Source organism: Anomaloglossus baeobatrachus, chromosome 3, assembly GCF_048569485.1.
Source record: "Anomaloglossus baeobatrachus isolate aAnoBae1 chromosome 3, aAnoBae1.hap1, whole genome shotgun sequence".
Taxonomy (NCBI): domain Eukaryota; kingdom Metazoa; phylum Chordata; class Amphibia; order Anura; family Aromobatidae; genus Anomaloglossus; species Anomaloglossus baeobatrachus.
Genome location: NC_134355.1, coordinates 25,748,600 through 25,892,778, shown reverse-complemented (window position 1 = coordinate 25,892,778; position 144,179 = coordinate 25,748,600). Strand labels below are relative to the sequence as shown.

Here is a 144,179-nt window from a genome sequence, read left to right as displayed (position 1 = left end):
CTCCTTCTCCAAGAAAGGCGTGCTCGCGCTACCACAGTAGGTCGCACACAACCTCACCGATTCCTTGAGAAACTCTGTGTGTGACAGGGTGCATTTTAACACAGATACTTGGACCAGTAAGCATGGGCAGGGGAGTTACATGTTGCTGACTGGGCACTGGGTAACTATGGTGAGAGATGGAGAAGGGTTTGCTGTACAAGTCTTGCCGTCCCCGCGACTTGTGTGTCAATCCTTCCTTTGTATGTACAAGTTCCTCCACTGCTTCTGCCTCCTGAACCTCGTGTGGGTCCTCCACCTCGGCCCAAACCCTGTGTGGTCAGTCCACCCTTCCTTGTAACTGCGCCCAAGGAATCCCACACACCTCCTTACTATGCTGGCAGCAGAGCTCAAGGCCATCAGGCGGTCAAATGTTTACTTTGAAATGTAGGGGAAATGTGAGACACCGCTGAGGAATTGTGGACGGTTAGCTCTGGAGAGTGAGACCGAGTTTCATCAATGGTTGTCTCCACTCAACCAGCAGTCAGGGAAGGTCGGGTGCGACAATGATGCAAACCAGTCTGCGACCCTTCTTCAGGGCAATGTGACACATGTGCCTTGTATGGCTCACGTGTTGAATCTGATTCTCCAGCAATTTTTAAAATACCATCCCGGCCTACATGGCCTTGTGCAGCGGGCACGCTGCTATGTGCTCACTTTCATCCTTCGCACCCAGCAGCTCAACAACTTTCATCGCTCCGGAAGTCTTAGGGTCTGGCGGTTAAACGCCGGAAATGCGATGTTCCGACACGCAGGAATTGGAATCTGCACATGTTGCAGCGTGTGTGGCAGGACCGCAGAGCCCTGCTGAAATACGGTATGACGTATACCCTGGGCTAACTTGATCCAGAGGTAGTGCAGATCACGCTGTTGGAGTGGTGTCAGATCAAGGACCTATGCACCCTTCTACACAGTTTCCAAATGTCGACGAAGATGTTTAGCACTGGCAATGCCATTCTCAGCGTGACAATTCTGGTCATCTACATGATGGAGCACACTGTAAGCATTATTCGTAGTCAGGTATTGGTCCAAGAGGAAGGTGAGGAAGTACAGGAGGAGTCATATGCAGAAGGGATAATAAGATCTACAAGGTCCATACGGTAAGCGGCACCTAGGCAGCAGTTATGGTGGGGGATAGGGATTAACAAGGGCGCATAGTATCAGCAAAAATTGTTGAGGAAGGTGCAGGAGCCATGAAGAAATGGAGGACGAACTTGCGATGGGCATGGAAGACTCAGCAGATGAGTGAGAGCTTGCTCACATTTCGGTTGTGCGAGGTTGGGGGGAGAGGGCAGAGGAAGGAGGCACGATTCTCACCTCTCTGCCACCAAACACACCAAGGACTTGGTCCTCCTGGATGCACAAGACACATGAGCGTCTTCTTGCTGCACTACCTACAACATGACCCTCGGATTGTACGAATTCCAAGTCATGCTGACTACTGGGTTGCCACACTGTTAGATCCCTGGTACAACACAAAATTTTGCGAAAGAACTCCTGCCATAGAAAGGGACGCACGTATGCAGGAGTATCAGCAGAAGGTGTTACGCAATCTTACATCTGCTTTTCCACTAAACACCAGGGTGTACAGAGTGAATCTCAATGCTTTTTAATCGATAGGAGGAAATGGTCTTACTTGTCCACATCTGAGGGACCGAGGGCTGGCTGCTGTGCTGAGACGGTGTTGAGTACGGTGTCTCTGCAGAGTTGCATTTTTTGTCATATACAAACTGAGTTGAAAAAGGACAGATGCTGGTGGAAAGGGGAACAGGTGTGTTGGAAAGGGTAAAAAAGTTTGTGTCCGTGGGTTTCGTGGTTAAGCAAAAGTAACATTTGATGAAGAAACACCATCTGTTACGGTGGGACTGGCAGATTTGGATAAGGTGGTATATACTATGTTACCGCTATATAACGAAAATTAATAAGAAAAGAAAGAGAAAGGTATATATCCCCATCAGCAGTCAGTGTCCACCGTGCTCCAAGATGGAAAAGGAGAGGTTAGCAACTGGAAGGTTCGGTGGAGGATACAGAGCTGTGTGGCTATGAAACTAATAGTAGCCTGAACCAAGTTAGACGCCACTCGGATCTTGAGACTGGGAGCCCTGTTAGCGTCACAGGGTCCACACGCCCACCCAGCCCAGAAACTCCCTGTTAACATCACAGGGGCCATTCAGTACGCTGACCGTGTGCATTGGGGCCACACCTGTGGACAGCAGGCGCATCAGCAGCAGCAGGCCTGTTAATGCCACTGGGCTACACAAGCAGGACTTGTAGGACAGGAGCTGGTCTTAACCGTTCTGCGTTACCAACTGTGGTGGCGGCCTGCATCGACGCCCTATCCCTGCCTACCTCTGGCCTAAAGCCGCAATGGGTTCAACACATGGAGGTGTGCTCTTTCGGAGCATAATAGAAGACTGCGCACCTCCTTGTTGTCTTCAGCCCCTTTTATAACCTGGGTCCGCCCCAAACCAGGGTGGACCACAATGCACCTCCTGGAGACAAAAGCAGAGTGATACGTCATGAGTGGCATAACTAGCGTCCTATTTGGAACCGCAACTTCAATGATGACCTCATGGCTGTCATGACCCAAACACCTCACCAGTCATCGTCTGACCATCAATAATGAGGTGACAAGTCATAGGGGCGGGCCTCTGCAAGCCATTTGGGAGTGGCCTGGCCACATCGTCAGGACACCTGATGCCCTGTGGTCTAAATGGGCCCCCCACATCAGGGGCAGTGCCAAAGAGTTCATTACCGGACCTAGTCTCTGATGCAGTAAGTGCCTTACCATGGTCAGTTGCATGAAATACAGTCTCTGAAAATAGATTATCAGCTTTAGCATGGTGTCTAGGCACAACACAGGACTTAGACCCGGCACGTAGTGCAAGTACCTGTGCAAAGAGGCTTTTCGCACTAAGTGTGGGAGCATGCGCTGTAGCCCGAAATGAAGACTTAGCCTCAGGAATGGCACAGTCAGGCTGAGCATACTCACTAGGCGAAACACTGGAGTTAGGCTGCGGCTGGGGTAAATCGGCACACGCATGCGCACTAGCTGCCTCTCCACACTTAGACGTGGAGGAGAAAGCAGCCAGCTGGACAACCCGAGGCACAGGCCTAAATGCCAGCTGATGCCTGGGCGCAACTGAAACCGCAGCAGGCTGCTTGCGTTTAAGGCGTCACCGTTTTGTAACAACAAATACCATCCAAAAGAACAGGTGTACTTCTTCCCATGGATAATCTGATATGATCCCTTTTGTCATGGACACGACCATCGCTAACAAATGTAGATGAGGCCAAAACAGCAGCTACTTCAATGGATCTGAAGTGCTCCATAAAGTGGCCTCTCCTCCACCCCAATTTCAAGATCCCAAATACTCCATTCCTCTGTGGTGTCAATCCAATCGCACTTGCTTCCTAACAGCTCTCAAGTTTCCACCAGCCCTGCTGAGTATGGGGTGACAGAGATGGTTGAGTTTGCATAGCTGTTCAGTCGCACTATAGCCTGGGAATCAGAGGTCTGCTCCAAAGCTGCAATGAATACAGACAAGGAAGTTATTATTATTTTTATTATTATTGATTTATAGAGCACCATTGATTCCATGGTGCTGTACATGAGAAGGGGGTTACATACAGAATACATATACAAGTAAGTCTAGACAGACTGGTACAGAGGGAAGAGGGCCCTGCCCTTGCGGGATTACATTCTAAAGGATTTTTGGGAGGAGACAGTAGGAGTGGTTTAGGTTGAGCGTCAAGTACGTATGGTGGTGGTGTCATTGAAGGTTATAGTCATTTCTGAACAGATGCGTTTTCAGATTCAGTTTGAAGCTTGCTGGTGTAGCAGATAATCTGACGTGTTGAGGTAGCGAGTTCCATGAGACAGGGGAAATGATCTACGCAGATGGCCAGAAGCTTTGTGAGTGGGATCCAGGCCCCGATGAAGAAGGTGCTGAGCCTAATCTACACCCTCATTTCCAAAAAGTAAATCCTCCTGGTGGAGACAATGGGGAACATGATGAGGAGCACAGATACCTGATTGGAAGGACAACTTTACTATTCGGTCAGGGCAGGAAGAGGTTGTCTCGGAGGACTCAGGACGAGGGGAATGAAAACACACAGGGTTATTGATGAGGTTGGAGACCACACTTACTGTCAAACCAAAGTCAGCCAGTCGATGAGGTCAGCAGAGGAGGTGGAGGAGGATGCTACTGACGACGAGGTTACGTTGCGTCTTCCTGGCCAGAGACAAAGTACTTGAAGCACGTCAACAACTGAATCCTGGACCACAACTTTGACTCTGAGCAGAAGTCGTGTTGGCTATGCAGGTTGCATGGGCTGTAAGCCTTTCCTAGCCTGTGAATTTTTGGACATCGCAAAGGATCACCCAAGTCATGGAATCTGTAAGATTTGTCAACAATCTGTAAGTAGAAGGCAAAAACTCACACTTTTGAGTACTTCCTCCATGAAGTATCACATGGATATGAATTGACAGCGTGAAGGTGTATTGCTCAGCTTTAGCAACTGTCAACGCAATATGCTTATTTGCCGTTCATTGCATGCATTGTTGCAGACTACACACAAGGGGCTGCTGTTTTTTTGGATCTGCCTTTGGTCACTATAGCAATATAAAATTGCTCTTCGGGTGTGGACTTGGAGATGCTGTCTATGAACAGAAGGAAAAGCTAAAGGTGTGTGTTACAGCAAGGAGCCACCGCGGAAACAGTTCGTTCAATTGTGAGGGGAGTTGTGTTGTACTTTGTTGATGAGCACTGTAACGTCAGTGAGCAGCATCCTGTGCCACAGACCAACATTCTTACCGTGCTGTCTATACTGTTTACCGTGAGAGGAGCGTAAAGTCTGTATTTCTGGCAACTGGACATCACAGTACCCGGGTACAGTAGGCTGTGCCCAGACAATAATGCGGGCACGCAACACTTTGTTTTATTAGCAAAACACATATCTGTTCTGGGTAGGCCGACTATTTGTAGACAATAAGACTTGCTGCCTCTGCACTGTCAAATTGTCACGTACAGTTTAAATCATAGAGGGACAGCAACACATGTTTGCATTGACTGTTGCTTTTCAAGATTTCCATGACTGTGTTGCAGAGCTGTGTGGTTTGCATTCACACTGTTATCATCTGCATTATCTGTGAGGCTTCAGCTAACAAGGGTATTCGGGGGGGTAATGTGTTTTGTCTATGTTTAGGTAGATAACTTGGAAGCTCTTGTGATGCGCCACTGGTAAGTCGTGTTCGCACACACACACACACACACACACGCACAAACACACAATTACTGCTACACAGAGGGATTAGCAGGTAGTAGGCAACAGAATAGATTGTTCAATTATTTAAATTGTATGCATGGTTCTTATTGTTTGTTTTGGTAAAGTTAAACAATAATTTATCAACCCAACTGCCTAGAGTCCTTTTCCTGTTGCCTGGTTTTGCTGCATACTGGGGAGCCCACCCTGTACACGACTTAAAATGAAGCATAAGTCGCAATGTGAATTTCACTGTGCTACAATGCGGCCTAGCGTGCCTGTGCAACCACCGCCTGCCCCATCAAGTGCATCTGCGTGCTCTTCATCCTCTGTGACTGTGGGGACAGCAGTCACACATGGTTTTTCACACTGAACTTCCACTCCTTTACCCGCTACAGGGAGTGTGATTGGCAGGTCATCACTTGTTTTGGAAGTGGAAACAGATGGTATTGTTGAGCTGTCAGACATCGAGAGAACCATCATTGGATGCAGGCTGCATTATATCCACACCTGCACCTTCGTCACAGATTGGCTGGACTACCTGCAGTTAATAATTGCATTACAGAAATGGAAAGGAGTGTAGAATGCACATGTGTTGTACCTTGCTTGGCAGCAAAGGAACACTAACTTAGTATTACAGACAATTTTAGGATGGCAGAAAAAGAGTCAGCTGTTTGGGCAAATTAAATAGCGTGGCAAAAGTGGACAGATGGGTACAGGGGCCGTGTTCTGTGGGTACCAGGACAGTAAAGGAAGCCTCACTTTCTATCCCGCCGAATGATCAAATGCAGCAAGTAATTCCCTGAGTTTGCTATAAAATTAGCATAGCTAAATGTGCATTAGGGTAGAATGCAGAGGTGCTTGAGATTGCTTGGCACAAGTGGCACAATAAAGGAGTCCAACAGCCAGTTCTATGATGCCACTAAATGGCAGTATTTTTTGCTATCATTATAGCTTATTAAAAACAGAGCAGGAGGGTGTCCTGCAGAGGTGCTAGAAATAGCTTGGCACCAGTGGGGCACTAATGGAATACAACAGCCAGTTCTATGATGCCACTAAATGGCAGTATTTTTTGCTATCATTATAGTTTATTAAAAACAGAGCAGGAGGGTGTCCTGCACAGGTGCTAGAAATAGCTTGGCACCAGTGGGGCACTAATGGAATACAACAGCCAGTTCTATGATGCCACTAAATGGCAGTAGTTTTTGCTATCATTATAGCTTATTAAAAACAGAGCAGGAGGGTGTCCTGCACAGGTGCTGCACATAGATTTGCACCAGTGGGGCACTAATGGAGTACAACAGCCACTTCTTGTATGCCACTAAGTTTACTCAATTTTTGGTATTATGTCTTAGTAAGTAACAATGAGTTTGAGTGTGCAATGCAGGCAGAGGTGCTGCAAATATCTGTGCACTACTGGAACTATACAGAAGTCCAACAGCCACGTTTAGGATGCCACTAGGTTCACTGAGTGTTTGCTAGTATAATGGCTTAGTAACAATGAGTTTGAGTGTGCAATGCAGGCAGACGTGCTGCAAATATCTTTGCACTAGTGGGACTATACAGAAGTCCAATAGCCACGTTTAGGATGCCACTAGGTTCACTGAACTTTAAGGACATACTAACATCAAGTCATTATGATAAAAGAGATAATGCTGTCCTTCCATTTTTGCCCCTATCCTCTCGTCCCCCGAGGTCTGGATTTGGTTGTTCACCTTGTGGGTCGTGTATAGCATGCCCCAATATTGAAACAGCAACCGATTTTGCCTCGTCGGATGGGAAAGTTTTCCCAATTAAGAAGAGAATCAATTGTCTATCTAAAGCTGTAGTATACTATGCCAGTTGTCCGTGTCCACTCATCTATGTCGGCCTTACCACACGAGCCCTTAAGGTACGCGTGAGAGAACACGTCCGTGATATCCAAGCCGCCGTGGATGATGTGGACATTGAGGGCCTTAAGACTATACCGAGGCATTTTAAGAAACATCACAACTGTAATTATACTTTATTGAAGGTACGAGGCATAGACCAGGTTGTGACTGGGGTCAGAGGCGGCAATATTAGCCGACTTCTTGCACAACGCGAAACTGAGTGGATATGGACATTGAAAACGTTACAGCCTGATGGATTGAATGAGTATTTAAGTTTCGTGTCTTTTCTAGAATAGGGGGTTCTTCTCTGATGGTCTCTCTCGGGTTTCTCTGGTTTAAGATGACATGTGGGGTTACAGTTGTCGTCCGCGATGTTCTGCTCTAATTTGGTCTTATATTTATTTGTGTTTTATTTATTTTTTATTTTTCAGTTCCTCTCATATCCGTATTGCATTCTGTCCTTATGTACCCTCGATATATGAAGTTGGAGAAGCATATCATCCATCTAGGCCTTTTCGACAAATATACGGAACCTCTGTTGATGTGATCATCGTGGAATAATCCATATAGATTATGTTGGGTTGTGTGGAGTCTTTTGATATATGTGATTGATTGCGTCAGGGCCTGGAGGTGTATTGCATTTGTTTGTATATGTGATCTCGTACTTCCACCTCATGTCCGTGAGGCCGGTGCGCGCATGCGTTTGCCCGGGGGCCCGGTGCCGCCATGTGCGCGTCTGCCTTTTTCCACCGCCCTGGCGACTGAGTCTCCATGGCTGTGGTTTGGCGCGCCCGTGGCGGCGTGGGTCCAATTGGTCATGTGCGTGTGCGCTACGGTGGCCTTTGCGGTTTTGTTAGATATGCCAGGGCGATGCTATATTCCTTGCCACTTATTTTGAATTTTAATGTTGCAGTACACCTACATTTGACATGTGTGTCGGTATCATAGTCCGTGACGTGGAAAGATATATTAACACCTATTGGTGTTTGTATAATTTTGAATACTTACCATATAACATATTATTTCACGTCGCTTTGGTGGGGTATGTGCACACACGTGGGACTGGGGGTATGTCCCTATGGGTCACGTGGTGTGTGCATTCTCATTACGGCGATGCTGTGTGATGTGTTTTGCTGAGTATTCAAATCCTGATGGATGCACTATAATCCGCTATGTATAATGATATACCGGCACCCATCAGTGATGATTTTGCTTTTGTAACATTTACCTGTTAATCTGTGTCACTGTTAGGGTGCGCAGGCGCATGTGGACACTGAGGGTATACTTGTATTAGCTACTGGATGCGTGCGCTCCCATGTCAGTGACGCGGAGAGTCACGGTACGTCACTTCCGGTACGGCATACATCACTTCCGGTTTGGCGTTATCGAGTTATTGGGTATATTCTGTGGCTTTTTCATGTGTGTTTGCACGTGGGGGTCCTGGCCACACCCCCACTTGCCGCACGCCCTGTGTATCCACCTATTGAGGTGATGGGCATGGTATTGGACATATCGTTACTGCATATACCCTATGACCTGATTGGTTAGGGTCAATACGGATAGTGATTGGATACTCATCCTTTATAAGGTTACCTCTTTTAATCAGAGACCACCCCCGGAAGAAGGAGTTACACCGAAACCTATGGGTCGGGGAATTGGGCTGTCATCCACCATTTAGGTATGTTGGTTGCAAGGTATTACAGTGCGTTGTTACAAGATGTTTTTGACACTATGTAATTGATGTATTAGTAACGGGCACCTAATAGGCAGCAGCACGCTTTAGTTGTATGTAATATTGGCTTTTCAGCCCTTTATGTGCTGTGTGTTGAATTCTAACATGTGCTACCATATACCTACTGTGGGGTGAGGGCGCCATCTATTGGTACTCACCAGTATTTGTCTCTGCTAATTTTAATCCAACATTGTTTGTCTGCTTTTTAGCTATTTCTCATTAATAAAATACATATTTTCTACCATTAAGTCGTTGTACAGAATTTTTTCTTCCTTTTGCCTAGGTTCACTGAGTGTTTGCTAGTATAATGGCTTAGTAACAATGAGTTTGAGTGTGCAATGCAGACAGACGTGCTGCAAATATCTGTGCACTAGTGGGACGATACAGAAGTTCAACAGCCACGTTTAGGATGCCACTAGGTACACTCAGTGTTTGCTAGTATAATGGCTTAGTAACAATGAGTTGGAGTGTGCAATGCAGGCAGAGGTGCTGCAAATATCTTTGCACTTGTGGGACGATACAGAAGTCCAACAGCCACGTTTAGGATGCCACTAGGTTCACTGAGTGTTTGCTAGTATAATGGCTTAGTAACAATGAGTTGGAGTGTGCAATGCAGGCAGACGTGCTGCAAATGTCTTTGCACTAGTGTGACTAGACAAAAGTCCAATAGCCACGTTTAGGATGCCACTAGGTACACTGAGTGTTTGCTAGTATAATGGCTTAGTTATAATGAGTTGGAGTGTGCAATGCAGGTAGAGGTGCTGCAAATGTCTTTGCACTAGTGGGACTATAGCAAAGTCCAATAGCCACGTTTAGGATGCCACTAGGTACACTGAGTGTTTGCTAGTATAATGGCTTAGTTATAATGAGTTGGAGTGTGCAGAGGACAGGAGGGTACAGTGCCAGGATTGTGGGGCTCTGGGTAGAGGAATGGAAGCCTGCCTTTCTATTCCCTCCTAATGGGGAAATGCAGCGACGAAATCCCTGACCTACTCTGTTTTCAGGACCTGTCACCTATGGCTCTGACCCTGCCGGTACGAGCCCTTAAAAGGACTTATAGAAAGTGCTATCCCTAAGCTGTCCAGCGCTGTGTATACAGCTGTATCGGCGATAGGACTCAGTCAGGACGGAGCTGCGCCAGTGATGTCTGACACCAAGGACGCAGAAGAGATAATGGCGCGCTGGAGGAAAATGTCCGGTTTTATAATGCAGGGACATGTGACATGGACATCCTATCACACATGCCGTTGCTTCTCTGGCTAAAAGTCCACTTAGCTGTGTGTGTGTCTGGGATTGGCTGACATAATGGACCTCCCCACAAGACGCGCGCGCTTAGGGAAGGAAGACAAGGAAAAAAATAAATAATTATATTATACATTTTACAAACAGGAGTGATCTGAAGGCGCTGTTCACGCACACTATACACTGAAATGTCATAATAGTGTGAGTCACAGAGTGACTTACACTATTACAGCGGAAAGCCAGCTAGGAATTAGCTGTTTTTTTGCTGCTAGAACCGTTCTCGAATGTTTCTAGAACTATCGAGCTTTTGCAAAAAGCTCGAGTTCTAGTTCGATCTAGAACAGCCCCCAAAATCACTCGAGCCTAGAACTGGAGAACCACGAACCACGAACCGCGCTCAACTCTAGTAGACAGCACTCGTTATGAGTATAGCGAGTACGAATAGTTAGGTACTTGCTCAACTCTACATATTACCTATCATGATTTTAGCTTTCCATAGATAAGAAATATATCCTATATAACCCCATCCATAGGGCCAATATTAATTTGGAGCTGATAGGCAGACATCATAGTGATGTGATTAAGAAACAGGGTAGGACACACGTGACCCCCTTATACATCGTGAGACAACATATGGTTAACCCTCAATAAACATATGGAAAACTTAAGAGAACAGGGAGGGAATAAATAAACCACTATCATAAGTTTGAAAAAATTAATTCAAACAGGGTCAGCTCAAATGCAATTGTCGTGGGCGGAGGAGGGGACGCTGCGCCCTCCCTCTGCTCGGGTCCGGCTGCCGCTGCTGCTGCGGCCTCTGCTGCTCGGTGGCTCGAGCGATGGGCCGGATCCCGGGGACTCGAGCGGCGCTCCTCGCCCGTGAGTGAAAAGGGGTTTGGTTTTGGGGATTTATTGTCCGTGACGCCACCCATGGTTGTGGTGATTGTGTGGACACCACCGCTGCTCTGTATGGGGATCCCGGGAGCGGTGACAGGGAGCAGCTTTGTTGTTATTCCTCCCCTCCGTGGGTAGGGGGTTGGTTGTCCCGGGGCCCAGTGATGGGGTAGGGATGGATGGCAGGCCAGGTGCAGGGCCTGGTGAGGTGCAGGGTCGCGGGGGCAGCGCTGTGCCTCACGGCACGGTGGTACTCACTCAGCCTGAGACGGTGACACAGTTCTCGGTAAAACACACGGCTGGAAAGACGGTTCCCACGGACGGCTGCTGTTGCTTTTCCCCGTTTGTTAACGGTGACTGTCTCTTTTCCTGCACCTAAGTTCATTGTTGGTAGCGATGGATTCCCACCGGTTACCCGCTCCCCGACTTGGATATGGGTTGGAGGAGCCCCTCTTTGCCCGCAGGCGCTGGCCCTGAGAAACTGGTGCCTTGGCGGTGGTGGTGTCTCTCCTTCACGGTTGGACTGTTGCCTTCAATTGGGACTTAGTTGTTTGGAGACCCGGAGGTCCCCTTCACCGACGGATTTGGCAAATTCACGGCGACTCCTAGCCTTGCCGGGATCCGAAAGGCCCCTGCCAATGGTGCTGGCTTCTCCTTGTGTACCGGTCCGGTACCGCCGGGCCACCACCCGTCCACGGTCCTCACGGCAACTCCGATCAGCCTCCACTGCAGACGGTCACCGCCGTCTGCTAACCTTGCTGTCGCGGTCCGGGGCACACACCCGGACCAACTTCAGGCTTTCAAACTGTCACTTTTCCTCTTTCCACTTTCACCTCTCAAACTACTCTCCTTTCCTTTCCAACTCTATCTCTATCTGCCTGGTTTTCCCGCCTCCAGGGCTGTGAACTCCTCGGTGGGCGGAGCCAACCGCCTGGCCCACCCCCTAGTGTGGACACCAGCCCCTGGAGGAAGGCAACAAGGATTTCAGGTCTAGCTTAGGTGTGCCTAACCCGGGTGTAGGGTGTGGTGATGTCATTACCTGTGACCCCTGGCTTGCCCAGGGCGTCACATTCCCCCTTAGCAAAATGCAGACCGTCCGCGGGCTGCCCGTCCAACACCGGTTTTATTTTTCTGAAAAAAGATAAGAAACACAATACAAGTAAAATAACATCATCCCACAACGGGAGGCACTTTTCTTAAACGTTGCAAACGGTTAACGGTTACGGCTTCCGCTCTCACCCACCCAAGTAACCTGGCCCTGATGCTGCCCCTAGGAAACAGGCAGCACCCCTTGACCCCAGTCCTGCACCAAGTTACCCGAGCGGGATCTGTCCTTTCCAGGGGACCCACGTCCATGGGGAACCCCTGGAACCCCCAGAGGGTAGCCACCGGTTCCGGTGGTGGCTGGGCCCCAGCCTGCTCCACTGCGGGCCCTCCCTCCAATCTGCCTCTCCGGAGGCGGCAACGGTGGAAGCTGCAACAAACATTTTTTTTATTTACGTCCCACAAGTTTGTGGTTGCCCTGCAAGTTCACGGGCTTGTCCGTAAGGAGTCCCTTACGCAACTTTAAACGGTCCCCACGGGGACAACGGTGCCGGCAACGACCGGTTCAATCAGCGGTAGTAGACAATCAGGTGAACTTCGGTTGATCACTCATTTTCATTCTTCAAAAACTTTCAAAACTTTAAACACATACAGGTGGTTCCAACGGGGACAACTTTTAGGCGGAGGACCGCCGGCTTAACAGTCCATCCTCAATCGCGGGGCTCTAGTGCCACCTTCACATGGTGCACCGCTGTGGACCCCGATGGTAGCTCGCTGCGGGTGATTTTCCTCCATATTCATGCGGGCATGCATATCCGTTCTACACCCCTCTCGGGCATCGATCTCCCTGCGCAGCTACTGTTGCCGCCGCTCCCAGCCGGGAGCATTTTCTGTTTGCTCCGGTTCAGCGTGTGCGGGGGACGGACCCAGCAAGAGTCTCTCCGTGTCGGCTACGACCGGTACCTTCAGTAATGAGGGACCCCGCTGTGACATGGCCTGCTCTGCCTCCTGGCAGCTGCATCCCCGCCGTGCCTCCGGTGCATCTTTGCTGGCGGGCTCAGCCTTCGGCTTCTTCCATGGAAGCGGATCAGGGTGGTCACAGGCTTCGGCTGCAGGTCGGTCCGCTGGGGCGGATTGGCAGGGTACCGCTACCGGTGGTGGTGGTAGCGGGCCTAGTGGCGGGGCAGCAGCAGCCAACACGGGTAGCGGGGGAGGTAGCAGGGCGAGCGGGTATGGACCGGGTCCCTCAGCCGCGATGACCGACCCACTAGGGGTACAGGGGTGTGGGTCACTTACCCTCCCTTCCAAGACTCCCTCCACCTCGCGTCTCCGTATGGCCGCCGCCACTTCCGCCATGTCGGCCTCCCACTCCCCCAGGAGGAGCTGCATGCGGACCTGCAGACGGCTGCTTAGCTGGACGGTCCGGACTTCCACCCACGCTGCGGGGCCAGGTGCGGGGACCACGGTGTTGTCGGTCGGACTCAGCATCTTTAGCAGCGGCCTCTTCCAGGAACCAGTAAATGGCCGCAGGGTCCTGGCGTCCCTGCTTCCATAGCCGCTGCTACATGCGACCAGTCGCCATTTCGACCCCCTTAGCCTCTTTCCGGCTCCTCCTCTATCGGGGCAGGATTTTGGCCTTCGCGCCTCCACTACTCGAGGAGACGCTCGAGCGGGAACTTTTCGCGCCAAAGATGGCGTCTTCTGAAATTTTCTGGCCGGACACCTCCGGCGGTAACAAGGCGCACCTCTACCAGATGGCAGAGCGGTAAGATCCTGTTCGTGACGCCAAGTTGTCGCGGGCAGAGGAGGGGACGCTGCGCCCTCCCTCTGCTCGGGTCCGGCTGCCGCTGCTGCTGCAGCCTCTGCTGCTCGGTGGCTCGAGCGATGTGCCGGATCCCGGGGACTCGAGCGGCGCTCCTCGCCCGTGAGTGAAAAGGGGATTGATTTTGGGGATTTATTGTCCGTGACGCCACCCACGGTTGTGGTGATTGTGTGGACACCACCGCTGCTCTGTATGGGGATCCCGGGAGCGGTGACAGGGAGCAGCTTTGTTGTTATTCCTCCCCTCCGTGGGTAGGGGGTTGGTTGTCCCGGGGCCCAGTGATGGGGTAGGGATGGATGGCAGGCCAGGTGCAGGGCCTGGTGAGGTGCAGGGTCGCGGGGGCAGCGCTGTGCCTCACGGCACGGTGGTACTCACTCAGCCTGAGACGGTGACACAGTTCTCGGTAAAACACACGACTGGAAAGACGGTTCCCACGGACGGCTGCTGTTGCTTTTCCCCGGTAGTTAACGGTGACTGTCTCTTTTCCTGCACCTAAGTTCAGTGTTGGTAGCGATGCATTCCCACCGGTTACCCGCTCCCCGACTTGGATATGGGCCGGAGGAGCCCCTCTTTGCCCGCAGGCGCTGGCCCTGAGAAACTGGTGCCTTGGCGGTGGCGGTGTCTCTCCTTCACGGTTGGACTGTTGCCTTCAATCGGGACTTAGTTGTTTCGAGACCCGGAGGTCCCCTTCACTGACGGATTTGGCAAATTCACGGCGACTCCTAGCCTTGCCGGGATCCGAAAGGCCCCTGCCAAAGGTGCTGGCTTCTCCTTGTGTACCGGTCCGGTACCGCTGGGCCACCACCCGTCCACGGTCCTCACGGCAACTCCGATCAGCCTCCACTGCAGACGGTCACCGCCGTCTGCTAACCTTGCTGTCTCGGTCCGGGGCACACACCCGGACCAACTTCAGGCTTTCAAACTGTCACTTTTCCTCTTTCCACTTTCACCTCTCAAACTACTCTCCTTTCCTTTCCAACTCTATCTCTATCTGCCTGGTTTTCCCGCCTCCATGGCTGTGAACTCCTCGGTGGGCGGAGCCAACCGCCTGGCCCACCCCCTGGTGTGGACATCAGCCCCTGGAGGAAGGCAACAAGGATTTCAGGTCTAGCTTAGGTGTGCCTAACCGGGGTGTAGGGTGTGGTGATGTCATTACCTGTGACCCCTGGCTTGCCCAGGGCGTCACACAATATTATAATCTTTATTTAGTACAAAAGATATATAGATCTAAAATACACATAGAGCATGATCCAAAAGTTACAAATTTTAAGGTAAAGACAAGTGAATAGATAAAAGATCCAGAGCAAAAGGTAGTTAGGTCTGTACCATCACCATGGGGAATAAAGATAAAGCCAGCCCCGGCATGTGATAAAAAGTTCAAATCCTAGTGGAAATACACATGTCCAATAATGCAAGGAGCATAGCTACTTACCCATGGTGAAGCTTAATCAGACCAACAGCCACCGCACCCCATCCTCGAAACATCTTTTTGAGACCTATGGTATTTGGCTCTGATTACAAGCATGAAATATGGGGACATCCTTCGTCTTGAGAAGCATGATATTCTTTCTACATATGCCTCGGATGTCTCTTCTGTTTTAATATTAATTCATTTTCATATTGTTCTGTTTGGCTGGGATTCTGCCTGCTGTGGGCTCTGATCCTCCTTCCACTTTGTGGGGGTGGATCGTGGCTTGCATCATGCCGAATCCCTACTAGTTTTTGATCTCTAGTCTTATATATATGTAAGCTGACGTTATAAATGACTATAATGTGGTGTGGTAATGATAATTCTAATTTTTTGTAAAAATCATGATATCTTTTTGTTTCTATTGATATGAATCTATCAGGTTGAGATCCTGCCTGCGGTGGTCTCCGACCTCTTTTCACTTCGTGGATGTGAGTCGTGGACCTCATCATGCTTGATTTCTTCCTCTTTTTTCATACCATGTCTTATTATTTTTCCTTACTCCTCCCTGTTATATATATAGGAGATTGATGCCACTTTATGTAGTATTTTGGTGGGGCTTGACTATATTACTATTACTTTTTATCTTTTTCTTCCCCCTCTACGCTTCCTGCGACTGATATGAGGATTCGATGTCCATTTAGAGTGATCTCTATGATGATATAATAATATATATATGTATTTATAGATCGCATGCCTGTCGCAGTATGGGTGGGAGATGGGTTGTTTTCTCTTCTTTTCCCCCTCCTCTTCTTCCCTCAGGATTTTACACACCACCTTTTTGCCATTCATTATATATCTTTGATATTTTAGGGCCTCTCTTAATCTCTTCCACACTATTTGCGTTATTTATTAAACTTACCTCTACTCCATCTCCCAAACACTATTTGCTCTTTTTGGTGCCCTGTTTAAAGATGGCTGCGCCCGCGGCACGCATGCGTGGAGCGGTCTCCTCCTGAGCGTCCTGAATGACGGCTTCCTCAATGGGAGGAGGCGGGCGCAGTGTGACGACACTGTGTGGCCCGCGTCACTTCCGGGAACGGCCCGATGATGGACGCTCTGGACAAGTTTCCGCCCCTACATGCGGCCTGAATGAGCGATCGGCCTGCCACTCTTTTTGGGGGCACAGTTAAATAGACCCCTCTTGCCACACACCATGTCGCAGTCCCCTGAGGAAGACCACGAAACGCGTTGGGGTGCGGTGGCTGTTGGTCTGATTAAGCTTCACCATGGGTAAGTAGCTATGCTCCTTGCATTATTGGACATGTGTATTTCCACTAGGATTTGAACTTTTTATCACATGCCGGGGCTAGCTTTATCTTTATTGCCCATGGTGATGGTACAGACCTAACTACCTTTTGCTCTGGATCTTTTATCTATTCACCTGTCTTTACTTTAAAATTTGTAACTTTTGGATCATGCTCTATGTGTATTTTAAATCTATATATCTTTTGTACTAAATAAAGATTATAATATTGCATTTGAGCTGACCCTGTTTGAATTAATTTTTTCAAACTTATGAGAGTGGTTTATTTATTCCCTCCCTGTTCTCTTAAGTTTATCACAATGATGTGAGTAGATGGTTTACGTTTGCGACTTCGTCATAACGCTAAAAATATATCTCTTCTAACTACGCCTGCCACAAGGACCCCAATATTCATAACTGGACTTCGGCTCCAGTCTGCCTGCAGCAAGTCCGTTTAACTATTTATGGGATATGTGTGACAGCCTCTATATACTCAGAGCCCAGACTTTGTCTGCTATCTAGCAGTTCAATTGCCTGTTCACACCAGACCCGTAGTAGCTAAACAGGGACCAGATGGTGGAGTGCTAGCTAATGCACGGTACCAAAGAGCACTTGAATGCTTGGACGGACTCGACTCATGTACAGAGTATATTGGAAGTCAATGGGAAACTCAAGCATTTTTCCAGATCTTCTGGAAAAATGCTTGCATTTCCCATTGACCTCCATTATATTCAGTACATAAGTTGAGCCCGTCCAAGCGTCCAACTGCTTATTACAAGTACCAAGCACCCCGAGCATGGTAGTGCCCAGTCATTACTAGTTATGAGTTCAGAGCACCCGAACATTTTAGTGCCCGCTCATCACTAGTAACTAGTGATGAGCGAGTACTAAAAAGCTCGGGTGCTCGAAGCTCGGGCCGAGCATCCCAAGATACTCGTGTACTCGGGCCGAGCAACGAGCCCAATGTTATCCTATGGGAGACCCGAGTATTTTTGTGAAATGACCCCCCGGCAGCATGGAGAAACCCTAAAAATGTCACAAAAGTCTCAGAAGAGTGCTCAAATGACATGGCAACAGCATGGGGAAGACCCCTTGAAGCATTTATCACTGAAAAGTCACAGCTGTGAACAATTTTGTCCGCGTTTTACGCCATTTTTACGGACTCACCAGAAAACCTTCCAAAAGGACACCAAAATGATTTTTCATGGCGGAAATGTTAAGGGCACATACCCAATAGTGAGATAGAGCTGGTGTATGTTACTTTTTGAGATTAATACATGAAAGATTTTACGTGAAAACATTGTGTGGCACTCCGATGTCCCTGAGAAGAGACGTACATGAAGGCCTCTTGAGTCTAATGTGCCCATTTTGAGGAAGTGAGTCTTTGTAGTATTTTCCTTTGCCAGGGCAGTCCAAAATTGTGAGGTTCACCAATGCCCCTGGATAGAGACGTGCATGAGGGCCTGTAAACCTGAAGTGCCCATTGGAAGGAAGTGGGTGTATTGTAGTATAGCCCTTAGGCAGGGCAGCCAAAAATTGGGAGGCTCCACGTTGTCCCTGGATAGAGACGTGCATGAGGGCCTGTAAACCTGAAGTGCCCATTGGAAGGAAGTGGGTGTATTGTAGTATAGCCCTTAGGCAGGGCAGCCAAAAATTGGGAGGCTCCACGTTGTCCCTGGATAGAGACGTGCATGAGGGCCTGTAAACCTGAAGTGCCCATTGGAAGGAAGTGGGTGTATTGTAGTATAGCCCTTAGGCAGGGCAGCCAAAAATTGGGAGGCTCCACGTTGTCCCTGGATAGAGACGTGCATGAGGGCCTGTAAACCTGAAGTGCCCATTGGAAGGAAGTGGGTGTATTGTAGTATAGCCCTTAGGCAGGGCAGCCAAAAATTGGGAGGCTCCACGTTGTCCCTGGATAGAGACGTGCATGAGGGCCTGTAAACCTGAAGTGCCCATTGGAAGGAAGTGGGTGTATTGTAGTATAGCCCTTAGGCAGGGCAGCCAAAAATTGGGAGGCTCCACGTTGTCCCTGGATAGAGACGTGCATGAGGGCCTGTAAACCTGAAGTGCCCATTGGAAGGAAGTGGGTGTATTGTAGTATAGCCCTTAGGCAGGGCAGCCAAAAATTGGGAGGCTCCACGTTGTCCCTGGATAGAGACCTGTTAGGTTCTTAGAGCCTCCGTGCTTGCATTTAAAAACCGCACGTGTGTGCCTGTTGGTGGCAGCTTTCCGCTGCATTTGTGTGAGTTTTGCAAAAACTTGGATATAACGCACAAGTCTAGTGAATAATACACATCAGCACAGCATTGCAAAATGCGCAAGGGCGTTGTCAACGAACAAGGAAGTGGACGTGATGGTGGTGCAGGCAGAGACCGAGGTTGTGTGCAAGCTCTAATTTCGCCACAACAAAGGGCCACATCTAGTCGCTCGCACGTCCTGTCCCAAATTCTTGGGGACCGCAGCAGTACACCGCTCTTGAACCAAGACCAGTGTCAACAGGTTGTTAGTTGGATAGCGGATAATGCTTCTAGTCAGATTGGCACCACCACAAACACTCTGTCTTCCACACGGTCAAGTGTCAGTAGCCGTGATACTGCACCGCACATTTCAGAACCTGATCCTCCTTCCTACCACCAGGCCGAGTACACGTCCACGGACATTACTGATCCCACACTTGTACACTCGGAAGAGCTGTTCGTTCACGTTTCCATTCACAAATTCTGGCCTCTCGCCAGCTCCTGTTGAAGTGGGCCATGACGAGATTGTATGTACAGATGCCCAAATATTTGAGCAGCCACGTTCTCACGAAGTTGGCAACGTGTCTCAACAAGGGGTGGACGATGATGAGACACAATTGTCAGGAAGTCAGGAGGAGGAGCAGGGTGCGGAAGAGGAAGACGACGTGGTGGATGATCCAGTAACTGACCCAACCTGGCAGGAGGATATGCAGAGCGAGGACAGCAGTGCACAGGGGGAGGGAGGCGTAGCATCCCAACAGGCAGTAAGAAGCAGAGTGGTGGCCCCAGGCAGACGTCAGGCAACTGTTCCCCGTAACAACACGACACAAGGTGCCTGTACAAATGTTAGGTCTTCCCGAGTCTGGCTGTAATACTATTGTATGTATTGAGGATTTCGATTGCGTTAGGGCAATGACAACCAGAGACGAGTTCTTGGTGCAAGACGTTTATAATATGCAACCAGCAAATATGTACATAAACAGAACAAAAACACAGTAGAACATAAATACAGGAAATACCTTCCAGGGACGGAGTGAAAGGGAATTCCCGGGACCGCGCACCGGACTCCCCCAGGGAGACCACCAAGAGCGAACCCCTATACAGGGACTGTCTGGCAATCACCCCAGAAGCCCTAAATGCGCAGCAGCCGGGACACAAAAGGGCAATAGGTAAGTACAAAAATGTCCGTACGTGATGTGAGTCCAGAGTGGTATTAAACGGAAGGAACCGGGCAGAAGTGCCGACCAAAGACGGCAAACGGAGTCCGGGCACAGCTAGATGATACCAGATGAAGTCCAGAGTCGGTGTCGGTTGTTTTCCAAGAGGATCCGAATAACAATCAGGAACCAAAAGCAGCAGGGCAGGAGCACACAGGAAGCAGTATACTCAGGCACTGGACTAAGCTTTAGGGGCGGCTTTTAAACAGATGGACAGGAAGTAGGGCAACAGAACAGAAAACTCCATGTTAACAAAGGGCAAGCTCTTTCAAAAGAAAACTGGAAAACCCGGAACTCTGACACTGGCAGTTTTTTAAGTTGGCTCCAGATGATTCTAAAAAGGCCATTTGCAACACCTGCCATGCCAGCATCAGCAGGGGTACCAAAACTAGCAGCCTGACCACCACCAGCATGATCAGGCACATGTCAGCCAAGCACCCGACTTTGTGGGAAGTACAACAGAGTCGAGGAGCAGTGCTTGCTGATGTCACTGCTACGTCTTCGCTGGTTGTGCATGCGAGCCAATCCCCTGTCCATGCTGCCTGCGAACAAGCCTCCTCCACTCCTGCACCTGCAGTTGCCTACGCAGAAAGAACACCATCATCAAGCACGTCCTTGTCCCAGCGCAACGTTCAGTTATCCATTCAGCAAACCTTTGAACGCAGGCGCAAATACACTGCCAACACCCCACATGCCACAGTTCTAAATGCTAACATTTCGCGACTGCTTGCGCTGGAAATGTTGCCTTTTAGGCTGGTTGAGACAGAAGCATTCCGCGACCTGATGGTGGCAGCTGTCCCACGTTACTCGGTCCACAGCCGCCACTATTTCTCCCGGTGTGCCGTCCCCGCATTGCATAACCACCACGTGTCACAAAACATCACACGTGCCCTGAACAACGCTGTTTCAGCCAAAGTCCACCTAACCACAGACACGTGGACAAGTGCATGTGGGCAAGGCCGCTACATCTCGTTGACGTCACACTGGGTTAATATTGTGCAAGCTGGGACCCAGTCTGAGCGAGGGACGGAACACGTCCTTCACACACCAAGTTTTGCAGGCCCTACCTCAGTCAGGGTTTCACACACACTCTACAGCTCCGGAATGTCATGCTCCTCAGCCTCCTCCTCCTCCTGCGCATCCTCATCCACTTTACCCTCCACACCAGTCCCAAGCTGGAAGTGTCGCGGGCGGAGGAGGGGACGGTGCGCTCTCCCACTGCTCGGGTCCGGCTGACGCTGCTCTACGGCTGCTGCTATCGCTCGTTGGCTCGAGCGATGGCCGGATCCCGGGGACTCGAGCGGCGCTACTCGCCCGTGAGTGAAAAGGGGTGGTTTGGGTTTTGGGGATATTGTCCGTGACGCCACCCACGGTTGTGGTGATTGTGTGGACACCACCGCTGCTCTGGACGGGGATCCCGGGAGCCTGTGACAGGGAGCAGCTTTGTTGTTATTTCTCCCCTCCGTGGGTAGGGGGGTTGGTTGTCCCGGGGCCTGGTGATGGGGTAGAGATGGATGACAGGCGGGTTGCGGGGCCTGATGAGGTGCAGGGTCGCAGGGGCAGCGCTGTGCCGCACGGCATGGAGGTACTCACTCAGCCCAATGATGATGACACAGTTCACGGTAAAACAAGTGGCTGGATGGACGGGTCACTCGGACGGCTGCGGTTGTTCCTCCCTGCAGGTTAGTGATGACTGTCTCTCCCTGCACCTAAGTTAAGTGTTGGTAGTGATGGTTTCCCAACGGTAACCCGCTCCCCGACCTGGATATGGGCCGGAGGAGCCCCTTTTGCCCACAGGCGCTGGCCCTGGGAGACGGTTGCCCTTGGCGGTGGCGGTGTCTCCCCTTCACGGTTGTACGGTTGCCTTCTATCTGGACTTGGCTGTTTGGAAACCCTGAGGTTCCCTTCACTAACGGATTTGGCAAATTCACGGCGACACCAAGCCTTGCCGGGATCCGAAAGTCCTCTGCCAATGGTGCTGGCTTCTCTTTGTATACCGGTCCGGTACGGCCGGGTCACCACCCGTCCACGGTCCTTACGGCAGACTCCAATCGGCCTCAACTGCAGACGGTCACCACATCCTGCCAACCTTGCTGTCCTGTCCGGTCCACACACCCGGACCAACTTCAGGCTCTTTGCTGTCACTTTTCTCCTCTCTACTACTTTCCTCCTTCCACTTCCTTAGCTTAACTCTCACTGCCTGTGTTTTCCCTCCTCCTCGGTGGGTGGAGACCAACCGCCTGGCTCCACACCCTGGTGTGGACAACAGCCCCTGGGGAAGGCAACAAGGATTTTGTGTTTTGACTATGATATGCCTGCAGGGAGTGTGGGGTGTTTAAGTGTTGTGCTCTGTGGCCCCTGGCTTGTCCAGGGCGACACAGAAGCACTGCAGCACTGCCTCGGCGAAGCGGCAACAGGCAGTGCTGAAGCTAATCTGCATAGGTGACAAACCCCACAATGCAGAAGAGGTGTGGACAGCTCTGAAACAGCAGGCAGATCACTGGCTCACAACTCTGAACCTAAAGCCAGGAAAGGTCGTGTGTGACAATGGCCGGAACCTGGTGGCGGCTTTGAGGCGAGGCCAGCTGACACATGTTCCATGCATGGCCCATGTGCTCAACCTCGTCGTTCAGCGGTTTCTAAAGTCATACTCAGAGCTGTCTGATCTGCTGGTAAAAGTTCGCCGCCTGTCTGCACATTTTCGAAAGTCACCTACTGCTTCAGCCGGCCTTGCCGGCTTAAGACGCCGTTTGTATCTTCCGGCACACAGACTGGTGTGTGATGTCCCCACGCGTTGGAATTCAACTCTGCACAAGTTGGTCAGGATATGTGAGCAGAAGAGGGCAGTTGTTGAGTACCTGCATCACCTAAGCCGTCGGGAAATGGGTCAAACTACACACATAACACCTGAGGAGTGGAGATGGATGTCCGACCTATGCACCATCCGCCAAAACTTTGAGGACTCCACCAAGATGGTGAGCGGCGATGACGACATTATTAGCGTCACCATACCGCTTCTCTGCCTTCTAAAATGGTCTCTGCTCAAAAAACAACCATGATACATTGCAGGCGGAGCGCGATGAGTTTGAGCAAGAAACAGTAGTGGGTGTGGGTGATGATAACACACAGCCCAGCCTTGTCTCATTACAACGTGCAGTGGAGGACTATGACGAGGAGGAGGATGAAGACATGGAGCAACTCTCTGGCCAAATTGAGGATATGACATGCAGTCATATCCTCGGTTCAGCGTGGCTGGCCAGAGGACAGGGTAGATGATGAGGAGGAGGAGGAGGAGGACAGCATGTTCAGTCATCGTGTTGGTCAGGATACTGAAGTGATGGCTGTTAAGAGTCTGGCACACATGGCTGACTTTATGGTAAGCTGCCTGTCTCGTGACCCTCGCGTTAAGAACATCTTGGCCGACAATCATTACTGGTTGGTAACACTGTTAGACCCACGCTAAAAGGAGAACTTTATGTCTCTTATTCCCGAGGCGGAGAGGTCAGACAAAATGCAGCAGTTCCAGAAGGCCATAGTCACGGAAGTAGGCAAAGCATTCCCCTCACAAAACGCTAGCGGCATAGGTCATGAATCAGTGGACAACCGAGGCGTACAGCCGAGAGAGGCACAAGTCCAATCCGCCAGAGGTAGGGGAACAGTCTTTAAGATGTGGGACAGTTTTCTCAGCCCCTCACGTACCACAGCCCCTGAGGTGCGGGGTAGTGCCACAAGAAATCCTAAGTTTGCCCAGATGCTGAAGGAGTACCTTGCAGATCGAACAACTGTACTCCGACATTCCTCTGTGCCTTACAATTATTGGGTATCCAAGCTGGACACGTGACATGAATTGGCTCTCTACGCCTTGGAAGTCCTGGCCTGCCCTGCTGCTAGTGTTTTGTCAGAGCGTGTTTTTAGTGCCGCAGGTGGAATCATTACAGATAAACGCACCCGCCTGTCAACTGAAAATGCTGACAGGCTGACTCTGATCAAGATGAACAAGGGTTGGATTGGGCCAGACTTCACCACACCACCAGCAAATGACAGCGGAATTTAAAGTTTGCCATGTACCTCCACTCACCCATGGGTACACACTTCTGGACTTTGGATAATCGCTGGACTGCTCCTCCTTCTCCTCATGCGCCACCATGATGATGACCGTTACAAATTGCAATACTTAGGCCTTTGTTTCAGGTATACCCCCAGTGGTAAATTTTTTCGCCCATTCTTTGCAGAATGGACATTACAACGACAGGAGACCCGCTCCTTTGCAATGGGAACAATGTTTTGAGGCCCTCATGCACGTCTCTACCCAGGGACAACGTGGAGCCTCCCAATTTTTGGCTGCCCTGCCTAAGGGCTATACTACAATAGACCCACTTCCTTACAATGGGCACTTCATGTTTACAGGCCATCATGCACGTCTCTATCCAGGGACAATATGGAGCCTGACGCTGCCACCAACTGCAACACACGTGCTGTTTTTAAATGCAAGCACGGACGCAATAAGAACCTAACTGGTTTTTAGGAGCGACAATTACTGAGAAGTCTGACACTATCAGACACTGCTGACTGACGTGTATTATTATACACTAGACTTGTGCGTTATATAATAGTTTGTGCAAAACGCGCACCTGTCCCCTGCCACCGACTGCCACACACGTGCTGTTTTTAAATGCAAGCACGGACGCAATAAGAACCTAACTGGTTTTTAGGAGCGACAATTACTGAGAAGTCTGACACTATCAGACACTGCTGACTGACGTGTATTATACACTAGACTTGTGCGTTATATAATAGTTTGTGCAAAACGCGCACCTGTCCCCTGCCACCGACTGCCACACACGTGCTGTTTTTAAATGCAAGCACGGACGCAATAAGAACCTAACTGGTTTTTAGGAGCGACAATTACTGAGAAGTCTGACACTATCAGACACTGCTGACTGACGTGTATTATACACTAGACTTGTGCGTTATATAATAGTTTGTGCAAAACGCGCACCTGTCCCCTGCCACCGACTGCCACACACGTGCTGTTTTTAAATGCAAGCACGGACGCAATAAGAACCTAACTGGTTTTTAGGAGCGACAATTACTGAGAAGTCTGACACTATCAGACACTGCTGACTGACGTGTATTATACACTAGACTTGTGCGTTATATAATAGTTTGTGCAAAACGCGCACCTGTACGCTGCCACCGACTGCCACACACGTGCTGTTTTTAAATGCAAGCACGGACGCAATAAGAACCTAACTGGTTTTTAGGAGCGACAATTACTGAGAAGTCTGACACTATCAGACACTGCTGACTGACGTGTATTATACACTAGACTTGTGCGTTATATAATAGTTTGTGCAAAACGCGCACCTGTACGCTGCCACCGACTGCCACACACGTGCTGTTTTTAAATGCAAGCACGGACGCAATAAGAACCTAACTGGTTTTTAGGAGCGACAATTACTGAGAAGTCTGACACTATCAGACACTGCTGACTGACGTGTATTATACACTAGACTTGTGCGTTATATAATAGTTTGTGCAAAACGCGCACCTGTACGCTGCCACCGACTGCCACACACGTGCTGTTTTTAAATGCAAGCACGGACGCAGTAAGAACCTAACTGGTTTTTAGGAGCGACAATTACTGAGAAGTCTGACACTATCAGACACTGCTGACTGACGTGTATTATTATACACTAGACTTGTGCGTTATATAATAGTTTGTGCAAAACGCGCACCTGTCCCCTGCCACCGACTGCCACACACGTGCTGTTTTTAAATGCAAGCACGGACGCAATAAGAACCTAACTGGTTTTTAGGAGCGACAATTACTGAGAAGTCTGACACTATCAGACACTGCTGACTGACGTGTATTATACACTAGACTTGTGCGTTATATAATAGTTTGTGCAAAACGCGCACCTGTACGCTGCCACCGACTGCCACACACGTGCTGTTTTTAAATGCAAGCACGGACGCAATAAGAACCTAACTGGTTTTTAGGAGCGACAATTACTGAGAAGTCTGACACTATCTGGACTGTTTTACACTGTGTACACCAGCCCCAGATATGATGAAGGCTGGTATACGGTCACCACTAGGAATGGCTATATACCCTGCCTGCCTGCCTGTATACTGCTACAATAGTCCTGACAAGGACTCTTCTGGTCACTAGCCTGTATTCCGACCTGGCTATACCCTGCCTGTATATAGCAACAATAGTCCTGAGAAGGACTCTGCTACTGTACTCCGACCTGGCTATACCCTGCCTGCCTGTATACAACTAGAATAGTCCTGAGAAGGACTTCTGGTCACACTGTTTGCAGCCCTGCTCCGGAACTAACTATAAAGGGCCGCAAAGCTTTCCCTGAATCAGCGACACTCTCCCTGCACTGACTGTCTGAATAGCTGTGAGCAGAGCACAGCGCGCCGGCCGGTATAAAGGCTCGGTCACGCTGTGCAGGCCGGCCAATCACTGCAATTCCACAACTAACAGGGCTGTGGCATTGCAGTGGTCTGCCAGCCAATCCCTGCATGAGGGCTGGCTCTCAAAAGAGCGCCAACATGCAGAAATGAAGACCACGAGTACAGCACGAGTATCGCGAGATTACTCGGTCCCCGCCGAGCAGCCCGAGTACAGCGATACTCGTGCGAGTACCGAGTAGTTACAAGCATGCTCGCTCATCACTAGTAACGAGTACTGAGCACCCGAGCATGGTAGTGCCCGCTCATCACTAGTTACAAGTATTGAGCACCAGAGCATGGTAGTGCCCGCTCATCACTAGTTACGAGTACTGAGCACCTGAACATGGTAGTGCCCGCTCATCACTAGTTACGAGTACTGAGCACCTGAGCATGGTAGTGCCCGCTCATCACTAGTTTCGAGTACTGAACACCCGAGCATGGTAGGGCCCGCTCATCACTAGTTACCAGTACTGAGCACCCGAGCATGGTAGTGCCCGCTCATCACTAGTTACCAGTACTGAGCACCCGAGCATGGTAGTGCCCGCTCATCACTAGTTACCAGTACTGAGCACCCGAGCATGGTAGTGCCCACTCATCACTAGTTACCAGTACTGAGCACCTGAGCATGATAGTGCCCGCTCATCACTAGTTACGAGTACTGAGCATGGTAGTGCCCGCTCATCACTAGTTACCAGTACTGAGCACCTGAGCATGGTAGTGCCCGCTCATCACTAGTTACGAGTACTGAACACCCGAGCATGGTAGTGTCCGCTCATCACTAGTTACCAGTACTGAGCACCCGAGCATGGTAGTGCCCACTCATCACTAGTTACGAGTACTGAGCATGGTAGTGTCCGCTCATCACTAGTTACGAGTACTGAGCATGGTAGTGCCCGCTCATCACTAGTTACGAGTACTGAGCACCCGAGCATGGTAGTGCCCGCTCATCACTAGTTACCAGTACTGAGCACCGGAGCATGGTAGTGCCCGCTCATCACTAGTTACGAATACAGAGCACCCGAGCATGGTAGTGCCCGCTCATCACTAGTTACCAGTACTGAACACTGAGCATCATGTGCTCACTCATAAGTTGTGCTAGATCTCGTTTAATTTCCAAATTATTTTGTGCAGGAAGCACAGTGAGGGGCAATTATTTATTTGGGGACGCACATGAGAGATGTTTTTATCCATTAGGCAGTATACTTTTATTTTGTAAGGGGTCCATGTCTGGATGTGCTGCTGAAGACAAGCGGGGAGTCTGGAGAGATGAGCTCTGGGCATGAAATCTCATAGCGTCTGTACTACATGGAGACAAAAGGTATGGGAATGAGTCTAATCAGAGATGTTACCTATAATGTACCTGAATTTAATAGCTTGTGTGTCCCTGCCTGCATGTCATCAGTCCTGTGGTTCCTGTATGGTCCGCAGTCTGATGATGGCTGGTAACAACTCCTTGTACCTCCCCTGCACACTGGGAACTGTGGGTTGATGGAATAGAATTATATATGGGGATGACCTGACATTACAGTGGATCGCTGTACTATGCTTGGTGCTGTATACATGTACTGATGGTGGTTCCGAACTTGTACATATGTAGCTATCCCTAACGTGCTTTATGGTTATATTAAAAGTCCTCAAAACTTAGATATTTGAGGTTAAGAGGAGTATTTGGCAAGTTTTGGCGCTGAACACTCACTTTAAGTTCCTGTGGCAAGGACACCGATGCACTCACCCTTCCGGCTGTCCTGCAGCCTCTGTTCCGGTCATCACTGCAGCTTCCCGCTCCCGATGCCTGCGCACGCCGCACAGGTCTCTAGGGAGTGTGCCTAGGACGCATCACTCCCTGCTTCTAAAAGAGGCAGTGTGCGCACTCTGTATGTGTTTCTACCCAATGGCTGGAGGACACTAGGTACTTAAGGCACCCTCCCCCTTAGGGAGTTGCCTGAGTGACATGTTCATTCAGTTAGATGCATGCTTTCTAGCTGCCAGGTCCTGTATCCTGGGCCAGTTTCCTTTGTCTGCTAACCAGTACTGTTGTTCTAGTACTGCCGTTCTGCCAGTGCCAGCCTGCCAGTCTGTACTAGCCTGCCCATCTGTATCAGCGGACAGGAGGTGAGCTGTGATATCACCTATTGTGTGGAGCATCCTGTTGTCTACTGTATATAGAAATGTTATTCGTCATTGTACGGAAGGAGGAGGTGAGCTGTGATATCACCTATAGTGAATAGTGGATCCTGTTATCTGTAATTGAGGAGAAGGTGAGCTGTGACATCACCTTTTGTGACTGGAGGATCCTCCGTTTTCTCCTGTACATAGATTTATTATTAGACATTGGACAAGAGATGGAGGAGAGTTGTGCCATCACCAGTTGTGAATTGGGCAGTGTGAACATTGCAAGATTTTTGATTAAAAAAAAAAAAAGTTGAAAAATTGGAACAAAAAAGAACTTTTTTTTAACACAAAAGCTTAATTTAAACAATAGATAATATTTGGTTACATTCTCCGTTTATGAGGTTGTTACTATGTGTCCTCAGCATTGCAGAAATTGTACAAAATAAGACAATCATGATTCACACAAAACAAAACATTTATTCTTTTTAATTTATGAATTTATAAAATGATATACATCCGTATATTACAGTAAGACAAAACTATATATACAAAAGTCTTTGGCAATAATTATGTGAATTCAGGATCCCTTACAGTTGGTGCAGCATGTTGGCACTATGTAATGTAGATGAGTGACCGTCCCTGGTGATTGACTGCAGCCTCATGGAAAACAAGAGATCGATGAATCGCAGCTGTAGACCCAAACACGAAGCAGAACCTTCAATATTGACCTAATAATATCTGTATTTTATCCACTTACATCCATAACTGAGCACATGGCAGAAAACTGTGCTGCCCTATAGTGAACCCCATGTGCTGATCGCCAGGGATAATTTTCCTGAATATATCTGTAACATATCATGCAATTTTTAGGGGACTGTGGCACCCAGATCTATTGACCAATTATGTGATATCCTCTCATAAATATCCTACACGGGATTAAGTCCTTTATAAAAGCACAAATCGGTTGGATAACACCAAAATTATTACACACCTACTACCGCTCATTGCTAAAATCACGTCTACAGCATATAGACCGCTGCAGACAATCACTCGGCTCAGCAGATTGTGCTGTCTATCTCCACATGACCTCCAAGTTCAGTGATTGGCGGCAGCGGTCCTGTGCTGTGAATGGGATGTCCCTACTGTAGCTCTATCAGTAGGGAGACGTCAGGGGATAAAGTTGTTTTTTTTTGTGGGCCATTTTACTTTTGAAACATTTCGGTCAGGTTATGCCATAAATGTTCAACAGATGGTCCTACCATTTTGAACTGCTTCTTTTTTTGGGAATGGCGGTCTGCCGTTGTATGCTGACAAGAATGGAGGGGCGGCTCTCGCCATTCACTTGCATGGGAGATCTGAAAATTTACAAGCAGGCAAGGTTTGGCGCTGTTGTTGATGGGAAATAGCCATGTTTTTCAATGGAGACAAGAGATGCATCATAACGATGTGTCCTTAAATCCATCGTGGTGACGATCTGTATTTGTTAATCCATGGAGTGCAAAAAAGGAAATTCGGAGAAAAACTGGCACAATGACAATGAAGAGTCCAACACCGCAGAGATTAAAGGACTGGAGACTGCAAATTGTGAATACTGACGTTGCGTGTGCACCTTCTGGGACCTCTGTATGTTGCATTATGAGCAGTCGGTATATGACAAGTGCCCGTCATATGCGGATTATACCTAGTTTCATTGGCTTTTGTTTGGGCTGCCCTCTTGGGACGGCTTCTGGGACCTCGGGATGTTGCATTGTGAGTGGTCGGTATATGACAAGTGCCCTTCATACATGTAGATAACATACAGTATTGTTGGCTTTCGTTGGGGCTGCCCTCTTTGGCTGCTCCTAGGACCTTTGTATAATGCATTGTGAGCGGTCAGTATATGACAAGTGCCTTCCATACAGGTGGATAACACCTAGTGTTGTTGGCTTTCGTTGGGATTGCCCTCTTCAGATGGCTCCTAGGACCTTTGGATATTCCATTGTGAGTGGTCAGTATATGACAAGTGCCCTTCATATGTTTGGATAACACCCAGTATGGTTGGCTTTCGTTGGTCTCCTCTCTTCGGACGGCTCCTGGGGCCTCTGCATATTGCATTTTGAGAAGTCGGTATATGACAAGTGCCCTTCATACATGTAGTTAACGCACAGTGTGGTTGGCTTTCATTGGGGCTTCCCTCTTGGACAGCTCCTGGGGCCTCTGGATGTTGCATAGTGAGTGGTCAGTATATGACAAGTGCCCTTCATATATATGGAAAACACCTAGAGTCGTTGGCTTTCATTGGGGCTGCCCGCTTTGGGCGGCTCCTTCTCTAACTAAGGACCCAATGGCAGCTGACACCACTGGAGGTCACTGCACGAGAAATTTGGCATTACACGATTCCTATTTCAATATTTGGAGCCGCTCTCGTTCAGATAGACTCCCATCATAGCAGCCTATTTAGAGGGATAACCCTGCAGGAACATAATACAGCAAGGCACATTAGTTCTAATCTACAGGTCTGTTTAGTCACTGGTTTTGCACTGGGATTGGCCTCAGATTGACATATCATCAAGCCCTACACTAGGATTCAGGGTCATCCCATGACACTTGCGGAGCCTCGTCGGTGTTTGCCGCTGTCTCCGTATCTTCCATAGTTCCATATGATGGATGGGGATCAGTTTCCAGTTTTGCGCTCTCAGATTGTGGAGTCATCAATACTCTGGGGATGTAATTCTGCAAAAAAAAAAAAAGATTGTATTAGAGCCTATGGCAAAAGCAAAAGACATTAAGGGATAGGAGCCACCTGGATTTTCACATGTAAGTTAAAGGCACTGACTGCCATGCTGGTGCTAGGATGGTGAATAACATGATACCTTCACTGTCCATATGTGAGGTTTCATTGCAGTAAAACGTTTTATCAAAGTTCCAGAAATCGGTGCAGCAGTTGATTGGCGTGTGCAGCACTATGTGGGTCGGGTATTCCTTTACTATTCCCCCCCCCTGTTTGGTTTTATGGCCTCTATGTTTACACCATTGGTGTTCCAGACGTACATTCTTTAGTTAGTATGCACTTTCTGTCTGAGAACCCTGCCCCACATACAGCCATGTGTCTTATTTCACACATATAGCTTGGTCCTTTGCTTCCCATACAGAGCAAGTTTTTTAACTGCAGATGAGGTTACACATAGGTTAGGGACCCCAAAAAGAGAGATTACCTTGGCGTGGTTTTGGGGCTCTTTAGCATTGATCAATACAATGGCTAAACAGCTCTTATATTCCTATTATTCATAACAGTTATACATATTCCATTTTAGGGTTTTTCATTTTTTCAGATAGTTCATTGTATTTTTCTTCCTAGTATTCCCATAGAAGTTCTTCTTTTCATTATTTCCCCATACATTGTGACTAGTGTGTAACTCTTTATCCTATTGTATAGTTATATATTTTTGAGTCTTGCACCTTGTTCACACCATTGGCGTTCCAGACGTACATTCTTTAATTACTTATTTTTCTTCAATCATATACTCACAGGTGATTTACGTGGGATTTCTCCTTCGATTGGAGTTTCTGTTCCGGGAGTGGATTCAAGTATCTAGATATAAGAATATTGTAATATATAAATCTTTTTTTTCTTCATAAACTGGGGATGCCCTGTCTTTATCTAGGCTTATGAAAGATAGATTATTAAATATAATCCAGTATTTAATTTATTAAAAATATAGTAAATGTTTACAATTATGTAAATATGATAAAAATGACGCACAAACATAATAAATTATGAAAAAATGCTGCAAATATTATGTGTGTGTGTGTATATATATATATATACATATATTATATATAATGTAAAAACATAGAAAATGATGTATAAAATGCTGCAAATATTATAAACTCTCTCTCTCTCATATATATATATATATATATATATATATATATATATATATATTTACATTCACATAGTTTACAATATTTGCAGCATTTTATACATTTATGTTTTTGCATTTTTTATATATATATATATATATATAATATATATATATATATAAAAAATGCAAAAACATAAATGTATAAAATGCTGCAAATATTGTAAACTATGTGAATGTAAATATATATATATATATATATATATATATATATATATATATATATATACAAAATGTAAAAACATAAATGTATAAAATGATACAAATATTATAAACTATGTATATAATGTACAAAGGTATAAAGTGCTGCAAATATTATAAACATATATATATAATGTAAAAATATAATAAATTATGTATAAAATGCTGTAAATATTATAAACTATGTATATAATCTAAAGACAGATATAAAATGCTGCAAATATAAACTATGTTTATAAATAATGTACAAACATAAATGGTATATAAATTGCTGTAAATATTAGAAATTATATATATATATATATATATATATATATATAGTGTTCAAACATAATAAATCATGTATAAAATGCTTTAAGTATTATAAAGAATGTATAAAAATGATGTAAAAATATGATAATGTATAACTATCAAACCAAATCATAATGGAGTTTCAATCACTAAAGAGTGACCTTACATATATATATATATATGTATATAGTGTTCAAACATAATAAATCATGTATAAAATGCTTTAAGTATTATAAAGAATGTATAAAAATGATGTAAAAATATGATAATGTATAACTATCAAACCAAATCATAATGGAGTTTCAATCACTAAAGAGTGACCTTACATTTGCTATTTTTCGGCAGCGCACTGTAGACTGGGACTGAATGAGCAGAGTCATCTCATAGGACAAGTAACTTTATGGTAGTTCTATTGTACTCTGCGGCAGGATAATGATATTGGACAGACTGGCCTCTGTATGCAGCTCTATTGTGGAGGGGGCTGTACTTCATTAAGTCCTAGAAAATGGACAAGTTTAACCCTGTGGACTACAGATGGGTCTGCTGTTCAGCTGGAGTGAGCTGCCTTGCATTTTGTTTATTTCTTTTTACCATCGAGCATTGGATTGAAAATTAGTTTTCAGATGTAGTTAGATCTCTTTATTCAGAGCCGGAGACCCTTCAGCCTCACCTGAGCTACACGTAAGGCATCTCATTCAGCCAACCTGTACCCCACTTTATACTGATGAGGGTCAAAACCGCTGAAACTAGATTTATTACAGCTGGATCTCAATACATAGCTGACCATTTCTAATTAAAGGGTGACTACATATTTTTTTTTTACATTTCCCTTTTTAAATATTGTTGCTCAATAGAGACCAAATGTCCTAAAACAAAAAGATGGAGCTCTCCACTAATCGTCAAAGGTAAGCACAGAGGTGCACGGGCTTCCCCCATTCACTGCTCTGCACGGGCTCCGAAGATATGTTGGGCGCGTCTGCCCCTTGGTTTGAGTAATTGGGGTTCATAATTTTCACTGATGATATCAGTAAATCATGATATCATAAACTTTTCGCATTACAAAGAGCTTTAGAAAATGTTTTTTTTTTCAGCCAATCCTCTTCAAGAAAGCTGCTCACGGCTATGTGCAGTTTTTCTTTTAGTGTTTTTTGGACAAGAAATTGAGCAGAAATTCACCAAATCCTCCTAAAAATGTGTAATTTCCACTCACTTTCTACTTTGAATATCTGCAAAAAGGCTCGGTATGCACATAACCCCCAAAAAAGCTTGAAAAACTTATGTGGGATCTTTTTCTTTTCCCCTAAAGAGGATTTTTAAATTTGATAAAATGCCTTGGGGGAAGAAGATCCTGATGAAATCAGCTGACAAATTTAAAAGTCTGCAGAAAATGCTTTCGGCGACAAAAAAAAAACAAAAAAAAAAACACCTTTTAAAAATCAACTCTAAACAGATTAAAAAAAAAAACCAAAAAAAACAAAACACATACTCCCTAAAAAAAAAAAAAAAAAGATTTCTTTAGTCGGTTTCCACTTGAAAATGTTTCTTTTTTGAGCCCTAAAAAAACCTTGCGAAATTAACCTTAATGAGACGAAACACTCACCTTGTAATTAAAAGGACTAAGATGTTTGAAGCAACCGAAGCAGGTATACGAGATGAGGAGCAGGATAGTAATGAGCAAAATGACCAGAGTGAAAAGTGTGGCGCCTTTGAAACCTATTGAAAAAAAATAAAAGTAAATAAAAACTAGGAACAATAGTTCTTATGACAGGTAGTTATAAACTTAAAGGGGTTGTCCACTACTTTTACATTGACATTGTTGATCTATCCTTAGGGGTACTTTGCACGCTGCGACATTGCTAGCGATCTCGTTAGCGATGCGAAATGCTAGATCGCAAGTGCGATCTTTCGAGATCGCACATGCGTAAAATGACCTATGTGCGATCTCGAAAGATCGCACTTGAGATCTAGCATTTCACATCGCTAACGAGATCGCTAGCGATGTCGCAGCGTGCAAAGTACCCCTTAGGATAGGTCATTAATGTCTGATCGGCCGGGGTCCAACACCCAGCACCCCCACTAATCAGCCGTTCCCGGTGGCGGCAGTGGCAGGCGGAAATGCTCAGTTCCGGAGCTACTTCATCAACTGATAGCGGCCGTGACCGGGTACTGCACATCTGCCTGCTATGGTAGGTGCAGTACCCGGCAGCGGCCGCTAACAGAAGACAGAGCAGCTCCGGAACTGAGCATTTCTGGCTACCTACTGCCACCGCCGCCACCGGGAACAGCTGATCGGCGGGTGTGCGGAGTGTCGGACCCCGGCCGATCAGACATTGATGACCTATCTGAACTATAAGCCATCAATGTAAAAGTAGTGGACAACCTCTTTAATGCCGGCTTGAGGATTGGCTGATTGCCATGGATAAGGCTTTGGAGAACCCCTTTAAATGCTCGAACCGATCCCCTACAAGTGCATGTACATAGTATATGTACTAAAATGTTATGGATTAGTTTTACAAACTAAAAAAGGAGTTTTTACCCATCCGAAGAAGAGAGAAGAAAAACAGCCACATGATGCACAGGATTGGTGCCGCCAGAGACTGGTTCACAGCCGCAAAGTGGATCTTCCGGTCCAGTTTGGTGGGCAGATAGGCGTAATACAGGTTGTGTCTGTCCACTACGTGTTTCAGCAGCATGTAGATCAATCCTGGGGAGGACAAACGGTCATAGAAATGTAAAGATCACATGGAATAGTGACCTAATTCCTAAGTGGGGGTTGGAATGTAAAGTATGGAAGACCCAGAAGTGAATATACAGTATGTTTTGTATACTTAGGGACAGATTAGCATGTTTTGTCGTTGCAGCCAAATTTGCAATAATGACAGCAGGACGTGCGGCCATATGACTTGTAATGTTTAGAATGGGTTCTCAAAAAGGGATAGTAAAACTGTCCCTTTGTAATTTATAGAAAAAGGTAACAATTTTAGCATTAGGGTATAAAGGCCAGCTTCCTATGGCCTCACTAAAACGTCAACATGTCTTTATTGAACCCCTTTATGTACTTTCTAACAAGCCCCTTTTTGTGTCTTCCAGATTTTTGAATTTCTAATAAATGTATTTTATAACTGGACTTGTATTATGTTAATTAGTGGGTGACTAATTGTGGGGTTGTTATTTTTCCCAGACTAGTTCCACTAATCAGGTTGGTTGTGAGTAATATGATTTGCAAGAGTGACGTCACCACCAACTCTATGCAAACTTTGCTCGTGAGTGCAGCATTCTGCCTCCCTGGCATTGGGGAGTGAAGCAAGGTGTTCGCTATCCAGCTTCTTTTGTGCAGTGCGGATGCCCCAGGAGGCAGCAGTAACGCAGGACTCACGGTAACAACCGACTGAGCCCCGCATCAGTGCTTCCTCCCGGCGAATGCGGGGTACACGATATATCTGGGTGTAATGTTGGCCGGGGGTTCAGCCGAGGCTGGGGGTTGTAGTAGTGTCCCCGGCTGGCCCACTACATGAAAAGGGGATAAAATGTAGCATATAGGTGATGGGGGGTCCCACTCTCAGGAGTAATTGTTTCCATAAACCAATGACAGAGGCTGTGTTTTCTTCCAATGTTTGAACTTTACTACAAATCACAACTTCAGATTCAACTTCTTCCCCATAAGGGAGGTACCACTTTGCTTTAGGACGGGACACACAATTCCACAACAAGTTCAGCGTTCTGGCAGTCACAGAGCCCCACCGGCTTCCTGGAGCACCGGCCCTTCTCACTAAGGATTTGGACATTTGACTAGGGTGATTCCCACTCCAGGAGTCCCTACGATATGTATCCATGGCGGCCGCCCCTAAGGCTATGTTCACATTTCCGTTTTGCATCAGTCACATGCGTTGCTTGACGCTTATGACTGATGCGTTGTACAACGGGTGACAAGAAATGGAATTCATTGTCATGAGAAAGCGGATTCTGTTGTAAAACGAGAGAGAGAGAGAGCGATCAGCTGATTGTCCACAATAGCCGGACACAGCCTTTTGAGAGCGATCAGCTGATCGCCCAGCGGCCGACTTCTGTGAACGATCAGCTGATCGCCCGGCTGATCGCTCCCAAAAGCCGGCGGCCGGCAATTGTGAACAATCAGCTGGCTTTTGAGAGCGATCAACTGATCTCCTGGCGGACGGATTGTGAACGATCAGCTGATCGCTCTCAAAGCCGGCCGCCGGGAGATCAGCTGATCGCTCTTAAAAGCCGACGGCTGGTAGATTAGCTGATCGCTCACAGAAGCCGGCCGATCAGCTGATCGTTCGGCCACCGAGAGAGAGACATTCATTTGCATGATTAAACACAAGATCTGAGCATATGCAGTGAAAACAAAAGGATTCCGCTGCTCAAAAAAAACATTAAATGCTGCGTTCCTGCTGCCCGACGGTCAATCGTTCCACGACTGATCAGTTGGGCGGCGAATGCAACACAAGGGCATCAGTCGCAATCCGTCTATGGGAAACAACGAAATCCGCCAAACGGATTGCGTTGTTTATCAGAGCGGCGGATTGTGACTGATCCTAAACAATGAAAATGTGAACATAGCCTAAGGCTTGGCCCCCTACTTCTCTGCGTACCATGCACATCACGTCTGTCCCTTGTCCGTAGGAGCGCTCCTCACTTGCTCCCAGCAACTGCTCTGTCTCTCCACTGCCACCCTTCTGCTTAGGCTGGGGCCACATGGGGATCTACTGCGATCCTCGCATGACACTCGGCTCGCGCTGGCAGCACAACAGGAGCTGAGTGTCATGTGATCGGACCTCAGCTAAGGGGGGCACTCAGGAGGGGAAGGCCAGTGCTGAGGAGGGGAGGGCCGGCGCTGCAGAGGGGAGGGAGGGATTTATCTCCCTCTCTCCTCCATTGCCGGCTATTGCCATTCCCGCCCTGCACTTGCAGTACACCGGTGTACTGCGATAGTGCAGTGTGATTTTTCTCTCGCCCCATAGACTTGGATGGGTGCGAGAGAAACCTGGATCGCATTACACTCGCAGCATGCTGCAATTGTTTTCTTGGTCCGATTAGGGCTGAGAAAATAATCGCTCATGTGCGCTGACACACAGGATAATATTGGTCCGAGTGGAATGCGATGTTTTATCGCATCCCACTCGCTTCAATTTTCACGCCGTGTGTCTTAAGCCACATTCTCTCTGCTCCCACTCACTGTCCCTCCTTTTCTCCTGCCTCCTTTTCCTGACATCGTGGGCCGCGCGAACTTTCCTGCCCTAGCAACCCCACCAGTAACACTTTGTGCCTGACACTCCGGCCTCTAACTAGGGGAGCTCAGCGCCATCTTGTTGTAGCCGGTGGGACTGTGGCAAACCCATTACAGTATACACATACAGTAGTTCCACACAAATAACACCAATAAATACATCAATACACAGCCAGAAAAGTAAATCACATATCACAACACCGCAAGTCTTCAGGGAGGCTTACAGGGGTCCAGTCACCCTCATATATGGGGAGCATAAGAAACTTATTCGATGGAATAAGATGCATATTTAATAATAGATGTAATGATATAAATATAAAAAATACATAATAAATATTGCACCAAAAATCTAGGACTGGAATGAAAAAAAGGATAAATCGCAAGAAGTAGGAGAAAAAAACAAAGGAAACCATCAAGAGTCCAAATATGAGGTGACATTTTTATTAAACCAAAAGAAAAGGATATGTGTGGTGACAAAGTATGGTGGATATAGCAAGAGACATCTGGGCTAAAAAAGTACAAACAGCCAATCCAAATACACGTGTGCTAATGTTGGAAAAAAAATAGTATATTACTAGACAAATATAAAGGCCAGAAGCTATATGCCTAGATGAAAACTACACAAAGATAGCAGATGTAGCCAAAAAAGAGAATTTTGTTTACTTACCGTAAATTCTTTTTCTTATAGTTCCGACATGGGAGACCCAAACCATGGGTGTATAGCTTCTGCCTCCGGAGGACACACAAAGTACTACACTCAAACGTGTAGCTCCTCCCTCCGGGCTATATACACCCCCTGGATGACAATCTAACCAGTTCAGTGCAAAAGCTGAAGGAGGACATCCACCCATAAGTAGAGATAGAGTAAAACTCGGAAAGACCGGAACTCTGTCTACTAACAACAGCCGGTGAAAACACACGGAACAAAAAACTGCCAACAGGCAACAGGGAGGGTGCTGGGTCTCCCATGTCGGAACTATAAGAAAAAGAATTTACGGTAAGTAAACAAAATTCTCTTTTTCTTCATCGTTCCTTATGGGAGACCCAAACCATGGGACGTTCCAAAGCAGTCCATGGGTGGGAAATAAACCAAACTGAGAAGTAGGCAAAACCTAACTTCACAAATGGGCGACAGCCGCCTGAAGAATGCGTCTGCCCAAGCTCGCATCTGCCGAAGCATGAGCATGCACTTGGTAGTGCTTTGAAAAAGTGTGCAGACTGGACCAAGTGGCAGCCTGACAAACCTGCTGAGCCGTAGCCTGGTGCCTGAAAGCCCAGGAGGCACCGACAGCTCTGGTCGAGTGTGCCTTAATCCCTGGCGGAGGAGGCACCTGAGAACACTGGTAGGCATCGGTGATAGCCGACCTGATCCAACGAGCTAGGGTCGGTTTAGAAGCAGCGAGACCCTTGCGCTGACCAGTGGTTAGCACAAAAAGTGAGGTGCACCGCCTAAAAACGGCGGTGCGTGACACATAGATTCGGAGCGCTCGCACCAAATCTAAGGAATGCAACGCCTTCTCAAAGCGATGCACAGGGGCCGGACAAAGAGAAGGCAATGAAATATCCTGGTTAAGGTGGAAAGAAGACACCACCTTAGGGAGAAAGTCCGGAGCCGGACGAAGAACCACCTTGTCTTGGTGAAACACCAAAAAGGGGGATTCCGAAGAGAGCGCAGCCAAATCAGAAACTCTCCTGAGAGAAGTTATGGCTACTAGAAAAACAACTTTCTGTGAAAGTCTAAACAAAGGAACCTCCCTGAGAGGCTCAAAGGGGGGTTTCTGTAAGGCCGTGAGGACCAGATTAAGGTCCCAGGGATCCAAGGGCCGCCGGTAAGGAGGAATGATGTGAGATGTGCCCTGCATGAAGGTGCGCACCTGAGCCAGTCGGGCGATACGCCGCTGGAACAATACCGACAGAGCCGACACCTGTCCCTTGAGGGAATTGAGGGACAGTCCTAGCTGTAGACCGGACTGTAGAAAAGACAGGATGGTCGGCAAGGAGAACGGCCAAGGAGCATGGTCGGAAGAGCGACACCAGGACAGGAAAATCCTCCAAGTCCTGTGGTAAATCTTGGCCGAAGAAGACTTCCGAGCCTGAGTCATAGTGGAGATGACCTCAGAGGGAATGCCTGAAGCCGTCAGGATCCAGGACTCAAGAGCCACGCCGTCAATCTGAGAGCCGCAGAATTCTGGCGGAAGAACGGACCTTGAGAGAGAAGGTCTGGGCGGTCCGGGAGATGCCACGGCACCCCTACGGACAGACGGAGCAGGTCTGGGTACCAAGCTCGCCTGGGCCAGTCCGGAGCAATGATTATGACTCGACGGCCCTCCATTCTGATCTTGCGCAGAACCCTGGGCAAGAGAGCTAGAGGGGGGAACACATAGGCCAGACGGAACTGAGACCAATCTTGAACCAGTGCGTCCGCTGCGAAGGCTTGAGGGTCGTGGGAGCGAGCCACGTAAACCGGAACCTTGTTGTTGTGCCGGGACGCCATTAGATCCACTTCCGGAGTGCCCCACTTGCGGCAGATTGATCTGAACACTGCCGGATGCAGGGCCCACTCGCCGCTGTCCACAGTTTGACGGCTGAGATAATCGGCCTCCCAGTTTTCTACGCCTGGGATGTGGACTGCAGATATGGTGGACTTGGAGTCCTCCGTCCACTGGAGGATTCGTTGAACCTCCAACATCGCCAGATGGCTGCGAGTCCCGCCCTGGTGATTGATGTAGGCAACCGCTGTCGCGTTGTCCGACTGAACTCGAACGTGCCTGCCCGCCAACAGGTGGTGAAAGGCTAGGAGAGCTAGAAACACAGCTCTGATCTCCAGCACATTGATCGAGAGGGCCGATTCGGACGGAGTCCAAGTGCCCTGTGCTCGGTGATGGAGAAATACTGCTCCCCAACCGGAGAGGCTGGCATCCGTGGTGAGAATCACCCAGGACGGAGTCAGGAAGGAGCGTCCCTGTGACAGAGAGAGGGGCCGAAGCCACCACTGAAGGGAGCTCCTGGTCTGTGACGACAGAGCCACCAGCCTGTGCAAGGAAGAGATCCGCTTGTCCCAACAGCGGAGAATGTCCAGCTGCAGGGGACGCAGATGGAACTGGGCAAAGGGAACCGCTTCCATTGACGCCACCATCTGACCCAGCACCTGCATGAGGTGCCTGATGGAATGACGGCGGTGCCGCAGCAGAGAGCGCACCGCCAGACGAAGGGACTGCTGTTTGACTAAGGGCAACTTGACAAGTAACGGCAGAGTCTCGAATTGCATCCCTAGGTACATAAGTACCTGGGTCGGGGTCAGAGTGGACTTGGGCAGGTTGACAAGCCACCCGAACTGAACGAGCGTGGCGAGAGTGAGTGACACACTCCGCTGGCAGTCTGCACTGGATGAGGCCTTGACTAGAAGGTCGTCCAGGTAAGGAATCACTGCCAACCCCTGGAGGTGCAGAACCGCAACCACTGCTGCCATGACCTTGGTGAATACTCGAGGGGCCGTGGCTAATCCGAAGGGGAGAGCCACGAATTGGAAATGTTCCTCTCCGATTGCAAAGCGTAGCCAACGCTGGTGTGAAACCGCAATAGGCACATGCAGATAGGCATCTCTGATGTCGATGGATGCCAGAAAATCTCCTTGGGTCATTGAGGCAATGACTGATCTCAGAGATTCCATGCGAAAGCGCCGCACCTGAACATGCTTGTTGAGAAGCTTGAGATCCAGGATGGGCCGGAAGGAACCGTCCTTCTTGGGGACTAGAAAGAGGTTTGAGTAGAAACCGATGAACCGTTCACGGGCGGGAACCGGAACAATTACACCGTTGGCCTGCAGGGATGCAACGGCCTGAGAGAAGGCGGCGGCTTTGGAGCGGGGGGGGTGGACAGAAAAAATCTGTTTGGCGGGCTGGAAGAAAATTCTATCCTGTAGCCGTGGGAGATGATATCCTGCACCCACTGATCGGAGACGTGTTGAAACCACACGTCGCCAAAGTGGGAGAGCCTGCCACCGACCAAGGACGTTGCTGGCGCAGCCAGATAGTCAAGAGGGGGCTGCCTTAGTGGCAGCGGCTCCTCCGGTCTTTTGAGGACGCGGCTTCGCGTGCCAGTTGGGTTTACGATCCTTGGCTGCGGTAGTGGACGAGGATGAGGGCTTAGAGGATGACCAGTTAGAGGAACGAAAGGAACGAAACCTCGATTGGTTCCTGCCCTGGACAGGTTTCCTGGTTTTAGTTTGTGGCAAGGAAGTACTCTTCCCGCCAGTAGCTTCCTTAATTATTTCATCCAGTTGTTCACCAAACAGCCGGGACCCAGTAAAAGGAAGACTCGCAAGGAACTACTTAGAGGAAGCGTCTGCTTTACACTCTCGAAGCCACAAGATCCTGCGGATCACGAGGGAGTTAGCGGAGGCCATCGCCGTGCGGTGAGAAGCCTCCAGAATGGCAGACATGGCGTAGGATGAAAAAGCCGAAGCTTGAGAAGTTAAGGCATCCATCTCAGGTATAGAGTCCCTGGTGAGGGAATGTATCTCCGCCAGAGAGGCAGAGACTGCCTTAAGAGCCCACACTGCCGCAAAAGACGGGAAGAACGAGGCTCCTGTCGCCTCATATACAGACTTGGCCAGAAGGTCAACCTGGCGGTCAGTGGGATCCTTAAGAGAAGTGCCATCAGCCACAGCTACGACTGTGCTGGCTGAGATTCTGGACACCGGAGGGTCTACCTTTGGAGACTGGGCCCATTCCTTAACCACCTCTGGTGGAAAAGGAAACCGGTCATCAGAACTACGCTTCGGAAAACGTTTGTCAGGACAGGCCCTGGGCTTGGTGACAGTGGCCTGAAAAGCGGAGTGGTTAAAAAACGTACTCCTAGCTTTCTTAGGTGAGGCAAACTGGTGTATCTCTACCAGAGAGGCTTGTTCCTCTGACTCTGGTGGGTTGAGGTTCAGTACGGAGTTAATGGACGCAATTAAGTCACTAACATCTGCATCACCCTCAGACAAGTCAATGGGGTACATAGAGGTAGCGTCTGAGCCCACAGTAAACGAATCCTCCTCGCCCTGCACATCGGCTCGTGAATCAGAGCCGTGGGACGAGGAAGGAGAAGGGTCCCTGCGTCTCCGTTTAGGGGGACGGGGTCCTAGGACATGCTCTGAGAGCTCTGCAGAGCTCGGAGCAGCAGAGGCACCCTGAGAAGAGGGCTGATGCATGGTCAGCAGAGTCCGGGACAGCTGCCCCATGGAGTCGGCAAAAGACTGGGAAATAGCTTTGGAAAAGGATGCTACCCAAGCCGGGGGATCAGCCACTGGGGCTGGAGCGGCCGGAGGAACCCCTGAGGAGGCTCCAGGCTGAGACACAACCATGTTAGCACAGGCATCACAATGTGGGTATGTGCTTGGCTCTGGCAGAATGAGCTTACATGCAGTGCATATAGCGTACAGCTTTGCAGCCTTGCTCCGGGTGACAGACATGCTGCTGAGGTGGAAGCTCTGCAGCAAGAATACACTCCTATAGAATGTCCTGAGAGTGTATAATAAAGCCCACAACCAGAGGTTGTGGCTTACCAGACCGCTCTCTGTGTGCCCTCCGGATTCCACAGCTCGGACCCCCAGTAAAGCGTCAGCCTTCCTAGAAAGCAGCAGGTTCAGCAGCCAGCGCCGATCAGTGTGATAAACGCTGAGAAAATGGCGCTGGGAGGAGGAGGGGGGGCGGAGATTAGCCCAAGAGCGGGAAACCGGAGGGCTAAGGAGAGATGCAGGGGAGGGAAACTTCTCCTCAGAGAGGAGTGTCCTCCCCTCTGCTGGATGGCCGGTGGGCGGCGCCACTCTATTCCCCTGCATGCAGGGGAAGATGAAAACGAAACTAGGCCCAAACAGAAGCCGGGGCCTAGATTTTAACATGCGGCCGACAAGCAGGCACCTTCGGCGCGGTTCTCAGGGGAAACCCCCAGAACCGGTCGGAATTTACAGTAAAGATAAAAAACATACTTTCCCCCTAATAAAAGTACCCGGGACCCCTGAAAAACGTCTCAATACTTAGCTTTTGAGACGCAGGGCCATGTCCCTGTGGGGGTGTTAAACGCTCCTTCCAGCACGAACCAGACAGGGCTGCGGATGGAGACCGGTCTTCTGCAAAGCAGAGAGGACCGTGATGGCTCCCACTTCAAACCAGAGCCTCTCAGAGGATGTTGAAGGAGCGCGGCATGTGAAGGCTCCAGCCTTGTAAAGTCAACCTTAACAGCACCGCCGACACAGTGGGGTGAGAAGGGACATGCCGGGAGTCCAGACTGGACCCGCTTTTCTTCCATATCTTTAAAATCAAAAATAAAAATGAAAAAAATCAGAGAATGCATGTGTGTGTGTGATCCTCCTGACACAAAGCATTGAACTGGTTAGATTGTCATCCAGGGGGTGTATATAGCCCGGAGGGAGGAGCTACACGTTTGAGTGTAGTACTTTGTGTCTCCTCCGGAGGCAGAAGCTATACACCCATGGTTTGGGTCTCCCATAAGGAACGATGAAGAAAAAGCCTACCGAAGACCAAAGCAAAAATAGGGAACTTTATTAAATAAATAAATAATGAGCCAATTGAATGGTCAAATAAGAAAAAATGAAAACACTAAGGTCAAACGGTAGGTAAAAGATCTTGTGCAGTACCTGAAGGATTAGACGCAGGAGTAAGCGTCTACCCGATGCGTTTCGGTGGAAACCTTCGTCGGGGGCGGTGACATGGGGAGCATAATCCAGCTTCACTGTGCATTGCCAGGGAGGCAGAGATTTGGCAGAGCCGATCTTGCAAATTATGTCACTCATGCCCACTGTACAGTGATAACATGATTACTGGGAAAATTAGTCCAGGGAAGGCAATGTCCCCCCACAAATAGTCACCCACTAAGCCCAGCTATAAAATGAATATTCTGGAGATTTATAAATCTATAACATAGAAAAAGGAGCTTGTGAGAAGCTCATAAATGGGTTAATAAAGATATGGTGGAGATTCAGGGAGGGATTGGGGCAGCTGACCAGTTTCCATTAAGAAGTGAATAAAAAAAACTAGAGAAATGCAAACGTCTCCTTACATATCTGTATTTAAAACAGAAGGAAGACCATTAATATGAGTGATGGGTCTAACTATGTCGCAGGTGGGAACTATTTTGTGCCATAGCGGTCATTGTAGACTGAAGATATGGAGTGAAGGCGTTAAACCGCTCCGCCGTGGAGGAGTAACAGGAAAGCGCAAGTCCTGGATTGTGATTTATTAGTCTAAGAGTTTCAGAGAACAGATTACTCCTTCATCAGGACAAATCACATTACAAGAATTTCTGATTTAACCTTTTCCAGGTAAGACCCTATTGCACCATTGTCTTTCCAGCACCTAGAGTTTTCATAGCTGTCATTGTGTAAAGTTGGGGATCCTCATCTATGGTGTCTATTTGCCCCCAAAAATTTTAGTATGACTTACCAAAAGGCACAATGATAGGACAGGTGATGCTGTAGGCTGTGATAACTGTGAAGACGCACAACAGATAGGCATACATGGCTCCAAACTGGTATTCATAGGCCTGATGCTATAGGACAGGAGACAAGAATAAGTACAAAAATTGGGCACTTATCTGCACCATTATTTTCATTTTTACACCTTATCGATAAAGGGCTTTGCTGCCTTTTTCATGAAATAGCCTCAGACCAGTACATATGATATATCTGGTATTACAGCTAAACTCCATTAATGTAAAGAAGGGAATTTTGTTTACTTACCGTAAATTCCTTTTCTTCTAGCTCTAATTGGGAGACCCAGACAATTGGGTGTATAGGCTATGCCTCCGGAGGCCGCACAAAGTATTACACTCAAAAGTGTTAAGCCCCTCCCCTTCTGCCTATACACCCCCCGTGCTCCCACGGGCTCCTCAGTTTTGGTGCAAAAGCAAGAAGGAGGAAAAAGAATTAAAAACTGGTTTAAAGTAACTTCAATCCGAAGGAATATCGGAGAACTGAAACCATTCAACATGAACAACATGTGTACACAAAAAAACAGGGGCGGGTGCTGGGTCTCCCAATTAGAGCTAGAAGAAAAGGAATTTACGGTAAGTAAACAAAATTCCCTTCTTCTTTGTCGCTCTATTGGGAGACCCAGACAATTGGGACGTCCAAAAGCAGTCCCTGGGTGGGTAAATAATACCTCATAATAGAGCCGTAACGGCTCCGTCCTACAGGTGGGCAACCGCCGCCTGAAGGACTCGCCTACCTAGGCTGGCATCTGCCGAAGCATAGGTATGCACCTGATAGTGTTTCGTGAAAGTGTGCAGGCTCGACCAGGTAGCTGCCTGACACACCTGCTGAGCCGTAGCCTGGTGCCGCAAGGCCCAGGACGCTCCCACGGCCCTGGTAGAATGGGCCTTCAGCCCTGAGGGAACCGGAAGCCCCGAGGAACGATAAGCTTCGAGAATTGGTTCCTTGATCCACCGAGCCAGGGTTGATTTGGAAGCTTGTGTCCCTTTACGCTGGCCAGCGACAAGGACAAAGAGTGCATCCGAGCGGCGCAGGGGCGCCGTACGAGAAATGTAGAATCTGAGTGCTCTCACCAGATCTAACAAGTGCAAATCCTTTTCACATTGGTGAACTGGATGAGGACAAAAAGAGGGTAAGGAGATATCCTGATTGAGATGAAAGGGGGATACCACCTTAGGGAGAAATTCCGGAACCGGACGCAGAACCACCTTGTCCTGGTGAAACACCAGGAAAGGGGCTTTGCATGACAGCGCTGCTAGCTCAGACACTCTCCGAAGTGAAGTGACTGCTACTAGGAAAACCACTTTCTGCGAAAGGCGTGAGAGAGAGATATCCCTCATTGGCTCGAACGGTGGTTTCTGAAGAACCATCAGCACCCTGTTCAGATCCCAGGGTTCTAACGGACGCTTGTAAGGAGGAACGATGTGACAAACCCCCTGCAGGAACGTGCGTACCTGTGGAAGTCTGGCTAGGCGCTTCTGGAAAAACACAGAGAGCGCTGAGACTTGTCCCTTAATGGAGCCGAGCGACAAACCCTTTTCAAGTCCAGATTGAAGGAAGGACAGAAAAGTGGGCAAGGCAAAAGGCCAGGGAGAAAAACCCTGAGCAGAGCACCATGACAGGAAAATTTTCCACGTCCTGTGGTAGATCTTGGCGGACGTTTGTTTCCTAGCCTGTCTCATAGTGACAATGACCTCTTGAGATAATCCTGAAGACGCTAGGATCCAGGACTCAATGGCCACACAGTCAGGTTGAGGGCCGCAGAATTCAAATGGAAAAACGGCCCTTGAGACAGCAAGTCTGGTCGGTCTGGTCGGTCTGGTAGTGCCCACGGTTGGCCGACCGTGAGATGCCACAGATCCGGGTACCACGACCTCCTCGGCCAGTCTGGAGCGACGAGGATGACGCGGCGGCAGTCGGCCCTGATCTTGCGTAACACTCTGGGCAACAGTGCCAGCGGAGGAAACACATAAGGGATCTGAAACTGCGACCAATCCTGAACTAAGGCGTCTGCCGCCATAGCTCTGTGATCGTGAGATCGTGCCATGAACGTCGGTACCTTGTTGTTGTGCCGGGACGCCATTAGGTCGACGTCCGGCCTCCCTCAGCGACAACAGATCTCCTGAAACACGCCCGGGTGAAGAGACCATTCCCCTGCGTCCATGCCCTGGCGACTGAGAAAGTCTGCTTCCCAGTTTTCGACGCCCGGGATGTGAACTGCGGAGATGGTGGAGGCCGTGGCTTCCACCCACATCAAAATCCGCCGGACTTCCTGGAAGGCTTGCCGACTGCGTGTTCCGCCTTGGTGGTTGATGTAAGCCACCACTGTGGAGTTGTCCGACTGAATTCGGATCTGCTTGCCTTCCAGCCACTGCTGGAATACTTTTTAGGGCAAGATACACTGCCCTGATCTTCAGAACATTGATCTGAAGCGAGGACTCTTGCTGAGTCCACGTACCCTGAGCCCTGTGGTGGAGAAAGACTGCTCCCCACCCTGACAGACTCGCGTCCGTCGTGACCACCTCCCAGGATGGGGGTAGGAAGGATTTCCCATGCGATAATGAAGTGGGAAGAAAGCCACCCCCTAAGGGAAGCTTTGGTTGCCTGAGAGAGGGAGACGTTCCTGTCGAGGGACGTCGGTTTCCTGTCCTATTTGCGTAGGATGTCCCAATGAAGAGGACGCAGGTGAAACTGCGCGAAAGGAACTGCCTCCATTGCTGCCACCATCTTCCCCAGGAAGTGCATGAGGCCCTTCAAGGGGTGTGCTTGACCTTGAAGGAGAGATTGCACCCCTTTCTGTAGTGAACGCTTGTTGATCAGCGGAAGCTTCACTATCGCCGATAGGGTATGAAACTCCATGCCAAGATATGTCAGCGATTGGGCTGGTGTCAGATTTGACTTTGGAAAATTGATGATCCACCCGAAACTCTGGAGAGCCCCCAGAGAAGCGTCGGGGCTGTGTTGGCATGCCTCCTGAGAGGGTGCCTTGATCAGCAGATCGTCCAAGTAAGGGATCACCGAGTGACCCTGAGAGTGGAGGACCGCAACTACTGTAGCCCTGACCTTGGTGAAAACCCGTGGGGCTGTAGCCAGGCCGAACTGCAGTGCCACGAACTGCAGGTGTTCGTCTCCTATGGTGAAGCGCAAGAAGCGTTGGTGCTCTGGAGCCACCGGTACGTGGAGAAAAGCATCTTTGATATCGATCGATGCAAGGAAATCTTCTGGGGACATTGAGTCGATGACGGAGCGGAGGGTTTCCATCCGGAACCGTCTGGTCTATACGTGTTTGTTGAGCAGTTACGGGTCCAGGACAGGACGGAAAGACCCGTCCTTCTTTGTAACCACAAACAGGTTGGAGAAAAACCCGTGACCCTGTTGCTGAAGAGGAACAGGGACCACCACTCCTTCTGCCCTCAGGGTGCCCAGCGCCTGCAGAAGAGCCTCGGCTCGCTCGGGAGGCGGGGATAACCTGAAGAATCGAGTCGGGGGACGAGAGGCGAACTCTAACTTGTAACCGTGAGACAGAATGTCTCTCGCCCAACGGTCTTTTACCCTTGGCAGCCAGGAGTCGCAAAGGCGGGAAAGCCTGCCACCAACCGAGGATGCGGATTGAGGAGACCGAAAGCCATCAAGAAACCGCTTTGGTAGCGGCACCTCCGGTGGTCTTTTTGACTTAGACCGCCATGAATCGGAGAGCCCTTGATCTATTCAGAGGCCTTTTGGACGAGGAGAATTGGGACCTGCCCGCGCCCCGAAAGAACCGAAACCTCGACTGCCCCATCCTCTGTTGGGGTATGTTCGGTTTGGGCTGGGGTAAGGATGTATCCTTTCCCTTGTATTGTTTGATGATTTCATCCAAACGTTCGCCAAACAGTCGGTCGCCAGAAATTGGCAAACTGGTTAAACGCTTTTTTGGAAGCAGAATCTGCCTTCCAGTTCCGTAGCCACAAGGCCCTGCAGAGTACCACCGAATTGGCGGAAGCAACCGCCATACGGCTCGCAGAGTCCAGGACAGCATTAATAGCGTAAGACGCAAATGCCGACGTCTGTGTGGCTGCGTTAATTTGCGCTTGACCTGCTGAGATAGCTTGTAGCACCCATACGGCTGCAAATGCTGGTGCAAAAGAAGCGCTGATAGCTTCATAGATGGATTTCAATCAGAGCTCCATCTGCCTGTGAGTGGCATCTTTGATTGATAGACGCTATAAGATCGTTCACTATGGCGTCCCCGTCAGGCGTATCAAGATTGAGAGCGGCCTCAGGATCAGAATCCTGATCAGCTGTCTCCGCTTCATCATCCAGGGATTCCCCCCGCTGAGACCCTGACCAATATGAAGATGTCGAGGGAATTTCCCAGCGAGCTCGCTTAGACGGTCAGGGGCTGGGGTCTGTATCAGAGACCTCACTCTGGGATCTATGAGACACCCCGGGGAGACCTCTGGTCCAACTGAGGTGGGCCAGGGAGCAATGATTCAACAGTGCCCCTGTGCTGAGATACCGGTCTGGATTGCTCAGTGGATCCTGCCGGCAGAGGGGTCGTACATGCGGCGCAGGCAGCATAGTAAGCCTGTGGTTTGGCGCTCCTGCCTTTTATGGGCGCCATGCTGTTGACTTCCCTGAGCAACACAATATATATACAGAATCAACTGTGCACCATACAGTGTAAAGCATATCTTATAAACATATGATTTAAAATTACACTCCTGCACAAATGTGGCTAGCACCACAGATGCTGCATACCCCCCGCATAAAGCGGTTGTGAGGCCACCAGGGTCCCTGCCTGGGTCTGTCAGAATTTGTCCCCCTCTGCAGCATTCAAGGAGCTGACAGGAATGGCTGCCGGCTTCTGAGGAGAGGACAGTGAGGGGGGTGGAGTATGCAAAGCATGCTCCAGCCCTCAGTGCTGCTCATCCTGTGCAGCGTCCCGCCCTTCCCCTGCTTGTCAGGGCTGTGGGCGGGAGGAAGAAAGACTAGGCCGCAAAAGCCGGGGACTCGAGTAATAAACGCGGCCGCCGTAAAAGCGCGGCCGCGCGGAAGTCCCCGGCGCACTACAAGTCCCAGCCGCGCCTCAGTGTCAAAACATGGCGGCGGCGGTCAGCGCGGTAGTCTCCCTACATAAACACACTCAGCGATGCTGAGTGTGTAATGGCACGGCTGCCGGCGTCCTGAGAGAGGAGGAAGCCGTGGGCGTGACCCTTAGAAAGTGCGGGAACTGGTGCCTCACAGTGCAGTGAGGGGAGTGGAGTATGCAAAGCATGCTCCAGCCCTCACTGCAGCTCGTCTGTAAAGCGTCCCGCCCTTCCCCTGCCTGTCAGGGCTGTGGGCGGGAGGAGGAAACACTAGGCCGTACAAGCCGGGGACTCAAGTAATAAGCGCGGCTGCCATAAAAGCGCGGCCGCGCGGAAGTCCCCGGCGCACTACAAGTCCCAGCCGCGCCTCAGTGTTAAAAACATGGCGGCGGCAGTAGTACGGTAGTCCCCCTACATAAACACACTCAGCGACGCTGAGTGTGTAATGGCACATTAACCCGGTCAGCGCCGCGGTCCCCGGTGCACTAGCACACCCAGCAATGCTGGAGTGTTGCTGTGCGCGGTCCCCACAGGGACACAGAGTACCTTCAAGTAGCAGGGCCATGTCCCTGAACGATACTCGGCTCCTATCCAGCAGAGTCTTAGGAGCTGTGGATGGAGCACGGTCTCAGTGCCTGGAGACCGGTAAGATCCCACTTCACCCAGAGCCCTGAGGGGGATGGGGAAGGAAAACAGCATGTGGGCTCCAGCCTCCGTACCCGCAATGGATACCTCAACCTTAACAACACCGCCGACAAGAGTGGGGTGAGAAGGGAGCATGCTGGGGGCCCTATATGGGCCCACTTTTCTTCCATCCGACATAGTCAGCAGCTGCTGCTGACCCATCTATGGAGCTGTGCGTGCGTGTCTGACCTCCTTCGCACAAAGCAAAAAACTGAGGAGCCCGTGGGAGCACGGGGGGTGTATAGGCAGAAGGGGAGGGGCTTAACACTTTTGAGTGTAATACTTTGTGCGGCCTCCGGAGGCATAGCCTATACACCCAATTGTCTGGGTCTCCCAATAGAGCGACAAAGAAATAGGGCTGAGCCGTGTGTTAACTCTGGAATTACCATAATGGCATGCAAGGACATAAAGTGTTCCCAAGCCGGAGGGTCTTTTACAGATACACTCTTCTAATCGGTTTATAGAGGGGAATCTACACCCCTATAGATTTCCATATACTCCAACTTGACATTTGGTCAGGAATCGTCATTGTGAGCCCTTTTTTAGATAAGTACCTGTTTTATGTTCCGTCTCTCGGCAGCAGATTTGGCCATTATCATTCGGATGGTGTATAAGATGAGGCCTGGAAGACGCAGCAGCTCCATCCCGTTCCCCACAAACGCAGAGGCAATGACGTAGTTGACAAAAAAGGCACCTTGATCCGGTAGGAAAACACATCTACGATGGAAACCACAAGAAATGAATGATATATTGGTTACATGGCAATAGACTGGCCAAGATGATGATGCCAGTAACCCTTCATACTTACTCCAGTCTGATCCGACCATTCGTGTTCAAAGATTTGTCAAACAGCCACCGAAAGAAAACGTCTAAGCTGGAAAATAACATATAGTGAATTTTTTTGTCTGGTGCCATGAGAAGGTGCAGCTCTTTGAGTCACGGTAACAGAAGACAGAATACAAACCTGGTCAGGCCGAGGGACGGCAAAATTAGCACCATGAAAATGAGGAAGATGTAGATTTTATGCATCATGATACGATTTTCAGCAGATCTGTAAAAATATCAATGATTTAGCTAGGCATATTGGCGGCAGGGAAACTTTTTTTTAGTCTTGGATAAGTTTCCAAGATGCTTCTTCTCATGTATTTGGTCGTGGACCTGGAGTTTCAGAATTCGGGACTCAAAAAACAAATCATCAGAACAACGAGGTCCTCAAGGTTCAAGCTTCAAGTCAGTGCAGTCAAGCCCTTGCCCGATATTCAGATTCTCTGACATGCTGGCTTGTGGAGCTGCAAGTTTGTTGAGGAAGGTCATTGGATCAAATACTTAACCTCTAGACATAGGGGATTGTCCAAGGAAATCGATTCTCCTTACATAAGCTAGTTTTTAGATATAACACACTGTGTGATGCACATATAAGATGGCCACTGATGACGTCATATACCCGCCCACTGATGACACCCCGGATCCACCCACAATGACGTCATATACCCGCCTACTGACGACACCCTGGTTCCACCCACGATGACATTAAAAACCCGCCTACTGATGACATGAATCTGCCCACGATAACATCATACACCCGCCTATTGACGATACCCTTGATCCACCCACGATGTCATCATAAACCCCCCCACCAACGACATAGATCTGCCCATCTGATGTCAGACCCGCCCACCGGCAACATGGATCCGCCCACGATGACGTCATAGACCCGCCCACCACCGAAATGGACTTACCCACGATGAGGTCATAGACCCGTCCAGAATGACGTCATGGATCCGCCGACCCAATCAGCCCATGGACTAACCCATTGTTCAACCCACTGACCAATGGGCATATCCGAACATGCCCACTACAGAGCTAACCATGCCCCATACCCTAATTTATATAAGTTACCACTCTGATGACCAAGTTGAGCCAACCTCTGATCAAGGAGAGATTGTTACATCCGACCCTCTGTCTGGTGTCAATTCTTCCACGCATGCAATTGATCAATACCAATGAGTTTAGGGCAGGCAACTAGCGAACATTTCAGAGGGTTCACCCTAGCAAGTTTAGAGCTCAGTGGGCATTCCCTATGAAATATCTCTCCATCTCGCCTTCACCTCGCACACAAATATTACTTTGCTAGCAGGGGCTTCCGAAAAGTATTCTCAGTTATGTGTAAGTGGCTTTAGCCTGTATTCCTTGAGTGATGTGAGCAGATAGGAGAAAATAAGACAATGATATAAAGTAGGCTATTCAGTCTTAAAAAAAACAACAATCATTTGTACAAAGGAGTTACCAAATTTCAGCTCAAGAGCCAAATTTAGGAGTACACTGAAAAAAACTTTTTCTTAGCTGCAAGCTCAGGGCTTAGTGGGTGTTCCCTGTGAAATGAACCCCTATTAATTTTTGGATCTCTCACAAAGATATATAAGGTGGGATTTTGAGATTTTGGGCTGAATCTGAAAAGACTATCTTATGTGTGATTAACCATGACGTGTATTCTTTGAGGGCTGAGAGCGCACAGCACCAGAAAATGTGATACTGCACCTCAAAATTAGACAATGGAAATGAAGAAAGGGTTAATCTCCTGTGCCGCCACACAGTCCAGACTATGTAGATCAAATATGATTTATTGGTCAACGTGTTTCAAAGCCCTAAAAGGCTTCTTCATCTGGACAAATGTCCTGAAGAAGAAGGTCAACGCGTTTCAAAGCCCTAAAAGGCTTCTTCATCAGGACAAGTGTCCTGAAGAAGGAGCCTTTGAGGGCTTTGAAACGCATTGACCAATAAATCATATTTGATCTACATCGTCTGGACTGTGTGGTGGTGTAGGAGATTAACCCTTTCTTCATTTCCATTGTTTGATCTCCACGTGAGTTCTGCAGCGGCCTACAGGCGTTTATGGTGGTTGTGACCTGCACAACCACATGAGGTGAGCCTATCTGAGTTTTTCTTTTTTTTTCTAATTGGATAAGACCCCATTTACATGATTTCTCTTTCCAGCTCCTTTTATTACCTTGAAATTAAAGAATTCAAGGCTCCAAAACAATCATACAAAGTAGTCCCCAAAATATACACTAAGGAGTCAAATTTATTCTATACAGTGAAGTCAGTTCCCCTATTCACTGTAGAGAAGGTTTTCCCGAAAAATGCTCACTAGTGGAGCTGCAAGTTCAGAGGTCAGTGGGCATTCCCTGTGAAATTGCTCTCCATCTCCCTCCTCATCTCTCCCATGACTGTGTTCAGTGCTCTGAGCAGAGAGAATCAGAAAACATGGTAATGCTCAACAAAACTCAAGCATTCAGGGCTCAAAAACAATCATTATACAAAAGGAGTCCCCAAGAAACACCTACAGGGGCCAAACTTTCATATATATGTCCCCTGTCCATTCAGAGAAAGCTTTCTTTGATACGCTCCTTTGTGGAGCTGCAGGTTCAGAGCTCAGTGGGCATTCCCGCTCTACGTCTCCCAGTCAGTCTCTCCCACAGATAATGATTATAAAAGTTGAAATTTCTGAAGTCTCCTTAGCCATTCGTGAGAAACTAAGACCTGTATTCCTTGAGTGCTGCAAACACATAGCAACAGAATATGTGACATTGCCCATTATATTCATAGAATTCAGTGCTCAAAACCAATAATCAATACAAAGGCCTCCACAAGATTTAAAGATGACCAACCACCCGGATTTTCTTATATGAACTAAAGCCAGTGCTATACTGGCGCTATCATGCGGATTCTATACATACCTTCAGTTGTGAGATCGGATATATAGTTTCTGAAATATAGGCAAGTAAAGTTTGTGAAATGCACTGTTACTTGATTGACAGGTGCTTCAGAATATCTAAATAAATGGGTTGTGTTTTGCTAATTATTCCCACCCCCGTCCTTCCTTCCCCTGTGATAACAGAGACAGGGGGAGGAAGGTCAGGCAGGCAGCTAGGGGCGGGAATAAATAGCAAAACCCAACCCACCTATTTAGATATTCTGCAGCACCTATCAATCAAGTAACAGTGCATTTCACAAACTTTACTTGCCTATATTTCAGAAACTACATATCCGATGTCACAACTAAAGGTATGTATAGATTCAGCATGATAGCGCCAGTACAGCACTGTCATTAGTTTATATAGGAAAATCCTGGTGGTTGGTCCTCTTTAAGCTCAGGGGACAAATTTAATTTCCCAATTTTAGAAGCACAAATAAATACTGCAATGCCTTACTTGGTCCAATGGGCCTCCAAGAGGGTTGAGTAGTACACAACGGTTGGTAGTAATGCAGAAAACGACCACAGGAGGAGGGTAGGAAAGAACTGACTGATCACGGGGTTCTGTAGGAACAAAAACAGAAGAAAAAAAAAACAAAAACACATTATAGTATCTCTCTAAAAGAACATTATATTCATTCTGTAAACAGTGATTCCCATCTTCTCTCTACAATGAGATCTTGTTTCAATTTTATTTGCTCATTTTAGATATACCCAACATGACAAAGTATACAGAATATCACACGTCTGTGTACATCCTTCACATTTTTTAAATATTTTATTCTATCTTTTCACGGAAGAACACTGCAGATCTGTCCCTGTGATACAATGTACAGTGTCGGTGTGCAGCTTGTATAACTGTAAATTTGGTGCCTTCTAAATAACACACAGCCATTAGTGTCTGAACCATTGGCAACAAAAGTGAGTCCACCCCTAAGTGAAAATGGACAAATTGTCCCCAATTTGCCATTTGCCATTTTCCCTTCCCAGAGTCATGTGACTCATTCGTGTTACTAGGTGTCAGGTGTGACTGAAGGAGCAGGTGTGTTACATTCGGTGTTAGCCCTCACACACTCTCTCATACTGGTCACTGCAAGATCAACATGGCTCCTCATGGCAAAGAATTCTCTGAGGATCTGAAAAAAGAATTGTTTCTCTACATAAAGATGGCCAAGGCTATAAGAAGATTGTTACCACCCTGACACTGAGCTGCAGTACGGTGGCCAAGACCATACAGCGGTATAACAAGACAGGATCCACTCAGAATAGGCCTCACCATGGCCAATCACAGAAGCTAAGTGCACGAGCTCAGCGTCATATCCAGAGGTTGCCTTTTCAAAATAGACATATGATTGCTGCTAGAATTGCTGCAAAGATTATAGGGGTGGGAGGTACGTCCGTCAGTGCTCAGACCATACACTGCACACTACATCACATTGCTCTGTATGATGTACAAGAAAGCCGCAATCAGTTTGCTGAAGAAAAGCAGACTAAGGACATGGATTAGTGGAACCGTCCTGTGGTCTGATGAGACCAAGATAAACTTACTTGCTTCAGAAGGTGTCAAGCGTGTGTGGCGGCTCCAGGTGAGCAATACAAAGACAAGTGTGCCCTGCCTACAGTCAGGCATGGTGGTGGGAGATAGTTTAAGGTTGCATGTGTGCTGCCGGCATGAAAAGGACCACAAACACTTCCAAAACCACTGCTGCCTTGCTATAGAAATTGAAGGCAAAGGCGCTGGACTGGCCAAGCTGAAATGTCTTTATCCTATTTGCATCTACTGTCAGAAAACTGCACCGAAAAGGTGCCAAAAATGTTTGTGCGTTTTTTGCCAAAAGATGCAGATTTGGTGCTGAAATGTATACGCCATATTACTACACCAAATCTGCATCTCCTGGCAAAAAAAAAACAAAACGCATCAAAACCAAATGAGAGCCACATCGTATTTTGACGGTGTATAAATTTTAGCAACAAATCTGCATCTCTTGGCAAAAAACGTGTTTTTTTGCAGGTCTGTGAGCTCAATTCTCCTGTGGTGAGGTCACTAAGTTCAATAAGGTCACAGGAGGTCACTTTACCTGCGGTCACAGGTCGGGTACCTTGGCTGTGACCGCAGATAAACTGAGTGACATCACCGCTCACAGCTGTGATTTCAGTATGTAGTAGAGCAGGGATCATCGTGGGACCTCATATGGTTTACATTAGAACTGTGTGTTTAGGGTTAATAAAGGGGTGAAAGAGGGTGTTTTTTTCTATTTTATTTCAAATAAATAATTTTTTCGTTATTTGCGCTTATTTCTTTTCACTTACAGATTAGTAATGGGAGGGGGGCCTAAGAAGCCTAGTCTAGGGCTTAGTGGCAGCTGTGAGCTGTCATAAACCCCTGATATTACCCAGATTGCCACCACATCAATACAATCGCCAAGACCAGGGTAAAGTGCCAGGATTGTCACATCTAATGAATGTGATTCTGGGTGGCTGCAGGCTGCAACTGTTAGACTGGGGGACCCAATAACCATGGGTCTACCCAGCCTGAGAAAGTCAACCCTCAGCTGTCGGGCTTTATCATGGCTTGGTATCAAAATTGGGGGGGGGGGGGGGGGACAGCACGTCTTTATTATTTATTTAAATAATTTTTAAAAGGCCACATGCAGTTCCTTTTATTTTGATACAAAGCCAAGATAAGCGCACGGCTGGGGGCTGCAGCCTGAAGCCATATGCTTTATCTGTGTTGGATATTATAATATGGGGCGACCCTTCGCCAATTTTTACACCACGATAGACACACACACACAGAGTCTGTGATTCACAGGCTCTCTCTATGACTTATTGTGACAGATAAACAGCTCGTTAAATCAAAATACAAAATGAAATAATGATAAACTATATATTTTCGTGTTCAGTGTCTTTTCTTCTACCTTCTCCTGCCCAAACATAACCCCTACATGCATTTTATATTGATATAAAATTGGCTCCACACTTGTACACACAAAGCTCTGCAAGTTACTTACATTCAGATAGTAGATGGGTTTGGTAACATTGAACTTGTCCATTGTAGAAATAATAATAGATGGTGTTGTGAGGAAAAACAACACAATGAAAAGGCAAAAATTGATCCCCAGGATTCGCGCCCACCACTTCACTCCCTGGACAGAGAGATTCCCCCTAAGAGACAAGAAAAAAATTCAAATTATCAAAAATTTGAAACAGCGCCACCCCTTGTCCACAGGTCGTGAATAGAATTGCAAGGCAGCCCCATTAACGTGACTAGAACTCCGCTGCAATACCAGGCACAGCCTGAGGAAAGTTGTGGCGCTCTACACACACACACATACACACACATAATATTATATACCATGAGATGTTCTCCGGGTAGGTGGCGTAGGTCACCGACCACTTTGTGGTACGAAGCGGTCGGCTGACGCTCGATGGCTGCGGTTCTGTGGCACATTTGTATTGGTGACATTTGATAGCGTTGAAGTCTTTCAGGATGCTGGGAAAACACAAAGTTTTACTCCACAGTGTTATCGTCACTGACACCCTTGTTATCCATGTCACTACTGACCACTAGCCGCACTTACAAAGTCGCCATGGACTTATCCGAAAACGTCACAAAGGCGATCCCAATGGGCACGTTACGGGCCAGATCCAGCTTAGAGGTGTATTCCTGCTCCAGCTTATCTGTCATTGCGGTGTAGTATTCAATAGCTTCAATCTAGGGGTAAAATACCATAGAAAAGTAATATATCAGTAAAAGCAACATACACAAATAAAAACCAGAATACAAATAACTTATCAGCATAGATCCTCATGGGGGAGGTCACCACAGACTTCAGAATAACGTATGCACCTAATTATTAAAAAGTTTACAACAAGTTTTATTGAGATCACTTATCTATAAACACGGAAGCAAAATATAAAACAACACTTTTGTTTTTGCTCCCATTCATCAGAAGCTGAACTCAAAGATCTCAGACTTTTTCTATGGACACAAAAGGCCTTTTTCTTTCCAATATTGTGTACAAATTTGTGTAAATCTGTGATAGTGAGCACTTCATCGAGAAGGGTGGCTTTTTACTGTGGCCAGCCTAAGGCACACCTGTGCAATAATCATAGTGGCCAGCCTAAGACACACCTGTGCAATAATCATAGTGGCCAGCCTAAGGCACACCTGTGCAATAATCATAGTGGCCAGCCTAAGGCGCACCTGTGCAATAATCATAATGGCCAGCCTAAGGGCGGCTTTGCACGTTGCAACATCGCACGTGCGATGTCGGTGGGGTCAAATCGAAAGTGACGCACATCCGGCGTCACTTTCGACATCGTTGTGTGTAAATTCTAGATGATACGATTAACGAGCGCAAAAGCGTCGTTATCGTATCATCGTTGCAGGCTCCGACTTTTCCATAATTTTGCTGCCGCGACAGGTACGATGCTGTTCCTCGTTCCTGCGGCAGCACACATCGCTGTGTGTGAAGCCGCAGGAGCGAGGAACATCTCCTTACCTGCCGCCGGCGGCTATGCGGAAGGAAGGAGGTGGGCGGGATGTTTACATCCTGCTCATCTCCGCCCCTCCGCCGCTATTGGCCGCCTGCCATGTGACGTCGCTATGACGCCTCACGACCCGCCCCCTGAGGAAGGAGGCGGGTCGCCGGCCAGAGCGACGGTCGCAGGGCAGGTGAGTGCATGTGAAGCTGGCGTAGCGAAAATTTTCGCTACGCCAGCTATCACAAGATATCGTACCTGCGACGGGGGCGGGGACTATCGCGTGCGACATCGCAGAATCGGCTTGCGATGTCGCAACGTGCAAAGCCCGCCTAAGGCACACCTGTGTAATAATCATGCTGGCCAGCCTAAGGCACACATGTGCAATAATCATACTGGTCAGCTTAAGGCACACCTGTGCAATAATCATACTGGCCAGCCTAGGGCACACCTGTGCAATAATCATGCTGCCAAATCAGCACCTTGATATGCCACACCTGTGAGGCGAAAGGATTATCTCTAGAAAAACGAGAACCGCTCTCAAACACAGATTTAGACAAGTTTGTGAGCAATATTTGAGAGATAATAGGATTTTGTGTAGTTAGAAAAAGTCTTAGATCTTAAAATTCGGCTCATGAAAAATTAAACCAAAATCAAAAGTGTTGTGTTTAGATTTCTATTCAGTGTAACAAGTGGTAATTAGTGTCTGCTTCAAGATCCAGAAAAATAAAGTGTGTTATGTCATGAACATGCAGTGACCGAGTGACCAATTTCTACACATCCCCATGTGTCAATGGTTTAATAGGATCCAAGGGACCACAATCAGCACCTACCCTCTCACACCCCCGCATCACACAGCAGCAGAACTGGCCACACGGCTTGGGGTTAATAAACACGTACTCTCCCGTTTTGTTGTGTAGTTTGATGTAATATGCCAAGATTTTTTCGGCTTTCGTTCTAGGAGACATAGAAAAAATAAATAAATATCAAACAAGGGAATGACTGGAAAGCCAATGATGTCGTAAATCTTGATGGCCTAAACACATTAATATTGACAGGTTTCCCTTTAAAGGGAATATTTAATAGTCAAATTATCTCATGTTTAAATCAGATTCTTCTGTTTAATGCAAGTTTTTTTTTGTTTTTTTCTCTATTTTTCATATAACTTAATTTTTTTTAAAAATATTATAATCCAACTTCTTATTTTTCAGAGACATAAATTACTGACACAGACCCTACGTTTCACTGTAGACGAATAAATTAGTTGTGCTGTATTCTGTGCAAAGGTCATTGTGAAGGAAGAAGGAGGAGGCGAGCTGTGACATCTATTGTGAATGGTGTATCCTGTGTTATCTTTTGTATATAGAGGTGTTTCGGGCATTGTACAGGAGGAGGAGGTGAGCTGTGACATCAGCTATTGTGAATGGTGTATTCTGTGTTATCTACTGTATATAGAGGTGTTATCAGTCGATGTACAGGAGGAGGAGGTGAGCTGTGACATCTATTGTGAATGATGGATCCTATATTATCTACTGTATATAGAGGTGTTATCAAACATTGTACAGGAGGAGGAGGTGAGCTGTGATATCACCTACTGTGAATGATGGATCCTATATTATCTACTGTATATAGATCTGTTATCAAACATTGTACAGGAGGAGGTGAGCTGTGACATCATCTATTGTGAATCGTGGATCCTGTGTTATCTACTATATATATATATATATATATATATATAGAGGTGTTATCAGACATTGTACAGCAGGGGGAAGAGGTGGGTTGTGACATAAACTATGGTGGATGCTGAGTTATCTACTATATACAGACAGTCAGAAATAGGAAATTTGAGATCACTACTGCTTGGAAAATCCTTCCCAAGACTAATCTTGCTACCAGCTACAACCATACTGTGTGCTCCATAATAGAAGCATAGTAAGTGGCCAGTGAAACTAATCATCCAATATTATGTAACAGTACATGGCAGTATTATTTTGGCAGGTTTTTAGGGTTTATGTGGGCATTGCTTGAGAATTGGTTTGTTTTTACACTATTTTCCAATGTTGTTATTTGCTGCCATCTAGTGGTACTTTGTAAAACTACATCCACTGCCATTTAGAATCTAGGTCTTCAAATATTTCTGTCCCCGACCGCCAAGGAATTTGCCTTGAACTGTAGTTTGACAGCTAGTCTTATAGTTAATAAAAAATAAATAAATAATAAAGAAGAATACACAATTGTCCACTTTAGACAATTCACAGACATGGTACTCATTAGTAACTCACTTTTACTAGCCAGGGATGATTTATGTCCCCCATGCTTTACAATGCCGCTTTTCTTGTTGATATTAGCTGCCATGCTAACATCAAAAGAATTGATTATAAATTACAAGAAACTAACGACCGGTCATTACCTCTCACTAGAAATTCGTAGAAGATCGGCAACGTCATAGCACAATTGTACGTCGACCACCCGGCATGCAGGATAGGCCTCACTGCAAGAGAAACAGCAGGTATTACTGCACAACCCCTTTAAGTAATAACAGCTGTAGTCACCATTTGGGGAAGATTAACTGATATGGATTTTTGATGGGAGCTACATACATACATACAACTGCAGCAAGCTCCCCCTAGTGGTGGTTGTATAAATCTGTATGTAGTGAGCTCCCTCTAGTGATGGCTGTATAAATCTGTATGTAGTGAGCGCCCTCTAGTGGTGGCTGTATAAATCTGTATGTAGTGAGCTCCCTCTATTGGTGGCTGTATAAATCTGTATGTAGTGAGCTCCCTCTAGTGGTGGCTGTATAAATTTGTATGTAGTGAGCTGCCTCAAGTGGTGGCTGTATATATCTGTATGTAGTGAGCTTCCTCTAGTGGTGGCTGTATAAATCTGTATGTAGTGAGCTCCCTCTAGTGGTGGCTGTATAAATCTGTATGTAGTGAGCTCCTCTAGTGGTGACTGTATAAATCTGTATGTAGTGATCTTCCCCTAGTGGTGGCTGTATAAATCTGTATGTAGTGAGCTCCCCCTTGTGGTGGCTCTATAAATCTGTATGTAGTGAGCTCCCCTAGTGGTGGCTGTATAAATTTGTATGTAGTGATCTCCCTAGTCATGGCTGTAAAAATCTGTATGTAGTGAGCTCCCTCTAGTGGTGGCTGTATATATTTGTATGTAGTGAGCTCCCTCTAGTGGTGGCTGTATAAATCTGTATGTAGTGAGCTCCCCCTAGTGGTGGCTGTATAAATTTGTATGTAGTGATCTCCCTAGTCGTGGCTGTAAAAATCTATATGTAGTGAGCTCCCTCTAGTGGTGGCTGTATAAATCTGTATGTAGTGAGCTCCCCCTAGTTGTGGCTGTATAAATCTGTATGTAGTGAGCTCCCTCTAGTGGTGGCTGTATAAATCTGTATGTAGTGAGCTCCTTCTAGTGGTGACTGTATAAATCTGTATGTAGTGAGCTCCCTCTAGTGGTGGCTGTATAAATCTGTACGTAGTGAGCTCCCTCTAGTGGTGGCAGTATAAATCTGTATGTAGCGAGCTCCCTCTAGTGGTGGCTGTATAAATCTGTATGTAGCGAGCTCCCTCTAGTGGTGGCTGTATAAATCTGTATGTAGTGAACTCCCTCTAGTGGTGGCTGTATAAATCTGTATGTAGTGAGCTCCCTCTAGTGGTGGCTGTATAAATCTGTATGTAGTGAGCTCCCCCTAGTTGTGGCTGTATAAATCTGTATATAGTGAGCTCCCCCTAGTGGTAGCTGTATAAATCTGTATGTAGCGAGCTTCCTCTAGTGGTGGCTGTATAAATCTGTATGTAGCGAGCTCCCTCTAGTGGTGGCTGTATAAATCTGTATGTAGTGAGCTCCCTCTAGTGGTGGCTGTATAAATCTGTATGTAGTGAGCTCCCTCTAGTGGTGGCTGTATAAATCTGTATGTAGTGAGCTCCCTCTAGTGGTGGCTGTATAAATCTGTATGTAGTGAGCTCCCTCTAGTGGTGGCTGTATAAATCTGTATGTAGTGAGCTCCCTCTAGTGGTGGCTGTATAAATCTGTATGTAGTGAGCTCCCTCTAGTGGTGGCTATATAAATCTGTATGTAGTGAGCTCTCTCTAGTGGTGGCTGTATAAATCTGTATGTAGTGAGCTCCCTCTAGTGGTGACTGTATAAATCTGTATGTAGTGAGCTCCCTCTAGTGGTGGCTGTATAAATCTGTATGTAGTGAGTTCCCTCTAGTGGTGGCTGTATAAATCTGTATGCAGTGAGCTCCCCCTAGTGGTGGCTGTATAAATCTGTATGTAGTGAGCTCCCTCTAGTGGTGGCTGTATAAATCTGTATGTAGTGAGCTTCCTCTAGTGGTGGCTGTATAAATCTGTATGTAGTGAGCTCCCTCTAGTGGTGGCTGTATAAATCTGTATGCAGTGAGTTCCCTCTAGTGGTGGCTGTATAAATCTGTATGTAGTGAGCTCCCTCTAGTGGTGGCTGTATAAATCTGTATGTAGTGAGCTTCCTCTAGTGGTGGCTGTATAAATCTGTGTGTAGTGAGCTTCCTCTAGTGGTGTCTGTATAAATCTGTATGTAGTGAGCTCCCTCTAGTGGTGGCTGTATAAATCTGTGTGTAGTGAGCTCCCTCTAGTGGTGGCTGTATAAATCTGTATGTAGTGAGCTCCCTCTAGTGGTGGCTGTATAAATCTGTGTGTAGTGAGCTTCCCTAATGGTGGATGTATAAATCTGTAGGTAGTGAGCTCCCCCTAGTGGTGGCTGTAGGGAGTCAGACTTTTATAATGTAACATTATAGCTCTTTGAAGCTGGAAATTTGAAGATCTAAAAAATGCCCCCCCATAAATGATATATAATAAAGTTTAGAATTTGAAACCTAAAATGAAGGTGAAGGACGGCCTCGCTCTTACCTGAAGTGCATGCTGATGGCCTCCTTTTCAGCATTACGGGGCAGTCCTGTTATGAACAGCGTCTGTTTTACCTGTGGAAGGAGGAGAAACATTTTTTGTTCCATCAGTTTGTAATATGAACGACCAGTTATGGATTTTCCCTTAGGCACAGGAGGCCCATGGCTTGGGGCAGCCCCACGGGGAAGATGACTTGGTCCTCAGGATCATTGCTGGATGATATTTATGTATTTGATGTTAAACGGTTATTCACGTCTTATTATTTCATATGCTCAGGATATACTATAAATATTTAGCAAATGTGGATCTGGAGAACGGGCTCCGTCAGGCACCATTGTTTTTGGACACGTGGGCATATGTTACATATAAATGAATGGGATTTCTGACCATCTCTCCAATAACAGCGCAGGCTTCTCGAGATAAATGCGAGTTCCAACAATGGAACCCATTTACAGCATTGGGTCATCCAATTGCTTATAAAACACTCTGCAAAACCACAGTATTGCAGATTATGGTGAAAATCACAGTCTCCATAGAGCGGAGCGTCAGAGGAGGACCAGATGACACCTACAGGGGACTTCCGCAGACATCCAGGTATCAAGGTGCAAGCACTGGCTTGCATCCCATTTAAATGACAGAGCAGCCTATAGACCCGCCCCAGAGGATCCTGTGAGCCATGCCCCAGAGGATCCTGTGAGCCGCGCCCCAGAGGACCCTGTGAGCCGCGCCCCCAGAGGACCCTGTGAGCCGCGCCCCCAGAGGACCCTGTGAGCCGCGCCCCCAGAGGCTCCTGTGAGCCGCGCCCCCAGAGGCTCCTGTGAGCCGCTCCCCCAGAGGCTCCTGTGAGCCGCGCCCCCAGAGGCTCCTGTGAGCCGCGCCCCCAGAGGCTCCTGTGAGCCGCGCCCCCAGAGGCTCCTGTGAGCCGCGCCCCCAGAGGCTCCTGTGAGCCGCGCCCCCAGAGGCTCCTGTGAGCCGCGCCCCCAGAGGCTCCTGTGAGCCGCGCCCCCAGAGGCTCCTGTGAGCCGCGCCCCCAGAGGCTCCTGTGAGCCGCGCCCCCAGAGGCTCCTGTGAGCCGCACCCCAGAGGCTCCTGTGAGCCGCGCCCCAGAGGCTCCTGTGAGCCGCGCCCCAGAGGCTCCTGTGAGCCGCGGCCCAGAGGCTCCTGTGAGCCGCGCCCCAGAGGCTCCTGTGAGCCGCGCCCCAGAGGCTCCTGTGAGCCACGCCCCAGAGGCTCCTGTGAGCCACGCCCCAGAGGCTCCTGTGAGCCTTGCCACTTTGAAAAGACCACAATAATTTGTAAAATAAAAAAGGACCATTATTCTGGAACTGTATGGCAGATTGAAAACAAAAAATAAATAATAAGTAGGCGAAATATTCATGGGGGGAATTGGGAATAAGCAAAAACTGGACACTTCTGACCCAGGGATAGGTCCCCTTTAATTCTCCTTTTTATACTTACAAACACACTAAGGGCTGAGTGCAAAATACTATTTAAGACTATGAAGTGCAGGTTCTCTAAAATTTGCAAACATCTTTTCTGGGGTGAGATCAATATTAGGGGGTCTTTTGATCGGAGGGGAGACAGAGGCTCTGGACAATACATTAGCATGAATGGCTATTATCTTCCAATCTTAATAACTTCCAATTGGTGAAAGAGTTATTGTAATATAAGTCCTACAAAACCTCCCCTTCACGTACCTGATTCTCCTCCTTGTACTTGATGACAGATGTGTGATGTCGCATGAGGATGACAATTAGGATGAGATATATGACGCCTATGACCGTGTGGAGCCAAAGGAGACTGTCCCTGCACATACAAACACGTGACATTACAGGAGGCCCTGAGGAACTCAGGCACGAGTATCGACTTTATTCAAGAGGTCCGCATTCACATTTATGGCAGAGGCGCTCTTCCGTTCCCTATGTCGGGGCATAACAATGTGTACAGGACCTCATGAATATCTTGGAAAGACAGCTGCATTTTTATCTTCTTTGTGCCCCTGTGAAACCAATTGCACTTTCCTAACTTAGCAGCCTATGGACCCGCCCCAGAGGATCTGTGAGCCACGCCCCAGAGGATCCTGTGAGCCACGCCCCAGAGGATCCTGTGAAACACGCCCCCTGAAGATCCTGTGAGACACGCCCCCTGAAGATCCTGTGAGACACGCCCCCTGAAGATCCTGTGAGACATGCCCCTGAAGATCCTGTGAGACACGCCCCAGGACCTCATGAATATCTTGGAAACACAGCTGCATTTTTGTCTTCTTTGTGCCCCTGTGAAACCAATTGCACTTTTCTAACTTAAAAAATGAACTTATTTCTCCCCCGTATGCAGCATGTTCCTGAGCTCCCCCTAGTGGTGGCTCCAGGCAGAAATAATTTCATCCTTATACTGTTCAGTTGTGGCGAAAAGTTTTGAGATTGACATTCTGCTTACACAAGTTGCTTATTCAGTTTGCATAATGGCTATATCGACCAACTCTAGAGTTTGAATTGCAAAAATATTGGAAACTTATTCCTTGACTGTAAAAAAAAAAAAACCCTATTGCCTCTGAATTTCATCATTGCCACAAAATGACCAATTTACGTCATTTCCCGTGATCTTCTTGTTCATTCAGGAGAAAGTGCCAACAAGGATGAGGCAGCTGACATCCCTCTGTCATAATTAAATTACACAAGTAGTGCTGGTGGCTAAAGCATTGCATTATTTTGTCAACCATGGTTACCGCCGAGGAAACATATGCACATCATTGCTTTGCATCAAAAAGGCTTTACAGGCAAGGACATTGCTGCTTTTAAGATTGCCCTGAAATCAACCATTTATTGGACCATCAAAAACGTCAAAAAAAAAAAAAAGATATTCATCTGCTGAAGAAGGTTTAAGGGTGCCAAAAAAAAAAAAAGCACAGCAAGTGCCAGGACTGTCTTGTAAAGAGGACTCAGCTACAGAATTAACACCAGTGCAGAGCTTGCTCAGGAATGGCAGCAGGCAGGTATCAGTGCAGCTACATGCTCAGCGAGGTGAAGGCTTTTGGAGGCCTGCCTGGGGTCAAGAAAGGCAACAAGAACCCACTATTCCCCCCCACCAAAAAAAAAAGAAAAAAGATCAAGGACAAATTTTGCAGAAAAAATAAAGATTCAACTGCAGAGGACTGGGGTAAGTTATGTTCTTTGATGAAGCCCCTTTCAAACTGTTTGAACATCTGGAAGAATGATCGCCTGGAGAAGAAAAGGTGAGCGCTGCAATGAGTCCTGAACACCGAAGAAGAAAAATGTCAAAAAACAAAATTTGTGTCAATCTCAAAACTTTTGGATAGAATTGTATACCTATGTAGGAAATTTGGAGCTCTGCATCATAAGCATGACTCCGACCCCTATATATTATAATATATATATATATATATATATATATATATATATATATATATATATATATATATATATATATATATATATATATATATACACACATACATATATGTATACACACACACAGTACAGACCAAAAGTTTGGACACACCTTCTCATCTCTAGAACAACTGTTAAGAGGAGACTTTGTGCAGCAGGCCTTCATGGTAAAATAGCTGCTAGGTAAGCACTGCTAAGGACAGGCAACAAGCAGAAGAGACTTGTTTGGGTAAAGAACACAAGGAATGGACATTAGACCAGTGGAAATCTGCGCTTTGCTCTGATGAGTCCAAATTTGAGATCTTTGGGTCCAACCACCGTGTCTTTGTAGAAAAGGTGAACGGATGGACTCTACATGGCTGGTTCCCACCGTGAAGCATGGAGGAGGAGGGGTGATGGTGTGGGGGGGCTTCGCTGGTGACACTGTTGGGGATTTATTCAAAATTGAAGGCATACTGAACCAGCATGGCTACCACAGCATCTTGCAGCGGCGTGCTATTCCATCCGGTTTAGTTGGACGATCATTTATTTTTCAACAGGACAATGACCCCAAACACACCTCCAGGCTGTGTAAGGGCTATTTGACTAAGAAGGAGAGTGATGGGGTGCTACGCCAGATGACCTGGCCTCCACAGTCACCAGACCTGAACCCAATCAAGATTGTTTGGGGTGAGCTGGACTGCAGAGTGAAGGCAAAAGGGCCAATAAGTGCTAAGCATCTCTGGGAACTCCTTCAAGACTGTTGGAAGAACATTTCCGGTGACTGCCTCTTGAAACTCATCAAGAGAATGCCAAGAGTGTGCAAAGCAGTAATCAAAGCAAAAGGCGGCTACTGTGAAGAACCTAGAATATAAGACATATTTTCAGTTGTTTCACACTTTAAGTATTTCATTTCACATGAGTAAATTCATAGTTTTGATGCCTTCAATGTGAATCTACAATTTTCAGAGTCATGAAAATAAAGAAAACTCTCTGAATGAGAAGGTGTGTCCAAATTTTTGGTCTGTACTGTGTGTGTGTGTGTGTGTGTGTACACACAAATCACAAATAAATTACACACAAATAAATAAATATGACAAAAAATGGACAAGTTTACAAGTCCCGTTTATCAGTTAATACTCACTGATGCTGTAAATTTGCTATTGTTGTCCTGCCGAAGCTGACGGGATCATCATCTTAGAGTAAAAAAAAAAATACAAAAAAATAAAAAATCACATATGATAATCTTATACTTACAAAATCCTTGTAGCGTTGCCCCACACACTCTGAGAATGTAACAGCACACAACAACTAGTCACTCACAAACAGATTAAAGGGCTGTTATTGTCCTCTTTTAACTTTAATTTTACAATTCTATATCAACAGTTTTAAAATGTTCACGTTCCCCATTGGCTTTTATTATACTCAGTAGACAAGTCGAGCAGTCAGGCGTCTGATCTGCTCGTTACAAGTACTGAGCACCCGAGCATGGTAGTGCCCGCTCATCACTAGTTACCAGTACTGAGCACCCGAGCATGGTAGTGCCCGCTCATCACTAGTTACCAGTACTGAGCACCCGAGCATGGTAGTGCCCGCTCATCACTAGTTACCAGTACTGAGCACCCGAGCATGGTAGTGCCCGCTCATCACTAGTTACCAGTACTGAGCACCCGAGCATGGTAGTGCCCGCTCATCACTAGTTACCAGTACTGAGCATGGTAGTGCCCGCTCATCACTAGTTACCAGTACAGAGCACCCGAGCATGGTAGTGCCCACTCATCACTAGTTACCAGTACTGAGCACCTGAGCATGGTAGTGCCCACTCATCACTAGTTACCAGTACTGAGCACCCGAGCATGGTAGTGCTCGCTCATCACTAGTTACCAGTACTGAGCACCTGAGCATGGTAGTGCCCGCTCATCACTAGTTACCAGTACTGAGCACCTGAGCATGGTAGTGCCCGCTCATCACTAGTTACCAGTACTGAGCACCTGAGCATGGTAGTGCCCGCTCATCACTAGTTACCAGTACTGAGCACCTGAGCATGGTAGTGCCCGCTCATCACTAGTTACCAGTACTGAGCACCTGAGCATGGTAGTGCCCGCTCATCACTAGTTACCAGTACTGAGCACCTGAGCATGGTAGTGCCCGCTCATCACTAGTTACCAGTACTGAGCACCTGAGCATGGTAGTGCCCACTCATCACTAGTTACTAGTACTGAGCACCCGAGCATGGTAGTGCCCGCTCATCACTACTGATATATATGATTTTATAGTAATTAAGGTACGAGAGAAATCAGAGTAGTAATAGAGATACTGGATATTCACACAGAGGTTTTTGATATTGATTTTGAAGTATATTCGCTTCAAAATCCACTTTAAAATAAAAAAAATAGATCCTCTCTTGATTGCAACTGGAATTGCTGTTCATACAGAAAGTTTTTCATGTTGATATATGTGAGCAATTTGTGCAAACAACATATTTTTTTTGTTTTTGTGAATTGTTAGCACCTGTTTTTTTCCAACAAGGTTTTGAAAAGTTTGCCAACAGAAAAAGGCCTCAAATAGCCCCACTATATACAGAATGAGCCCTCACAAAGCCCCTTATATACCGTATGAGCCCCCACAAAGGCCCCTATATGCAGTAGGAGCCCCCATATAGCCTCCGACATACAGTATGAACTCCCACTTGGCCTCCTAGGAACACTATGAGCCCCACATAGCCTCCTAGATACACTATGAGCCCTCACATAGCCTCCTATTTACCAGTATGAGACCCCACATGACCTATATACAGGATGAGCCCCCACATAACCCCACTATATACAGGATGAGCCCCCACATAACCCCACTATATACAGGATGAGCACTCACATAACCCCACTATATATAGGATGAGCATTCACATAGTCCCACTATATACAGGATGACCCCCACGATATATAGGATGAGCCCCCACATAACCCCACTATATACAGGATGAGCCCCCACATAACCCCACTATATACAGGATGAGCCCCCACATAACCCCACTATATGCAGGATGAGCCCCCACATAACCCCCCCTATATACAGAATGAGCCCCCACATAACCCCACTATATATAGGATGAGCACTGACATAGCCCCCTCCATAGAAGCACACAACTCATACACATAAAAAAAAAAAAAATACACACACAACACATACTCCTATTCTCCGTTCCTCTGGCTCTCTACTCCAGTCTCAAAGGCTCCTCATCTTCCTGTAACACGTGACAGAAGAGGTGACGGAAGCTCCCTTGAAGCTGTGCTGCTGTTCCATATTGCCAACAGTGAAGCTCTGGGCCCAGAGATCTGCGCCAATGGCAGCCAAAAAACTTTGTGATGAGGGCAATCTGGCCTTGGACCCCATGGAGCCTCGGGCCTCAGGTGGTAGCCCATATTACCTTCAGCATAAATGTGTGGGGGGGGGGAAATAAAGCTTCAAAAGTGCATTAGATCTAAAAACTTTGTTAAAAAAAAAAAAAAAAACAACCCAAGGATTCCTGACGTAGGTTTTGTTACATTGGATTTTTTCCACACCCAAATATAATTTTGGCTGATTCTATTGAGGAAATGTTGGATCTGAGAGATGTTTTTAAGCTGCAGGTTACAACAGCTATTCAGGTGTTATCACTGATCACATTGACATAAGGAAGTTTCATGAACACTTTTTTTTTGCAGATTTTTGGCATCAAAAGCTTTGAAAAGTTGCAAGAAAATCCTCAGCAAATTAACATAACGAAATAAAAAAATAAAAGCAGTCACCAAGTAAAGTCCCGGAGAGATTCACCGGCAATATGACTGCAACCGAGAGGACACTGGCGACCACGAGGAAGAAGATGATGTGCCGCTGGAAGGAAAGGTAGTGGCAAGCGTCTTCTCCACATCGCTCATAGATGTCTTCATCACTAGGATGGAGAAGAGGTTAATGAGCAGAACTAGAAAATGTCAGGATATGCTCCAAAACATGAACAGGGCGCTACTGCCCCGACCAAAGCTGGACAACCTCATTAACAGTGGGGGGTAAACTGTACATGTGAATTTTTGCATCTTTAATCGCATACAACATGGGGCCTTATTGTCTTTTTACCCCAAGGAATGAATGACCAGGAGGGGCTTAGTCGTATTTATTTTTTTTTTTTTTGAGGGTGGGGTAAATACTGAGATGACTCTGCTTATACTGTCTCAGTCTATACAGCAAAAGTGACAGGTGAGCCACAAAACATAAAGCGTCTATTGTGTCTGCTCTAGTGGGCAATATGAAAACTACAATATTTCAGGATTTTTTTATTTTTTTTTATGGTTGTCAGATAAAAAAAAAAACAAAAAAAAAGAAGGGAATTTTGTTACTTACCGTAAATTCCTTTTCTTCTAGCTCCAATTGGGAGACCCAGACGATTGGGTGTATAGCTACTGCCTCCGGAGGCCACACAAAGCATTACACTAAAAAGTGTAAGGCCCCTCCCCTTCTGGCTATACACCCCCCGTGGGATCACGGGCTGCTCAGTTTTAGTGCTAAAGCAAGAAGGAGGAAAGCCAATAACTGGTTTAAACAAATTCAATCCGAAGTAACATCGGAGAACTGAAACCGTTCAACATGAACAACATGTGTACCCGAAAAAAACCAAAAATCCCGAAGGAAACAGGGCGGGTGCTGGGTCTCCCAATTGGAGCTAGAAGAAAAGGAATTTACGGTAAGTAACAAAATTCCCTTCTTCTTCGGCGCTCCATTGGGAGACCCAGACGATTGGGACGTCCAAAAGCAGTCCCTGGGTGGGTAAATTAATACCTCAAGTTAGAGCTGCAAAACAGCCCTCCCCTACGAGGAGGCAACCGCCGCCTGCAGGACTCTTCTACCTAGGCTGGCGTCCGCCGAAGCGTAGGTATGCACCTGATAATGTTTGGTGAAAGTGTGCAGACTCGACCAGGTAGCTGCCTGGCACACCTGTTGAGCCGTAGCCTGGTGTCGTAATGCCCAGGACGCACCCACGGCTCTGGTAGAATGGGCCTTCAGCCCTGATGGAACCGGAAGCCCAGCAGAACGGTAGGCTTCAAGAATTGGTTCCTTGATCCATCGAGCCAGGGTGGATTTGGAAGCCTGCGATCCTTTGCGCTTACCAGCGACAAGGACAAAGAGTGCATCCGAGCGGCGCAGGGGCGCCGTGCGGGAAATGTAGATTCTGAGTGCTCTCACGAGATCCAACAAATGCAAATCCTTTTCATACCGATGAACTGGATGAGGACAAAAGGAAGGTAAGGAGATATCCTGATTGAGATGAAAAGAGGATACCACCTTAGGGAGAAACTCCTGAATCGGGCGCAGCACTACCTTGTCCTGGTGAAAAACCAGGAAGGGAGCTTTGGATGACAGCGCTGCCAGCTCGGATACCCTCCGAAGAGACGTGACCGCTACCAGAAAGGCCACTTTCTGTGAGAGTCGAGAAAGTGAAACATCCCTCAGAGGCTCGAAGGGCGGCTTCTGGAGAGTAACTAGTACCCTGTTCAGATCCCATGGATCTAACGGCCGTTTGTACGGAGGGACGATGTGACAAACCCCCTGCAGGAACGTGCGTACCTGAGGAAGTCGTGCTAGACGCTTTTGAAAAAATACCGATAGCGCTGAGACTTGCCCTTTAAGGGAGCCGAGCGATAAGCCTTTTTCCAAACCAGATTGCAGGAAGGAAAGAAAAGTAGGCAATGCAAATGGCCAGGGGGACACTCCCTGTGCCGAGCACCAGGATAAGAAAATCTTCCACGTTCTGTGGTAGATCTTAGCAGACGTGGGCTTCCTAGCCTGTCTCATGGTGGCCACGACCCCTTGAGATAATCCTGAAGATGCTAGTATCCAGGACTCAATGGCCACACAGTCAGGTTCAGGGCCGTAGAATTCAGATGGAAAAACGGCCCTTGTGACAGTAAGTCTGGCCGGTCTGGTAGCGCCCACGGTTGGCCGACCATGAGATGCCACAGATCCGGATACCACGACCTCCTCGGCCAGTCTGGGGCGACGAGCAGGACGCGGCGGCAATCGGACCTGATCTTGCGTAGCACTCTGGGCAAGAGTGCCAGAGGGGGAAACACATAGGGCAGCTGGAACTGCGACCAATCTTGCACTAAGGCGTCTGCCGCCAGAGCTCTGTGATCGCGAGACCGTGCCATGAAAGTTGGGACCTTGCTGTTGTGCCGGGACGCCATTAGGTCGACGTCCGGCCTTCCCCAGCGGCGACAGATTTCCTGAAACACGTCCGGGTGAAGGGACCATTCCCCTGCGTCCATACCCTGGCGACTGAGGAAGTCCGCTTCCCAGTTTTCTACGCCGGGGATGTGAACTGCGGATATGGTGGAGGCCGTGGCTTCCACCCACATCAGAATCCGCCGGACTTCCTGGAAGGCTTGCCGACTGCGTGTCCCGCCTTGGTGGTTGATGTATGCCACCGCTGTGGAGTTGTCCGACTGAATTCGGATCTGCTTTCCTTCCAGCCACTGCTGGAAGGCTTGTAGGGCAAGATACACTGCCCTGATTTCCAGAACATTGATCTGAAGGGTGGACTCCTGCTGAGTCCACGTACCCTGAGCCCTGTGGTGGAGAAAAACTGCTCCCCACCCTGACCGACTCGCGTCTGTCGTGACCACCGCCCAGGATGGGGGTAGGAAGGACCTTCCTTGTGATAATGAGGTGGGAAGAAGCCACCATTGAAGAGAGTCCTTAGCCGTCTGGGAAAGGGAGACTTTCCTGTCTAATTGGCGGAGAATGTCCCATTGAAGTGGGCGCAGATGAAACTGCGCAAACGGGACTGCCTCCATTGCTGCCACCATCTTCCCCAGGAAGTGCATGAGGCGTCTTAAGGGGTGCGACTGGCCTTGAAGGAGAGAGTGCACCCCTGTCTGTAGTGAACGCTGCTTGTCCATCGGAAGCTTCACTATCGCTGAGAGAGTATGAAACTCCATGCCAAGATATGTTAGTGATTGGGTCGGTGACAGATTTGACTTTGAAAAGTTGATGATCCACCCGAAAGTCTGGAGAGTCTCCAGCGCAATGTTCAGGCTGTGTTGGCATGCCTCTTGAGAGGGTGCCTTGACAAGTAGATCGTCCAAGTAAGGGATCACCGAGTGTCCCTGAGAGTGCAAGACTGCTACCACTGCTGCCATGACCTTGGTGAAAACCCGTGGGGCTGTCGCCAGACCAAATGGCAGGGCTACGAACTGAAGGTGTTCGTCTCCTATAACGAAGCGTAGAAAACGCTGGTGCTCTGGAGCAATCGGCACGTGGAGATAAGCATCCTTGATGTCTATTGATGCTAGGAAATCTCCTTGAGACATTGAGGCAATGACGGAGCGGAGAGATTCCATCCGGAACCGCCTGGTTTTCACGTGCTTGTTGAGCAGTTTTAGGTCCAGAACAGGACGGAAAGAGCCGTCCTTTTTTGGCACCACAAACAGATTGGAGTAAAAACCTTGACCTCGTTCCTGAAGAGGAACAGGGATCACCACTCCTTCTGCCCTTAGAGAGCACACCGCCTGCAGAAGAGCATCGGCTCGGTCGGGATGTGGGGAAGTTCTGAAGAACCGAGGCGGAGGACGAGAACTGAACTCTATCCGGTACCCGTGAGACAAAATGTCTGTTACCCACCGGTCTTTGACCTGTGGCAGCCAAATGCCGCAAAAGCGGGAGAGCCTGCCACCGACCGAGGATGCGGAGAGAGGAGGCCGAAAGTCATGAGGCAGCCGGCTTGGAAGCGGTTCCTCCGGCTGCTTTCTTTGGGCGTGAGTGAGTCCGCCAGGAATCTGAGCTCCTCTGCTCCTTCTGAGTCCTTTTGGACAAGGAGAATTGGGCCCTGCCCGAACCTCGAAAGGACCAAAACCTCGACTGTCCCCTCCACTGTTGAGGTTTGCTTGATCTGGGCTGGGGTAAGGAAGAGTCCTTACCCTTGGACTGTTTAATGATTTCAGCCAATTGCTCACCAAACAGTCTGTCTTGAGATAATGGCAAACTGGTTAAGCATTTTTTGGAAGCAGAATCTGCTTTCCATTCCTTTAACCATAAGGCTCTGCGTAAAACCACAGAGTTGGCGGACGCCATTGACGTACGGCTGGTAGAGTCCAAGACCGCATTGATAGCGTAAGTCGCAAACGCAGACATTTGCGAGGTCAAGGACGCCACTTGCGGCACTGATGGACGTATGACAGAGTCCACCTGCGCCAGACCAGCTGAAATAGCTTGGAGTGCCCACACGGCTGCGAATGCTGGAGCAAACGACGCGCCGATAGCTTCATAGACAGATTTCAACCAAAGGTCCATCTGTCTGTCATTGGCATCTTTAAGTGAAGCCCCATCTTCCACTGCAACTATGGATCTAGCCGCAAGCCTGGAGATTGGGGGGTCCACCTTTGGACACTGGGTCCAGCGTTTGACCACGTCAGGGGGAAAGGGATAACGTGTATCCTTAAGACGTTTGGAGAAACGCTTATCTGGATAAGCATGGTGTTTCTGGACTGCTTCTCTGAAGTCAGCGTGGTCCAGAAAAGTACTCAATTTACGTTTGGGATACCTGAAATGGAATTTCTCCTGCTGTGCTGCTGCCTCCTCCGCTGGAGGAGAAATATCCAGCAGTCTATTGATGGCCGCTATAAGATCATTCACCATGGCGTCACCATCAGGGGTATCCAGGTTGACAGCAGTCTCAGGATTAGACTCCTGATCACCTAGCTCTGTCTCATCATACAGAGAATCCTCTCGCTGAGACCCTGACCAGCGTGATGACGCCGAGGGTCTCTCCCAGCGAGCTCGCTTAGGCTGCCTGGGACTGTCGTCCGAGTCAGAGCCTTCAGCCTGTGATGCCTGGGACCCCCTTGGAGCACGGATTAGTTCCAACTGAGGGGGACCGGGGAACATTGAATCAGCAGTGCCCATGGTCTGAGTGACCGGCCTGGACTGCAAAGTTTCTAGAATTTTTGTCATAGTCACAGACATCTTATCAGCAAAAACTGCAAACTCTGTCCCCGTCACCGGGGCAGGTTTCACAGGCGTCTCTGCCTGGGCCACTACTAGCATAGACTCCGGCTGACGAAGTGGCACAGGGACCGAACATTGCACACAATGGGGGTCAGTGGAACCTGCCGGTAGATCAGCCCCACATGCGGTACAGGCAGCATATAAAGCCTGTGCCTTGGCACCCTTGCTTTTTGCGGATGACATGCTGTTGTCTCCTCAGAGCAATATAGGGGTATAAGCCAAGAAGCGACCGTACAGTGCAATATATAGGTACAGACAAAAGTACACAAAACAACACTGTGGCACTAGTGGGGTCAGCACCTAGGTGCTGCTTATCGCCCGCTTAACAGCGGGTGTGTGGTCGCCAGAATCCCCTGTCTGGGTCTCCCAGGGCTATGTCCGTTCTCCAGCTCAGACTGCGTGCAGGAATGGCTGCCGGCGTCCTGTGAAGAGGGGCGGGCCGTGGGCGTGCTGCAGACAAAGAGCGGGAAACTGGCGTCCCACTGTGCCCAGTGAGAGGGCTGGAGTATGTAAATAAGACTCCAGCCCTCGGCGCTGACTATTGTACAGCGTCTCTCCCCTTCCCTGACTGACAGGGCTGGGGGCGGGAACGAAACGTAACTAGGCCGCAGAAGCCGGGGACTAGATTTATAAGCGCTGCCGTCGTAAAAGCACGGTCGGCGCGAAGTCCCCGGCGCACCACAAGTCTCAGCCGCGCCGCAGTCTCCGGGGGCGGCCGGCGCGGTAGTTCCCCACACATAAACTCACTCAGCTAAGCTGCAGTGAGTATAACCCAAGCGCGCAGCGCTACTGTCCCCGGCGCACTAGAACACCCAGCAACGCTGGAGTGTGTCTGTGCCTGTCTGTACGGGGACACAGAGTACCTGAATGTTGCAGGGCCTTGTCCCTGACGGTACCCAGCTCCGTATCCAGCAGGATCTCCGGGTCTGTGGATGGAGCCCGGCCTCAGAGCCTGGAGGCCGGTAAGATCCCACTTCACCAGAGCCCTCAGGGGGATGGGGAAGGAAAACAGCATGTGGGCTCCAGCCTCCGTACCCGCAATGGGTACCTCAACCTTAACAAACACCGCCAACAAGAGTGGGGTGAGAAGGGAGCATGCTGGGGGCCCTTTAGCATGGGCCCTCTTTTCTTCCATCCGATATAGTCAGCAGCTACTGCTGACTAAACAGTGGAGCTATGCGTGGATGTCTAACCTCCTTCGCACAAAGCTTGAAAACTGAGCAGCCCGTGATCCCACGGGGGGTGTATAGCCAGAAGGGGAGGGGCCTTACACTTTTTAGTGTAATGCTTTGTGTGGCCTCCGGAGGCAGTAGCTATACACCCAATCGTCTGGGTCTCCCAATGGAGCGCCGAAGAAATATATATATTTTTATAGTGAAAAATTGATTTTAATAATAATCCTATTTTTCCTTTTAAGAGATCAGAGGCCAATATCACCATATTAGCAATCAAGCGTGATACTGGGACGTCCCAGTGGCTCAGTTTTCAGATCTCTCGGCCTTGACTTATTATTATTATTATTATTTATTATTATAGCGCCATTTATTCCATGGCGCTTTACAAGTGAAAGAGGGTATACGTACAACAATCATTAACAGTACAAGACAGACTGGTATAGGAGGAGAGAGGACTTATAGCAGCGACTAATATTACGGTCATGGCCAAAAGTATTGGCACCTTTGAAATGGTTCCAGAAAATGAAGTACAGTGGAACCTTGGTTAACGAGAACAATCCGTTCTGGGCATGTGCTTGTTAATCAAGGTACTCGTTCAGCAAAGGAAGATTTCCCATAGGAAATAATGCAATGCAGACGATCCGTTCCACAACTTCTAAAATGTCCCATCCTGGTCCCCTATTCTATCATTCCACACACGCACAAACATGCACAAACATGCACAACCACACACAAACTCACACAAACACATATTATATGTTCACCTTATCTTCCGTTCCATCGCCGGTCTGCTGGGACTTGCTGTTCTCTGGTACGGGGCCGGGCTGTGTAACGCGTTACCATAACGACGAGGCAGGAACTTCCCGGCCAGAGCGCTGACGTCAAAGGCAGAGCTGCTTGCCTCTGATTGGCCAGCGCTCTGCCTTTCATTAGCGGTGACAGGAAGTTCCTCCCTCGTCGCTATTGATGCAGATACACAGCGTGGACTGGAGCGCAGCGGCGCACTACAGCACCCAGGAGGCCGGCGATGAAACGAAAGGTAAACATATTATGTTATATTATATGCTCACCTTACCTTCTGTTCCATCGCAGGCCTCCTGGGTCTTGTAGTTCGCCGCGAGGACGTCGCGATGTACCCGGGAACTACAAGAACCATGAGGCCGGCGGTGGAACGGAAGGTAAGGTGAGCATAATACTGTATGTGTGTGCATACATGTGTGTGTTTATGTGGACTGCAAGTGCGGGTCAGAGTGTGGTGGATGGACGAAACCGGAAGTGTGTGCGGTGAGAATTTCGCTCGTACAGCAAAGCTTTCTTGTAAAGCGGGTTACAAATTTACAGAAAGCTTTAAGCGAAATTCTCGTTAAGAGGGTTACTCGGTAAGCGAGGTACCACTGTACTTCTCCAAGAAAATAATTGCAATTTCACACGTTTTGTTATACACATTTATTTCCTTTGTGAGTATTAGAACATAAAAGAAAGGCAACTTGGACATCATTTCATACAAAACCCCCAAAATGGGGAGGACAAAATTGTTGCCACCTTTCCAAAATTGTGGGTAAATAACTTTGTTTCAAGCATGTGTTGCTCGTTCAAACTCACCTGTGGCAAGTAACAGGTGCGGGCAATATGAAAATCACGCCTGAAACCAGATAGAAAGGAGAAAAGTTGACTCAATCTTTGCATTGTGTGTCTGTGTGTGCTGCACTAAGCACGGAGAACAGAAAGAGGAAGAGAGAACTGACTTGAGAACCAAAATTGTTAAAAAATATCAACAGTCTCAAGGTTAGAAGTCCATCTCCTGAGAACTTGATGTTCCTTTGTCAACGGAGCGCAATATAATCAAGACGTTTACAATCCCTGGCACTATAGCTAACCTCCCTGGATGTGGATGGCACGAAAAGATTGATGAAAGGTTGTAACACAGGATAGTCTGGATGGTGGGTAAGCCTCCCCAATCAAGTTCCAAAGAAATTCTAGCCGTCACGCAGGCTCAGGGGGCATCAGTGTCAGAACAAACTATCCATCCACATCTGAATAAGATGAAACACTATGGAGGAGACTCAGGAGGACTCCACTGCTGACAAAGAGACATAAAAAAGCCAAAGTGTACGCAAGTAACCAATATCCTTCTGAGAAAGCGGTCCGTGGATGGATGAGACCATGATGGAGCCTTTTAGTAAAGCGCACCATTCTACTGTTAACCAAAAACGGAATGAGGCCTACAAAAAAATCAAAAAACAGCACCTACAGTCACTCATGGTGAAGGCACATAGAGGATTTGGTTGTTTTGCTGCCTTTGGAACTGGGGGTTCTGACTGTGTGCAAGAAATCATGAAATCTGAAGCTACCACAGGATTTTGGGTGGCAATGTAGGGTCCAGTGTCAGAAAGCTGGGTGTGCGTCCTAGGTCAGGAGGTTTTCAGCAGGACAATAACCCCAAACACTTCAAGAAGCACCAAGAAATGGATGGAATCAAAGCGCTGGAGAGATCTGAAGTGGCAGTGATGAGTCCGGATCTAAACCCCATTGACACCTGTGGAAAGATCTGAAAATTGCTGTTGGGAGAAGAGAAGAGTAAAGAGAAGAGAAAAGAGAAAAGAAAAAGGAGAAAAGAAAAAAAGAAAAGAGAAGAGAAAAGAAAAGAGAGAAGTAGAGAAAAGAGAAGAGAAAAGAGAAGAAAAGAGAAAAGAGAAGAAAAGAGAAAAGAGAAGAAAAGAGAAAAGAGAACAAAAGAGAAAAGAGAAGAAAAGAGAAGAAAAGAGAAAATAAAAGAGAAAAAGTAAAGAGAAAGGAAAAGAAGAGAAAAGAGAAGAGAAAAAAGAAAAGAGAAAAGAAAAGAGAAAAGAACAGAGAAAAGAGAAGAGAAAAGAGAAAAGAGAAGAGAAAAGAGAAGATGCCTTCAGATACAAGAGACCTGGAGCAGTTTATAAAAAAAAGAATCCAAGATTCCAGATGAGAGGTGGAAGAAGCTTGTGGATGGGTATAGGGGGCGACTGATGGAAGGGATTTATTCCAGAGGGTAAAGGGTGTGCAACCAAATATTAAGTTGAAGGTGCCAATAATTTGGCCGGGTCATTTTGGAGGATTTGTGTGAAATTTTGTCCAATTTGTCTTCTTTCTCAGTTATTTTCTTTATGCTGTTCCGAAAACACAAAAAGGAAATAAACCTGTGTATAACAAAACATATGTAATTGCAGTGATTTTCTGGGTGAAATCCTTAAATTGTCTGGAACAATTTCAACAGTGCCAACACTTTTGGTCGTGACTGTACCTGCTGGTCAGGGGCAGAGCTCTACAGAGTGCAGGGGGAGCAGCCGCACCTGAGCCCCAAAACCCCATCTGACACGATTAGGTGGGGAGCCCTATTATAGATTTTGCATTGGAGCTCAGTTCCTCCTCTGGTGCTGGTATCTCAGGACGTATAGATCACTCCCCCTCCCCCATGTACTTACTGCATCTGAAATGCAGACGATATCCATGAGCAAAATCCCTACAAAAAAAAAAAAGCATATAAAAAAGGCAGTAAATAAAATGCAGGAGAGGAAAAAGTAAGGATAATAAGTTCTATACACGTGTGGCGGATTTTTTATTTTTTTATTATTATTAATTATTATTATTAGTATTATTATTTTGTACATGGAACTAAAAGCTAAATCACTGAGAAGGACATAACTAAAAAAACATTAAATATATAATATATCATATATGATATAAAGAGGCTGCACTGATCTCATCTAGGCTTGATCCTTTAATTACTAATTTAGAACTTTGCAATGAAGCTTCTATTTCAATTCCTCGTCATTTTCAATATATCTGCTTGCTTTAATTGAATGGAAAATGTGTTTATATTCAGGGGTGGATAATTATATTATAATCTGTAATGATCAAGTGCAAGGGACACAAAGGCGTTGATGTGTAATGACAGATGCTCCACGTACCTTGTCCCTCTCTAGCGCCTCGTTAAAGGAGGATGATGAGGATAATCTCTGGAATCTTCTCTGTGGAACGCTGCAAGGTAAAAAGCAAAAATGGTGTCACATACAACAAAGTATGAGGATTTTCTGAGAAGGAAATGAAGCAATGGCCCTTTAAACCAAATAATCGTCATTACGTACCTCTGACTGTCATACACAAGAGCCACCCGTCCATAATCCCAGAAATTCTTCCGAATGACGGAGAAAATCAGCAACAACAGCTGGGGGAAGAAATATGTATAATACATCTGCGTGTGTGCAGCATGTGATATAATATATACACAGGTATTTTAAATATGCATAACAGGATTTAACATAAAATCTTTTTTTTGTTTATTTTTTTTAATCACTGAATTTTACGGATCAGCTCCCCATGCTTTTATCACCGATATAACCTCTTGCAACATTATCCCCTCACCCCCAAAAAAAAAATAAATAAATATTTTTTTTCCTTTAAACTTTATGAAAACTTTCAAACAAACTCTGGATTTTTTTTCTTTACTTAAATAAAACCGCTTTAAGATCCATGTAGAAAATACCTGAACACAGTTTCTGTGGGATGGAAACTTTTTGGTGGGGAGGAGGAGGTGCACAAATTTATATATATATATATATATATATATATATATATATATATATATATATATATATATATATATATATATATATATATATATATATATATATATATATATATATATATATATATATATATATATATATATATATATATATATATATATATATATATATATATATATATTATATATATATATATATATATATATATATATATATATATATATACATACATACATACATACATACACACACACAGTTAGGTCCAGAAATCTTTGGCCAGTGACACAATTTTGGCGAGTTGGGCTCTGCATGCCACCACATTGGATTTGAAATGAAACCTCTACAACAGAATTCAAGTGCAGATTGTAACGTTTAATTTGAAGGTTTGAACAAAAATATCTGATAGAAATTGTAGGAATTGTCACATTTCTTTACAAACACTCCACATTTTAGGAGGTCAAAAGTAATTGGACAAATAAACCAAACCCAAACAAAATATTTTTATTTTCAATATTTTGTTGCGAATCCTTTGGAGGCAATCACTGCCTTAAGTCTGGAACCCATGGACATCACCAAACGCTGGGTTTCCTCCTTCTTAATGCTTTGCCAGGCCTTTACAGCTGCAGCCTTCAGGTCTTGCTTGTTTGTGGGTCTTTCCGTCTTAAGTCTGGATTTGAGCAAGTGAAATGCATGCTCAATTGGGTTAAGATCTGGTGATTGACTTGGCCATTGCAGAATGTTCCACTTTTTTGCACTCATGAACTCCTGGGTAGCTTTGGCTGTATGCTTGGGGTCATTGTCCATCTGTACTATGAAGCGCCGTCCGATCAACTTTGCGGCATTTGGCTGAATCTGGGCTGAAAGTATATCCCGGTACACTTCAGAATTCATCCGGCTACTCTTGTCTGCTGTTATGTCATCAATAAACACAAGTGACCCAGTGCCATTGAAAGCCATGCATGCCCATGCCATCACGTTGCCTCCACCATGTTTTACAGAGGATGTGGTGTGCCTTGGATCATGTGCCGTTCCCTTTCTTCTCCAAACTTTTTTCTTACCATCATTCTGGTACAGGTTGATCTTGGTCTCATCTGTCCATAGAATACTTTTCTAGAACTGAGCTGGCTTCATGAGGTGTTTTTCAGCAAATGTAACTCTGGCCTGTCTATTTTTGGAATTGATGAATGGTTTGCATCTAGATGTGAACCCTTTGTATTTACTTTCATGTAGTCTTCTCTTTACTGTTGACTTAGAGACAGATACACCTACTTCACTGAGAGTGTTCTGGACTTCAGTTGATGTTGTGAACGGGTTCTTCTTCACCAAAGAAAGTATGCGGCGATCATCCACCACTGTTGTCATCCATGGACGCCCAGGCCTTTTTGAGTTCCCAAGCTCACCAGTCAATTCCTTTTTTCTCAGAATGTACCCGACTGTTGATTTTGCTACTCCAAGCATGTCTGCTATCTCTCTGATGGATTTTTTCTTTTTTTTCAGCCTCAGGATGTTCTGCTTCACCTCAATTGAGAGTTCCTTAGACCGCATGTTGTCTGGTCACAGCAACAGCTTCCAAATGCAAAACCACACACCTGTAATCAACCCCAGACCTTTTAACTACTTCATTGATTACAGGTTAACGAGGGAGACGCCTTCAGAGTTAATTGCAGCCCTTAGAGTCCCTTGTCCAATTACTTTTGGTCCCTTGAAAAAGAGGAGGCTATGCATTACAGAGCTATGATTCCTAAACCCTTTCTCCGATTTGGATGTGAAAACTCTCATATTGCAGCTGGGAGTGTACACTTTCAGCCCATATTATATATATAATTGTATTTCTGAACATGTTTTTGTAAACAGCTAAAATAACAAAACTTGTGTCACTGTCCAAATTTTTCTGGACCTAACTGTATATACACACACATACAAACACACACAGTGTGTCCACCCATATCCTGTCCACCGCCATCAACTTGAGAGCGGCGGCAGCTATAGGCATAGAAGTGGTGTCTAGGTATAGTAAAGTTGCCATGCACTACGCAATGAATCCACCTATAGCGCCACCAGGTGGAAAACAACGGAGTTAGCATTTTTATCTCGAAAACGGAAAGAGATAGAGAAAAAAAGTGAATTACAAAGTTGCAGTGCATCATAAATTCAAAATAAATATATACGTATATATATATATATATATATATATATATATATATATATATATATATATATATATATATATATATATATATATATATAAAAAAACACATTTTTTCATTTTTTCAAAACATTCTAAAAATCAAATGGTGGGGGGGCATATGTGAAAAAACTGAGCCAAAAATGACTTTATGGAGGCTGCTGTGTGCCGGGTACAAAGAAATGGATAATTCTATTTGGGGACACAATGGATAATTCTGCAAAGGTGTATCTAAAGGGTGCTTTACACGCTGCGACATCGCCAGCTATAGCTAGCAATGTCGTGCGCAATAGCACTCGCCCCCGTCGTTCGTGCGACATTTGGTGATCGCTGCCGTAGCAAACATTATCACTACGGCAGCGTCACACGCACATACCTTTTCAGCAATGTCGCTGTGACCGCCGAACAATCCCTCCTTCAAGGGGGAGGTGCGTTCGGCGTCACCGCGATGTCACTGCAGCGTCACTAAGCGGCCGCCCAATAGCAGAAGAGGGGAGGAGATGAGCGGCCGGAACATGCTGCCCACCTCCTTCCTTCCGCATTGCCGGTGGAGGCAGGTAAGGAGATGTTCGTCGTCCCTGCAGTGTCACACATAGCGATGTATGGTGCCGCAGGAACGACAAACAACCGCGCTACTGACCAGAAAATGATTTTTGGTAAATGAACGCGTCACAGACCAACGATTTATAATACTTTTGCGATTGTTTAAGGTCGCTCATAGGTGTCACACGCTGCGATGTCGCTAACGACGCCGGATGTGCGTCACAAACACCGTGACCCCGACGATATATTATTAGCGATGTCGAACCTGTAAATGGCCCTTCATGGTAAGCATAATAATTACCCAAAACATTAGGTAATGGGGGCATCCTATAGAAAGGAAACTCTTGTATATATGATTAGGACCACCTACCACAAAACAGGCGACGTCCAGCACCAGGACTGTAGGGACTCCTCCGAATGTCACCCCTTGGAGGACGGTGCTTCCAGTATGGCCACCATAGCAATACTTCTCGGAATTATTGGAAGTGTTGCTGCCCACAAGGCTCGAGAGGGCGGCGGAGTTACCCCCGAAATGAAAAGGGAAGGAATGAAACATCCGGACAGATCTGTAATAAGAAGAAAAAAGTCGTCATTATAGGAGGGAAGCGACACAGCGGGGACTGTACCGACAGCGAACAAGTGGCCCATTGTCATCTGCCGGACCCAGAAACCATCAATGACCACCATCACATGACTGGGAGCGGGAGACGGATTTATGTTACTGCTATGGGCATGAAAAGGTTAATAGACCATAAAGGAGTCACGTCCTAATAGTACGGCAGTGTTATAATAGGGATGGCTAATCGCCGTCACCACTGCTCTATTATGCGCACCCCTCATTACACGCTGCAGATTGATGCCCGTCCTCCTCCTTTCATGCTTATAATTTACTAAGAGGCGTGAATACTTTTGTAAATAGTAAATTCCCCTGATAAACCGAAAGAAAGGCAAGATGTTTGCCTGTATCTACCACTAGAGGGAGCCCACTGGGACCCGCGATAAACCCTTAAAGGGGTTGTTCACTTTTGGGGAAAATTATTTTATTTCTTTATTTTACAGAAATGCATGTATTTGGGGCTAATAAATATCTTTGCAATTGGGTTATATTAAACATTTTGCACCGTTCGGCTTTTACCGTGTCTTTTTTCCCTGTACATTCAACATTGATGTGATCTCTGGTCTTAAATCAAAGAGGAGCTCAGAATAAGGCCCCCGTCACATACCCGGGTCAAAAAAAGGGAATTTTGTTTACTTACCGTAAATTCCTTTTCTTCTAGCTCCTATTGGGAGACCCAGACAATTGGGTGTATAGCTTCTGCCTCTGGAGGACACACAAAGTATTACACTTTTAAAAAAGTGTAACCCCTCCCCTCTGCCTATACACCCCCCCGTGCATCACGGGCTCCTCAGTTTGGTGCAAAAGCAGGAAGGAGAAAACTTATAAATTGGTCTATGGTAAATTCAATCCGAAGGATGTTCGGACAACTGAAGACCATGAACCCAAAGAACAAATCAACATCAACAACATGTGTACACAAAAGAACAACCAGCCCGAAGGGCACAGGGGCAGGTGCTGGGTCTCCCAATAGGCGCTAGAAGAAAAGGAATTTACGGTAAGTAAACAAAATTCCCTTTTTCTTTGTCGCTCCATTGGGAGACCCAGACAATTGGGACGTCCAAGAGCAGTCCCTGGGTGGGTAAAGCAATACCTCAATAAAAAGAGCCGAAAAAAGGCCCCCTCTTACAGGTGGGCAACCGCCGCCTGGAGGACTCGCCTACCTAGACTGGCGTCTGCTGAAGCATAGGTATGCACTTGATAGTGCTTTGTGAAAGTGCGCAGACTAGACCACGTAGCTGCCTGACACACCTGCTGAGCCGTCGCCCGGTGCCGCAATGCCCAGGACGCACCTACGGCTCTGGTAGAATGGGCTTTCAACCCTGAAGGGGGCGGAAGCCCAGAAGTATGGTAGGCCTCGAGAATCGGTTCCTTGATCCACCGAGCCAAGGTTGACTTGGAGGCCTGAGAGCCCTTACGCTGGCCAGCGACAAGGACAAAGAGCGCGTCTGAACGACGCAGGGGCGCCGTGCGAGACACGTAGAACCGGAGTGCTCTCACTAGATCCAAAGAGTGCAAATCCTTTTCACACTGGTGAATTGGATTAGGGCAAAAGGAAGGTAAGGAGATATCCTGATTCAGATGAAAAGGGGATACCACATTAGGGAGAAATTCCGGGACAGGACGCAGAACCACCTTATCCTGGTGGAAAACCAGGAAGGGAGCTTTGCATGACAGCGCTGCAAGCTCGGACACTCTCCGAAGTGACGTGACTGCCACCAGGAAGGCCACCTTCTGCGAAAGGCGTGATAGAGAGACATCCCGCAGCGGCTCAAAAGGCGGCTTTTGAAGAGCCGTCAGGACCCTATTAAGATCCCAAGGTTCCAACGGACGTTTGTAAGGTGGAACCATGTGGCAAACCCCCTGCAGGAACGTGCGGACCTGCGGAAGCCTGGCTAGACGCATTTGAAAAAACACGGAGAGCGCCGACACTTGGCCCTTGAGAGAGCCGAGGGACAAACCCTTGTCCATTCCAGATTGTAGGAATGAAAGAAATGTGGGTAATGCAAACGGCCATGGAGGAAGCGGAAGCCACAGCCGTACGGCTAGCGGAGTCCAGGACGGAGTTCATGGCGTAGGACGAAAATGCTGATGCCTGAGAGGTCATGGAAGAAACCTGCGGAGCAGAATTCCGCGTGACGGCATTAATCTCAGTCAGACATGCCGAGATTGCTTGGAGAGCCCACACGGCCGCAAAGGCCGGGGCGAAAGACACGCCCGTGGCCTCATAAATAGACTTCACCAAGAGCTCTATCTGTCTGTCAGTGGCATCCTTCAGGGATGAGCCATCGGCAACAGCCACAACGGACCTAGCAGCCAATCTGGAGACTGGAGGATCCACCTTGGGGGAGTGTGCCCAGCCCTTAACGACTTCAGGTAAAAAGGGATAACGCGTGTCTGTGTGCCGTTTAGCAAAGCGCTTGTCCGGGACCGCTCTGGGCTTCTGGACAGCGTCCCTGAAGTTAGAGTGATCAAAAAACATATTGCGCGTACGTTTGGGGAATCGAAATTGGTGTTTCTCCTGTTGAGAAGCCGGCTCCTCTACAGGAGGAGGTGGGGGTGAGAGATCCAACACCTTGTTGATGGACGAGATAAGATCATTTACCAAGGCGTCCCCCTCAGGGGCATCAAGGTTAAGGGTGAAGTCAGGGTCAGAGCCCTGAGCTCCCACGTCCGCCGGGGAAGAGTCCCAGCGAGGCCGCTTAGCTGGCCTCGGGCTGCGATCCAGGCAGGAGTCCTCCGCCTGGGACCTAGAGGCTATCCTGGGAGCGCGCTGCGGCGCGGACCAAGAAGGGCCTGGAGGAGACAAACTAACAGGGGCCGGGGCCTGTGAAGGGCCCGGCCTGGACTGCAATGCCTCAAGGAGCTTAGATGACCATTTGTCCATAGACTGTGCAATGGATTGAGAAAGTGACTGAGAGTGTCTCAGCGAAAGAGGCCAACGACGGTGCCTCTGTCCCTGCAGCCTGCTCAGGGGGAGCAGGGGGATCTACATGAGCCGAGGGTCCCACAAGTGCCCGAGGCTCCGGCTGAGCAAGCGTGGCAGGAGTCGAGCATTGCTCACAGTGAGGGTAGGTGGATCCCGCAGGCAACATAGCCCCACAAGAGGTACAGGCCGCGAAAAAAATCTGTGCCTTAGTAGCTTTGCTCCTTGTGGACGACATGCTGTTGTCTCTTAGGCGAGTGACCACTGAGGGTATATGGGAAAAGGGTATACAGCCTTTCCGAACAGAGATATATAGAGATATATATATATATATATATATATATATATTATATATACACACACACACACACACCGGCACCCTAGGGGGACCAGCACCGGGTGACCGGTGTGGCTTACCAACCGCTAACGAGCGGAGTGTGACCTCCAGATTCCCTGTCGTGTGGATCCCCCGGAGCTGCAGAGCTTTGCCGCTGAGTAGCATCCACCGGCAGAATGCTAAAAATGGCCGCCGGAGCTCTCAGGGGGGGTGTGGAGCCGAGGGCGGCGCCAGCAAAGAGCGGGAATCTGGAGTCCCCAAGTGGTCAATGAGGGTGGGGGGAGACATGTAAAGATGCTCCAGCCCTCAAAGCCGACGTCATGTCGGTAATCCCGCCCTTACCCCTGACAGGCAGGCCCAGGGGCGGGATTTTGCGCAACTAGGCCGCGGCGAAGCCGGGGACTAAATTTAAGGCCGTGCCCGACAAGCAGGCACGGTCGGCGTGGAAGTCCGCCGAAAAAAAAAAACAACGGACGGAACTACCGCGGCTTCCGGGGAGAAGGTGCGACCTCCCTCCCTGTACAGTCCCCACATGGGGACACAGAGTACCTCCAAGTTGCAGGGCCCGGTCCCTGGGGGTGTAGAAGCTCCGGTCCGGCAGGTTCCACCAGGGGCTGCGGATGGAGCATGGTCCCAGCACGTGGATGACCGCTTAGGATCCCACTTCTCCCAGAGCCGCATAAGGGATGGTGAAGGAGACGGCATGTGGCTCCAGCCTCCGTACCCGCAATGGGTACCTCAACCTTAACAACACCGCCGACATAGTGGGGTGAGAAGGGAACATGCCGGGGACCCCATCGGGGTCCTCTTTTCTTCCATCCGTCATAACTATGTATGAGAATGCATGAGTGGATGTGTGCCTCCTTCCACACAAAGCATAAAACTGAGGAGCCCGTGGTCCACGGGAGGGTGTATAGGCAGAGGGGAGGGGTTACACTTTTTTAAAAGTGTAATACTTTGTGTGGCCTCCAGAGGCAGAAGCTATACACCCAATTGTCTGGGTCTCCCAATGGAGCGACAAAGAAACACACGTTGCAGTCTGTATTGTCCATTGACGTGTACATGTGTGTCATCCATGTGACCGGTACTGGGAAAAAAAAAATGCATGATACTGAAATTAATGTTTTTTTATGTGTAAAAGATGTGCCAAGATAGAAAAATGATAGATAAATCCTTCCTAGATAGATAGAACAGCTAAATCATTAAAGGAAAAAAATGATTTGAGGTCCCACCCTTTTCTTTAACCAGGCGAGATAAAGCAGACAGCTGGGGGCTGGAATTATTAGGATGGGAAGGTCCATGGTTATTTGGATCTTCCCGGCCTAGAAATAGCAGCCCGCAGCCACCCCAGAAGTGGCGCATCCATTAGAACCGTTTTTAAGAAGGAAGCAGAATTAGATATAAATGAAGAGGTAGACAAGAGAAGAAATGGAACTCAGTTATCAGATTACAAAAAAATAGCCCTGATGCGGTGGCAATCGGGGAAATATCTTTGGGGGTTTATGTCAGCTGTGTAATGTCAGCTTGGACCTTCCAAGCCTGATAATACCAGCCCCCAGCTGCCTGCTTTACCTTGGCTGGTTGTGAAAAGAAGGACGAAGACCACGTCATTTTTTTCCTTTAATTATTTATTTGGCTAAATAACTGTATAAGCCATCTCTCTCTCTATAGCTATAATTTTTCTATCTTTGCACATCATTCACACATAACAAAAACATTAATTTCACTATCATCCATTTTTTCCGGTAGGTGTCACACGGATGTTTCACGAAAACCATTCATGTGATGGAAAATAGACAGATTTGCCTCCGTGTATATATATTAACTTTAAAATATAATATATATATATATATATATATATATATATATATATATATATATATATATATATGTATGTATATATGTGTATGGATATATATATATATATATATATATATATATATATATATATATATATATATATATATATATATAATCATTAACAGTACAAAACAGACTGGTATAGGAGGAGAGAGGACCCTGCCCGCGAGGGCTCACAGTCTACAGGAGGAGAGAGGACCCTGCCCGCGAGGGCTCACAGTCTACAGGGAATGGGTGATGGTAGAATAGGTGAGGACAGAGCTGGTTGCGCAGTGGTCTTCTGGACTGAGGGCTATTGTAGGTTGTAGGCTTGTTGGAAGAGGTGGGTCTTGAGGTTCCTCTTGAAGCTTTCCACAGTAGGTGAGAGTCTGATGTGCTGGGGTAGAGCATTCCAGAGTATGGGGGAGGCACGGGAGAAATCCTGTACACGATTGTGGGAAGAGGAGATAAGAGGGGAGTAGAGAAGGAGATCTTGTGAGGATCTGAGGTTGCGTGCAGGTAGGTACCGGGAGACTAGGTCACAGATGTAGGGAGGAGACAGCTTGTGGATGGCTTTGTATGTCATGGTTAATGTTTTGAACTGGAGTCGTTGGGTGATGGGAAGCCAGTGAAGGGATTGGCAGAGAGGAGAGACCAGGGAATAGTGAGGGGAGAGGTGGATTAAGGGGGCCGCAGAGTTCAGGATAGACTGGAGGGGTGCAAGAGTGTTGGAAGGGAGGCCAGAGAGCAGGAGGTTGCAGTGGTTGAGGCGGGAGATGATGAGGGCATGCACTAATAAATTATATATATACACACACACACACACACACACACACACACACACACACACACACACACACACACATATAAAAAAAAACCAAAACATTCCTTTTTCAGAATGTAATTTCAGGTTTTTGTTTACCCACAGGCTGCAAGTGAGTTACTTGAGAAACCATCAGTGAGCTAATTCTGGCCAACAGTTCTGAACATCTATCTGTCTTTTTTCTGAACTCCTTTTAGCTGACTTAGGACCACATTAGAGTTCAACTCAACTTTTTTGTGGTCTGTGGCCATACATCAGGATAGAAGCGTTCGGGGGGGAGGGGGGGGGGGGGGAGGACACAAACGCCAAGTAAAAAAAAAAAATCTCAGTGAACTCATACTCTACACAGCGGAGGACAGGGAAACAGAGGCTAAAAGCCAAATGATGCAGCGTTAATAAACCTCAATTGCAAAAATGATAAGTTAGCCAAAAATAAATGCAATTAAGCCAAAAACGATAATGTCCTCTGGGTGTCCCCATCCGGTGAGCAGTGAAGGTCACATATGCGCGCGTTCTCTAGAAACGCCATCCTTCATCTGATTTCCTATTGTGAAAGCCGCACACGTGTTCCCGGCACATTGTGATTTGGACATCACATCTTTCTTCCTGTTCAAATCACTGACCACAGAAGATAAATAAGTGTCACAGTCGCCTCTCATAGGAAACGATGATGACAAAATTAACTATTGAGGGGTTTTTTTGTGTTCATTTTTTTCACTTTTTTCTCCATAATCACAATTTTTTTAAATTTTTTTTATACAAATATTAGAATTCTTGCAATTTTTAAACTCACCACTGGGACTTATTGAAACGCTAACATCCTGTGTCAGGAAACAACACACGTACATTAGCAGCACTGTACAGGCCCAGACACTATCTTTTGCATTGAAACAACTAATAAGCGTGTGCAAAGGTCGTTGTGAAGGAAGGAGGAACAAGTGAGATGGTAAAATCACCTATTCTGAATGGTGGGTCTGTGTTAACTACTGTATGTAGAGGTGTTATCAGTCATTGAACAGGAGGAGGTGAGCTGTGACATCTGCTGTGATTGGCGGATCCTGTGTTATCAGCTCTACATAGAGATGCTCTAAATCATTGTAAAGGAGGAGGAGGTGAGCTGTGACATCACCTATTGTGAATTGTGGATCCTGTGTTATCTGCCATATATACAGATGTTATCAGTCATTGAACAGGAGGAGGAGGAGGTGAGCTGTGACATCACCTATTGTATGGTGGATCATGTGTTATCTACTGTATATAGAGGAGTTATCAGTTATTGTACACCGCTCACATCGCCTGTTGTAAACGGTAGATCCTGTGTTAACTGTGTATAGAGGTATCAGCCATTGTACAGAAGTGGAAGAGGTGTGAGCTATGATATCTCCTAGTGTTAAAGGTGGACCCTGTGTTATCTTCTGTATATGTGTTATCAATAATTTTACAGGAAAAGGAGGTGGTGAGCTGTGACTTCACCTATTGGGAATGCTGGATCCTGTGTTATCTACTATATATAGAGGTGTTATCAATCATTAAACAGGAAGAGGAGGAGGTGAGCTATGACATCACCTATTGTGATTGGTGGATCCTGTGTTATCTACTGTAAATAGAGGTGTTATTAGTCATTGTACAGGAAGAGGAGGAGGTGAGCTGTGCTATCACCTATTGTGAAGGTTGGATCCTGTGGTATCTACTATATTCAGAGGTGTGATCAGTCATTGTATAGGAAGAGGAGGAGGTGAGCTGTGACATCACCTATTGCGATTGGTGGATCCTGTGTTATCAGCTGTATAAAGAGGTGTTATCAGTCATGTAACCCTGCCTCTGATGATAAGGAAACTACTGAAAACTCTTCCTGAAAGGACCGGAAGAAGGACTCTAAAATAGCCCCAGCGCCCAGTGTGAAATTTGTCAGAACTATTTTTATTTTGCAACAAACAAAGCAAGAAATAGGAAAGTGTGCAGAGCTCTCCCGTGGTGTGGATGTGGTCTACGAGTGACTGGATTCATCACAGACCCCATCATAGCCTGGGAATGACGGTCAGGAATAAGTCACAGACGCTGTTTAACATATACACAACGGGGGGGGGGGGGGGGGAAGGTAAAACAAAAAAAGTCACCAGGTTCTAGCATTTACTTATCTAAACAGAATGTTGTAATAAAAATAAATATTAGTGACTGGATTATCAGTTTTCCACTAGGGTCAGCGAGAACAAGGACAAGGACGACTCGCAACACAGAGGCTGCGCAACACGGATCAGTGCAGAAGATAAGACGGAGATTGCAGGACTCCAACCTTACATCAGTGACTTATAAAGCCGCCCTTGTGATACGCGGCTACGGCTCAGTGCACACACTGCGTCATACATCGAGCACAGACATGGAGGACAGATATAGAGTGACAGACCCCACACTACACATGGAGGATAGGAAGAGAGCGACAGACCCCACACTACACATGGAGGACAGGTAGAGAGCGACAGACCCCACACTACACGGAGGACAGGTAGAGAGCGACAGACCCCGCACTACACATGGAGGACAGGTAGAGAGCGACAGACCCCGCACTACACATGGAGGACAGGTAGAGAGCGACAGACCCCACACTACACATGGAGGACAGGTAGAGAGCGACAGACCCCACACTACACATGGAGGACAGGTAGAGAGCGACAGACCCCACACTACACGGAGGACAGGTAGAGAGCGACAGACCCCGCACTACACATGGAGGACAGGTAGAGAGCGACAGACCCCGCACTACACATGGAGGACAGGTAGAGAGTGACAGATCCCACACTACACATGGAGGATAGGAAGAGAGCGACAGACCCCACACTACACATGGAGGACAGGTAGAGAGCGACAGACCCCACACTACACGGAGGACAGGTAGAGAGCGACAGACCCCGCACTACACATGGAGGACAGGTAGAGAGCGACAGACCCCGCACTACACATGGAGGACAGGTAGAGAGCGACAGACCCCACACTACACATGGAGGACAGGTAGAGAGCGACAGACCCCGCACTACACATGGAGGACAGGTAGAGAGCGACAGACCCCGCACTACACATGGAGGACAGGTAGAGAGTGACAGACCCCGCACTACACATGGAGGACAGGTAGAGAGCGACAGACCCCACACTACACATGGAAGACAGGTAGAGAGCGACAGACCCCGCACTACACATGGAGGACAGGTAGAGAGCGACAGACCCCACACTACACATGGAGGACAGGTAGAGAGCGACAGACCCCACACTACACATGGAGGACAGGTAGAGAGTGACAGACCCCACACTACACATGGAGGATAGGAAGAGAGCGACAGATCCCACACTACACATGGAGGATAGGAAGAGAGTGACAGATCCCACACTACACATGGAGGACAGGTAGAGATTGACAGACCCCACACTACACATGGAGGACAGGTAGAGAGCGACAGACCCCACACTACACATGGAGGAGAGAGTGACAGACCCCACACTACACATGGAGGACAGGTAGAGAGTGACAGACCCCACACTACACATGGAGGACAGGTAGAGAGTGACAGACCCCACACTACACATGGAGGGCAGGTAGAGAGCGACAGACCCCGCACTACACATGGAGGACAGGTAGAGAGTGACAGACCCCACACTACACATGGACAGGTAGAGAGTGACAGACCCCACACTACACATGGAGGACAGGTAGAGAGGGACAGACCCCGCACTACACATGGAGGACAGGTAGAGAGCGACAGACCCCACACTACACATGGAGGACAGGTAGAGAGTGACAGACCCCACACTACACATGGAGGACAGGTAGAGAGCGACAGACCCCGCACTACACATGGAGGACAGGTAGAGAGCGACAGACCCCGCACTACACATGGAGGACAGGTAGAGAGTGACAGACCCCGCACTACACATGGAGGACAGGTAAAGAGTGACAGACCCCACACTACACATGGAGGACAGGTAGAGAGTGACAGACCCCACACTACACATGGAGGACAGGTAGAGAGTGACAGACCCCGCACTACACATGGAGGACAGGTAGAGAGCGACAGACCCCGCACTACACATGGAGGACAGGTAGAGAGCGACAGACCCCACACTACACATGGAGGACAGGTAGAGAGTGACAGACCCCACACTACACATGGAGGACAGGTAGAGAGTGACAGATCACTATTGGGACAGGAGATTGTTTGATGGGGCAGAGTGTGGTGATACAGAGAACGCTGTCAGACGTATACAGACTTTGCAGACGAAGATCAGTTGAATCAGAAGGCATGTTTATTGCACGCATCTTCACAACAATGGCAGTAATCTGTTAGCTTCGGTTCACAACTCCTGATGGGGGGGAAAACCTCTTCTTGTCGTCTCCTCTCGTGGGGATGTGCCCGACTACTCTACTTCACCTGGGCTCCCACTCCGGCTACCGCAGACCTGACCCACCCAACTCTGTTTTACCATAGAGGACACTTTCTCTTTCTCTTCTCTCCATACGCTGTTCACCTAGCTCCCACACCCTGCCCCCGCTGCTCCTTCTCTCCTGTCCTGGACTCGACTGCCTCCAGACTCAAAACCTTTTTTCTACAACACACTCTCTTCCTCCCCCAAGCTGCCGGCTCCACCTCTCTCCTGCACTGCTTCTATGGGGACAGCCGTCCCACCCGGCCACTAGGGGAAACCCACTAAAACAGTATAAACATTTTTATTAATAACATCAACATTAACAGCTTTCAGGGGGGAAAACTGCGCCTCCTTGTAAGGGGTCTGCCCACCCCTTACATTCCTCCCCTCTTTTTGCCTTAGCCTCCCGGCAAGGCCCGCACCTGCAAAACACAAATTTAGCAGCAAAGTCACTTTTATAAAAACCTTAAAATGTTCACATGAAGGCACACTCAAGGGGCGCACAAGTCCGGCGCCCGGAGTCCCTCCATGGGAGCTCCCGGTCTTTGCAGTAGATTTGCCCGGAGGCCGTTAACAAGCACTCCCGGTCTTGGCTGATCTTCTGCCCAGAGGCTTTCACAGCACTCCCGGTCTTTGCAGGCAGGGAACACAAACAATAAAGCCTCCGTCAACATCACGGAGGGGAGTCCTGGCACAGTTCAGCATCAGGCTCCCTCCGGGCTCGGTACCTTGAACGTGGTTACAACTTTAACTCTTCACCGGTTCTTCTCCATAACTACGGTATTTAACACAAGTATGTCCACCGCCTCCGGTCACTATGATTCACTCGGGGTAGTATGCACGCTGCCATTCAGCCCGCTGGGCCCTCACATAGTCGGACAGGGATTGGCCTGGCAAGCGGCGCAGCCTCCGGGCTCTACCCCCTCTGTCTCCGGTTTGGGCTCCTCAACCCCCGACGGGGGTGATGGGGTAGCTGAACGCGACGGCCGGGGACTACCAACGACGACCACCGGGTGTGTTACCAGACTCTGGTGGATCGCTAACACCGCCGGTGTCCCCTTCTCCATCTCGGCTGCCGGTCCGGTAACCATTTTGGGTGCTACCGCCAGCGTATTTCTCGGCCGGCAAGTCTCAGCCAGCACCGGTCTCTGTTGCGTGCGTCTCCGGTATTGGCACTCCTCCCACTCAATCTCTTGTTGCCACTGTGCGGCCTCTTGTTCGGTGGGCATCCGGGTCACTCCCACGGCAAAGAGGCCCCGGCATCCCACTTCTCTCCGGAACTTCACCTTTTCTCCCGGGTACAGGGTATGAAGGCGTTGTGGTAAGCCCTCAGTGTCCAGGTTAACCCAGTTGTAGAAAAAATGGTCCCCGGTCTCTTCGTCCTCAAGGAACCCGTAGCCTTGGGCCTGGTTGAATTTGACCACGGTGCCAACGGTACATTGCCGATCAAACTCCTCGCTGAGGGGACCGGCCATCATCTCACGGGCCACGGTCTCGGCTAGTAACCTCTCTTGCACTGGATCGGTTTCAGGTGGAGGGGACGGTCGCCGAGTCAGGGGTGTCGGCTTTACCGGCTCCCAAAAGAATCCCCACTCGTCTTCTTCTAACTCCGGGGTATGTTGCCCTCCCGGGGTCGGAACTTCTGTGGGGGCTGGGGGACCCACCTTGTCTGGTGTAACCACCTCCGGACTCTGGAGAGGTGCTCCCAGGGTTTCGTTTCCTGGCCGTAGCTGCGCCTTGTAGGTGGCCCGGACTTCAGTCGAGGTCTCACCGGTCGCGGCATCCCAGGAAGTGACCCACGTTACTTTTGTGGGCCGCTCCGGTCCTCCTGGCACAGCCGGTAGGTTAAGGGTAAGTCCTTCCGCGACCGCAGTCTGCTTCGGGCGTCCTCTCCCCAGGCTGGTTGCTACCAGCGCGCCCACTGCAGCATGCTGTTTTCTCGGGGTCTCCATCTCGCTCGGAGTCCGTCTCTGAGTTGGCGTCTCTTGCAGGCCTTCCTGTAATGGCGCCGGGGACGGTGGAGAAGCTGGGGAAGGTGGAGGCGGGCCTTCTTTTCCCGCTCTTGTATACGCCCCACCCCCAGTCTCGCACATCAAATCGGCCCAGCATAGGCGGCCCTTCTTCTTTCCTGTAACGCCGGCCTCTTCACATGTCTTCAACAACATCCTGGGGCCAGCACCTCCCCTCTTTAAGCGGCGCACTCCGCACTTCTTTTTCTTCGCCGGCCAGCTCAGGGTTTTTCTTTTGGCGCCAATTCTTCGCGCGCTCGCTGTACTCGTGAAGACGGCGGCCATCTTAGCGCCATCTTGTGCCCGGTCCAACGCCTTAGGCACCACTTGTTCTTCCCACCATGGAATCGGGACCCTTCGCCAATAATCCGGATCCTGCCGACTACGCCACATGTAACGGGGTGCCGGGGGTGCCTCGGGGGTTGTAGTCGTGGCCCCTTTGTATGCCAGGCTAACCCCCGGCCCCGCCGTCACTTTTGGGACAGGAGATTGTTTGATGGGGCAGAGTGTGGTGATACAGAGAACGCTATCAGACGTATACAGACTTTGCAGATTAAGATCAGTTGAATCAGAAGGCATGTTTATTGCACGCATCTTCACAACAATGGCAGTAATCTGTTAGCTTCGGTTCACAACTCCTGATGGGGGGGGAAACCTGTTCTTGTCGTCTCCTCTCGTGGGGATGTGCCCGGCTACTCTACTTCACCTGGGCTCCCACTCCGGCTACCGCAGACTCGACCCACTCAAACCTGCTTCACCATAGAGGACACTTTCTCTTTCTCTTCTCTCCATACGCTGTTCACCTAGCTCCCACACCCTGCCCCCACTGCTCCTTCTCTCCTGTCCCGGACTCGACTGCCTCCAGACTCAAAACCTTTTTTCTACAACACACTCTCTCCCTCCCCCAAGCTGCCGGCTCCACCTCTCTCCTGCACTGCTTCTATGGGGGCAGCAGTCCCACCCGGCCACTAGGGGAAACCCACTAAAACAGTATAAACATTTTTATTAATAACATCAACATTAAGGCTATGTTCACACACTGCGTTTTTCACCTGCGTTTTTGGTCCGTTTTTGCTGCAGAAATTTCTTGAGAAATTCTTGTAACCTTTCTGCAGACATTCCCCAGCAAAACCTATGGCAAAAAAAATTAGCTGTGCGCACACTGCGTTTTTTTCTTAAGAAAATTCTTTCAGTAGATTTTCTTAAGAAAAAGAATGAGCATGTCACTTCTTTTCTGCAGCTAACTGCGTTTTTTGCCATAGATATTTGGCACAATAACGCAGGGAGCAACCAGTGGTAAAAACGCACCGAAAACGCACCAAAAACGCACCGAAAACGCGGCAAAAACGCAGGTGCGTTTTTGGTGCGTTTTTTAACACAGGTGCACTCTTAAGAAATTTCTTAAGAAATTTTCTTAAGAAAAATCATTTTTCTAGTGTGAACATAGCCTAACAGCTTTCAGGGGGGAAAACTGCGCCTCCTTGTAAGGGGTCTGCCCACCCCTTACACCTGCACGGGGGACACATGGGGGACAGAGCCTGCACGGGGGAAACATGCAGCGCACGGGGGACACATGGGGGACAGAGCCTGCACGGGGGAAACATGGAGCACACGGGGGACACATGGGGGACAGAGCCTGCACGGGGGTAAACATGCAGCGCACGGGGGACACATGGGGGACAGAGCCTGCACGGGGGACACATGGGGGACAGAGCCTGCACGGGGGAAACATGGAGCGCACGGGGGACACATGGGGGATAGAGCCTGCACGGGGGACACATGGGGGACAGAGCCTGCACGGGGGAAACATGGGGGACAGAGCCTGCACGGGGGAAACATGGGGGACAGAGCCTGCATGGGGGACACATGGGGGACAGAGCCTGCACGGGGGAAACATGCAGCGCACGGGGGACACATGGGGGACAGAGCCTGCACGGGGGAAACATGGAGCGCACGGGGGACACATGGGGGACAGAGCCTGCACGGGGGAAACATGCAGCGCACGGGGGACACATGGGGGACAGAGCCTGCACGGGGGACACATGGGGGACAGAGCCTGCACGGGGGAAACATGGAGCGCACGGGGGACACATGGGGGACAGAGCCTGCACGGGGGAAACATGGAGCGCACGGGGGACACATGGGGGACAGAGCCTGCACGGGGGACAGAGCCTGCACAGGGGAAACATGGAGCGCACGGGGGACACATGGGGGACAGAGCCTGCACGGGGGACGCATGGGGGACAGAGCCTGCACGGGGGACACATGGGGGACAGAGCCTGCACGGGGGAAACATGGGGGACAGAGCCTGCACGGGGGAAACATGGGGGACAGAGCCTGCACGGGGGACACATGGGGGACAGAGCCTGCATGGGGGAAACATGGAGCGCACGGGGGAAACATGGGGGACAGAGCCTGCACGGAGGAAACATGCAGCGCACGGGGGACACATGGGGGATAGAGCCTGCACAGGGGAAACATGGGGGACAGAGCCTGCACGGGGGACACATGGGGGACAGAGCCTGCACGGGGGAAACATGGAGCGCACGGGGGACACATGGGGGACAGAGCCTGCACGGGGGAAACATGGGGAGCACGGGGGACAGAGCTAGCACGGGGGGAACATGGGAGCACGGGGCATATACAAACAGAGCACGGGGAAAACATGGAGAGCACGGGGAAAACATGGCTGCAAAGATGGAGAGAAACGTGCAAAGATGGAGAGAAACGTGCAAAGATGGGGGAAACATGGCTGCAAAGATGGGGAAAACATGGCTGCAAAGATGGGGAAAACATGGCTGCAAAGATGGGGAAAACATGGCTGCAAAGATGGGGAAAACATGGCTGCAAAGATGGGGAAAACATGGCTGCAAAGATGGGGAAAACATGGCTGCAAAGATGGGGAAAACATGGCTGCAAAGATGGGGAAAACATGGCTGCAAAGATGGGGAAAACATGGCTGCAAAGATGGGGAAAACATGGCTGCAAAGATGGGGAAAACATGGCTGCAAAGATGGAGAGAAAAGTGCAAAGATGGAGAGAAACGTGCAAAGATGGGGGAAACATGGCTGCAAAGATGGGGGAAACATGGCTGCAAAGATGGGGGAAACATGGCTGCAAAGATGGGGAAACATGGCTGCAAAGATGGGGGAAACATGGCTGCCAGGATGGGGGTAAACATGACTGTAAGGATGGGGGAAATCATGCCAGTATGGGGGGTACATTTACCAGTATGGGGGATACATTTACCAGAATGGGGGATACATTTACCAGAATGGGGGATACATTTACCAGAATGGGGGATACATTTACCAGAATGGGGGATACATTTACCAGAATGGGGGGAAACATGAAAGGATGGGGGGGAAACATGCCAGGATGGGGGTACATGAACATGCCAGGATGAGGAAAAATGCCAGGATGGGGAACATTTAGCAGGATGGGGTACATTTACCAGGATAAGGGAACATGCCTGGATGAGGTACATTTACCAGGATGGGGTCATTTAACAGCATGGGGGAACATGCCAGGATGGGATACATTTACCAGGATGGGGTACATTTACCAGGATGGGGTCATTTAACAGCATGGGGGAACATGCCAGGATGGGATACATTTACCAGGATGGGGTACATTTACCAGGATGGGGTCATTTAACAGCATGGGGGAACATGCCAGGATGGGATACATTTACCAGGATGGGGTACATTTACCAGGATGGGGTACATTTACCAGGATGGGGTACATTTACCAGGATGGGGTACATTTACCAGTATGGGGTACATTTACCAGGATGGGGCCATGATGTGGACAAATATACCAGAATGTAGGAAATATATATCAGGATGGGGGACATGTTTACCAGGAAGTGGCCCAGGAAGGGGGACATAACTACACAATGAAGGGGGAGGGGAGCAACTCGTACGTCTTTATGGGATTTCAAGATGTTCAGACTTTGAAATGTAGATGTGGATTACAGGGTGACATCTGATTGCATTCCAGGCTAAAATATCTGTCTAATATGCTGCAATTTATTTCCAGAAAGATCAATCCAACTGCTGTGTCTGGAAAGGGAAGGGCTCAGCTTCCATGTGTAGTAAGCAGGCATGAGCGTGATGCCCCCTGCTGAAGAGAAGAGAAAACTGCAAAGGTAAGGTTAAAATTAATTATTTACATAATAGGATTGGTTGGCACTTCGGAAAAAAAATGGGTTTAGAACTACAGTTTGGGCACTCGGCCTGTAAAAGGTTCGCCATGACTGATATAGGGCAAAATGCGGTAAAACATGATAAAAACGTGTTTTTGGGGCCAAAAACGCTGCATCTCTGTGGTTAGAAAAGGTGCTCTGTGTGAACATAGCCTAAGACATCCGTATGTGAAACGAGAGGAGTGACTCTCAGAAAAGCACTTTAGCTTTAATGGCCCTTTAATTGCAGAGCGTTTATCATATGTCATATTGAATGGCCTGACTCGCGATCATTTATACAAGGCTTTGTGGGCACTGGGTATATACAGCTGGTGGTTTATATCTTGTACTGTTTGTGGGCACTGGGTATATACAGCTGGTGGTTTATACTTGTACTGTTTGTGGGCACTGGGTATATACAGCTGGTGGTTTATACTTGTACTGTTTGTGGGCACTGGGTATATACAGCTGGTGGTTTATACTTGTACTGTTTGTGGGCACTGGGTATATACAGCTGGTGGTTTATATCTTGTACTGTTTGTGGGCACTGGGTATATACAGCTGGTGGTTTATACTTGTACTGTTTGTGGGCACTGGGTATATACAGCTGATGGTTTATATCTTGTACTGTTTGTGGGCACTGGGTATATACAGCTGATGGTTTATATCTTTTACTGTTTGTGGGCACTGGGTATATACAGCTGGTGCTTTATACCTTGTACTGTTTGTGGGCACTGGGTATATACAGCTGGTGGTTTATATCTTGTACTGTTTGTGGGCACTGGGTATATACAGCTGGTGGTTTATATCTTGTACTGTTTGTGGGCACTGGGTATATACAGCTGGTGGTTTATATCTTGTACTGTTTGTGGGCACTGGGTATATACAGCTGGTGGTTTATACCTTGTACTGTTTGTGGGCACTGGGTATATACAGCTGGTGGTTTATACCTTGTACTGTTTGTGGGCACTGGGTATATACAGCTGGTGCTTTATATCTTGTACTGTTTGTGGGCACTGGGTATATACAGCTGGTGGTTTATATCTTGTACTGTTTGTGGGCACTGGGTATATACAGCTGGTGGTTTATATCTTGTACTGTTTGTGGGCACTGGGTATATACAGCTGGTGGTTTATATCTTGTACGGTTTGTGGGCACTGGGTATATACAGCTGGTGGTTTATACCTTGTACTGTTTGTGGGCACTGGGTATATACAGCTGGTGCTTTATATCTTGTACTGTTTGTGGGCACTGGGTATATACAGCTGGTGGTTTATATCTTGTACTGTTTGTGGGCACTGGGTATATACAGCTGGTGGTTTATATCTTGTACTGTTTGTGGGCACTGGGTATATAGAGCTGGTGGTTTATACTTGTACTGTTTGTGGGCACTGGGTATATACAGCTGGTGGTTTATATCTTGTACTGTTTGTGGGCACTGGGTATATACAGCTGGTGGTTTATACTTGTACTGTTTGTGGGCACTGGGTATATACAGCTGATGGTTTATACTTGTACTGTTTGTGGGCACTGGGTATATACAGCTGATGGTTTATATCTTGTACTGTTTGTGGGCACTGGGTATATACAGCTGGTGGTTTATACTTGTACTGTTTGTGGGCACTGGGTATATACAGCTGGTGGTTTATACTTGTACTGTTTGTGGGCACTGGGTATATACAGCTGGTGGTTTATACTTGTACTGTTTGTGGGCACTGGGTATATACAGCTGGTGGTTTATATCTTGTACTGTTTGTGGGCACTGGGTATATACAGCTGGTGGTTTATACTTGTACTGTTTGTGGGCACTGGGTATATACAGCTGATGGTTTATATCTTGTACTGTTTGTGGGCACTGGGTATATACAGCTGATGGTTTATATCTTTTACTGTTTGTGGGCACTGGGTATATACAGCTGGTGCTTTATACCTTGTACTGTTTGTGGGCACTGGGTATATACAGCTGGTGGTTTATATCTTGTACTGTTTGTGGGCACTGGGTATATACAGCTGGTGGTTTATATCTTGTACTGTTTGTGGGCACTGGGTATATACAGCTGGTGGTTTATATCTTGTACTGTTTGTGGGCACTGGGTATATACAGCTGGTGGTTTATACCTTGTACTGTTTGTGGGCACTGGGTATATACAGCTGGTGGTTTATACCTTGTACTGTTTGTGGGCACTGGGTATATACAGCTGGTGCTTTATATCTTGTACTGTTTGTGGGCACTGGGTATATACAGCTGGTGGTTTATATCTTGTACTGTTTGTGGGCACTGGGTATATACAGCTGGTGGTTTATATCTTGTACTGTTTGTGGGCACTGGGTATATACAGCTGGTGGTTTATATCTTGTACGGTTTGTGGGCACTGGGTATATACAGCTGGTGGTTTATACCTTGTACTGTTTGTGGGCACTGGGTATATACAGCTGGTGCTTTATATCTTGTACTGTTTGTGGGCACTGGGTATATACAGCTGGTGGTTTATATCTTGTACTGTTTGTGGGCACTGGGTATATACAGCTGGTGGTTTATATCTTGTACTGTTTGTGGGCACTGGGTATATAGAGCTGGTGGTTTATATCTTGTACTGTTTGTGGGCACTGGGTATATACAGCTGGTGGTTTATATCTTGTACTGTTTGTGGGCACTGGGTATATACAGCTGGTGGTTTATATCTTGTACTGTTTGTGGGCACTGGGTATATACAGCTGGTGGTTTATATCTTGTACTGTTTGTGGGCACTGGGTATATACAGCTGGTGGTTTATATCTTGTACTGTTTGTGGGCACTGGGTATATACAGCTGGTGGTTTATATCTTGTACTGTTTGTGGGCACTGGGTATATACAGCTGATGGTTTATATCTTGTACTGTTTGTGGGCACTGGGTATATACAGCTGGTGGTTTATATCTTGTACTGTTTGTGGGCACTGGGTATATACAGCTGATGGTTTATATCTTGTACTGTTTGTGGGCACTGGGTATATACAGCTGGTGGTTTATATCTTGTACTGTTTGTGGGCACTGGGTATATACAGCTGGTGATTTATATCTTGTACTGTTTGTGGGCACTGGGTATATACAGCTGGTGGTTTATATCTTGTACTGTTTGTGGGCACTGGGTATATACAGCTGGTGGTTTATATCTTGTACTGTTTGTGGGCACTGGGTATATACAGCTGGTGGTTTATACCTTGTACTGTTTGTGGGCACTGGGTATATACAGCTGGTGGTTTATACCTTGTACTGTTTGTGGGCACTGGGTATATACAGCTGGTGGTTTATACCTTGTACTGTTTGTGGGCACTGGGTATATACAGCTGGTGGTTTATATCTTGTACTGTTTGTGGGCACTGGGTATATACAGCTGGTGGTTTATATCTTGTACTGTTTGTGGGCACTGGGTATATACAGCTGATGGTTTATACCTTGTACAGTTTGTGGGCACTGGGTATATACAGCTGGTGGTTTATATCTTGTACTGTTTGTGGGCACTGGGTATATACAGCTGGTGGTTTATATCTTGTACTGTTTGTGGGCACTGGGTATATACAGCTGGTGGTTTATACTTTTACTGTTTGTGGGCACTGGGTATATACAGCTGGTGGTTTATACCTTGTACTGTTTGTGGGCACTGGGTATATACAGCTGGTGGTTTATATCTTGTACTGTTTGTGGGCACTGGGTATATACAGCTGGTGGTTTATACCTTGTACTGTCTGGGACAATGGCACAAGCAACTGCCCTAAAAACAAACAGCTCCGACGGCACGTAACAGTGGCAGGATCCCATAATAATACCGTACTGGCTGCAGGTGATCCGCTATAGAACGTCACCCTTGTCTGCTTTCCAAAGGGAAATATCCCCTGTCTGGTCATAATGTGATAAATTATCAAGTCTGCAGGACTCCCCGAAAAAACAGTCACTTCATGCAAACTGGTTTATGCAATACAGCTGCACGCTTTGCCTTTTAGATATATTATTAGATGCAGCCTGGCTGAGCCGCGCACACAGAGAGTACAAGTCACTGCTACAATAGGGACAGGATCCCTACTTCATGCAGCCGCCACAAAGTGGAGCAAACTGCATATATATATATATATATATAATGCCTCACAAGATCATTGCACACTTTTTGGATTTGCACAAAAATCCTCACCAAATTTGCAATCCAAACGATCCTGAGGGCATCTGATTGGGGGGGGGTCTGGACCTTGTTCACACACATCCAGCAGAAAAAAAAAAAATACCAACCTGGAAATAAATAACATAACTAATAATTTCCAAAGCTTGTGCATGTAAAAAGCCACGAATGATACTGAGGCGTCTCGTCATGCAAATTCATCTCATTTCAAAATCAACAAGCATAAGAGGAATTTGAGTGCAAGCTCAGGTTTCTGCCAGCAGATCCTTCACTGGAGACTTAGGCGGGCTTTGCACGTTGCGACATCGCAAGCCGATGCTGCGATGTCGCACGCGATAGTCCCCGCCCCCGTCACAGGTACGATATCGTGTGATAGCTGGCTTAGCGAAAATTATCGCTACGCCAGCTTCACACGCACTCACCTGCCCTGCGACCGTCGCTCTGACCGGCGACCCGCCTCCTTCCTAAGGGGGCGGGTCGTGCGGCGTCATAGCGCCGTCACATGGCAGGCGGCCAATAGCGGCGGAGGGGCGGAGATGAGCAGGATGTAAACATCCCGCCCACCTCCTTCCTTCCGCATATCCTACGGAAGCCGCGGTGACGCCGGTAGGAGATGTTCCTCGCTCCTGCGGCTTCACACACAGCGATGTGTGCTGCCGCAGGAGCGGGGAACAACATCGGACCGTCGCGTCAGCGTAATTATGGATTACGCCGACGCTGCACCGATTATATGATTACGACGATTTTGCGCTCATTAATCGTATCATCGAACCTTTACACACTACGATGTCGCTACGCTACGGCAGCTATCACAAGGATATTGCAGCTGCGACGGGGGCGGGGACTATCGCGCTCGGCATCGCAGCATCGGCTTGCGATGTCGCAGCGTGCAAAGTACCCCTTAAGGCCACGTCTCACTAAGCAACATCGCTGCTGAGTCACGTTTTTTGTGACGTAGCAGCGATGTTGCTAGCGATGTTGCTGTGTGTGACATCCAGCAATGACCTGGCCCCTGCTGTGAGGTCGCCGGTTGTTGCTGAACGACCTGGACCATTTTTTAGTTGTTGCTCTCCCGCTGTGAAGTGCACATCGCTGTGTGTGACAGCGAGAGAGCGACGATCTGAATGTGCAGGGAGCCGGCTTCTGCGGACGCTGGTAACCAAGGTAAATATCGGGGTAACCAAGCGAAGTGCATTGCTTGGTTACCCGATATTTACCTTGGTTACTAGTGTCCGCCGCTCTCAGGCTGCCAATGCCGACTCCCTGCTCCCTGCACGCGTAGCCAGAGTACACATCGGGTAAATAAGCAAAGCGGTTTGCTTATTAACCCGATGTGTACCCTGGCTACGAGTGCAGGGAGCCAGCGCTAAGCGGTGTGCGCTGGTAACCAAGGTAAATATCGGGTAACCAAGCGCTTGGTTACCAGATATTTACCTTACTTACCAAGCGCAGCATCGCTTCCACGCGTCGCTGGGGGCTGCTCGCTGGTGAGATCTGCCTGTTTGACAGCTCACCAGCGACCATGTAGCGACGCTCCAGCGATCCCTGCCAGGTTAAATCGCTGGTGGGATCGCTGGAGCGTCGCTTAGTGTGACGGTACCTTTAGAAGAGTATACAGTAACTGCAGGCGTATGCTGTAGAGCAGGGGTCGGGAACCTTTTTTGCTGAGAGAGCCATGAACGTCTCATATTTTAAAATGTAATTCCATGAGAGGCATACTCATCAGGGGTAGCAGCTCAGAAGGTCCCAAGAGTCAGGGCAGGCAATGCTGCGGGCAGGGAGGAGGGGGTGTCGTGCCTCAAGAGAGTCAGCAATACTGCTGTGGGGTCATGGGGTGTCACGGTGGCGGGCACCATTGATCTGCCGACGGGCAGCTTTGAATTTCCCGCAGTTGACGAGATCGACTTCAAGAAAATGGCTGTGGCGCGTACACAGATCGACACGATAGACATCAAGAAAATGGCTGCAAAGTCCTATCTGCGCACGTGCTGCCTCCGCGGCCATTTTCTTTAAGTCAATCTCGTCAACTGCGGGAGATTCAAAGCAGCCCGCAGTCCGCCGGGCGGTTTAATACGTTCTCATAGGCGTCGCTGGTCTAGGGTCCGGCGCCACCTCTATCCTTGCGACCGCCGTCCTCCTCCTTGCTTTGTGTGGATGATGCGTCCTATGTCATTTACATATGTCCTCCGTTGCGCTCCTGCACACATGGAGCAAAGTACTGTAATGTCAGGCACGCGCGTTCTTTGACCACTCCCCACGACTGCGCATTAAAGCGCTTTGATCTGCCCTCAGCAGGGCAGAGCAAAGTCTGCATGAGCAGGAGCGCAACTGAGGACACTACGTAAATGACATACGATGCGTCATCCACAAAAGCAAGGAGGACGACGGCGATCGCAAGGATAGAGGTGGTGCGGGACACTAGTCTACCGATGCCCATCGGACCGGAAGGTATCGGACCGCCCCGCAGGCGCGTAGGTGACAGGTTCCCATAAAGCAGAGCAGAAAGAATCTTTGTCAGATACATTGATAAAACAAAAAAGGTAGAGAATCCTAAATCCCAAAGGATACAGCACTTACTGGAAACACAGACATGTGAAGGAGGCCTTTTACAGTCAGTGTATAAGTGTATCACATCTTCAGAAAACATCTCTAAGCTCTCAGGATGTGAAAACCAATAAGATAAAAGGTTGATGAGAAAGAAAAGGCTGCCATTAAAATAAAGTGATAGAACTATTGTAAGATGAAGACTCAGAAGAAACAGATAAGATAGTGGAGACATAACCTAGTAATTAAAGGGTAACCGTCATCTTAATTTTTATTTCCTAAATCAATAGTACACATCAAAATATGAAACTTTGTAATAATCTTATCAGACAGATTGGCTTCTTTCACTGCTAAAATTGATCAGTCATTACCAAGATTCTCAGTGAAGACTTTCCCATTACTGAGATAGGAGATGACAGTTGGTGCTGATGAGATTCTATGTAAATAGAGGGAGAAGGGGGCGGAGCTCTGCCTCTAGCGCCTCCGTCCCATAGAAAGTCATCAGCACCAACCGCCATCTCCTATCTCAGTAACGGGAAAGTCTTCACTGACTATAAATTTCACTTCAAACTTGAGAATATTGATAATGACTGATCAGTCCTGGTAGAGAAAGAAGCAAATGTGTCTGATAAGATATGGTACAAGTTTGCTTATTTTCATGTGTTCTATTGATTTATGAAATAAAAATGAAAACAACGGTTGCCCTGCAAGTCTATTTTATTTGTGTTCACTCTTGTTTTTTACATTCGCCATCTTTGGTGTGTTTATTTCATTACCATGTTTTTGTATGTTGTGTGTGGTATTATAAATGGGAAATGTGACTTTTGGCTTTAACCCATTACTTGCCAAATTAGCAATTTTCATTTTTTAATTAAATGACAGATTTTTTTAATGATTTGGGTCCTAATGAATCAGAAGCATAATTTGCCAAATTATAATAATAATAATTATTAATTATTTAAATAATAATTATTGGACCGAATTATAAAATCTTAGTTGCTAGAAGCAAAAGATTAGGCGTCCCAAAAAATGTAGACAAGTCATGATGGATGCTGACTATATAAAGAGATGATCTGGGCTGATCAAAATTCTGGGCCAATAAGCCTTTGCTGTTGATGAAGAGTGTTACAGCACACAACAGCTGCAGGCTTATTCTGTGGAGGGACTATAAGAGCAGGAAGTAGATGGAACTAATTCATCATTTATGTACATGTAGTTCCCCACTGGACTGGACTGGCTGACCTCTCACTGCTTGTTTGTGCCGCTGAAAGCAGAAATCAGCAAGTGTCAAAATAAATATCTGACTCCGAGATGAAGAAGGGTGCAGAGTGTCTGATCATTGTGTGTATGTCTGATAACTTGGTTTGCACTATCCTAAATTTAATACTCTCCTCAGGGTCGTGCTCCCTCCCCCATCTTTCTACCTTGGACCTTCCCGGTTATGTCCCTACCTCTACTTAGTGCAAGTTATAGCTCCTTTTAAATTTACACACTTAAAAGTATTATACTGATACATGGACTCTGTGTGCTGCTATTTGGCCTGCTTTGAGATTATATATATATATATATATATATATATATATATATATATATATATATATATTATTATATATTATATATATATATATATAATGTTATTTAGCCTCATCAGTGACTTGAATTTTCCAATACATAACATTCTATTGACATAGATTTCATCTACTAGGGGGCGCTCAGGAGCCATTTGAAAGTAGCTCTAATATTGAGCTGCATGGGAATCAGTCTTCGTTGAGCTCCCCCTAGTGGTGGCTGAAAAAAAGCCAATTTTTATTTTTCAATAAATAATACTGAAAGATGGAAATCCAAACAATAATAAAATAAAAAACATGAACAAATTTACAGTAGAAATTTAATTTTTGGTACTATTTTGGCCTGAAAAATCCATATAAGCAATTTTATGTTTAAAAAAAAAAAATACAAAAGTACTTTTGTCTTTGTGATATTTACGTTACACTATGGAGGCTTATGGGACATATTTGCAGCAGATTCATTGTACAGAGGCCGACATGTCACATCTATGTTGCAGCATCATCTGTGGGTCAATAATAACCAGTGTCATCCACATGTCCCTAATGCACATGTGATGCTGGAGTTTCCCAATGTTACTGCATGATTCAGCTGAACTAGAAAACAATGTGTATTTGCAGAACAGAAAGTGCAGAACTGAGAGCTGTGTGTATATACATATATATATATGTATATATATATATATATATATATATATATATATATATCTCACAAACATAGCTCTCAGTGCTGCACTTATATTGTACACACACACACACACACACACACACACACACAGAGCGACCCTTCTATCCATACACTTACACAAATTGCTGTTCTATGAAGTCCAACCCCAAGGCTGGGACTTCATACAAGGTTCAACATGGCTACCTGCAGTTAACCTTTTACATGCTGCTATCAGTGATTAATAGCTACATTTAAATGGTTAACAGCAGCAACTAGAGCTCAGCTCCTGAGACTGTTTTTACAGGAAGATGATAGCTGTTTAACGCAGCCAGCATCTGCCAGGTATGTGACCATAGGACTTATCTTTCCATTAGATGGTCGCAATCAAGTTTTAACTGCCCTGATTACATTAAGGCTGCGGTCTGGCCGCTGCTCTGAGCAAAAATGGCAGCTCTTCTTTTAGACAGTTTCCATAAATCTTTGCCTTTTTTTTTTCTTTATTTAACTGTAAAATGCCAAGAACCAAAGTGAAAACTGGTGGATGCTACTATAAGTGAATCACGTTCGTCTTGTCATGGACAAAAAGGACAGAAAATCCTAGGGAAGGACAGAAAATTTCTAGCGTAGATAAAAATTATATGCACAAGAGAAGCTGAAATGTTTGCAAATTAAACAATTATTGCAATGGAAATTTTCCATAAGTCCCAAGAATTCCAGGTATGTACAGGAGATAAGTATCTCTATAGGCTTGAGTGGCCCCTTTAAGTGCTTAAAATGACACCTCTCATAGAATTTGCTTTGGCCGTTTGCAAATGAATCACTTTGGCGCCGCTCCAGAGAAGTTACACGCACAGCGCCGACTCTTGTGCTCTGTCCTCTAATGTGAAGATGGAAAGTAAAATGGGGAGTTGACGTCAAACCTACCAGGACGCCGAGGTGTGATTTAAAAGAATGGCACAGGGGCACAATACCAGCAGATACCATTAGATGTGACGTCCCCCGCCTGTTCACCTCACAATGTGAAAGTGGGCAGAGCAGGACTATCCCTTTAACAACAGAAAATGACACATTTTCAGTGTTTTGTATAGTGACAGAGGTCAGGCCTACCAAAACATTAGGTCTCAGGCCTCACAAAACATTAGGTCTCAGGCCTACCAAAACATTAGGTCTCAGGCCTACCAAAACATTAGGTCTCAGGCCTACCAAAACATTAGGTCTCAGGCCTACCAAAACATTAGGTCTCAGGCCTAACAAAACATTAGGTCTCAGGCCTACCAAAACATTAGGTCTCAGACCTAACAAAACATTAGGTCTCAGGCCTACCAAAACATTAGGTCTCAGGCCTACCAAAACATTAGGTCTCAGGCCTACCAAAACATTAGGTCTCAGGCCTACCAAAACATTAGGTCTCAGGCCTAACAAAACATTAGGTCTCAGGCCTAACAAAACATTAGGTCTCAGGCCTACCAAAACATTAGGTCTCAGGCCTACCAAAACATTAGATCTCAGGCCTACCAAAACATTAGGTCTCAGGCCTACCAAAACATTAGGTCTCAGGCCTACCAAAACATTAGGTCTCAGGCCTACCAAAACATTAGGTCTCAGGCCTACCAAAACATTAGGTCTCAGGCCTAACAAAACATTAGGTCTCAGGCCTAACAAAACATCTGTTGGACTCCGAAGACCAAACTTCTAAGCAGATTTGGCCGACTTTGCTCTTATTTTCTATGGGGGGTCTTTAAGTTTAAGATATTTATACACAGGGAGTGCTATATAGAGGTAGGGGCAAATAAGAAAAGCAGTTTCGCTCATAGAGGCCATTCATAGTCTAACAATTGGTTCAGGGTTAGCGAAAAGTAGTAAAAGCACGATTGAAGGATCTGAATGGCTGAGGCCTACCTGTTACCATGGAGACGCACAAATCCAACTGCTACTGATGAATGGGCAGCTTTAGAGGAACTGTCACCTAGATAACTCATTACCATATGCTGTCAATCAGTCTAAACTATCGGATTCCCATAGACAACACCAAACGTATACCCCGTAGCTGATTTTATACCTATAAATTCACCTCAACCAAAAGAATAGAGGTTTTCCTGATGCCGCACAACCTAAACACGAAGTCCTGGCCTTATCCATTGTAATTATTGCACTTTGCAACTGCAAAGAGATGGAAAACATAACACTTACAATTGTTAATGCCCCCATGTACTAAAATAGTCAATGCCCCAAACCCATCCTAACGCCTAAAACACAGGATCCTGGCCTTATCCATTATAATTATTGCACTTTATTATGTGTAACATCTTATTTTGACTAATAAAGAGTCACAATTCTTAATGCCCCCTCCTAAGGGGTAATATTAGGGTCAATAACACATCTTTTGAACATTATATCGACTGTAATCACAAACGACGACACGTAAACCCCTCCGGCCTTTGCGCCAATCAGCCCTTGTGTCACTCTTTTGGGTAGATGTGTCAGGTGAACACAGCCCAAAACGTCCTATACTTTGTGACTGTACAGTACAGGCTGTGTTCACCAGGTGGAGTTAGGCTGAGAACGGACTTTGTGTTCATCTACTTGCAGTTCAAAACTCACCTTTTGGGCTTAATTGATTTGACCAAAGTTGCCTTTTTCTGGAATTTAGTGCTGAAAATGCATGCGTTTTTACCGCGTTTTTGATGCGTTTTCAGCGCTTTTTACATGCGTTTTCACCAGCGTTTTGACAGATGCGTTTTGAACATCAAGACACTGCCTAATAAAGTTTAAACAGTCAAAAAGAATGAAAAAATTGAAAAAAAAATAAAATAACTATATTAATGTGAAAAATAATGAAAATAGATAATTCATACAATTATAGCGCTAATATATATTTTAACGGAAATATAGCAATAAATGCATATTTTTCATAAATTTTGTCGGATTTTGTGTGTGTGTAAAGGGACATATCAAATCATTATTTTAATGTCCAAAACGCATGTTTTCTGCACTGAAAAAGCAGCCAAAACGGAGGAATTTAAAGGAATCTTGGTTTTTGCCATTTCTCATTGACTTCAATGTTAGCAAAACGCACCCAAAATGGCAAAAACAATTGACATGCTGCTTCTTTAAACGCATGGTTTTTGCCACAAAATATGCAAATTAAACGCAGCGTTTCAAAATGCAAAGTGGGGTCAAGAAATCATTTTCCATTGACTATCATGGAAAACCAAAACGCATGCATTTTGGCATGAAAACGCTGCAGCTCAAAACGCTGCAGAAACGCAGGTAAAAACGCAAAGGGCGTTCTCAGCCTTATATCGCGTTTTTTGCCGCAGTTTCAGTAAAATCAGGGGGATCCTGAGCCGTTCTGCGAGAGCTGTGATATACCCACGCTTGTCCAGTAAATTAATCGGATTTCATAAGTTCAGGGAAGGATTATAGGATCAAAAGTAAACATCAGCCTTACATCAGCAGTCAAAAAAAGGAAAAACAAGTTAAACCGGATTTCAAGAATAAATTATAGAATAAAGTTACTGGAAACTTCAGAAAGTTCAGCAAATACCAGGAGACGAGTCTTCACTGACGAGCTCACATCAAGGAGCAGTCACGTACGATCCTCACTGCTTACTCTAATGGCCGCCTCCATTACTGCAAGCGGTAATCTATGGGCAATGATGTCACCGACCTTCGTACAAAGTCAACGAGCAGGAAAACAAATACAGAGGAAACTAATGAGGACGGTGATTTAGAGCCATAGTGAAAGATTTTGGCCCAGATTCATTACTCCTGGGATTTATTTTTTTTTTAAGTCACTTTTCTTTTTGTCTCTTAGCATTCGTTGCAATTTTTTGCGCCAACTTCTTAGGCTAGGTTCACACACTGCGTTTTTTTGACGCTGCGTTTGTGCGTTTTTTGCGGCAAAAACCACACAAAAACGCACTTGCGTAAAAAAAACGCAGCCAAAAACGCACGCGTTGCTGCGTTTTGCTGCGTTTTTGCTCACTGCGTCTTTATGCGTTTTTTATCAGTGAACAAAAAAAAAAAAAAAGGTCTGATGTCATTTCCTTCTTCAATGTGTTCTTCATTCTCCACTAGTGTATGCAGAAGAGCAGACAGCTGCAAAACTACAAGGGTCAGCATGCTCCATCCAATAGTGTATGCAGGAGAGCAGACAGCAGCTGCAGAACTACAAGGCTCAGCATGCTCCATCCAGGACTGTATGCTTGAGGGAGAGTCAGGGGGAGCAGACCTACAAGGCTCAGCATCCTCCATCCAATAGTGTATGCAGGAGAGCAGACAGCAGCTGTCGAACAACAAAGCTCAGCATCCTCCTTCCAGGACTGTATGCAGGATTTCTTTGCCCCCCCAAACAAAAAAAATGACGTGGGCTTCGCCATATTTTTGTATGCTAGCCGGGTACAGCAGGCAGGTACGGGCTGCCCCCAACCCCCAGCTGCCTATTTGTACCAGGCTGGGAACCAAAAAAAAAAAAGGGCTTCCCTATATTTTAATTATTTCATGAATTTCATGAAATAATTAAAAAAAAAAAATGACGTGAGCTTCGCCCAATTTTTGAGTCCAGCCGGGTACAACTAGGCAGCTGGGGATTGGAATCCACAGTGCAGGGTGCCCATGCTTTCTGGGCACCCCCGCTGTGAATTGCAGTCCCGCAGCCACCCCAGAAAATGGCGCTTTCATAGAAGCGCCATCTTCTGGCGCTGTATCCAACTCTTCCAGCTGCCCTGATGCCGGGTGGCTCGCTGGGTAATAATGGGGTTAGGGCTAGCTGTATAGTAACTTAGGGTAAGTTCACACAGTGTGTTTTTCGCGGAGTTTTTGCGCAGTTTTCGGGTGCGTTTTTGCTCAGAAAACTGCATGACTTTGCTTCCCCAGCAAAGTCTATGAGTTTTCATTTTTGCTGTCTGCACACAGCGTTTTTTTTTCAGCTGAGTTTTTGTGGTGCCACAAAAACGCAGCATGTCAATTATTCCCGCGTTTTTCACTGCGCTTTTCATCCATTGAGTGCAATGGGATGTTGAAAGACGCAGTGAGAAACGCAAATAGCTGCGTTTTGGTGCGTTTCTAAGACCAAAAACGCAGCTATAAACGCAGGAGGTGGGTAGTAAAGTGACATGTACAGGAAGAGGATTCCTTCTGTCAGTAAACACAGAAGCGTGAATCCTCCCGGTACCGTCACCGCCGCTTCCACCTCCAGTCCTGTGCATGTATGCTGCCGTGCGGCGCCATGTTCGGGCGGGAGGTGGAAGCGGCTGCGAAAACAAAAGTGAACAGTAGAAAAAAAAAAAAAAAAAAATTCATACTCACCTGTCTGCAGACTCCCGGTGCCATGCCCGCTCCCATCTCCTCTCACGGTATCGCCACCCCCCGCTCCGGCTGTGTGCAGACGGCCGGGACACCTCCGATGGATGCAGGACCTGGCGATGGATCACCTGATGCAGTCACCTGACGCATCAGCTGATCGTAAATATCGCGGTGACGCGGGCGCCCGGCCGGTTTAACCTGTCAGCGGATGCCGTCAGGAGACTTCATCGCTGATTACCGGCAGCTGCTGCAGCGATCGGACGGGATCAGACTCCTCCAATCACTCCAGGAGCTGCCGGTAATCAGCACATAAGTATTTTTTTTTTTTAACCGATGCATCAGCTGATTGTATGAACGGCTTTTATACAATCAGCTGATGTGTGATGTGCTTCAGCCCCTAGAACCTGACACATCATCTGATCGCTTTGCCTTCCAGCAAATCCATCAGATGATATTGGATCCGGATTGGACGGCGCGGGACCCTTGACCCAGGATTACTGCGGAGGGGGGGGGGGGTTCTTTATTTCAATAAAGATGGAGTCACTAATTGTGTTGTGTTTTATTTCTAATAAAAATATTTTTCTGTGTGTTGTGGGTTTTTTTTTTATCTTTACTAGAAATTCATGGTGGCCATGTCTAATATTGGCGTGACACCATGAATTTCGGGCTTAGGGCCAGCTGATAATATACAGCTAGCCCTAACCCCATTATTACCCAGCCAGCCACCCGGCATCAGGGAAGCTGGAAGAGTTGGATACAGCGCCAGAAGATGGTGCTTCTATGAAAGCGCCATTTTCTGGGGTGGCTGCGGGACTGCAATTCACAGCGGGGGTGCCCAGAAAGCATGGGCACCCTGCACTGTGGATTCCAATCCCCAGCTGCCTAGTTGTACCCGGCTGGACTCAAAAATTGGGCGAAGCTCACGTAATTTTTTTTTTTTTTAAATTATTTCATGAAATTCATGAAATAATTAAAAAAAAAAGGGCTTCTCTATATTTTTGGTTCCCAGCCGGGTACAAATAGGCAGCTGGGGGTTGGGGGCAGCCCGTATCTGCCTGCTGTACCAGGCTAGCATACAAAAATATGGCGAAGCCCACGTCATTTTTTGGGGGGCAAAAAACTCCTGCATTCAGTCCTGGATGTAGGATGCTGAGCCTTGTAGTTCTGCAGCTGCTGTCTGCTCTCCTGCATACACTAGTGAATGGAGCATGCTGAGCCTTGTAGATCTGCTCCCTCTGCCTCTCCCTCCAGCATACAGTCCTGGATGAGGCATGCTGAACCTTGTAGTTCTGCAGCTGCTGTCTGCTCTCCTGCATACACTATTGGATGGAGGATGCTGAGCCTTGTAGTTCTGCTCCCTCTGCCTCTCCCTCCAGCATACAGTCCTGGATGGAGCATGCTGAGCCTTGTAGTTCTGCAGATGTCTGCTCTATTGCATACACTAGTGGAGAATGAAGAACATATTGAAGAAGGAAATGACATCAGACCTTTTTTTCAACAATCTTAATGGCATTGTTCACTGATAAAAAACGCATAAAGACGCAGTGAGCAAAAACTCAGCAAAACGCAGCAAAAAACCGCACCAAATCGCGGCAAAACGCGTGCGTTTTTTGCCGCGTTTTTTTGCCGCGGGTGCGTTTGTACGGTTTTTGCCGCAAAAAACGCACAAAAACGCAGCGTCAAAAAAACGCAGTGTGTGAACCTAGCCTTAAGAAAAAAAAAAGTGCACGCCATTCATTATTTTTTTGCAACGTTGAAAATGGACAATTTTTTATTTATTTATTTTTTTACAACTGCTTACTGCAAAAAGTTACAAGTTAAGCAAAATGGTGCAAAAACTGCTCTAAAAGAAAAAAAAAAATCTGACACACACACACACATATACATATATATCACTCTACACAAACCAGGAGGACAGAGTGAAATAGCTTCTACAATATCAAAAAGTTTATTCATGTACATATTAAACATATAGTATCAATATTTGAATAAAACAGGCACGAGAAAGGGGTGGTAAAAATGGCAAACACCTGGGAGCTGCACAAATAACAATAGAGAAAAGATCAAGTATCCATCCACCAGGCCTTGTGTATCCAAAAGGAAAACATGAAAAAACCCCAAGTGGGCTCGTATATCAAATGCTCAGCAGAAATCCTGATAGTTACACTGGCAAAAATAGTGGAGGATATGCAGCAGGAAAACAGTGATTATATTGAAGGGATCAGATGCATCGGGCAGCCCCTGATATGTAAATCAACCCATGGGGGTTTAATATAAAGAAGGGGGAACGGGGCAAGCCAAATACATGTAAACCCAATCTACAGATACCGCAAACCTGTGTGAAAGGATGGAATTAACAGAGCGTGCAGTCAGCCAGGGGTGACGGAGGAGGTAAAACCCCCACTACAGACTTTCCTTCTTTATATTAAACCCCCATGGGTTGATTTACATGTCAGGGGCTGCCCGATGCATCTGATCCCTTCAATATAATCACTGTTTTCCTGCTGCATATCCTCCACTATTTTTGCCAGTGTAACTATCAGGATTTCTGCTGAGCATTTGATATACGAGCCCACTTGGGGTTTTTTCATGTTTTCCTTTTGGATACACAAGGCCTGGTGGATGGATACTTGATCTTTTCTCTATTGTTATTTGTGCAGCTCCCAGGTGTTTGCCATTTTTACCACCCCTTTCTCGTGCCTGTTTTATTCAAATATTGATACTATATGTTTAATATGTACATGAATAAACTTTTTGATATTGTAGAAGCTATTTCACTCTGTCCTCCTGGTTTGTGATATGCTTTAAGAGTAGCTCTGAAGTGGTGTGGTGATTGTGTATGATCCACCCCATTTCCTTGTTTGTATGGACTCATCTGGTCTAAATATATATCACTCTAGATCAGTGATGGCGAACCTATGGCAGGCGTGCCACACAGGGCACGCAGAGCCGTTTGTGCTGGCACGCGCGCTGTCGCCACACTGCGCCAGTTTGATCTGCTGGTGTGGTCGCTCCAGCAGCTCAAACTGGTGTTTAGCAGAGGAGACATTTCTCCTCGCTCTGACATGCCTCCTCTGGGCTGCAGGCCTGTTGCCTAGGAGACGGAGGAGCGCCAGTAGGCGGCGCCGGTGTCTTGTGGCCGCGCGGGAACTGAAGTGACTGAGGACGCAGCAGTGGAGGAGTGGGGGCCAGAAGGTGAGTTGTTTTTTTTATTTTTAGCCTCTGTGCGGCTGTGCCAAGATGTGGGGGGGACAGAGCCTGCACGGGGGAAACATGCAGCGCACGGGGGACACATGGGGGACAGAGCCGACACATGGGGGACAGAGCCTGCACGGGGGACACATGGGGGACAGAGCCTGCACGGGGGACACATGGGGGACAGAGCCTGTGTAACGGGGTGCCGGGGGTGCCTCGGGGGTTGTAGTAGTGGCCCCTTTGTATGCCAGGCTAACCCCCGGCTCCGCCGTCACTTTTGGGACAGGAGATTGTTTGGTGGGGCAGAGTGTGGTGATACAGAGAACGCTGTCAGACGTATACAGACTTTGCAGACGAAGATCAGTTGAATCAGAAGGCATGTTTATTGCACGCATCTTCACAACAATGGCAGTAATCTGTTAGCTTCGGTTCACAACTCCTGATGGGGGGGGAAAACCTCTTCTTGTCGTCTCCTCTCGTGGGGATGTGCCCGGCTACTCTACTTCACCTGGGCTCCCACTCCGGCTACCGCAGACTCGACCCACTCAAACCTGCTTCACCATAGAGGACACTTTCTCTTTCTCTTCTCTCCGTACGCTGTTCACCTAGCTCCCACACCCTGCCCCCACTGCTCCTTCTCTCCTGTACCGGACTCGACTGCCTCCAGACTCAAAACCTTTTTTCTACAACACACTCTCTCCCTCCCCCAAGCTGCCGGCTCCACCTCTCTCCTGCACTGCTTCTATGGGGACAGCCGTCCCACCCGGCCACTAGGGGAAACCCACTAAAACAGTATAAACATTTTTATTAATAACATCAACATTAACAGCTTTCAGGGGGAAAAACTGCGCCTCCTTGTAAGGGGTCTGCCCACCCCTTACATTCCTCCCCTCTTTTTGCCTTAGCCTCCCGGCAAGGCCCGCACCTGCAAAACACAAATTTAGCAGCAAAGTCACTTTTATAAAAACCTTAAAATGTTCACATGAAGGCACACTCAAGGGGCGCACAAGTCCGGCGCCCGGAGTCCCTCCAAGGGAGCTCCCGGTCTTTGCAGTAGATTTGCCCGGAGGCCGTTAACAAGCACTCCCGGTCTTGGCTGATCTTCTGCTCGGAGGCTCTCACAGCACTCCCGGTCTTTGCAGGCAGGGAACACAAACAAAGTCTCCGTCAACATCACAGAGGGGAGTCCTGGCACAGTTCAGCATCAGGCTCCCTCCGGGCTCGGTACCTTGAACGTGGTTACAACTTTAACTCTTCACCGGTTCTTCTCCATAACTCCGGTATTTAACACAAGTATGTCCACCGCCTCCGGTCACTATGATTCACTCGGGGTAGTATGCACGTTGCCATTCAGCCCGCTGGGCCCTCACATAGTCAGACAGGGATTGGCCTGGCAAGCGGCGCAGCCTCCGGAACGGTTCATAGTTGATCGGGGGCTCTACCCCCTCTGTCTCCGGTTTGGGCTCCTCAACCCCCGACGGGGGTGATGGGGTAGCTGAATGCGACGGCCGGGGACTACCAACGACGACCACCGGGTGTGTTACCAGACTCTGGTGGATCGCTAACACCGCCGGTGTCCCCTTCTCCATCTCGGCTGCCGGTCCGGTAACCATTTCGGGTGCTACCGCCAGCGTATTTCTCGGCCGGCAAGTCTCAGCCAGCACCAGTCTCTGTTGCGTGCGTCTCCGGTATTGGCACTCCTCCCACTCAATCTCTTGTTGCCACTGTGCGGCCTCTTGTTCGGTGGGCATCCGGGTCACTCCCACGGCAAAGAGGCCCCGGCATCCCACTTCTCTCCGGAACTTCACCTTTTCTCCCGGGTACAGGGTATGAAGGCGTTGTGGTAAGCCCTCAGTGTCCAGGTTAACCCGGTTGTAGAAAAAATGGTCCCCGGTCTCTTCGTCCTCAAGGAACCCGTAGCCTTCGGCCTGGTTGAATTTGACCACGGTGCCAACGGTACATTGCCGATCAAACTCCTCGCTGAGGGGACCGGCCATCATCTCACGGGCCACGGTCTCGGCTAGTAACCTCTCTTGCACTGGATCGGTTTCAGGTGGAGGGGACGGTCGCCGAGTCAGGGGCGTCGGCTTTACCGGCTCCAAAAAGAATACCCACTCGTCTTCTTCTAACTCCGGGGTATGTTGCCCTCCCGGGGTCGGAACTTCTGTGGGGGCTGGGGGACCCACCTTGTCTGGTGTAACCACCTCCGGACTCTGGAGAGGTGCTCCCAGGGTTTCGTTTCCCGGCCGTAGCTGCGCCTTGTAGGTGGCCCGGACTTCAGTCGAGGTCTCACCGGTCGCGGCATCCCAGGAAGTGACCCACGTTACTTTTGTGGGCCGCTCCGGTCCTCCTGGCACAGCCGGTAGGTTAAGGGTAAGTCCTTCCGCGGCCGCAGTCTGCTTTGGGCGTCCTCTCCCCAGGCTGGTTGCTACCAGCGCGCCCACAGCAGCATGCTGTTTTCTCGGGGTCTCCATCTCGCTCGGAGTCAGTCTCTGAGTTGGCGTCTCTTGCAGGCCTTCCTGTAATGGCGCCGGGGACGGTGGAGAAGCTGGGGAAGGTGGAGGCGGGCCTTCTTTTCCCGTTCTTGTATACGCCCCACCCCCAGTCTCGCACATCAAATCGGCCCAGCATAGGCGGCCCTTCTTCTTTCCTGTAACGCTGGCCTCTTCACACGTCTTCAACAACATCCTGGGGCCAGCACCTCCCCTCTTTAAGCGGCGCACTCCGCACTTCTTTTTCTTCGCCGGCCAGCTCAGGGTTTTTCTTTTGGCGCCAATTCTTCGCACGCTCGCTGTACTCGTGAAGACGGCGGCCATCTTAGCGCCATCTTGTGCCCGGTCCAACGCCTTAGGCACCACTTGTTCTTCCCACCATGGAATCGGGACCCTTTGCCAATAATCCGGATCCTGCCGACTACGCCACATGTAACGGGGTGCCGGGGGTGCCTCGGGGGTTGTAGTCGTGGCCCCTTTGTATGCCAGGCTAACCCCCGGCCCCGCCGTCACTATTGGGACAGGAGATTGTTTGATGGGGCAGAGTGTGGCGATACAGAGAACGCTATCAGACATATACAGACTTTGCAGACGAAGATCAGTTGAATCAGAAGGCATGTTTATTGCATGCATCTTCACAACAATGGCAGTAATCTGTTAGCTTCGGTTCACAACTCCTGATGGGGGGGAAACCTGTTCTGGACGTCTCCTCTAGTGGGGATGTGCCCGGCTACTCTACTTCACCTAGGCTCCCACTCCGGCTACCGCAGACTCGACCCACTCAAACCTGCTTCACCATAGAGGACACTTTCTCTTTCTCTTCTCTCCGTCCGCTGTTCACCTAGCTCCCACACCCTGCCCCCACTGCTCCTTCTCTCCTGTCCCGGACTCGACTGCCTCCAGACTCAAAACCTTTTTTCTACAACACACTCTCTCCCTCCCCCAAGCTGCCGGCTCCACCTCTCTCCTGCACTGCTTCTATGGGGACAGCCGTCCCACCCGGCCACTAGGGGAAACCCACTAAAACAGTATAAGGCTAGGATCACACACTGCGTTTTTTTGACGCTGCGTTTTTGTGCGTTTTTTGCGGCAAAAACTGCACAAAAACGCATCCGCGTCAAAAAAACGCGGCAAAAAACGCACGCGTTTTGCTGCGATTTGGTGCGTTTTTTTGCTGCGTTTTGCTGCGTTTTTGCTCACTGCGTCTTTATGCGTTTTTTATCAGTGAACAAAAAAAAAAGGTCTGATGTCATTTCCTTCTTCAATGTGTTCTTCATTCTCCACTAGTGTATGCAGAAGAGCAGACAGCTGCAGAACTAGAAGGCTCAGCATACTCCATCCAATAGTGTATGCAGGAGAGCAGACAGCAGCTGCAGAACTACAAGGCTCAGCATGCTCCATCCAGGACTGTATGCTTGAGGGAGAGTCAGGGGGAGCAGACCTACAAGGCTCAGCATCCTCCATCCAATAGTGTATGCAGGAGAGCAGACAGCAGCTGTCGAACTACAAGGCTCAGCATCCTCCTTCCAGGACTGTATGCAGGATTTCTTTGCCCCCCCAAACAAAAAAAATGACGTGGGCTTCGCCATATTTTTGTATGCTAGCCGGGTACAGCAGGCAGGTACGGGCTGCCCCCAACCCCCAGCTGCCTATTTGTACCCGGCTGGGAACCAAAAATATAGGGAAGCCCTTTTTTTTTAATTTCATGAATTTCATGAAATAATTTAAAAAAAAAATGACGTGAGCTTCGCCCAATTTTTGAGTCCAGCCGGGTACAACTAGGCAGCTGGGGATTGGAATCCACAGTGCAGGGTGCCCATGCTTTCTTGGCACCCCCGCTGTGAATTGCAGTCCCGCAGCCACCCCAGAAAATGGCGCTTTCATAGAAGCACCATCTTCTGGCGCTGTATCCAACTCTTCCAGCTGCCCTGATGCCGGGTGGCTCGCTGGGTAATAATGGGGTTAGGGTTAGCTGTATAGCTGGCCCTAAGCCCGAAATTCATGGTGTCACGCCAATATTAGACATGGCCACCATGAATTTCTAGTAAAGATAAAAAAAAAACAACACACAGAAAAATATTTTTATTAGAAATAAAACACAACACAATTAGTGACTCCATCTTTATTGAAATAAAGAACCCCCCCTCCGCAGTAATCCTGGGTCAGGGTCCCACGCCGTCCAATCCGGATCCAATATCATCTGATCGGTTTGCTGGAAGGCAAAGCGATCAGATGATGTGTCAGGATCAAGTGCCTGAATCCCATCACACATCAGCTGATTGTATAAAAGCCGATTATACAATCAGCTGATGCATCAGTGCAAAAAAAAAAAAAAAAAATAATACTCACTTATGTGCTGATTACCGGCAGCTCCTGCAGCGATGGGGCGGGAGTCTGATCCCGTCCGATCGTTGCAGCAACTGCCGGTAATCAGGGATGAAGTCTCCTGACGCATCCGCTGATAGCTTAAACCGGCCGGGCGCCCGCGTCACTTACGATCACCTGATGCGTCAGGTGACTGCATCAGGTGTTCCATCGCCAGGTCCTGCATCCATCGGAGGTTTCCCGGCCGTCTGCACACAGCCGGAGCGGGGGTGGCGATACCGTGAGAGGAGATGGGAGCGGGCATGGCACCGGGAGTCTGCAGACAGGTGAGTATAACTTTTTTTTTTTTTTTCTTCTGTTAACTTTTGTTTTCGCAGCCGCTTCCACCTCCTGCCTGTACATGGCGCCGCACGGCAGCATACATGCCCAGGACGGGAGGTGGACGCAGCGGTGACGGTACCGGGAGGATTCACGCTTCTGTATATACTGACAGAAGGAATCCTCTTCCTGTACACGTCACTTTACTACCCACCTCCTGCGTTTATAGCTGCGTTTTTGGTCTTAGAAACGCACCAAAACGCAGCTATTTGCGTTTCTCATTGCGTCTTTCAACATCCCATTGAACTCAATGGATGAAAAGCGCAGTGAAAAACGCGGGAATAATTGACATGCTGCGTTTTTGTGGCACCACAAAAACGCAGCTGAAAAAAAACAGATGTGTGCGGACAGCAAAAATTAAAACTCATAGACTTTGCTGGGGAAGCAAAGTCCTGCAGTTTTGAGGCCAAAAACGCACCCGAAAAACGTGCAAAAACGCCGCGAAAAACGCACTGTGCGCACATAGCCTAAACATTTTTATTAATAACATCAACATTAACAGCTTTCAGGGGGGAAAACTGCGCCTCCTTGTAAGGGGTCTGCCCACCCCTTACACCTGCACGGGGGACACATGGGGGACAGAGCCTGCACGGGGGACACATGCAGCGCACGGGGGACACATGGGGGACAGAGCCTGCACGGGGGAAACATGCAGCGCACGGGGGACACATGGGGGACAGAGCCTGCACGGGGGAAACATGCAGCGCACGGGGGACGCATGGGGGACAGAGCCTGCACGGGGGAAACATGTAGCGCACGGGGGACGCATGGGGGACAGAGCCTGCACGGGGGACACATGGGGGACAGAGCCTGCACGGGGGACGCATGGGGGACAGAGCCTGCACGGGGGACACATGGGGGACAGAGCCTGCACGGGGGAAACATGTAGCGCACGGGGGACGCATGGGGGACAGAGCCTGCACGGGGGACACATGGGGGACAGAGCCTGCACGGGGGACGCATGGGGGACAGAGCCTGCACGGGGGACACATGGGGGACAGAGCCTGCACGGGGGAAACATGCAGCGCACGGGGGACACATGGGGGACAGAGCCTGCACGGGGGAAACATGCAGCGCACGGGGGACACATGGGGGACAGAGCCTGCACGGGGGAAACATGGAGCGCACGGGGGACACATGGGGGACAGAGCCTGCACGGGGGAAACATGCAGCGCACGGGGGACACATGGGGGACAGAGCCTGCACGGGGGACACATGGGGGACAGAGCCTGCACGGGGGAAACATGCAGCGCACGGGGGACACATGGGGGACAGAGCCTGCACGGGGGAAACATGGGGGATAGAGCCTGCACGGGGGAAACATGGAGCGCACGGGGGACACATGGGGGATAGCGCCTGCACGGGGGAAACATGGAGCGCACGGGGGACACATGGGGGACAGAGCCTGCACGGGGGACACATGGGGGACAGAGCCTGCACGGGGGAAACATGGAGCGCACGGGTGACACATGGGGGACAGAGCCTGCACGGGGGACACATGGGGGACAGAGCCTGCACGGGGGAAACATGGAGCGCACGGGTGACACATGGGGGACAGAGCCTGCACGGGGGATACATGGGGGACAGAGCCTGCACGGGGGAAACATGGAGCGCACGGGGGACACATGGGGGACAGAGCCTGCACGGGGGAAACATGGAGCGCACGGGGGAAACATGGAGCGCACGGGGGAAACATGGAGCGCACGGGGACAGAGCCAGCACGGGGGAAATATGGGGAGCACGGGGACAGAGCTAGCACGGGGGGAACATGGGAGCACGGGGCATATACAAACAGAGCACGGGGCAAACAGAGCACGGGGAAAACATGGAGAGCACGGCGAAAACATGGCTGCAAAGATGGAGAGAAACGTGCAAAGATGGAGAGAAACGTGCAAAGATGGGGGAAACATGGCTGCAAAGATGGGGGACACATGGCTGCAAGGATGGGGGAAATCATGCCAGGATGGGGTACATTTCGCAGGAAGGGAAACATGCCAGGAAGGGGTACATTTACCAGTATGGGGGGTACATTTACCAGTATGGGGGATATATTTACCAGAATGGGGGATACATTTACCAGAATGGGGGATACATTTACCAGAATGAGGGATACATTTACCAGAATGGGGGATACATTTACCAGAATGGGGGGGAAACATGAAAGGATGGGGTGGAAACATGCCAGGATGAGGAAAAATGCCAGAATGGGGAACATTTAGCAGGAAGGGTGACATTTATCAGGATGGGGTACATTTACCAGGATAAGGGAACATGCCTGGATGAGGTACATTTACCAGGATGGGGTCATTTAACAGCATGGGGGAACATGCCAGGATGGGATACATTTACCAGGATGGGGTACATTTACCAGGATGGGGTCATTTAACAGCATGGGGGAACATGCCAGGATGGGATACATTTACCAGGATGGGATACATTTACCAGGATGGGGTCATTTAAATGCATGGGGGAACATGCCAGGATGGGATACATTTACCAGGATGGGGTACATTTACCAGGATGGGGTACATTTACCAGGATGGGGTCATTTAACAGCATGGGGGAACATGCCAGGATGGGATACATTTACCAGGATGGGGTACATTTACCAGGATGGGGTCATTTAACAGCATGGGGGAACATGCCAGGATGGGATACATTTACCAGGATGGGGTACATTTACCAGGATGGGGTCATTTAACAGCATGGGGGAACATGCCAGGATGGGATACATTTACCAGGATGGGGTACATTTACCAGGATGGGGTCATTTAACAGCATGGGGGAACATGCCAGGATGGGATACATTTACCAGGATGGGGTACATTTACCAGGATGGGGTACATTTACCAGGATGGGGTACATTTACCAGGATGGGGTACATTTACCAGGATGAGGTCATTTAACAGCATGGGGGAACATGCCAGGATGGGATACATTTACCAGGATGGGGCCATGATGTGGACAAATATACCAGAATGTAGGAAATATATATCAGGATGGGGGACATGTTTACCAGGAAGTGGCCAGGAAGGGGACATAACTACACAATGAAAGGGGAGAATAGCAACTCGTACGTCTTTATGGGATTTCAAGATGTTCAGACTTTGAAATGTAGATGTGGATTACAGGGTGACCTCTGATTGCATTCCACGCTAAAATCTCTGTCTAATATGCTGCAATTTATTTCCAGAAAGATCAATCCAACTGCTGTGTCTGGAAAGGGCAGGGCTCAGCTTCCATGTGTGGTAAGCACGCATGAGCGTGATGCCCCCTGCTGAAGAGAAGAGAAAACTGCAAAGGTAAGGTTAAAATCAATTATTTACATAATAGGATTGGTTGGCACTTCGGAAAAAAAATGGGTTTAGAACTACAGTTTGGGCACTCAGCCTGTAAAAGGTTCGCCATGACTGCTCTAGATGGTTGGGCTGGAGTATATATAGGACACATTTTACCCCTTTCAAAAAGTTGCAAATGATGTAATAGGGCAACAACAGAAAAAAAGAGGGGCAACCACAAACAATAGACACAAAAAAAGGTACAAGCGGATAGATGGTTCTAGCGCAAAACAAAAAAAAAAAAAAAAAAAAAAAAAGGCACAAATGCAATAATGAATTGTGCCCTTTGAGTTTTTAGGTTATGCCTGTGTACGAGAAGACATTTATGAGGCTCTGATCATACCCTGATCACCTACAGGTTGCGTTTTACATGCATTATTTTCTGCCATTTTACACAATGTTATGCTGCATTATTGTAGTATTTCAATCACTTTTATTTATATTGTTTTAATATTACAAGTCATTTGATTTCCAGATTTGTCAGCTGCACCAAGCGGCCCAATAAGGCTATGTGCCCACGCTGCGGATTTGCCGCGGATTTTGCCGCGGATTTGCCGCGGATTTCCCGAAAATCTGCAGCAGCGGCACTTCCAAGCCATTTCAATGGCATTTTGGAAATGCTGTGTCCATGCTGCGGATTTTTCTGCTGCGGATTTGCCGCGGATTTTGATGCGGAAAAATCTGCAGCATGTCAAGTGTTTGTTGCGGATTTTGGTGCGGATTTGGGTATAGAATGGGAAAAAAAAAAAAAATCCGCATCAAAATCCGCGGCAAATCCGCGGTAAATCCGCGGCAAATCGCCGGCAAATCCGCGGGTGCGGATTTGCCGCGAAAGTCGCGGATTTTCGTGCAGAAAAATCCGCAGGTATATTCTACCGTGGACACATAGCCTAAGTGATACATTGCCCCTATATCATCCTGACTGGCTACCCCGCTGTACCTTCTTACTGTATGCGATATATGTTATTACAGAATGATACATGACGTGGCAGGAAATATTCACAACACACATAAAAGATAAGAGATGTCTTGCAAAAAATTGTTTCAAAATGATTTTGATACATTTGATAAATTCATCATGATCCCCAAAAAGTCAACAAATACAGGCATAATCATCTCGTGATTGTTTGGCCATATATGAATGAGGGCTAAAAACAGATTACACAAAAAAAAAAAATAAATAAATAAATAAAGCCAAACTTCATGAAACTGGAGCTCAGGTGCAAATTGCTGAAAAAACATTTTGGAATTTTTAGCTTTTTTGACTGGACCTCCAACCAATGTGTATGGGGTGTTGCGTCATATAAAAAAAAAAAAAAGAGGAAATCAAATGATATGGACATTTTTGGGGCACTACCATGCTCGGGTGCCCAGTACTCATAACTAGTGATCAGTGAGCACTACCATGCTCGGGTGCTCAGTACTGGTAACTAGTGATGAGTGGGCACTACCATGCTCGGGTGCTCAGTACTGGTAACTAGTGATGAGCGGGCACTACCATGCTCGGGTGCTCGGTACTCGTAACTAGTGATGAGTGGGCACTACCATGCTCGGGTGCTCAGTACTGGTAACTAGTGATGAGTGGGCACTACCATGCTCGGGTGCTCAGTACTGGTAACTAGTGATGAGCAGGCACTACCATGCTCAGGTGCTCAGTACTGGTAACTAGTGATGAGCGAGTACTACCATGCTCGGGTGCTGAGTACTGGTAACTAGTGATGAGCGGGCACTACCATGCTCAGGTACTCAGTACTGGTAACTAGTGATGAGCGAGTACTACCATGCTCGGGTGCTGAGTACTGGTAACTATTGGATGGTAGTGCCCGCTCATCACTAATTACAAGTACAGAGCACCTAAGCATGGTAGTGCCCACTCATCACTAGTTACAAGTACTGAGCACCCGAACATGGTAGTGCCCGCTCATCACTAGTTACGAGTACTGAGCACCCGAGCATGGTAGTGCTCGCTCATCACTAGTTACCAGTACTAAGCACCTGAGCATGGTAGTGCTCAGTCATCACTAGTTACGAGTACTGAGCACCCGAGCATGGTAGTGCCCGCTCATCACTAGTGACCAGTACTGAGCACCCGAGCATGGTAGTGCCCGCTCATCACTAGTTACCAGTACTGAGCACCCAAGCATGGTAGTGCCCGCTCATCACTAGTTACCAGTACTGAGCACCCGAGCATGGTAGTGCCCGCTCATCACTAGTTACCAGTACTGAGCACCCGAGCATGGTAGTGCCCGCTCATCACTAGTTACCAGTACTGAGCACCCGAGCATGGTAGTGCCCGCTCATCACTAGTTACCAGTACTGAGCACCCGATCATGGTAGTGCCCGCTCATCACTAGTTATGAGTACTGAGCACCTGAGCATGGTAGTGCCTGCTCATCACTAGTTACAAATACTGAGCACTTGAGCATGGTAGTGCCCGCTCATCACTAGTTACAAATACTGAGCACTTGAGCATAGTATGGGGATGGCATTACTGAATTTTTTTTTTAGATGGAATCTGATCGGGTTTTAGCTATAAACATACAGAGTGACTGATTAAATGACATTTTAGCACAGTGTGCCAATTAAAAAATGCACCCATTTTTTGTGGCCATTAGGATGCACGTTGTAGCCACAACAACTGGACACCAGCATTACTACAACCTGTGGTGCTTAAGTTTAATTCAGTATTAATGGAGTCAGGTTTAGCGGGTGCGGTCACACATTGGACCCCAAGATGAGATTGTGTTCCGGCCATGTTGAACTTGTTCTGTTACCAGCAATTGCCCGTATGCATCATGTCTGGAACGCCGCATGTGTAGGAAGAGTCACAGGGCGGCGCTGCACATACTGAGCTTATAATAGGCATACTTGCAATTCATCTACCCAGCGGTCAGAAATTCCCCAATACAGTTTTTATTAATTTTAAATATTTAACTTCTTCCAGACAAGGGCTAATTGTTTTTTATTTTTGGCTTTCGCTACCAACCACATAAACACTTTCTAAGGCCTCATTCAGACGTCTGAGTCACATTGGTATTCTCATTCATCTGAGTCACATTGGTATTCTCATTCATCTGAGTCACATTGGTATTCTCATTCATCTGAGTCACATTGGTATTCTCATTCATCTGAGTCACATTGGTATTCTCATTCATCTGAGTCACATTGGTATTCTCATTCATCTGAGTCACATTGGTATTCTCATTCATCTGAGTCACATTGGTATTCTGAGTTTTCCAAGGCTGGGCTGGAACATGCACCCATTACAATTTACAGGACTGCACGTCTGTGTTTTTTTTGCGAAGTGAGTGGTGTTTGCAAAAAACTCATGGAATCAGTCAAAGTCACAGATTAAAATCACCCATATAATGTGTCCGTGAATAATACAGGCAGCACACGGATGTCATCAGTGTAGAGTCCGGTGCTGTCCATGAATAATACAGGCAGCACATGGATGTCATCAGTGTAGAGTCCAGTGCTGTCCATGAATAATACAGGCAGCACACGGATGTCATCAGTGTAGAGTCCGGTGCTGTCCATGAATAATACAGGCAGCACACGGATGTCATCAGTGTAGAGTCCAGTGCTGTCCATCAATAATACAGGCAGCACACGGATGTCATCAGTGTAGAGTCCAGTGCTGTCCATGAATAATACAGGCAGCACACGGATGTCATCAGTGTAGAGTCCGGTGCTGTCCATGAATAATACAGGCAGGCCACGGATGTCATCAGTGTAGAGTCCGGTGCTGTCCATGAATAATACAGGCAGCACACGGATGTCATCAGTGTAGAGTCCAGTGCTGTCCATGAATAATACAGGCAGCACACGGATGTCATCAGTGTAGAGTCCGGTGCTGTCCATGAATAATACAGGCAGGCCACGGATGTCATCAGTGTAGAGTCCGGTGCTGTCCATGAATAATACAGGCAGCACACGGATGTCATCAGTGTAGAGTCCAGTGCTGTCCATGAATAATACAGGCAGCACACGGATGTCATCAGTGTAGAGTCCAGTGCTGTCCATGAATAATACAGGCAGCACACGGATGTCATCAGTGTAGAGTCCGGTGCTGTCCATGAATAATACAGGCAGCACACAGATGCTATCAGTTTAGAGTCGGGTGCTGTCCGTGAAAAATACGGGCAGGACACGGACGACACCAGTGTAGAGTCGGTTGCTGTCTGTGAATAATACAGACAGCACCAGTGTAGAGTCAGGAATTGTCCATAATTAATACAGGCAGCTGTGATTAACCACTTATTACAGGGCAATCAGGAAGAGCCTGATAAAGTCCTCGGATTGTTGTATCTAATGCATGTGACAATCCTGGGCAGCTGCAGGCTGCTATTTTTAGGCTGGGGGGGCTCAATAATCATGGGTCTCCCCAGCCTGAGAATACCAATCCCCAGCTGTCGGGCTTTATCTTAGGCTGCTTTCACGCTACGTTTTTTTACCATGCGTCCTGAAAGTTTTTTTTAATGCAAAAACGGATCCAGTGCAAATGCGTTTTCATTTCAATACATTTGCAATGGACTCGCGTCAACATGCTTTCACATGCGTTTTCGTGCGTTATAGTGAGGATTCAGCGACTTGCAGTTTTTTAACTTTTTTCAAAAACGCTACTTGTAGCGTTTTTGAGCTGCGTCCAAATACTGCAAATTGCTGGATCCTAACTATACCGCACGCAAACGTATGTGAATGCTGACATGCTGATAGACTGGATCCTGCTTGCTCTATTGAGCATGCCCAGAAACCAGCCTGGTGTGATTAGTTTCTCTCTCCCCCGCCTGAGAGCTGCGGAGGCTTGTAACCAAGGTAAACATCAGGTAACTTGCTTGGATACCCGATGTTTACCTTTGTTATGTGTGCAGGGAGCCCGTCTTCTAGCAGCTGCAGACGCTCGTAACCAAGGTAAATATCGGGTATCCAAGCAAGTTACCCGATGTTTACCTTTGGTACGAGCCTCCGCAGCTGTCAGATGTCGGCTCCCAGTCTGTCACGTTCAGTTCCCCTCACTCCCGATCACATGACTCCAATGCCCGCCCATAAACTTAAAGTGACAGGATCCTGCAAAATTGCGTTTGCATACGTTTTTCTTTGTAAAAACAGGATCCGCTTTTACAGCAAAAAAACGTTCATGACGCATGCTAAAAAAACGCAGTGTGAAAGCAGCCTTAGCTGGATATCAAAAGTGGGGAGAACTGCACGCCGCATTTTTAAAATAATTTAAATTAAAATAAAGCCACATACGGTTCCTTTTATTTTGATACGCAGCCCAGATAAGCGCATGACTGGGGGCTGCAGGTTTAACGTTTTTGTGGGGGTTTTTTTTTTTTTTTTACAGTGGCCAATCACAGCCATGCCAATACTTAACATGGCTGTGATGGACAAGAAGAGGATGGTTTTTGCCATCTGAACCTTTATCAATCCTTGGCAAGATTGCCGACTTTTGCGGTAAATGCTCGGATGTTTGATCCCGATCCGGCCAAAGATTGGAAATTTTAAAATCGTACAATCTTTGCCGATCAGAATCGCTTATCTCTACTACCCTAATCTATATTATGGATCAAACAGCCATTAAAAATTACCAATTTGGGATTCGAGGAGATACATTATCTGTAATTTTGTAGTTTAACATAATCATAATGTATTGTATTATATGATTACTGATTATCTGTTTTTGTTATTAAAAACTAATAAAAAGAAGGTTAAAAAAAAAAATTATCAATTACCAAATTGTGACACCACAAGAGCTCAGTACAAGTCTATGAGGGCCAGAACGAGGCTCCCATAGACTTGTATTGAATTGTGACCTCCGAGTCCATGAAACATTGAAGCTGCCGGCAGGTTACAAACTGGGGAAGACTGACCAAAGTGACGCTGAAAACACATGACGATGGCGGCAAGTGAGTATAAGACAAGGGTCAGGGGGCTTACATTTACAGAACCAGTCCAGCACTGAATTAAAAAAAATAAAATTTATATATATACATATATATATATACATATAGTGGTGGTCAATAGATGAGTTAAAGTGGCAGCCATTACGTTATATTGATACCATCCATTAAATTACCATAGCAAAAAGTATTTGTCCTTTATTATATATTATTATTATTATTTCTTCAATTGTTGATACATACAGATGGCATACAAATGTAAAAAAAAAAAAAAAAAATGACAGAATACAAAACAAAAAAAGATCATTGGCTTTTCTGGATTAAACACATTTTTTTATATATATTTATTTTTGTATTTCTTTTTAAATGGAATGTTTTAAATATGCGTAACAGGATTTTACATAAAATATTTTTTTTTATTTTTTTTTTACACATTGAGTTTTACGGATCAGCTTGACCCGGCCTCATGCTTATCACCAATATAACCTCTTGCAACATCATCCGCTCACCCCCTAAAAAATATATATATTTACTTTCCTTTAAACTTTATTCTTCCTTAATTAAAACCCCTAAAGATCTAGGTAGAAAATATCTGAACACATAGTTTCTGTTGGATGGAAACTTTTTCCCATGCGCAAGGGGGGGTGCAACACACCCACCTACCCACCCCAGGCACCTGCCCCCATACTTCCATACTCAAACTCTGCAGAAGTTTTGATAATCTCGGCTTTATCTACCAGACTCTGCAGACATGAAACTATTTGCAAGTGCCAAATATACAAAACAGGAAACATACAAGTCAGAAAATGTAAAAGTAAGTGCACCCCCAACACTCTGTAATGACTCTTCTTTCCCTTAGGGGCCACATGAAGCTCATTTCTAGGAGTCACAGACACGTGATTAACCCCTCTCCTCCAGGAGGATCAGGAGGGAGCAGACGCTTACCTGCTGGCGGCGGTCCCGGTACATGGGGGGAGGGTCGCCTGTAGTTTGGGGGGCTGCTGAGAACTTGCGGTAACAATGTGTCTCCTGTGTCAGCAGCTGCTGCTCCCGGAGTTCCTGGCTGGGAGGAGGCAGGGAGAGCGGCTACTGCGCATGCTCCCCGCAGTTGTGTGAAAGTCTCGTGTGTCGGTATTGTGCAAGATGTAGAGCTGTGTGTGTATATAGTGTGTATGTGTGGTGTATATAGTGTGTGTGTGTGTGTGGTGTATATAGTGTGTATGTATGTACATAGTGTGTGTGCTGTATATAGTGAGTGCTGTATATAGTCTGTGTGCTGTATATAGTGTGTATTCATAGGGTGTGTGGTGTATATAGTGTGTGTGAATATATATAGAGTCTATATAGTGTATGTAGGTACATAGTGTGTGTGCTTTATATAGTGAGTGCTTTATATAGTCCGTGTGCTGTATATAGTGTGTATTTATAGTCTGTGTGCTGTATATAGTGTGTGTGCTGCACAGTATATAGTGTGTATTTATAGTGTGTGTGTGTGTGTATGTGTGTGTATATATATATATATATAGAGAGTCTATATAGTGTATGTATGTACATAGTGTGTGTGCTTTATATAGTGAGTGCTTTATATAGTCCGTGTGCTGTATATAGTGTGTATTTATAGGGTGTGTGGTGTATATAGTGTGTGTGTGTATATATATATATATATATATATATATATATATATATATATATATATATATATATATATATATATATATATATATATATATATATATATATAGAGAGAGAGAGAGTCTATATAGTGTATGTATGTACATAGTCTGTGTGCTGTATATAGTGTGTGGTGTATATCGTGAGTGCTATATATAGTCTGTGTGCTGTATATAGTGTTTATAGTGTGAGTGCTGTATATAGTGTGTGTGTGTGTGTGTGTGTATAGTCTGTGTGCTGTATATAGTGTGCATTATTGTGTGTGTGGTGTATTTAGTGAGTGCTGTATATACTTTGTGTGTAGTGTGTATATATAGTGTGTGGTACTTCTGCATGTAGTGTATATAGTGTGCACTGTATATAATGCACATAGTGTGTAGTAAGGCTGTATATAGTGTGTGATGTATGGAATTGATGGCGCTATAATAAATAATAATAATAATAGTACAGCTGTGCACAGTAAGGCTATATATAGTGTGTGTGTGTATATATATATATATATATATACGGTATATATATGTGTGTGTGTATGTATAATATATATATATATATATATATATATATATATATTATACAGTACAGACCAAAGGTTTGGACACACCTTCTCATTCAAAGAGTTTTCTTTATTTTCATGACTCTGAAAATTGTAGATTCACATTGAAGGCATCAAAACTATGAATTAACACATGTGGAATGAAATACTTAACAAAGAAGTGTGAATCATCTGAAAATATGTCTTATATTCTAGGTTCTTCACAGTAGCCGCCTTCTGCTTTGATTACTGCTTTGCACACTCTTGGCATTCTCTTGATGAGCTTCAAGAGGCAGTCACCAGAAATGTTTTTCACTTCACAGGTGCGCCCTGTCAGGTTTAATAAGTGGGATTTCTTGCCTTATAAATGGGGTTGGGACCATCAGTTGTGTTGTGCAGAAGTCTGGTGGATACACAGTTGATAGTCCTACTGAATAGACTGTTAGAATTTGTATTATCGCAAGAAAAAGCAGCTAAGTAAAGAAAAACGAGTGGCCATCATCACTTTAAGAAATGAAGGTCAGTCAGTCTGAAAAATTGGGAAAACTTTGAAAGTGTCCCCAAGTGCAGTGGCAAACACCATCAAATGCTACAAAGAAACTGGCTCACATGAGGACCACCCCAGGAAAGGAAGACCTAGAGTCACCTCTGCTGCGGAGGATAAGTTTATCCGAGTCAACCTGCGATTTCTGAGGCTGGTAACAGCAGCTCAGATTAGAGACCAGGTCAATACCACACAGCGTTCCAGCAGCAGACACATCTCTAGAACAACTGTTGTTAAGGTGAACTCTTAATCAGAGATCACTAGTTGCCTACTGCCTGGTCTAATTGGTGTGGATCGAGTGCATGCTTGAAAAATGAGATCAGACACAGTCGGATATTCATCTTTCCTCGACAGAAGTCAGCCCATGCTCTGCCTTTATTACAACTGAGCTTGCTCTGATATAACCTTGCAAAGGGGCATGTCCGGGTGTGTTCATTGGTCAGTGGGTCGAACAATGTGTTAGTCCATGAGCTGATTGGTGGGCGTCATTGTAGGCGGGTCTATGACATCATTGGATGGATCCATGGTGATGGTAGGGACGTCATCTGGTGGATCCATGCTAATGGTTTGGTCTGTGATGTCATCTGATCTTTGGGTTGGTCTTCTAGCTTGACCAGGGGTCTTCCCTTATATGGTATCTTCTTACACCTGGACATTCCTTGCATTCCAGGCAAGGTGTGGAGAAACAGGCAATGGCAGCCATCTTTATATCTGTGTCATGTGTATGATCTGAGAGCTGAATTATGTAAGGCAAATCGACATATTTCCCACAATGCTCTATGTCCAGAGGTTAATTAAGTATTTCATTTTATGGCTCTCCTCAACACTGTTAAGAGGAGGCTTTGTGCAGCAGCCTTCATGGTAAAGTAGCTGCTAGGAAACCACTGCTAAGGACAGGCAACAAGCAGAAGAGACTTGTTTGGGCTAAAAGAACACAAGGAATGGACATTAGACCAGTGGAAATCTGTGCTTTGGTCTGATGAGTCCAAATTTGAGATCTTTGTAGAAAAGGTGAATGGATGGACTCTACATGGCTGGTTCCCACCGTGAAGCATGGTGGAGGAGGTGTGATGGTGTGTGGGGGCTTTGCTGGTGACACTGTTGGGGATTTATTCAGAATTGAAGGCATACTGAACCAGCATGGCTACCACAGCATCTTGCAGCGGCGTGCTATTCCATCCGGTTTGCATTTAGATGGACCATGATTTTATTTTTCAACAGGACAATGACCCCAAACACACCTCCAGGCTGTGTAAGGGCTATTTGACTAAGAAGGAGAGTGATGGGGTGCTACGCCAGATGACCTGGCCTCCAGTCACCAGTCCTGAACCCAATCCAGATGGTTTGGGGTGAGCTGGACCGCAGAGTGAAGGCAAAAGGGCCAACAAGTGCTAAGCATCTCTGGGAACTCCTCCAAGACTTCCGGTGACTACCTCTTGAAGTTCATCAAGAGAATGCCAAGAGTGTGCAAAGCAGAAATCAAAGCAGGCGGCTACTTTGAAGAACCTAGAATATAAGACATATTTTCAGTTGTTTCACACTTTTTTGTAAAGTATTTCATTCCACATGTGGTAATTCACAGTTTTGATGCCTTCAATGTGAATCTACAATTTTCAGAGTCATGAAAATAAAGAAAACTCTTTGAATGAAAACGTGTGTCCAAACTTTTGGTCTGTACTAATATATATATATATATATATATATATATGTATATGTATGTATATATTACTGTGTATATGTGTGTGTATATATATATATATATATAAATAAAAATGTGTGTTGTATATAATGCATATAGTGTCTAGTATAGCTGTGTATATAATGTATATAGTGCACAGTACCGCTATATACAGTGCATAATACGGCTGTATATAATGTATGTAGTACGGCTGTATATAGTATATATAGTCCATAGTACGACTGCGTATAGTGTTTAGCACAGCTATATGTAATGTGTATGTAGTCGATAGTATGTCTGTATATAATGTATACAGTATGTAGTATGCCTGTATATAGCGTATATAATGTGTAGTATTGCTGTACATAGTGAATAGCATGCCTGTATATAATGTATGTAGTGTCTAGTACAGCTGTATATAGTATAGTGTGTAGTGCTGTTTAATATGTACTGTATATAGTAAGTAGTACGGCTTCATAAAATTGTATATAATGTATAGTACAGCTCTATATAATATACAATGTAGCACAAAAGTGAGTACACCCCTCACATTTTGGTAACTATTTTATTATCTCTTTTCCTGGGACAGCGCTGCAGATCTGACCCTGTGATACAATGTGCAGTGTCAGTGCGCAGCTTGTATACAATGTGCAGTGTCAGTGTGCAGCTTGTGTAACGGGAAATTTGGTGTGTACGCACTCTTGTGATATACTGAATATGTCCTCTACATCTTAGAAATAATAGGGCACCTATGGACAGGATGGATCTGACTACCTGGGGTTTGGAGACGCAGAGAATCTTGAGTTTTGGTCAGGAGACCCTCGCTGGTCAGATATTGCGCTCTACACCCTTTAGATCCCCCTCACACACCGTAGAGAGGAGAATGAGCTGCTGACCGGTGGCTATTGTTCTGCAGGAACAAAGGATTGGGCCTTTTAAAAGGGGTTGTCCACTGCTAATAAACTTTTGAAAAATGGGTCCATAGTGGTATTAAAGGGGTTGTCCAGGCTTATCAGGAAAATCTGTAGCCGCTGTGATTATTTTCCGGTGCTGTCGTCGAAACCAAGTGATCATGTGACCAGAAGTATGCGATATGCATGATCCCGGCCACAATCCAACTAGACGTGCACAGCCCAAGTGTAGTCGCTATGTGATTATTTTCCGGTGCTGTCGGTGACACTATATAGTCATGTGGCCACATGTATGTGATGTGCATGATCCCGGCCACAATCCAACTAGACGTGAACAGCCCGAGTGTATTGAGTGTCACTGCACACGTCTAGTTGGAATGTGGCCATAAGTATGCATATCACTACTTGCAGCCACATGATCACTCTTTCACCATCGGTGGCTTCCTCTTCTGGTGGTGCGGGGATGGGATGGAGTCAGATTCCAGGTCATCAGAGCTGGGGAAAAAACAGTCTACTGGCTTAGACAAAATGTGATTGCCTGCAGCGGTCACCCTACCTAAAGATGAAGGCAGGAGGTACACAGGGAAACTGGCAGCAGTACAAAGGAGCGGCAGGGCTCCGGTAGGTGAATGTTTTTAATTTAGCAACTTTATGGGCCATTTTTCTTGTTTATTAGTAGTAGAAAGCTCTTTTCAAATCCAACAAGGCCAATCCCTCTTTCCCCCAGCATTGAGAGCAGTTCATCATCAGTGTTTCTTTGATTCTTAAGGATTAAAAAATATTCTGAAATGCTATCAGCCACGCGTGAATCTATCCTAGAAGCCTATGAACCTCTGCTACATGCACACCACGCCTCGTTATTAAGGATATCGGCCACTAGAAGGCACATGCAGCAGGACCTATAGACTGATGTAAAGTCTACTAGTTTGGTGTGTCCCTGGATCGTGTGCACTCTAGTCACTATATGTGGCCCCTGTGTGAGAATATCTGTGTGACACCTACAAATACGTGTGCTGTGGTGTCCTGATCACTTTAAGGGAATGTTCATTCATCCTCCGTGTCACCCAGCTTTCTACCCACCCTGAAGATCTTGAGAATACACAGTCTTAAAAAATCTATACAATACGCCCCTTCTGAGGAAATCAGACAGCGAAACGTGCGTCGGGAGGTCCCTTTGGTAATTATATTTTGCCTCTTGTATTTGTATAACTTGTACCCTGCATTTGCTGACTGTGTTTCAGTGTTATGCGGGTGTCACACGGTATGATATATCGTGCGATATGTTGGCGGGGTCACATTGTAAGTGACGCACATCCGGCATCGTTTGATCTATCGTAGTGTGTGACAGCTATGAGCGACGGTGAATGAGCAAAGATACTCACCTTATCGTTGCTTGTTGACACGTCACTCAGTTTCATAATGTTGTTCCTCCTTCTGCGCGCCGGTTGTTAATCGTTCCTGAGGCAGCACACATGGCTCCGTGTGACACCCTGGGAACGACGAACACAGCTTACGTACGTCCCACCGGCTATGCGTAAGGATGGAGGTGGGCGGGATGTTTATGTCCCGCTCATCTCCGCCCCTCCGCTTCTATTGGTCAGCCGCTGTGTGACGTCGCTGTGAGGCTGAATAACCCTCCCCCTTCAGGAAGGGGATGTTCGCTGCCCACAGCGAAGTCGCTCAGCAGGTAAGTGCGTGTATGACGGGGGTAAACGACTTTGTGCGACACGGGTAACTAATTGCCTGTGACGCACAAACGACGGGGGCGGGTACGATCACTCGTGCGATCGCACGATAGATCGTCCCATGTGACGCCCGCATTAGGCCTCGGTTCTACTTGCGCATAGCTTATATGTGATATCCTAATGAACCTCAGCTGCAAGCGTCAGCCGAGTTTCATGCGACTGTGATCCGATCTTGCGATCGGATCACAGCTGCAGAAAAGAGGGAGGGAGCACTTTCTCCTCATCTCCTCCCCAGCCTGTCTTTGCGTATATTGCACTGCACTTGGATGACTTGTGAGTGAAGTGTGATGTTTCACACGCTCCCGTAGACTTGTATGGGGGTGCGTGAGCAGAGACTCGCTGCCAAACGCAGCATGCAGCGATTCATTCCGTATGCCACTGTGGTATGAGAAATCAATCGCTGATGGACGCTGCCTCATAGTTTTGTCCTAAGGTGAGATCAATCCGATGTTTTATCGGATCGCACTTGTCCGTGCAAAACGCAAGTGGAACTGAGGCCTTATTGTGGTTCTCTTATGGAGATTGACGTAGTGCTACTGCCACCTACTGCCCATTTATATGAACTGATTTTCCTCAGCTCTTCATTACATATCACACAGCGCGTACCTTTATCCCTCCTGGACAGACAAGATGTCTAAATTATTTAGTTACCTCCGAGCCCTATACAAGTGCTACATAGCAATTATATGCAATATACTTATAAGATATAGTCATTTGTTATTTATTACCGAGAGAGTCTGTTATTATCTCTCATCTACACTGTATATGTGTGTGTGTGATTGATATATATATATATATATATATATATATATATATATATATATATATACACACACACTGTATATGTATATAGAATTTTATTACTGAGTGGTATATAAAGATTTATTCTTTTCATACTTTTCTATGGAGTTTTCTGTATGAATCATATAGACCAATGTCCATTGCTATCAGCCATTCACAAGACAAACATGACGTCCTATCCCCAGGCCATCGGCATGATGGAAGTTGTAGTTTTTCTCTGGACAAAGGAACATCAAGATCTCTGCAAATGGACTTGTAACCTTGAGATTGTTGGTATTTCTCAAGTCCTCACAGTTCTCTTCTCCTCTTTCTGTTCTCCACTCTTAGGCCAGAGTTACAGTTGCATGTGACTGACGCGAGAATTGAATCGCATTCTCATCACCTGGCACGGCCTGCCGCTCTCCGGACAGGAGCATGCAGCTGCACAGCGGTAAACCGTGCCAGGTGATGAGACTCTATTCTCGCGCAAGTGTGACTCCGGACTTAGTGTGGCACACACAGACACACAATGGAAATATTGAGTCAACTTCTCCCCTTTTTATCTGGCTTCAGGTGTGATTTCCATATTGCCCACACCTGTTACTTGCCACAGGTGAGTTTGTATGAGCAACACATGCTTGAAACAGTCATTTACTCACAAATTTGTCCGACCCATTTTGGGCGTTTTGTGCGAACTAATGTCCAATTGGCCTTTTTCTCCCTTGTATTTTAGTGTTGTTCCAATACCCACAAAAGAAATAAACGTGTATAAGGCTATGTGCGCACAGTGTTTTTCGCTGCGTTTTTGGGCTCAAAACTGCATGACTTTCCTTCCCCAGCAAAGCCTATGAGTTTTCATTTTTGCTGTCCGCACACAACTTTTTTTTTTTTTTAGCTGCGTTTTTGAGCTAAAAAGGAAAAAAAATGGACATGTCAATTCTTTCCTGTGTTTTTCACCCATACAATGCATTGGAAAAAAAGCAGCAAAATGCAGAGATCAAAAACGCACCGAAATGCGTTAAAAAAAAGCACGCGTTTTTACCGCAAATGCGTTTTGGTGCGTTTTTTGCGGCCAAAAAGGCAGCATTTTTGAGAAGTTCAAAAACGTCATAGTGCGCACATAGCCTAATAAAACGTGTAATGGCAATCATTTTCTGGGAGAAAGAATTAATTTTCTGGAACAATTTTAAGGGGGCCAACACTTTTGACCATGACCGTATAGACACAAAATTACATTCGCTTTCCTGCATGTTGATAAAAGATTAATCCCAAATTGTAAGGGAAAATTCATAGGGACCGAATTGATTATCCCATTTTATGCACAACAAATAGGACCGCGCTCTCCAAACCATACCTCTCCAGCTCCTGTGGATATATCGTAGCTGATGTGGTTGGGAATGACCTCTCTATAAATATTTGGAGCACCAGAGTAACTAAAGGGGGTGTCACACGCAGCGATGTCGCTGGTGAAAGCACCCGCCCCCGTCGTTTGTGCGTCACGGGCAAATCGCTCCCTGTAGCGCACAATATCGTTCGGAGCCGTCACACGGACTTACCTGCTCTGCGACGTCGCTGTGTCCGGCGAACCGCCTCCTTTTTAAGGGGGCGGTTCGTGCGGCGTCACACAGCGGCCGTCCAATAGAAGCGGAGGGGCGGAGATGAGCGGCCGTAACATCCCGCCCACCTCCTTCCTTCCGCATAGCCGGCGGCCACAGTTAAGCTGTAGTTCGTCGCTCCCGAGGTGTC

At 47.3% G+C, this 144,179-nt stretch overlaps 1 protein-coding gene across 1 annotated transcript; it reads right to left on the bottom strand.

Moving 5' to 3' along the window:
- Nucleotides 1–29,105: 29,105 nt before the first annotated feature.
- On the bottom strand, nt 29,106–135,636 carry TMEM63A (transmembrane protein 63A). Its single transcript, XM_075339069.1, has 23 exons — nt 135,518–135,636; nt 85,930–86,125; nt 82,391–82,470; nt 82,214–82,283; nt 81,728–81,765; nt 71,850–71,992; nt 69,206–69,257; nt 66,373–66,481; nt 64,679–64,749; nt 62,191–62,271; nt 60,614–60,737; nt 58,877–59,010; nt 58,651–58,788; nt 58,307–58,460; nt 55,753–55,859; nt 52,506–52,592; nt 52,350–52,415; nt 52,096–52,258; nt 45,742–45,847; nt 35,582–35,749; nt 34,646–34,758; nt 32,160–32,222; nt 29,106–31,363 (listed from the first exon to the last, which is right to left on the bottom strand). The coding sequence occupies exons 2-23, from the start codon at nt 86,113–86,115 to the stop codon at nt 31,211–31,213; spliced, it is 2,406 nt and encodes an 801-aa protein (XP_075195184.1). The 5' UTR covers nt 86,116–86,125; nt 135,518–135,636; the 3' UTR covers nt 29,106–31,210.
- Nucleotides 135,637–144,179: the final 8,543 nt, after the last annotated feature.

Excerpts from the sequence above, each read along its gene's own strand:
- TMEM63A (XM_075339069.1), bottom strand. The coding sequence starts at position 86,115 with ATGTTTCATTCCTTCCCTTTTCATTTCGGGGGTAACTCCGCCGCCCTC. Across the intron at positions 62,272-64,678 it reads GCCATCAGCATGCACTTCAG|TGAGGCCTATCCTGCATGCC; the intron begins GTAAGAGCGAGG and ends TTTCTCTTGCAG. Across the intron at positions 45,848-52,095 it reads AGAGACGGAACATAAAACAG|CATCAGGCCTATGAATACCA; the intron begins GTACTTATCTAA and ends CCTGTCCTATAG.